This window comes from Cebidichthys violaceus, unplaced genomic scaffold (assembly GCF_023349555.1).
Source record: "Cebidichthys violaceus isolate CVI_PGR_0920_01 unplaced genomic scaffold, fCebVio1.0.p SCAF_2, whole genome shotgun sequence".
Taxonomy (NCBI): Eukaryota; Metazoa; Chordata; class Actinopteri; order Perciformes; family Stichaeidae; genus Cebidichthys; species Cebidichthys violaceus.
Genome location: NW_027176372.1, coordinates 20,798,271 through 20,920,166, shown reverse-complemented (window position 1 = coordinate 20,920,166; position 121,896 = coordinate 20,798,271). Strand labels below are relative to the sequence as shown.

The window sequence follows — 121,896 nt, the reverse complement described above, 5'->3', positions numbered from 1 at the left end:
TTATGTAAAATGATGTAAAAATGTAAGCATGACAAATTCAAGTTTAGGAATGTGTATAAAAGTTGCACATTAATGAAGATGCACACACATTGTAAAAAAAAATTGTGTGCTGCTTATTAATGAAGACCATTTCACAAATTATTGTTGACCCAACATGAAACCTCTCTTCATCATCATGTCAAACTGGCACCGTTTTATTTATTTTGTTTTATGAATTAGATTATTTATTTATTTTTTTAACAATAAAGGTTTCATTCAGGTGCATTGTGTGTTCCCCGTGACTTTTATTTTGAAGTTCGCGGATGAAGCCGTATAGCGGAAGTGTGTGTTTCGTTGTTGTAGCTGGGCTCAGGCTGCTGGAGGAAAGCCCTGGCTGTGATGCCTCTGGATGATGGCTGCTTTCGGGATCCTAAGTTACGAACACCGGCCGTTAAAGAGGCCCCGACTCGGCCCTCCGGACGTTTATCCCCAAGATCCGAAGCAGAAAGAGGTCAGATTTTACGACGTGCAATCTGGAAATCCAGGAATAATGTTTTAGTGGGGAGGAAATTTTTCAGCCCAGAAGCTGTTCGGGCTAACACTAGCTAGCCTGTTTTAGCTAGCCCTCTAGACGATTTGGGCCTAGCAATAACAATGAACAACCTAGTTGTCAGTTGGTTCGCTTGCTTGCGAGCTTACTTGGAGAGCAACCGGTTCGTTAAATACCAGTTTTAGCTAAGCTAGCTCATCGGCCGGTGGTTTCTATCCGGTTTGATTCACCGCTAAACTGCAACCGGTATATTTCGCTTTGTGATGAGAAAGAGTCTCAATCTTTGGATTGTGCGTGACTGATAATTGTTTGTTAAGCTTGATGTTGTGACATAACGAGTTAAACGTCAGCTAAACCTTGCACAGCTAACCGTCATGAACCAGTGAGCTTTGTAGCGTTGCGTTCATTTGAGATGATCTGTGCTCAGTTTTGAGATTTTGGAGTTTGGCCTATAGCTAGGTAACGCGTTAGTGCTGCTGGCTCCTGATCTATTATTAACCCTAGAGGATAATCTGTTGATGTAGATGGAAAACTGACTGCTTTACCTCTGGGTTATTCTGTCACTGTTGCTGCAAATATGTCCTATAATGAATTAGTAACGTAATTATAAATATGGTAATTTCCCTTGTGTCAGCAAAGCTATCCCAACTAAGCACATTATGCTGATCTGCGTTTAGAAACTAAGAGATCTTGTACATGTACACTAGTAATAGCATGAATGTGTTTAATTCATTATGATATACACTGAGATGTGTGTTTGTTTCAGGATGAGCTGACTGCTCTGAATGTGAAACAAGGATTCAATAACCAACCAGCTGTGTCTGGGGACGAACATGGCAGTGCCAAAAATGTCAACTTCAACCCTTCAAAGGTAACGACCCCGGTGCACTTAAGCTCAGGTTAAGCCCCACGTGTCTCGTTTGTAGCTCTGTGTGATCGATTTTGGCCGTCATACATTGTTTACCTCCCAATGCTTTACAGATCAGCTCAAACTTCAGCAGCATCATTGCAGAGAAGCTGCGTTACAACACGTTTCCAGACACGGGGAAACGTAAGCCGCAGGTCAACCAGAAGGATAATTTCTGGCTCGTCACAGCAAGGTCACAGAGCTCCATCAATAACTGGTTCACGGATTTAGCGGGGACTAAACCTCTGACACAGCTGGCTAAAAAGGTAGGAGCCTGTCCTATAAAGTCTATAAAAGCCGTCTTTGCTAAATGAGAATTATGTGTTTTTATTTTAGTTTGGTTTAACTGGCAGTGTGATGGCTGGAGAAGTCATCTACACTATTGCATTAGCCTCATCCTCTGCGCTGTGCTTGGCTGGTTAATCTCTGTTATTCTCTGCCCATCGGTCTCCCGTGCATGTTTTTCATTTTAGTGTTTTCATGTTTTCATTTTGTTGATTTCCACTATTTACATTTGGAAAGAACTGGACTGAAACGTAATGATTTTAACCCACGTTCACAAGAAAGGAGGCGGATCCCCTCCAACAAACATCTCAAGCGTTTGCTTTGTTAACGTTTAAAATGATTACACCAATACGATTACTTAATAGTGATAAGAAACACATTTATATGTCTACAAAATAGGCTTTCTGGTTTTGTCTGTCATGAGGTCATTAAGTATCTGTCAAAATAAAATGCATTCTAACATGTTGAACATTAGCATAATTAATTCACAGTTAAATGTTAGCATGTTACCATTTCTAGCTGTTGCTGCTGTAAGTATACAATGCTACCCTGCTACCCTGCTAATGTTTCCAGGCTAGGCTACGTACAGTTTAGCCTGACAGTGACAAAGTACATGTCAACAGACTGAGAACCTTTAGCCAAGTCTGACAATGAGAAGACGCCCTGATGTAATCTCTCATAATGAGCAGAAGAAAATGATTGTTTTTCAATGTGTAATGAGCATTACAGCCTCACAGGGCTAATAGTGTTGCTTTATTCACACGTATATATATGTATGTATGTATATATATATATATATATATATATATATATATATATATATATATATATATATATATATATATATATATATATATATATACACACACGTGTGTATTAAAGCTAAAGCAGAACTGCAACATCAGCTTACAAATATAGCTTCACTCTTTTGTGATCTGGCACAGATAGTCAGAAGTAGCTCAGAATCTGGGTGCGGAGTGTAAATTTACGCGTCGGTTCTGTGAAAGCCAAGAAGAGAATATAAAGCCGCTGTGATAAAACGGTCCCCAAACTGTGCATAACTCTCCTGGACAATTCAATTCCACGTCACAAAACGGGAACAATGCAGGAAAGGTAAGTAATGCAGTGTTTTTATTTTATTTTATTTCCCCGTTAAATCAACCCAATTGATGCTTCTGTTTAAAACGAGTCTATTTTGTGTCCTGTTAGAGAGTATTGACCCGACGCACAATGAATACCGTTGTTTGTTAGTGAAAATGGGTTTTATTGCTGTGAGATTTAAACTTGGAATTCTATAGTTTATAGATTGTCGGGTGCCGAGGTATTTTTTTTTTATATTCATTACCTATTCATAATTGATTTCCTCTGTGAGTGCTTTTACAAGTGGCAGCAATATTGAATATTGAATACATCAGGTGACTTTAAAGGTGAGCTTTCTATTCATACATGTATGAAGGCCCTTTTGTAATTTACAATTACGCTGCGGTTTATGTATTTTAGCCTGCAGTGCTACATACGTGTCTCATTGTTTTCTCTCTACAATGACGAATGATTTCTGACCTTTTCAGATGTGCACCAGCTCCAGCTTTCTGCTCAGCTACTTCATTCAGAACCACAGAAGAAGTAACCTCAGGAAAACACAGCAGATGACTTTAGTTGAAATTGTGGCGTTCATGCAGGCGATTTCTCCTGTGCATTTATTATCAAAACAGAACATGCAATGTTGGAATGGAAATATAATATAGCAAAAGACTTCTGAAGCCTGTATTTACATCATTTCGAAGTACCATGTACACCCAATGTTTCTGATGTTTCCCATGGTTTTTATTTAGCATTTGTGACTCTACCACTCTGTAAAGCTGTCAAGTGTTTGTAAAATGACAAGCGTTACTCTTGCGATGATAAAACATTTTAATAAATTACTTTGACCTTTCTTTTTTTCCCGGCTTTCTTTTTCTTGCCATTTTTGGGTGTTTTGATGAATATTTTTGGCACGTTTGCATCGTTTCACTCAACATTACTGACGCACATGAAATGTCTTCGTCACAGGTTCCAATATTTAGCAAAAAGGAGGAGGTTTTTGGATACTTGGCCAAGTACTTAGTCCCTGTCATGCGTTCAGCATGGATGATCAAGATGACCTGTGCGTATCACGCAGCCATCACAGAGACTAAAGTCAAGAAGAGGCACGTGATCGATCCCTGTATAGGTAAGCAAGTAATGTTAACCGTTGGTAAAGCAGTGTGTGTTTGGCTGTTTAATATTCAAAATGAAATATCATCCGCTTTCTTCTTTGGGATGATGACTCATTTCTTTGAGCATATGTTCTTCCTGGCATTTATTCCATTTCTGTTGCGTAAAGATGCATTTTTGTGTTTGTAGAATGGACTCAGATTATCACGAAGTACCTGTGGGAGCAGCTTCAGAAGGTGGCCGAGTTTTACCGACAGTTTCCCAGTCAAGGCTGCAGCTCACCACTACCGGCCACTCCTGCTGACGTGGAGACGGCCATGAAGCAGTGGGAGTACAACGAGAAGCTAGCCATGTTCATGTTTCAGGTGGGTTAACGCGTCGTAGCGTAAAGATGCGTCGCTGTCATCGCATCCATTTCTCCAGTAACACAGAGTAGGGTAATGCGCTACAATTGATCTGCTCTAATTACGTTAGTTACTGCTGAAAATAGGCTTTAGTTGAGAAATGGAGACTTGTGGCACGTCTGCTGTAAAAACTGTCTTTCAGACAAATTCTGAAGTAATATGATTATTTCCACATTTGGGGAGAATAATTCAGAAAAGGAATCAGGAATGGATTACTTTTACTGATTTAATTCCAACGCTGCTTCTGCATGCTTTACCTACCTGATCCCTTGAAGTGAACTGCATCTGTCAATCAGTGAATCTCTGAATTCATTAACTCTCCACGCTGTAATCATCGTGTGCATCTGCTCGATATTAAGATGCGCTTGTGTTTGGTTTCAGGACGGTATGTTAGACAGACACGAGTTTCTGACATGGGTGCTGGAGTGCTTTGAGAAGGTCCGACCCGGTGAAGACGAGCTTCTCAGACTGCTCCTGCCGCTTTTACTACAGGTATGCTCCCTCTGTCCCTTTTTTATTCTCGTCTACAACATCTCTACCTCGGCCTCACATCGTCACTCATGCACGGAGGGGTTGCTTTTGGGAAACATGCAGTCCTGCTTAACATTCAAACAGCTGTACGCAGTCTCTCTCTCACACACACACACACACACACACACACACACACACACACACACACTCGGTGTTATGACAGGCTTCTGTAGCTGTCACCAATTTATCATGAGCCGGTTGTGTGTCTTCGTCCACGGCACTTTGGTGGTGTTGACCTTTTCTGTCAGAGGCCCACAGGGAGATGGGGGGGAGGGGGGGAGGGGGGCGGCAGCACAGCCCTTCATTTTACGTCTATTTCTAAAGGTGACTGCTGTTAATGGACACTGAGTGCTGTGGGTAATGCTGTGAATCTCCCCTCTGTCCCGCAGTACTCGGGGGAATTCGTACAGTCGGCTTACTTGTCACGGAGACTGGCTTACTTCTGCACACGCCGCCTCAACCTGTTGCTAAGCGACGGGAGCCTGGGCCCTGGCGCGGGAGGGCATCCGGCCCACGGCATGTTGACGCAGCAAGGCAACGCCCTGCCCCCCACCCCGACCCTGCAGCCGGCGGGAGGGAACCAGCCCCAGACGGCGTTCACCGACTTCTACATCTGCCCTCAGCACAGGCCTCTGGTGTTCGGGCTCAGCTGCATGCTGCAGGTGCAGTGTGTTCGTTTTGACCGATGCATGGAGTGTGAAATGTTGAAACAAGACCGGAAAATCATCACTCCCGAAATTCTTAATTCTGTTTTCTGTCGTTTGTGTCTTGTTATTGTCCCATCAGAGCATAGTGCTGTGTTGTCCCAGTGCTCTGGTGTGGCATTACTCTCTAACAGACAGCAGAAACAAAACCGGTTCACCTCTGGACCTCCTGCCCATCGCTCCGTCCAGTTTACCAATGCCAGGGGGCAACACTGCCTTCACGCAGCAGGTACGTCTGCCCCTGCAAACTGTAGGGTTTCTATTTATTTATTTACAATGGTTTGAAAAACAACAACAACATTCAACTTCCGTGTACTCCTACACAAACATGCTTGCATACCTCATCATTCAAAATGAAGCCAACGCACTCCCACTTTAGGCTGGCTCTAAAAGCGAGTCAATCCCAATAGACCCCCATTTTACAATGCCAAACTTAACAGCAGAAATAAACAGGTTTACAGCCTGTAGTAAGAGTGTTTTGTTTTTTTTTGCCATGTTGTGGTAAAGTTTTCTTTCTTTCTTTAAAAAGCGTTCTTACATTTCTGCTGAATGCATTCCAAGATGAGACGTTGACGTGTGTTTATAGAACAACGGTGCTTTGGTGGTTTTCTCATTCGTTTTGTTTACGTGAGATGTCGGGATAATTTATTCTCGCCTTTTCTTTCACCTCAGGTCCGCACAAAGTTGAGAGAAATCGAGGAGCAAGTTAAGGAGCGAGGCCAAGCGGTGGAGTTCAGGTGGTCGTTTGACAAGTGTCAGGAGACCACGGCAGGTTAGAGAAACGCTTCCTTGAGACCTGTTTAGAGCTCGTACGTCAAGCTCGGTGTTTTGAGATGACGCCTGTAATCTGTTGCCAGGGTTCACCATCGGGAGGGTTCTCCACACCCTGGAGGTTTTAGACAACCACAGCTTTGAGAAGTCAGACTTTAACAACTCACTGGACTCCCTGTACAACCGAATATTCGGCTCAGGCCAGAGTAAAGATGGCCATGAGGTAAGGATCGATTCCCCTCGCCTATCTATTTTTTTTTTATCATGTATAGAATATGAAAAACCCTGAGATGTAGATTATATACGAACAGGCAACGATCGCTGAACTGAAAAGTCTGCCGTGCCGATACTATGTGATAACTGATCATCAGATTATACAATGCGGCCTCAAGCTTCTATTTTTAGCCGTATTTCCTCACAACACATTTCTTTCCAGATGTCGCCAGATGATGACGCGGTGGTGACCTTGCTTTGTGAATGGGCCGTGTGCTGTAAGCGTTCTGGCAGACACCGGGCCATGGTGGTGGCCAAGCTGCTGGAAAAGAGACAGGCTGAAATAGAAGCAGAGGTAAGAGACACACCCCCCTCCCCTCCCCCCCCCCCCGCTGCGAGTTACGACCACTTGTTGCCGTCTCTTCTCGCTTGTGTTTCACAGCTCCAGACTGACTGTTTAAGTAGCGAATAGCGAATAATAGCCCACCAATAAACCTTTTGATATTAGTGCTAATGTTACAAATCAACAGACCACTAACCACTATGTGCATGAATATAATCAAGGGTTTAGGTAGCAGCATTATCTCCAGTTCTGTTGTTTGAAATGAATCATCTTAAATCCATAGCTTTTGTTTTTTGCTTCCACATGACAGTTTGTACAATATGAATTGCTGCTGGGATCCAGCTCACCCGCTAACATTGCGACAGCATCAAGAATAACTACATATTATTTTAATATTTTGTGGCGTCTGTAGACAAACCGCTTTAAGAGCTAATGTGCCAAACAACATAAAACAGAGAGGATTCGAGTTGCTGTAGTATAAAGTATATTTTGGTCAGAAAAGCTGATTCTGATTCTGATATTTTCAAACTTCAACTGTATCAGCTGCCATTAAAAACAGCTTAAACCGTTCCCTCAAATTATATTCACAACAAAAGTGATGCCATGTAATGCTTGGACTGGAAACGTGTTTTAAACTACTGGTATTTTAAATAAATGATGTGCACTTTCAGCATCACAGACAGCTCATCTTAGAAATAATTCAGTTGCTCTAATTTAAAAACTGAAACAATTACACCTCAGATGAGCTTTAGGCGCGAGAACCTCTCCAGTCGCCACATTACATATATTTATACAGATTTGATATCTTTAATTTAAATTCTCGCTTGTAGTTCGTAAACAGGGTTTCTACATGTAGCACTCAAAGACAGTGTGCTGAGTGTTGTCTGTCCCGTTTGTGTTCGTTGCAGAGATGTGGCGAGTCCGAGGTGGTGGACGAGAAGGGCTCCGTGTCGTCCGGCTCCCTCTCGGCTGCCACGCTGCCCGTCTTTCAGGATGTTCTGCTGCAGTTCCTCGATACTCAGGCTCCCACACTGAGTGAGTCTGTGATTCTCAAATGTGTCTGTCTTTGCCTGTTATTTCATTACCCAGTGCAAATGTATGATAAATGATTTGGCAAGGGAACCCTGGTATTAAATTATTCAAATACCCTTTTTCTCCTCTGCAGCGGAGCCGGGGAACGAAAGCGAACGGGTGGAGTTCTCCAACCTGGTCCTGCTCTTCTGCGAGCTCATCCGTCACGACGTCTTTTCCCACAACATCTACATGTGCACGCTCATTTCCCGTGGCGACCTGGCGACGGACTCCCACCTGCCGCGCCCCCGCTCCCCCTGCGATGAGCCCTCCGACGAGTCGGAGCGCAAGGAGCAGGACGCGGGCAGCAGTGTCAAGATGGAGGCACGTTGGAGGCATCTGTTGTGGAGTGTGATGAGTCATTGGTGCAACGGTATAAAGCAACAGATTGGTGTAAAAGGGTAACATGAGGTTGTCGCTTGTTCAACAGGATACCGGCCTGTCGGAGTCGATGGAAATTGATCACAACTCCAGTGCTAATTTTGACGAGGTACACACATTTTATATTTCCTTTCATAATGCATGCATAGATATTCAAGCGGGACGTTTTTTTTGAAAATGCGGAATTACTCGTGTGACGTTAGAGTGAAATCATTTCATTTGCCTTGCAGATGTTCTCTCCTCCGATGCTCTGTGAGTCTAAGGGGAGCCCCTCCCCTGAGAAGGCGGCTCCAGAGCAGGACAGCAAGGCCGGCTGTAAGGACAAAGGCATGGACCCGGCATTCCCTCAGCTGTACGAGCAACCTCGCCACATTCAGTACGCCACGCACTTCCCTATTCCTCAGGTAAGACAAGAGCTCATAGCTTGGCATTTAAAAGGGCCAGAGACCGACACTTCTGGGTTGTTATGAATCAGTTTCCTTACAGCTTGTCTAAACAGGAGGGATTTCAGCCATATTTTTCATTTATCAACTATTGTAATAATTTATTGATAATTAAGTAATATAAACAATGACATACGTCCAGCCTCTCAGTTGTGAGGATTTGCTGCTTCTACTATAGTAAACTGAATATTTTGGTGCTTTTGTTTGTTGTGATGGGCATTTTTCCTCTATCTTCTCATCTTAATAGAAACAGAAATGTCTGTTCTCGTGGTTTCACATTTTTCCTGAACTTATTCCTGAGACCTCGTCACGTCTGCCTGGCCCAAATCGTTTTTTTTCTCGCCATGCAGCTGAGGTAAATCAGGCGCGTCAAGTTCATGAGGATCATTTTTTTTGTGTCTTTTGTCGTTGCCTTTTAGGAGGAGAGCGCCAGCCACGAGTGCAACCAGCGGTTAGTGGTCCTCTACGGTGTGGGCAAACTGAGAGATGAGGCGCGACACACCATCAAGAAAATTACCAAAGACATCTTGAAGGTGCTGAACCGCAAAAGCGAAGCAGAAACAGGTAACTGTGTTCCTCAATTTGACCAGCTTTTGACTGATAGCTTAATGTCTTGTATTTCCCATTTACTTAAGTTTTACATTACCTTAGCTGCAGGCAAGCAGTTTGTCTGCAAGCAAACTGCCTTTTACAGTTTAATGATAAAAATGTTGTCAATAAAATTGCTTTGCCGTTTTTATATGCGCCTCCACCCCCCCCACACACACAGTTTATTGACTGGTATTATTTCCTTGGATCTCTCTGCATAATAATCACACAACAGATAATGTTTTACAAAGGCAGCAGTTTGGGACACATGAGCTATATCTTTCTTTGATGTTTGCTTTCTCACTGTGGTCAGTCCAGCTGTATTTAGCACCTAAATCTCCCTCTTTGAAAACATTTGATTGTGTTCCCTTTCCTCTCCCCTTCTTAAGGGACAAGCTTTTTCTTTTTTCTTTTTTTATCGACCCCTACGGGGCTTGTATCACTTAATCTTCTTTCCACCCAATTTCTATGCTAAAAGCTCTCATCTGTTCACAGCCACTTTATCTCATACATAGATACATGTGACCTTATTAAGGTGGTCTTAGTTGGGGTTTTTTTTCACTGATGTAATTGCGTAGATTGGAGTGTTTTGTCTCACCTTATCACATTCCTGTGAGCCGATGATGACCTTCAGCTCACAGTGGAGTTTCTCTTAAATGAAAAATACCATTTTTCCTTTTCGTGAAAGTGCCTTTACAGCAGTGTCGTGTTTGCACTGATGCTTCAAATCGACGGAGGCTGGAAATACGATCGCAGACCATTGGCTTAACTCGATTTCATGGCTGGCCTGTTCAGCAGGCTGGACAGAATACGGATGACCAGTTAAGAGTTGCTGCTCCCTCTCTTACTTTTCATACTGCTCTCTTTTTCCCCACATACGCAGAAGGGGAGGAAGGACAAAAGAGGAAGAGGAGTAAGCCGGAGGCCTTTCTCACCACAGAAGATATCTTCTCCAAATTCCAGCACCTCTCCCACTTTGACCAGCACCAAGTCACCTCCCAGGTTAGACCAGGAAACCTTGTTCTTTCATGTCCTCGTGTTTCAAAGTGTTAAGTTAATTATATCGGGACTAGCCACGGGGTTTATGAATGCAAATAACTTCAGCTGCCTAAAACAGAAGACCTCCCAAGGTGACTCATTTGAATGTAAATGAAATTTGAATACATTTTGATTTCTCTTGAGATGTCTGAATACAATTTGAATGTATAATGCACTCAGGTGACTGTCACTTAAACATGCTGCAGAGCCTAATGTATTTAGATTTCTCAGTAGTGGAGGTTGTAACAGAGAATGTAGTTGATCCTAAAGTCAATACGATCAAAATACGAAACACTGCGATTTGATTTCAAGTGCCTTATTTCAAGTCTAGCCAACAGTCTTTATGGAACAATACACATTTGAAAATGGCTTTAGTTGTGTTAGCGTCTATATTTTTTATTAAAGAAATACGTCCTTGTTTTATTTGCTTTCTTGCGGTGAGCTGAAGGAGAAGTTTGATATCGATCCGTCAAATATGAAGCTAGCGCCAGGAGACTTAGCTTAGCTTAGCATAAAGACTGGAAACAGCTAGCCACACAGCTAGGTTAAATGCTGGAGTATTTCTTGGCCAGCACCAGTTGCATCCTAGAGTCTTGTTGTGGAGACTCAATTAAGTCACTGTACCCGGCAAGCTGTTTCCTCTTCTTACAGCTTTTATGCTAAGTTAAGCTAATCGCCTGCTGGCTATAGCTTCATAATTTAGAGAGAGCAGCATATTTTCAAACTCGCAGCAGGAAAGCAAAGAGGTGTATTTCCCAAACTTTTGAAATATCCCTTTATCACAGTTCATACACTTCAAATTTATAGAGGTTCAGATACTAAAATTCCTTCCAGCAAAGGTCTGAACCTCATAATGTCTATCAAATATATTCAACAACATGCATCTCCATATCATTTCAATATGTGTTGTTAATTAGGATACTTTTAACATACAGAAGCTCAACATGTAGCTATCTTTACCATGAATAAAGTAATCCCTAGCACAAAGAATTTAAGGCCTGCATGTCGAGTAATTGAAAACGAGAAGAAATAAAAATGGCCTCTAACAGCGCTTCGAGCAGCCCGTTTTCTCTTTATCGTTTCCGTTCCTAGTGAGGGAAACAGCTTTGTGATTGGCCTGCTAGTTGTTTGAATCTTGAATGGAGGTAATGTCATTATCTTACGCATGTGTAGGTGATCATTGGTGAGACTGGAACGGTGCTGTTAATGTTTATGGCTGAGAAAGCTCTCTCGCAGCTTTAAACATTTAATAATTCAATCATTTACTGGTAACTAAACCTGTGGAAGTTTAAAATATAAATGTATTTGTACTCCACACAGTTTTGAATGTAATCAGTAATTGGAAAACTTGTGTAGTGGGTTTAGAGTAACCCAGTTTGATGACCGTAAGACAAAATTTGAACGGTTAAAATTCTCTTTTTGGTTGTTTTTGCCTTCATTTGTCCCGATTTTTCTCCCTCAAACAAACAAATTACATATTTGTCTATGTTGTAGCTCTGCTGAACGGTAACGTGTTGTTGTGTTGCGACCAGGGATGTAAATGTTGTTGTTTTTTCTGCAGGTGTCCAGGAACGTGCTGGAACAGATCAACAGCTTTGCCTTAGGGATGTCCTATCTCCTGCCTCTCGTCCCGCACATTCAGTTCATCTTCGACCTCATGGAGTACTCCCTCAACATTAGTGGCCTCATAGACTTTGCGATCCAGGTATGGGCAACTTCCTCACTGATGTCATTGAACACGGATGAATCTCTTTTTTTTTTTTTTTTTTTTTGTTCACCATCATTACCTGCGTGTGTCTCGCAGCTTCTGAACGAGTTGAGTCTGGTGGAAGCTGAGCTGCTGCTGAAGTCGTCCAACCTGGTGGGCATCTACACCACCGGCCTGTGTCTGTGCATCGTAGCCGTGCTGAGGAGGTACCACTCCTGCCTCATCCTCAATCCCGAGCAGACTGCGCAGGTTTTCGACGGGTATGTCGCTTACGAGCTTTGATGGTTTTTTTATAAAGGCTACCACGCGATCTCAGTCTCGTGCCATTCCATGAAGACAGAATTGAATTGTTGGAGTCTGGAACGGTTACGCTTTTGTTTTGTAGTTGTTACTGAGATTGAATTCCAACCCTGAAGGCACGATAACCAGGGAACAGAAATGAGTTAATCTCGTAATTAAAGTCGTAAAAAGGACGTCTGGAGTTTTGATGGCAAATTAAAGAATTGTTAATTAAGGAAACCTTCACTTTTTTTTCTTCTTCTTCTTCTCCTGGTTCGAGTTACTACCATAGCTGTTCTATCCAACGACTATCTCTGAGCCTCATTCGACGGTCTTTAATGAGAATTTTTATTGTCAAAGGATTGCTGACAGGGCACTTCGGTTCCTTATCGGTGTAATTTAGGAATTTTAGCTGATTCTGTTTTTGCACTTAAGTCATTTTGGATTAAAGCATTAGCTAGATGCACAACGTGTTAAAGCTGAAGAAAGCTTATAAAAGCCTCTAACTGAAGTAAATGTAATTAGATGTAAAAGTAGTGCTTGTACAAGAGGGACAGCCTTTATGCTTAGGCGTTTCCCCAAAATGTCTGACTTTTCCTTGAAGCTGAAAGGAGTTGCAGTTGAGTCATGTGTGTAAATGTGTTCTCAGGTTGCGCATCGTGGTGAAATCAGGAGTGAACCCGGCCGACTGCTCCTCTTCTGAGCGCTGCATCTTGGCCTATCTGTACGACCTCTACACCTCCTGCAGTCATCTCAAGAATAAGTTTGGAGAGATTTTCAGGTAGAAAAAGATCTTCGCCGGTTTTTAAAACTGAATGTTTCACGAACTAACATTCAGCTGTGCTTCAGAGCCTTTTTGTCAAATCCCTTTTTTAAAAAAAAATCAAGAAATTGCGTAGTTAATCAACCGTCACCAGACGTTATTCTGGTTGCCATAACTCAGTACTGACACAACTCCTCTCCCTCTCTTTTGTGTCCTCTCTCAGTGAGTTCTGCTCCAAAGTGAAAAACTCCATCTACTGCAATATCGACCCTTCGGACTCCAACATGCTTTGGGATCCCGTGTTCATGATGGAGGCCATTGCCAACCCCTGTGCCCCCAACTTCAACCACTCCATGGTGGGCAAGATCCTCAACGACAGCCCGGCCAACCGCTACAGCTTCGTCTGTAACGTGCTCATGGACGTCTGCGTGGACCACAGAGACCCTGAGAGGTGCGTTACTCTTTTATTTTGTACCGTTATATGTTGTGTAATGATGTCTGTGCGGCTCAGATGACTTCAGTTTTCCACTCTTCGTTTTGCCATTACGTAATGTGCTTTCAGGGTGAACGACATTGGGATCCTGTGTGCAGAGCTGACGGCGTATTGCCGCTCCCTGAGTGCCGAGTGGCTCGGCATCCTCAAGGCTCTCTGCTGCTCATCTAACAATGGCAACTGTGGCTTCAATGACTTGCTGTGTAACGTAGACGTAAGTTGTGGTTTCATAACTCTTAAGTCTTAGGTCAGCGGGAGTCCCGCCGTAGGAGTTATCGTTGCACCGTTTCTCCATAAACTACGTCTTTGACAATTATTTGCTTGTAAACACGACATCTGTTCTGGTGCGTTTTTATGTAACTCATTTTTAATAACAATGTCAGCCAAATATGTTTTTACTTGCACCATCTGTCTGCCTTAAATGAATTCCAATAAATTCACATTGTAATATTCAGTAGCTCTCTGATTACAGTAGCTTTTCTCATCTCACTGCATTACTTATAAAGTTGATCTATGTGCTCTCGTCCTTCAGGTTAGCGATTTGTCCTTCCACGATTCCCTGGCAACCTTCGTAGCCATTCTCATTGCTCGACAGTGCCTCCTCCTAGAAGACCTGGTCCGCTGTGTGGCCATTCCTTCCCTCCTCAATGCAGGTAAGGGTTATTTAATCGCAGATGTCCCGCTTCAGAAAAAGATGTATCGTAGGGTCGTCGGGAGCATCGTCCTGTGCGTCTGACGTACCGCTTCAGCGACGCCACTCGTCATGTTTCTGAATGTGTACATTTGATTTGGAACATGTCAACAACAATTTCCTCATACAATTGAAACGTCATTTTCTTTTCTTTTTTGGGTCATTTGAGGTAAGTTTGTATTCACTTGAAATGGCGGAAGCTGGAATTTTCAGCCATTTATTCTTTTACTCTTATCTTTTTAACCTTTTTTTCCCCGATACTTGCTATCTATTTAAAACATTCAAAACTCATGGAATTAAAAAAGTGTGGATTTATTTTTCAGTTGAGCTACCTTATCTTTCCAAGTATCCCCTGGGGGTTCCAGTACCCTTTACCCTCTCAACTCTGCCCTTGTATAAAACTTTGTACGCTAAGACTCTCACTTTAGTTGTTTCTGCCTGTGATGCAGCGTCACACTGCAGCTTGGCTGGTAGGAAGGAGCACCAGGCTGTATAATGCATTACTTCTATCAGAAGGGAGAGTTACCACAGCGTATTTGATCTGGATCCATGAAGCCTCGGTGCGTTTTGTGCACTTGCCAGAGACATGCCTCCCTCTCTCCCCACTGTTAATCTCTTTTCTCCCAGCTTGGAGACAAAGCCCCATTCAGCCGTGCTGTTTGGTTGGGTTTGGCTCATTTCATAACACAACCACACATGCCAAATGCCAACAGCTCTTGCTTGTGGTAAACGCTTTGTTCTCACTCCCTGTTTTACGGCGACAGCTCTGTGGAAATTCCACTTCATCCTGACGGATGAGAAGTCTATCTAGGACGTTTTAAATTTAGACGTGTCACTTTTATGTGTAGCCCATCCGGAAAAAAATGTTAGTTATGGGATGTGTTGAAAGTCAAATCTAACCAATGCATATGTGTCCGAACTTACCTTCAGCCTGCAGTGAGCAGGACTCTGAGCCAGGAGCCAGACTCACCTGCAGGATTCTGTTGCACCTTTTCAAGACGCCACAGCGCAACCCTTTCCCCCAAGAGGGTGTGAAGTCAGGTAGTAAACGCAACCACAAATCTTTCACCAGTGTTTCAACACTTTTTTTTTACCTTTTATGTTGACTTTTTGTCTTATGCTGGTGTTATGACTTTTGCAGAGAAATCCTCCGTTGGTATCCGGTGGTCTTGTGATCGCCACCTTCTTGCTGCCTCTCAGAACAGCATAGTTGTTGGAGCAGTGTTTGCCGTCCTCAAAGCTGTTTTCATGCTGGGTAAGAATCTTTGTAGCGCTTTCATATCATGAAGTTTTAAGGTTCGCCGCAGTTGCCTCATGTGTGGGATCGCTTCTCTCTATGTTGTCTTAGGTGATGCTGAGCTGAGAGGCTCAGGACTGTCGCACCCTGCCGGCCTCGACGACATATCTGAGGGGCGCAATGTCTCCATAGAAACAGCCAGCTTGGATGTCTATGCAAAATATGTTCTGAAGACGATCTGCCAGCAGGTGAGGATAATGAGTGGAAAGATATGGAACCGAAATTCATAAAGTCAGTGTGAAATGGAAAAGGTGAAAATGGAGCTACTGAGATAACTAATTGACGTGTCTGAAACAAAATAGCTTTTTGCTGCACAGAGCTATTAGTATTATCAGCAGTCTTGTCTTTTCTGTCTAAAAGCTTTTGTGGGAAAACACATAAACAATGAACGTTCTATTTTTGCTCACAAAAGCACTCTGAGCTACTTGTAAATGTAGTGAAGCAAAGATGCATAAAAGCGAGATTAAGATGATTTCTGCATCACATTTCATAGATATGAGAGAGAGAGAGAGAGAGAGAGAGAGAGAGAGAGAGAGAGAGAGAGAGAGAGAGATGGCAGTAGCTCAGAGGGCCAGACATGCTCTGAGACTTCAAACACATTCTCTACCCAGCAATGCTCTGGCATGTGCACTTCTATTCCTGAGAAATGTCCCTTGCTCCGCCCAGCTTTAGTTAGAGATCGAGGATCACTGAAGTTGTTTGTCTCTGTCATATTTCCCACTATGCCACATTTTCCCCCTTGTGCCGTCTTGCAGGAATGGGTGGGAGAGCGCTGCCTGAAGTCTCTATCTGAGGACAGCAGTGCCCTCCAGGACCCGGTGCTGGTGAACATTCAGGCCCAGCGGCTACTGCAGCTTATTTGCTATCCACATCGCCAGCTGGACAGTGATGATGGCGACAACCCTCAGAGGCAGCGCATCAAACGCATCCTACAGGTCCGGAATACACAGAAATTAACAACGTGTTTAAAATGTACTTCCGTCTCTTTGCTTGTGCCAGAGAATCAAACCTTCAAATAATTATTTTTAGATCAAAACGTACATCCAGCAAGTGTGTAGTCCTTGACCTTCCTTGATTTATCTCTCAAAATGATAACGTCCATAATCTGCTGTGAAGCCGTTCTTCTTAAACCAGAGCTGTGGGGTGTTGCTGCCCTCTCCTGGCCGACTCAGGATTGAGGAAATGTCCCACCTGAGCGATGAACAGTGCATATCCATAACTAACAGCGTATCTCTTTCATAGAACATGGACCAATGGACGATGAGGCAGTCGTCCCTGGAGCTGCAGCTGATGATCAAACAGAGCACAAACAATGTAATATGCTTCTTTAAGTCCTTTTTTTTTTTTTTTTTTTTTTTTATATATATAACAAAATATCTTTGTCAAATTATTCTAAACATCCTTCATTTATTTTCCAATAGGAGCTCTACTCGCTCTTGGAGAACATAGCCAAGGCCACCATAGAGGTGTTTCAGAAATCAGCTGAGATGAACAGTAACCCCTCAGGAAATGGAGCAGCGGCACAAGGTGGCTCCGCAGCCAACAACAGCACCACCAGCAAGATGAAGCCAATTTTAAGGTGTGTATCTTTCTGTCTGCTCTAAAAGTGTTTCCTTTGCATTGGAATTTTGTAGGAACACGTGTTATTCTTACACAATGTAAATGTGTACTCTCACACGTCTGAACCCTGTGGCCTTAAATATGAAACGGCTTCCTTTACGTTTTGGTTTTCCCCGTGTGCTGCAGCTCATCAGAGCGGTCAGGTGTGTGGCTGGTGGCTCCGTTGATAGCCAAGCTTCCCACCTCAGTTCAGGGCCATGTACTGAAGGCAGCAGGAGAGGAGCTGGAGAAAGGACAGCACCTGGGCTCTTCCTCGCGCAAGGAGAGGGACAGGCAGAAACAGAAAAGGTAAGCGGCATATTTCTTCAATACTAGAATTGAAAAGATTTAATCTGCTAGTTCAACAAGGTGAAAATCCTTCGCTAGCGGGCATTTTCATTTTGTGCCTCTCTCACAGGCTATGGAGGCGACAAAAACAAATTTAGCCAGCCATCTGAGCAGGGTTTCTTCTTTATTAAATTCTGTATTTTTTTTCCCCCTCCTCAGTATGTCTCTGCTGAGCCAGCAGCCGTTCTTGTCTTTGGTGCTGACCTGCTTAAAGGGGCAGGACGAACAGAGGGAAGGCCTTCTCACCTCCCTCTACAGCCAGGTGCAGCAGATCGTCACCAACTGGAGAGAGGACCAGTACCAGGACGACTGCAAGGCGAAGCAAATGATGCACGAGGCTCTGAAGCTTCGACTGAATCTCGTACGTAGCTTTTTGATCAACACAACCGATCAGCACAACGTCCCTGGCTATATAAAGTCCATCTATAATTCATCTCGGTGTCAGAGAGACCCAAAAATTCGGTCTCATTTAATGGAAATTAACCATCCATGATATTTAACGAAAACCGAAAACGCTGCTACTTAATCTTGCGTCAAACGATGGGTTATGAGGAGACCAACAGTGTTTGTTTCTCTCATAACTAGGTGGGCGGCATGTTTGACACGGTGCAGCGCAGCACCCAGCAGACCACGGAGTGGGCGGTGCTGCTCCTCGACATCATCAGCAGCGGCACGGTGGACATGCAGTCCAACAAGTGAGTGTTGACTAAAGAGAGAAACCCCATTCCACACATTATTCCTCTAATGGGACACTTTCTGTGCACACATTCTGTTTCCTGTACAATCTTTCAGCACCGTGATCGCCCTGGCTCTTATGTCTGTTTCTCTCCGACAGTGAGCTCTTCACAACAGTGTTGGACATGTTGAGTGTGCTGATTAACGGCACACTGGCTGCTGACATGTCCAGCATCTCTCAGGGCAGCATGGAGGAGAATAAGAGAGCCTACATGAACCTGGTTAAGAAGCTCAGGGTGAGAACAGCGCACCTCTCTCACTGCTGTCTGAAGATGTGATCACACTTCTAAGATGTCCTATTTTCCCTGTTTTTCATAGACTGGTTGTTTTGTTGTTCTTTAAAGTCAATTTGCTTTTTTTTTTTTCATTATTTTCTTTGCACCTAAAATAACAGGACAGGCCACAACAGTATCAGCTTAACAAAAATTAAGCAATATCACTTTCATTTAGTGTCCAAAAGGCTTTCACACTTTATAAAACAATAGTCAGGGTTTATTTTAACTACATCTGTCTCGATTAGCTGATTCTTCCTCGAGCTGGAAAAGGTTTTGAATAATATACCCATGTCTAAATGAGGCAGAAAACATCACGTGTTCCTTGTAAAGAAGAGGCTTTTCCATAACATTTTCATAATCGCTCTTCTCCTCCATGTACTCATTCTGTTTCCACAGAAAGAGCTCGGGGATCGGCAGTCAGAAAGTTTGGAAAAGGTTCGACAGCTTCTGCCGCTGCCCAAGCAAACCCGGGATGTCATAACCTGTGAACCCCAGGGCTCACTGATAGACACCAAGGGGAACAAGATCGCTGGATTTGAGAAGGAGGTACGCTGTTTCTCACACGCTGATGGGACTTGACATCAACCTGCAAAGTTACACGCAATTGAAATACATTGAGATCAACATTGTCTGCTGATCTTGAGTTAAATAAGACTGCTATGTCTCTGTGCTCATCTGCCATCAGGGCCTTCAAGTGTCGACCAAACAGAAGATTTCCCCCTGGGACGTCTTCGAGGGTCTCAAACACTCCGCCCCGCTCTCCTGGGGCTGGTTCGGTACGGTCCGCGTCGACCGCAAGGTCACCAAATTTGAGGAGCAGCAGCGTTTTCTGCTCTACCACACCCACCTGAAGCCCAAACCTCGCAGCTATTACCTGGAGCCGCTCCCCCTGCCGCCCGAGGAGGAGGAGCCCCTCACCCCCGTCTCCCAGGAACCGGAGAAGAAGATGATGGAGGCGGTGAAGCCGGAGAAGAGTGTGCCCGCTGTGCCCTCCGACTCAAACAAGAAGAAGTCCAGCAAGAAGAAGAAAGCGCCGTCTGCCAAGACTGAGGTCAGTTATGTTCGGAATGTATGATTACGAATTATTGTACTGGAGTCATTCTTCAAATGTTTCCTGGACATAAGATTTTAAAAGTTGTATATTTTCCCCTTCTTCTCACTAGGACTATGTGAACCGTACACCAGGCGGTGTGACCTACGGGACTAGTATGCCACCTGAGCTGATGCAGAACCACCCATATGGCAGGCTACCATACGGCCAGCAGGCCATGAGCATGTACACGCAGAACCAGCCTCTACCTCCAGGTCAGCTCATTGCATATTCTCTCATCGTGATCATTAGTAGTATGACACGCTGAAACAACAAAAATACCATATCTGGGATTGTGGTTTACCTCGCGTGTTCTTCCACAGGAGGTCCAGGTTTAGAGCCTCCATACAGACCTACCCGCAACCCACAGATGAACAAAATGATGCCCACTCGGCCCAGCTACCCAGGCATGATGCCCAGTATGCCGGGAAGCATGCCTGGCATGATGGGACTGGACAAGCAATACCCAATGGGTTATAAGCCCCAGTCTACCATGGCACAGGGCCAGATACTCCGGCAGCACCTACAGGTCCGACTGGTGAGTCAGTTCGCCATGATGGGTCAAACGGCCCCTTATAGCCAGGTGGTGTTGACCAAAAGCAGCAGCTAGTAAGATGGACCAGAATTAGGGAAGTTGATTCTTCAGTTTCATTGCTGCTGTAATTCAGTTTGCAAGGTTAATGGATGACGAATAATATGGTCTCTTAATAGCTGGAAGATGACATTTAATCTTTTCTATTTGCTTTTTTTCTCTCCTTTCAGAATCAGAGCATGATAGGACAGCAGATTAGACAAATTACACCCAACCAACCATACACTTCAATGCAGGCATCTCAGGTAAGTCTTTTTTTTTTGTTTTTCTTTCACTAAGAAATGCATCTGACACCTCTATTCTCAGAAAACATATATCATCAATCACCTTTTTATTGATAGAAACTAACGATGAATCATTTTAAAAAGCTGTTTAAACAGGATTCTGTTCACCACGACACCATTTTGAGATAATCATCCACATAGAAATACCTTATAAGTTGTATATCCTCACATCTCTGGTCTTGTTTGTGTTCACAACATAACTGGTCTTGACATACACACTATCAATGAATGGTCAACACTGCCTCTGTTTGTACAGAACATATCTCAGGGCTATACCTCGTACGGATCACACATGGGGATGCAGCAGCATCCGTCCCAAGGTGGTGGTATAGTTCCGTCGTCCTACGGGAACCAAAACTTCCAGGGCACCCACCCTGGAGCCAACCCGGCTGTGGTGGATCCTCTTAGGCAAATGCAACAAAGGCCCAGTGGTTACGTTCACCAGCAGGCTCCGGGCTACGCACACAATATGCAGAACACGCAGAGGTCAGTATTGTCATGCGAGGGAGGTTTGGTAGCTCTTAAGAGTCCAATGGCAGAACGTTGACGTTCTCATTTCTCCGTTGCTGTGTGTTGAGTTCACATTACGATTTTATGATCCTTGATTTCACGCTAACTACATTGCTAACTATATGTCTTCTTCCTGCCCTGTAATCCTCAGGTTTGCCCACCAACAAATTCAGCAGAATCCCATCATGCACGGTCTCAGTCACATGGGAGGCCAGGGCGTCCATCCAGGCATGAGGCCAAATCCGATGCTGACAGAACAGCAGCAGCAGCAACAGCAGCAGCAACAGGCAGCACAGCAACAGCAGCAGTACCTCAGACAACACGCACTCAGAGTACGTCACTTGATCATTAGTTTATTCAGTCCAGCCAGGTTTTGGATTAGTCCCGTTATGTTGACGGGTAACTTGCAAAGTGAAAAGGAGGCTGTTTGTGTGCGCTACTATTTAAATTGTGTAACCCTGAAGCTACACAGTGCTTTACTAAAAGGTTCACAAAGAAAGTCTGTACTTCAAACACCAACCAGTTCTTCTTTCCTATGTTTTTACAACAGCAGCAGCAGGCCCAACAAGTTCAGCAACAACAACAACAGCAACAGCAACAACAACAGCAGCAGCAGCAACAGCAACAACAACAACAACAGCAACAGCAACAACAGCAGCAGCAGCAGCAACAACAACAACAACAACAACAGCAGCAGCAGCAACAGCAGGTACAGCCCCAGCAGGTTCCTCCTCAACAGCAAGTTCAACAGCAGCAACAACAACAACAGCAGCAGCAGCAGCAGCAGCAGGTGTCGGGGGTTCCACCACCAGGCCAGCAGCAGAACCAGGGCCTGGGCATGCAGCCACTGCCCCCCCAGCAACCCATGGTAGGTCCAATCCATGCGACGGGGACGTTGTTAGTGGGACGATAGTGTAAGGAGACTCGTTTTAGTAGAAGTGTCCTTCACAGAGTGTTTTACAACACAGTCTTTGGTTGATTTGTGTGTGTTATTGTTGATATGTCAAGTTCTGCTTTACACTCAAATACAAATACAAGATAGTAGTTTTGCATGTTTTAGCAAATAATTTATTTTAGAACTTAAAAATATACTTGCAGGGATTTGAATGCTGAACAAAAATGCTGGTTAGATGTTTTTATTTTTGTCAATTACACTGACTGTTTGTAAGCTTCTTATTTGTGCATTCAAGACACTCTGACAACCAAAAGTGGCTACTTTTTAAAAAACAAATGAAACATATATAGCTTTTAAATTGGATTTTTTTTGGGAGCCAACTCTGAAAATTGTGGGCGGTGTTGTCTCCTTAAATGTTGTTGCTGTTGATGTGAACTCTGCTAGTTAATAGCAATATGCTAAATTGATTTATGAATTATTGGTTGTCTTTATTACCAGGAAGCAATCTTAAAACTTGGTATGCATATTGCAAAATGATTGGTAGTAATGAGATAAAATGTCAGAAATTGCTCAAGTAACGATGTGTGTTTCTGTGTTTTAGTTCCCTCGACAGGGAATGCAGCAGACTCAGCAGCAGCAGCAGACTGCAGCTCTGGTCCGACAGCTGCAACAGCAACTCTCAAGTGAGTCAGATACTGTCAAGATGTGCCGTCATCGTTTCCATCTCCGTTATTGATGAACAACAGATTTAATGTTCATAACAAAACTGTCCCTCTCTTTTCAGATACACAACCAGGACAGGGCACCAATTCATATTACTGAGCGTGCTTGTTCATAGTGCGGTGTGAGGAATAGGCTCAGCTCTGGAGAGTGACAGATAAATGTGTCCAGTCCCGTGGAGGCTGTTAGGAGTGAAGACTGTTCAAGGCACAAAGGACCACCAAACCGATGAACCAAATCCCATCTCGATCAGAAAATATCTTGACTTCAGTCGTGTAATTATGGATGATCAAAGGAGGGATCCTGCTCGGAAGTTAACGGATAATGGTTAATAATGGAAAAGTCTATGTAAAAAAAGTACCAGAAATTATACGAATAATGCAATTTTTTATTTTATTTCAATTTGTACAATTTTTTCAGTTTCGTGTATTTCTCATTAAAAAAAATCATGTCAGTTTGTATGTCTTGTACCTGTGTTGGCTGCCTGTATACTGTATTTAAACAACTTAATGAAATATTTCATAAAAGTGATAGAAAGAAAGAATTTTTTTTTATCCCCAAGCAAAGCTGCTGTCATGCAAAACAAACCCGAACATCAGCTTTAAGTGAAATGGTCAGAGTCTCGTGTTTTGATTAACTTTTACTTCTTCTGTTGAGATGAGATTGGGTTGACAGAGAGTAAGTCTGCACCCAAAGTGCAATGGACCTTTTTTTTACCACAGACATTTTGACTTGACATGGTAAGAGAAGCACGGGTTTAAAAATAACATTGATTGCTATGTAGGCCAGCATGCACCACATCAGGACCCTGAAAATGAGTCATTCATTTTATTTTCATCTTTGTTTTTCCTACTGTGACATTTTAAAATGTCCGCCATGAAAGATGCTTGTTGGTAATTGGATGACTTTTACTTTCAGTATGAGAGTATTAATAAGTGAACAACATCTGCAGCATTACTGTAATGACTTAAGACATTTCAATTCATATCTAGTTTGCCGTCTTGCTTTTCTTAGGTTTCTGTTTATCTAAATTCTGACTTTCCAAGCGACTAAAAAGCACTCCGGAGTCCGATCCTAGCGCTCTCCCTTCAAAGGGGCAGTCCACTCCCCGATACCTCGGCAGGAAGTCCACATCTGCCCAGCTCCTCTCGCCTGGCCGCACCCCGAGTCTGGACAGCAGCTTGTTGGAAATCCCTGGCACTATTGGCTGGAGGAGTGTGCCATAAATCCTCAGGCACTCAAGGGAGACATGGAGGATGGTGTCCAGCCAGCGCTGGTCTTCACTGTCCCTCCTGTCCAGCTTCCACGGTGCGTGGCGCTGAACAAACCCGTTGGTCTTCCTCACACAGGCGGCGATGGCCTCCAGAGCTTTGTACACATGCGTGCTCTCGTAGTGCTGCTCCACCACGGCCGGGAGGTTTCTAACGGCATCCAACATCTGGTAGTCTTCAACCACGGCCCTGCCACCTTGTTCACTTGGGAAGGACTGAGGGCAGAAAGAAGGGTAGACCTGAGCTGGGTTAAGAGCTGGAGCAGTGCAGCGGTTCAGCAGACCACCCAGAGAGTCGGCGAGCTCTGCGTTGAGCAGCTTGATAACTTTGTTGTCCGTGTAATCACAGTCCGAGTCCGGGACTCCCTGGCGCAGAAGAAAGTACCTCATGCCATCAGTTGTGAACATCTGTGAGCGTTCAAGAGGATCCACCACATTACCCAAACTTTTGGACATCTTCTTTCCCCCTACTGTCCAGTGAGAGTGCACATATATCGTCCGTGGCAGCGGCAGTCCAGCCCCGAGAAGAAAAGCTGGCCAGTAGATGGCATGGAATTTTAAGATGTCCTTTCCAACAACATGGTGCGCCATGTTCCACCATTGGTCGTGTTTATCCGGATAGCCAGCTACTGTGAGGTAGTTCACCAGTGCGTCTAACCACACGTAGATGGTTTGCTCAGCATCACCCGGGACTGGGATGCCCCACTGGAGGCGGCTTCTCTGGCGGGAGACCGAGAGGTCGGGAAGGTCCTCCTGCAGCCACTGGAGGACGGCATGGTGGAAACGCTCGGGCTGAACGGCGCCGGGGTTTCCCCTGAGCCAGTCGAGCAGCTGAGACCGAAACGCAGACAGACGGAACATGTAGTTCTCCTCTTTCATCCACTCCACCTGCAAAATAGGGGAGATCTGATTGAAGTCATGTTGACGGAGTAGAACTGCACAAGCCTGGTGAAGCCTCATTACTTTCCAAACCCATGTTTATAAATATTCTCTTTTATGTGACGAGTGATATAAGCCTGACAACAGAACAAAACATGTGCTGCACTCATTCATCTCCACTAAAATCACACATATGCCTCAATACCTTGTGGCCACTCTCCAGTGACACTTTGATCTCCTTCCCTGATGAGTCCAAAGCATCGGCCACCTGCGACGCCGTGAGGAAGCTTTCATCTTGGGTGGAGTACCAGCCTTCATAGCTCCCTTTATAGATGAGCCCTTTGTCACAGAGCACCGACCAGAAATGCTTCACGGCCCGTCGGTGTCTGTGCTCAGTGGTTCTTATGTAGTCTGTATACGATACGTTGCAGCTGTTGAACAGATGTTTGAATCTCTCGGACACATCCGTGCAGAAGGTCAAGGGATCTTTTCCGGCAGCTTCAGCAGCTTGTTGGATTTTCAAGCCATGTTCGTCTGTCCCTGAAACGCAAAATAATAGATTGTATTATTCTAATTATTTGCTTGATGCTTAATTGTTTAGTCTATGAAAGGTGAAGAAAAATGCTCATCCATGTTTCCCAGGCCCCAAGATGACATGTTAGATATTGAAAATAGATAAAATACTGATGTTTGATGGCATGATTAAATAATTATTAAAAGTTGCCAATTCATTTTCTATCACTACTGTCTTCACTTCTATTAATATGAATGACACATACAATATTTGCTGTGCACAAATGTATATTTCTGTCACATGCAATCAATAGCATTACCGGTAAAAAAAGACATGCATATTTTGGTCGATGGAGGATTTACCTGTTGCAAACTTTGAGTTGAAGCCCTGCAGGAGCTTGTACCTGTGTAAGCAGTCAGCTATCACGGCTGAATACAGGTGTCCTAAGTGAGGAGAAGCGTTGACATAGAAGATGGGAGTGGTTATGTAGTAACTCTTGTCGTCTTCGCAGGAATGGGTGCTCGAGTGTCTCAACACAGCGATCCTCTGATGCCTCGATAGAGCTGTGAATGGTGAGAAAAATGGGCTTTGTTGCAGTCTGTGAACAGCCTTACAGCTTCTGCTGAGAAGCAGGAGAGGGGTCCTCATCATTGGATGGCAGGCGATGCCCACATGAAGGCAACCAAACGACAAAAATATATATATGTGGACAAAAACTATTACTATCGGAAAATATACGAGCAAATCTTGGAGTAGCCCCGGTAAATGTTACTTATTAAATTGGCTTTTTCCCCAACAGCACGTGAATTTTGCTCGCTTGCCAAGGTTAGCTCCTCTTCCGGCTTCTATCAACAACATCCACGGCTCTGGTCCAATCAAAACGCTGCATAGTGCGCGACGAACACCAACCACCAATCAGATTGCTTACAGCTTCCTTGATGTCGGGCAACGACGGCGAAGGTAAGGCGTTTCACTAGCTGTGTGTTTAAGTGGCAGTTAAATAGTGTATTACACTTTGCTAAACCTAAATTAAGTTGGAGACGGTGTCGGTTATGTATTACTTTGCACATCTGGCCGGTTAAAACGCTGGTTTCAACATGGTCGCGGTACAGAGAGTCAGCCCATCATGTGATGTTAAGTCTAACATGGGGTGGTGCCTGTTGCTCAACTGAGAAGTTCCCGCGAGCTTCAGCTGTCACTTATAAAAAAAAAAAAGTTCCGTTATTCAGCCAAGACACGCGTAGAAACGTGATCGTTGTGTTTCAGATGGACGTGAACCGTGTGGACTTCTACATCGGTCTCTCCCTGGCTGTGAGCTCCAGCGCGTTCATCGGTGCGAGTTTCATCCTGAAGAAGAAAGGCCTGCTGCGATTGGCCGGCAAAGGTTCAATGCGAGCAGGTACATTCACTGTAATCCTTATTATGTAATAATAATAACGACACAACACATGAGCTGACTTAGAAGGTCAGTAGTGGATTAAATACTAAAGCCAAGTACCAAGAAACGCGAGTTAGTTTAAGTTAATTAGTTAGTTTGAAGTTGAAAGTAGGCCGACTCATTGTCTCTGTGTTATAGGAGCCAATAGTGCTGCAATTGACAATTATTTAAATTATTGAAGCATCTGTTGATTACTTTCTTGATGAATTGTTTATTTCCAATCAACAAATGATCACATGACAAAGAAAGAAAGTATGAAATCATTACTTTTACGAGACAATTTTGCTTGGAAAAAATGACACGATTAATAGATTTTCAAAATAATTGGTTGGATGGTTGGTGGGACTAATAATTGCTCTATGTTTAAGTATTACTGATGTATTACTTTGTAAGCAACAGTTGTACTGTTGGAGCTGGACTACTTCATGTTTTGTAAGATGGTCAGATGTTTGCGTGTCAAATGTTTATCTCCAAAGTAACTACTGTAGCTGCCATATCAATATAGAAGTATGACATATGCAATATTTCCCTCTGAGTATGAGCATGGGTGTAAAGTAGCATACAATGGAAATAAAGTTTTTTTTCAACACTGTACTTCAATCAACGTACTTAGTTACATTCCACCTCTGTAAATGTTACAGGCCTCTTTATACATAGGAAGGAGGGTATGTCTCGATGGAGACATGAATATTTGAATAATTTTGCAGGAGATGTAAACTTTATAATTATTTAAGGCCAATAACTCTTTACAGGACTTTTTTTTTCTTGGTGAAATAAGCCAGTGACCCTCCAAAGTAACCTGTAAGCGTTACAAAGGCTTTGTTTTCTGCATCTCACAGGTCAGGGGGGGTATGCTTACCTGAAGGAATGGCTGTGGTGGGCAGGACTAATTTCAAGTAAGTAAATGATTTATACACTTCTGTAAATGGGTGACATGGTCAGCTCCTTTTTTTTTTTTTTTCCAACTTGGTGAAACTCCTTACCAGTCATGCCCAGAAACACTCGGCTCTTTGTTCTTCAAAGTGGAAATGAGGCTCTTGTGGGTTTGGTATTTTCGACCGGAGACGCTGCAGTTGATGCAGCGCCCACACCAGATCTCTTAAGTGCACATTCCCCCAAAGAGCACATTTGCACATGTGGGTTAGAAGAGAATAATTCTGCACCAGCCATGAATTTGCGCACACTGATGGCCGTGTTTGTATTCTAGTGGGAACCGGAGAGGCCGCCAACTTCGCTGCGTATGCATTTGCGCCGGCCACACTGGTGACTCCTCTTGGAGCCTTGAGTGTACTTGTAAGGTAACTGTGTTTTTCTTAAAGGTTCATTTTGCAGTTTTATGTTATCAAAATCAAGATCTTATCAGATATTCACCGAGCGTGATTCCGATACTTCTAGCACTCCCAAAACGTACTTACAATGCTGACTTACTGCAGCACACGTCTGGTGATATTCTTTATTTTTCCTTTTTGTCAACAAATCCCATGAGAAAACACAAACTATTAATTAATCCTGCTAAAAGTCATTGTCTGTGTGGACAAAGCCTGACATAGCTTATTCCTCTGTGTTGTAGACTTTCATTATTGTTGAGAAACACATGATTGTGTCACATTGTTACACAGCGTTGGAAAATCCCCGGCACAGCGATGGTAGTTTGTTTGTAGTATTATTTGGTGTTCTCAGGTGTGTCGTTTTTTTGGCCATAACTCAATAATTGATATGCTAATTCGGCCAATTCTACACAAACGTCTCGTATGATGTGGCTTCGGAGCGACAGATGGAGAAGTCAGAAATTCTTGAGTTGCAAAATATCGAATTTTTGGTTTTTCAGAGAATTGATGACAATAATAAAAAAACGTATATATAGAATATCACCAGACTTCTCCTTTTTAAGGATGTAAAAGCGAAACGTGTGCTCACTCTCTTCTGTCTGCACAATGTGTTTTTTCCTTCCAGCGCGGTGCTCTCGTCTTACTTCCTGAATGAGAGGCTGAATGTGCACGGCAAGATCGGCTGTTTGCTGTGCGTCTTGGGCTCCACGGTGATGGTGATCCACGCCCCGCAGGAAGAGGAGGTGGCTTCCCTCAGAGCCATGGCGGAGAAGCTCAGAGACCCAGGTAGGACCGGCCCGTCACCAGTGTGATCGCATTAACCGAGCTGAATCCCAGATGACGGTTGGATGGATTCTTCATTCTTAAGGGCACTAACTCATTCTTGAATGCTCCCACTAGGTTTCATTGTGTTTGCTGTGTGCGTTGTTGGAAGCAGCCTGGTTCTTATCTTTGCTGTGGCTCCGCGGTTCGGACAGAAGAATGTGCTGGTCTACATCCTGATCTGCTCTGTGATTGGCTCCCTGTCTGTGTCTTGTGTCAAGGGCCTGGGCATTGGCATTAAGGAGCTGTTTGCTGGGACAGCAGTGCTGAAGGAGCCCCTGTTCTGGTCCTTAGTCCTCTGCCTGGTAGTCTGCATCAGCGTTCAACTCAATTACCTGAACAAAGCCCTCGACATCTTCAACACCTCCTTAGTCACTCCCATCTACTACGTCTTCTTCACCACCTCCGTCATGGCCTGTTCAGCCATTCTCTTCAAGGAATGGTTGCGTATGACCATTGACGGAGCGGTGGGAACAATTAGCGGGTTCCTCACCATCATTTTGGGGATCTTCCTCCTCCACGCCTTCAAGGACATCACATTTAGCTGCGATTCCCTCCCACTCTTCTTGAGGAAGGGTCCTCAGGGCTTTCCATGGGGGCACAGGCCTTATGTGGCTCTTCCCAGCCACGAAACCCAAGCAGAGGATGACAACAAATTGCCCAGAGAAGGAAGCTCAAAGGGGGGCTGGGGAACGCACCAGAGAGCTCCTTAAGGAGGACCAATAGTCTCCTCACTGCTGAGAGAAATTTCTTTTTGCAATTCTGAAGCTTTACGGCACATCACAGCCTTACAATGTGACACGTTTACTTTCAAGTCCGTCTTACACAATGCAGTACGCACTGGATGAACAAAGTTGCCCAAAGTGAGCGTGATGTTCCCGTCAACACACTGGATTTCATATTAAATTTACATTCTTAGTGAAACACGATGATACATCCACATCTTTAGTTTAAAAAAAAAAAACCAGGACAGATTGTTTTGCTTGTTGCACTGGTGTGTACTTTTTTTTTTTTATACAGTATTTTAAGTTTAAAGATTAATTTAAAAGGTTGAATATTAGCATGCCTAAACCAGATTGTGCCTTCAGTTACTGAAAACGATAACCTTATTCATAGGTTTGCACTTTTAACCTCAGCACACATGGTGTCGTACGAATGTGTGATTTAAGACCAATGTAAAAAGGCAAACCAATGATTTGCCCTGAATGCATTTCAATCATTGTTTTTGAACACGTTTGAGTGACTGTAATACCTCAGTATTATATACAAACCGCACCAAAGAACGTCCTTCTCCCGTGTGGATTAACTGTACCAAGCTGTAACATATCTCTGGTGTAACTGAACTTTTTATGTGTGTATGATTAAAATTTAAATACATTACTTGACTACACTTAGAAAGTATTTGGCATAATGTTTATTGCATATGTACAGTTCAAAACCTTGCGCCTCTTCGGTCAAGACATCGGTTAATTCTTTTTAAATTACAGCAGTGTGTGTGTGTGTGTGTGTAGAAGACCTCGTGGTTGTCAAAAACAGCTGGCTGACGCCGAATGTCCCTCTCTCTCCCGCACATTCAAGCTCAGTTTCGACAAACAAACAAAAAGTCACTGTTAACAGACCACAATCTCAAGCGTCTCGCAACACTCCTGCTTAAGTGGAGAACAAATAAAACCGTAGACTTCTGCATCCATACTTTGTGTTTATCTGAGGCACTTTGTTTTAAAAAGTAGCACTTGATGCCGTTCCTCTTCCCAGCTGAACAGACAGTCCGTTACAGACAGCTGCGTCCGGACAAAACGGCCTCGTCATGGAGCGATGAGCCGTGTGCTCGTGTGTCTCGTCAGTCCTTTTTTTTTTTTTCTTCCCAGTAACAGTGTTTTTTTTTTTTTATTCTGACATGGTCTCAGAGAAGGAGGCCTTGCCCTTCTGAGTCTGTTCCAGTCGGTTCAGGATGAACTGGCTGGTGTCGATAAATCGCTCCACACAGTTAACGAAGCACATGTCGGTCCTCGAGTCCAGCTTTGGTCCGGGTTTATCCATACATTTATCCTGGGGACAGAGACAAAGTCATTCAGGTGAGGTGCAACGATGACACAAGGTACATTACGTAGTACATCCCATTTAAAACAAGGAATGTTATACTATCAACGCTACAGCAAGTACTGGTTATCAGTCACAGTAGTATGTGGCCTCGCCCCAACTGTGACCCCAGCACTATATTGTTTTACTTTAATTATAAACAGAAAGGGGAAGTTATTAGACAGATAAATAGTTTCTTTATTAATCCTGCAAGGGGACATTTTTTCACTACATCAGCAATTAAGGCACAGGTAAATAAAATAACAGTAAATATTAAATGCAAATATCAAATGCACAATATATCCAATGGAATAGAATACTATGTAATTAGTTCTACTTTATACTGGTTGTACAGCAGCAGGCTGCGCCCTTAAAAGGCATGTTCGTGATCTCACAAATGTCTACTTTCAGTCAGGTGTGATAAAATGATACAATGTTTGTCTCCACTGAGGAAACTAATCGTTTACATCCACATCTTCCACACGCTTCTCCTCGACGCTAACGTTAGCCCCAGCAGGCCCGGGGGTCTTACTGTCCACAGCGGTCTGCAGACACGTTACGATTTAAAGGCTTGTTTCGCAAACGCATCGTTCCAGACAGACAGAGTATCCCCAGCTGTTATGTAATCCTACCTGTTAGCTTTAGCTTCATATTTAAACAAGTTTATTAAAAAAAAGTGAACTGCAGAGCTGCACTGCTAGCGTGAAGCTGAACTTACCCAGCAAACCTCAGTCATCTGATGCACCAGCTGCTGAAATCTTTGTTTTTGAGTCTCGATTTCGATGAAGTGCTGAAGCTGAGGGTCGGCTGTCGCTCCCTGGCCGTTCATATTTTACAAAAATATGAACGTTACACCAATATTCTTCTAATTATGGACGCCGTATGGCTCTGTTGCTGACCTTCACGTGTATGAGTGGACGACAGGAAGCAGGAAGTAGTTCAACCAATCACAGAGCGCGTTCTTCTGACGCGGCTGTCGTCATCACAGTATTATCAATTATTATTATTAGTAGTAGTAGTAGTAGTTGTTGTAGTTGTAGTATTAGATTGAATACATATTATTTCATTAAAAAAATAAAGCTAATTCCAATTCATGCAAAAGTATTATTGTTACATTAAAAATGTGGTTTATCAGATGTTTTGACATGTTTACATTGTTATTTTCGTTTCACAGGATGTTTCAGTCATTTCAAAGCCTGGCATACTTGGCTTTTATTTGTGCAATAGATATGTTCTCACAAAGCGTTCGTTTCCACATGCGAAGGTGTTTACATTTAACAATGATTCCACAGAATACGATACACAGGATTCAATAAAAGACAGATAACCGTCAATAAAAATATACACATTTCAAATGCTACCCTGTAGGACTATACTTCTAGTAATGTAATAGGAAGGCTATTGTAATCAACGAGTTATAGTGGCATTCATGTTACGTATATTCACATTACAGAGGACGGCAGTGTGGCTGCTTAGCCCCATGTTCAAGTTGCTGCGTTGACTTTCCAGGTGACGGATGGAGATGCTGCTCTGTGGGGGACCGGAGAGAAGTCTCAGTGTGTGTTGTGATTATGTTGAGATCTACTGGAGCTCATACAGCAAATCCTGAACAGTCAGCGCCAGCTCCTGAAAGGTGGGTCTCTCATCTGCCTTCTGAACACCAAACAAAAAGAAGCTGTGAGGTTGCTGTTGCTGTCCACACAATATTTTCATACTCTCTCACATCACTCTGTACTGAGGCCCCACAGCTCAATACTAAATCCACTTACTTCAAGCCAACAGCTTGTCATAATGCTGTAGACCTTTTCATTGGCCAGCTGGGGGCGGTAGAGGCGCAGGCCCCGGGACACCTGATCCACAATTTCCGTGTTGTTCAGGCGCTCATACGGAAGCCGTCCCAAAGTGTACACCTCCCACAGAAGGACCCCTAAATATTTATAGAAATGCTTTAATACAGATGTCAATTCCTAGTGTACACTTGTAACTGACCATAAATACAGTGGTAAATTGAAAAACACACCCTACTCACCATATGCCCATATGTCTGACTTGCTGCTGAATTTGCAGTAGAGGAGGACCTCAGGAGGCGACCAGCGAACAGGAAACTTGGAGCCTGCAGAGCTTGTGTACTCATCATCTAAGACATACCTAAGGCAGTGATGGAAGAAGTATTCAGATCCTTTACTTTAAATGTAGAAGTACAAACACCACAATGTAAAAATACTCGTAAACAAAGTCTGCATCAGGAAAAAAGCAAAAGTACAGAAGGATTGTCAACTCCATGTACTGAAAGTATCAAAAGTTTAAGTACTCATTGTGAAGAAGAAATGCCCTCTGTGAGAAGTATTACTTATGTATTCATTTATATGGAGCATTTTGCTGCTGTAGTTGGTTGAGATGGAGCCAATTTTAACTTTATTTACTGTTTTATGTTCAAGATTATCTCATCTTTGTATGTATAATCTTAAGAAACAAAGTAACTAGTAACTAAAACTGTAAAATAAATGTAGTGGAGTCAAATTATAAGATTAAATTAAAATATAAATACTCAAGTATAGCATCTTTCATTCTACTTAACTACAGTACTCGAGTTGCCTACATGTACTGTTACCTTCCATCACTGACCTGAGAGTAGAGCAAGATATTTCAGTTACTTTGTTAGACACCAATGCGCCTCATTGTGTTCTGTAATTCGCGTCAAGTATTTTACCTTGAAAGTCCAAAGTCAGTCACTTTGACGGAGCCATTCCCATCTACTAAACAGTTCCTGGCAGCCTGAGAACAAAACAAACAACACGCTTGATGAAAATGTAATCATTAAACATTTACTGTTATCTTCAAATGCCTAATCCCAGCATATCTCAACGCAACAGAATGATCTAGAGTTGGACACACTACAGTATAGATCTATGTCTCTAACCAGGTCTCTGTGGATGTACTGCTGTGACTCGAGATAGGCCATGCCCTCGGAGACGTCTTTACACATCTCTAGGAGCTGGACGGTCGTCGGGTGCTGCGTCAGGCCTTCCCTGAGGTACGTCAGCAGGCAGCCATTGGAAAGGAACTCAGTCACGATATAAATGGGTCTCTGTTTGGTGCACACGCCGTACAGCTGGACCAGGTTTTCATGGCGAAGCTTCCTGGTTTAAGCAAAAGCAGAAGGAAGTTAAGTATTATGTGTTGGGTTTTAGCACAGAAGTTATATAAACCGCACTTCCCAGTGTGACACATGAGTTTTTATGAGTCTCGCGCACAAAATCATCGCTGTCGTTTCAACTGCATTCAGTTCAAGTGTAGCAGCTTAATGACCAAAAAGAAAAAGGGTCAGCTCAGCCCAAATTCAGCCTCATTTAGTTTTGCTTACATCATGATTTTGGCTTCTTCTATGAAATCGTCTTCAGACATGGATCCCTCTTTAATCATCTTAATGGCAACGTCATGCTGGCCCTGCCACTTTCCATACTTCACCACGCCAAACTGACCAGTGCCCAGCTCCTTGATGAAGGTGAGGTAACGGGGGTCAATCTCCCACACGCCTGGAGCAAACAAGGCAGAATGGAGGAGCACTTTTACTTCTTGTAGCAGAGTAAGATGAGAAGACGGACACCATTATCATGTCCCTATGAAGTTATGGCCAACAGCTGCTTATCTTAGCTTGAAGTCTGGAAGCAGGGGGAAACAGCGAGTCGAACTGTTTCCAAAGGTAACAAAAACGGACACCTCCAAAGCTCACTAATTAACACAATATGTTATATTTGTTTAATCAATGCAAAAAAAGTGAATTGTCACATTGTGGTTGAGGTTTTGCTATTTTCTGGATTCTCCACTGATTGCTCAGCAACTTCCTCGGGATGTTACTGCTCCTTGCCAGGAAATAGTCCTGCACATAACCCCCTATAAAACCAAGTTTCTTTTGTATGCATTAAGCAAACAAGATACACCCTGTTAATAGTAAGCTTTAGAGGCGCAAATAGGTACAAAGGCAAATTAGCTTTATTGCTTTACTTAACTAATGGTGCTGTCAACAAATGATCATTTTGTTAGTACATTCAGCATGACCAGAGGTTAATCACCAGACATGATGATTAACAAGAGAATATATTAATAATGTATATTGATATAGTCACACTCTTACCATAGCCGAGCCCTGCTGTTGATGGAGGCCGTGCCCGGTTAGATACGATGTATTTCAGCCTGCTAACCATACCTAGTGAGGGAGATAACAAAACCTGTAAGGTCATCGTTTTTGTATATTTTGTTGCCTTCCCCCCTGTTGAGTCATTTCCTTTTTCCCCGCAGTGAAAACAACATTTTATTGCATATTATTCTATTACAAATATCCAATACTTGCTTCATCTATGTATCTATATGTTCACAGTTACTGTATCAACCTGCTGCATTGTGCTGATGGTAGTTTATGAGTTCTGGGATGGTGCCGAAATTATGCTTCTCTGCCAGGTAAAACTGTCCCTGTGTTGTGGTACAGATGTTATAATGTTTGCAGCTTCCACCAGTTTCCCTGTCGAGACAAAAGGAAGAGTCACTTTAGCCGCAGGTTTTCATCGATCATTCATCATGTATGCATAATATCTTCTTCGCCTTATCCGCAACAGTCTTGCAGAGCGATGAAAAAGTTTGGGCCAGGTTTTGCATGAATAATTTACATCTCTCTCCCTCCGCGGCCCTCTGTTTCCGCTTTCATTACAAACAGTTCTTCTTTTGATACGTTCACGCATGACTGGAACCAGTAGATGCAGTGTAACACCACTGAGCTTACTCACCCGCCACCCCTACTGAACAAAGACACGGTGTATTTCCCGGCCTTGCTCGAGTCCCGTACCAGGAAGCCTCCGTCTTTATTCTGGGAAACAACACACAAGTTTAAGTTAAAAACAAGTTAAATCGAGGTAAGTTCTACTAATTTATAGGCGCACAAACATATCAAAGCTGTCTTCTGTATCAGTGTGTATGTCAATGAGTTTACCTCAGTCTTTAACAGCTGTTCTGCCTGGCTACGGTTCATGTTCTTGGAATACCAGCTGTGAAAATAAATGTGAACTTTTGCTGAATTTGTTTTTTTGCAACATGTATTGCTTCAGCAATCAAAGAAACATTCACGTACTGACAGATAACTTTACCAGGTGTTAATGTGCTGACATGGTAATTATAAATGAACGATGACATGAGAAACTAAAATCTAGAGACAGTACAATAGTGCCCATACTCACTCAAATTTTTCTAGCCCATTTGTGGCTTCCACAACATAATTACAAGGTATATATCCTTCCTTTCTGCAAAAGAAAATAAAACACATTGTATTTAGTAATGATGTGCAAATGTGCATCTTGAAGCGCTCACAAACACTAGAGCTTGAACTTTAAATGACTTTCTTTTGTGCCATTGTTTTAAGTAATTTCACAGGCTACTGTTTCTCACCCAGATTTGTCTCTGGCTTTCCACCAGTTCTGATCAGACATCTCCAGGATGGTGTACTCTTCATCCTTCCTCAGCGCCAAGTCGTGGGGCGTCATGGGTGTGTAATCATACTCCGCTATGACACTCATGCCCACGGAGGGTGAAGGTGCCTCAGGGGGCTGTGGAGGTAAAGGCCGAACAGCCTTCTCCTGGAAAAACACAGGATTAGCGGCTGTATTATTGGAATCGACTGTGTGTAATCAGTGAATAGTACTGGAAAGGGACTGCGTGTCTACCTCTGTTGGGGTGGGAGGAAGGGGTTTCCTGGATCCCCTTCGCCGAGATGGTTTGGACGTAAAGCCTATCAATGACATCATTTTATACATGAATGGAATGATTCGGTAAAAGTTTCAGTTTAGTGTTGCCGATATCAAACCAAAGATAATCCCAATCTCACCGTTCTTACTATCCAGCACCTTGCAACCCATAGCTTGTTTAACCTCCTGCTGGCAGCAGAGCCACACGCCATCGGCCCAGAAACAAGGATGGTACTTCTGCATGAGATCCTTGTTGAAGCGCACCACTATGCACAAGCACCGACATAGACACAGGACATTTACATTAAATCAACATTTTCATTTGCATGTGCACCCAGCTCTTCTGTTGCGCAGGCACCGGGCGGTGCTAAGATACGGTCTGACATTGCATATACTAACTTTCTTTCAGCTTCTTTATCCACTGAGCCCGGGCGTCCTCGGTCTTTGCAAAGATGTACAGCGGCCCCTCGTCGTAAATGATCTGTGGCAATGAAAAAGAAAACACTCATCACCTGTTTTTTTTTTTTTGTCAAAGTTGTCTATCAATTCAAGACATTTGGGTGATTTTCTATTTCTTAAGTTGCTAGCTCAGTTAATGCATGTGACACCGGAATATACTGCGATAAGTGTCAAATGCTAGCGTGTGATAATATTCACTGCAGCTTTGTGGCAGACACAAGTCAGACACCTTGTTCCTGCCACCTTGTCTTGTGTGTTAATATATGCGCAATGGCAACACCTGCGCAGTCCCTGAAAGCCCCTGGTTCATCTGATTGTGAGAGATGGTTTCACTTCTTAACAATGGACTTTCACATTTTGAACTATTGGAGGATGGGACAGTTTCTGTCTGCCAAGGAGAAACCTTGGTGTTGTGGTGTGTGTTTCCATGTGCAGCTCCTACATAGCTTTTGACTAAAAGAAATATAGCCTGTGCTTCATTATTATACCACAGAGACTGAATATAGAAAAGTCGTGTTAACAATCTCCATCTCCAAAAGGAAAACTAGCATACGAGTGAAAGCAAAAACGTTATCCTGATTTTAGGCCAGTGAGAATGTGAAGTGGCTGCACTTTCACACATTGTTGCAGCTTCGTGACTGGAGAGTCTGTTAAAGAAGTAAATTGACAGACGTGTCTACCTGGAAAGCATACAGGCGCTCTTGCGGAGAATTGGGCTCCGGCTGGACCGTCTCCACACATTTGATCTTCTCGAGGTCAACTGATCCTCTCAAACCTTTTCGCTTCTGCTTACCAGATGAGGAAACAGTCAGGTAACCGACAGACATATGTGATGCTATTGCAATGACGTTTTTCTGTAGGTCCATACATACGTACCCCTTTCTCAGAATCACAATCGTAGTAGGCTATTTTGTCCTGGGTGAGAACAAACCATCTCTCCTTGTAGTTCAAAGGAGAGGTCTTCTTCTTCTGCTGCGATCGTTTGATGAAGATTTCTTCCAGTATACTGTCTGACATGATTCAGTCAGGATTGATCTACATGGGAACGAAGAATAGGGAATATTGTTATAACAGTAGCAAAACACCCAGCTGTTTCCTTTGTGGCAGAGCAACACTGAACGGAATGAATTCGCTCTCTCAGCTGTGCTTAGCTTAGCACTATAAGTCAGCCTTTTGGGTTATGTTGCACTCGCACTTCAGTGTTTTCAATTACTTTGAACAGAATTGAAGTCAATCGTCATAACAGAAGTCATAGAGTCAGAGCAACGGCACTTATGTGGAAGGAGATGAAGAGACAAGCAGCATGAATGCGAGCACATATCAGCGTCTGATTAGCTGGAGTTTGCATAAACCTTGCTTTTCCTGCCAGCCACATCCTTTTCAATTCCAAAAGTCCCCCATGTGTCACATCTGGTTCCCTCGGCTACTGTATCTTGGTCCACATCAAACTGTGAAAGGAGATTTTGGATAAGTATTTCCAAAATCTCTTGTCTTGTCTACTCCTCCCAATATGATCGGTTGGCTTTGTTCCACCTCTTCTTAGACTGTTGTGATATTAAACACATTCAGATGCACCCAAAGGTTTTTGGTGATTGTATTTTAATTGGCTTGATAGACTGACTGATTGATTTTGCTCTCTCTGAACAAATACACACAGTCGTGTTTCCATGACTTTTGGGGACATTACATTGAGACTTACCCTTACCCTAACCGCTGCTACCAGCCCTAATCCTTACTCCAACCTTAAACCGAGGCTTCATGCTAAAATGTAAAGATTTACTTTATGGTGAAGTGCAATTGTACCCATTTTGTCCCCAAACAAAGCGAATCCCCACAATGTGACTGTGTAATCAGCTTTATGTCCCCACAATATGGTTAAACCACCACAAATAGGATCCAGTGACTAATGCAGAAATGAATGCAGTAACTTAAAGTTCATGTAACACATTCAAATGACGTATGTTCTATATATATTTTTGGTATTTTCAGAAACATCTAAATTAAATTAGTTTACTGGCAAACTCACCGTAAAAGATATGAAACAATCTCACCATCACAAGGCTTCCTCTGTCACATAGCGGGCTCACACACATTATTACATTTGACCTGCATTATGACATAAGTAGGCAAATGAAGGAGGCGGTCTCGGACCTCTAGCGCTGAAACTATTGATACCGAATCTAGTGGGTCAGAGAAATACTGATGGCTGTTGAGTTATGAGGATAATGTAGACTCTGTAAAAGCACTCAAACACGCCGTCATTCCTAAAACAACAAAAGATATAAACTCTAAATATCTTATCATAAGTTCGCAACATGAAACATAATTCACTACATACAGCAGATGGGTGTTTTATTCAGGATTAATTGGTAGTAAAGGAAGAAAATCAGCACAAATACTGCAGAAAAGTTCCTTGGGATGTGGAATAATGTATCCCAATTGAATGTAAATAGCGAGTGACTAGTGGCTATATAGAGTGTTAAATGATCATGACCCAGGCAGTACAGTCAGCTTGAGCTGTAACCGACTGATGCAGAAGTACAATTATAAATAACCAAAAAGCACAATTCAAAGATGTCTTTTCATATAGCAAACACGGTCTAAAAACACATATAATTCTAAAATACTAGAAAAGTACACAGTGGTAGGGAGTCATAGTGCATTATTGTCAGGTAAATCGTGGATCAGATGCTCAAACTCACCCTTTGGCACACGGCTGAACTACTAATTGTCTCTGTCAGATGTGTTTGCACTTCAGCTCAGCCTATTTTCAGCTTGTGAGCACTTCCTTCTGTCATCTGAACTGTAACTTTAACACCACTAGAAGCTCCTGTCACTCCCCCACTAACCAGTGTGTGTGTGTGTGTGACATTTCTTCACACTAGCAAGACAATACCTATCAGTTGTGTTTGTGCCGTCATAAACCAACAGCAGTGTTCCCCATTCTGTGAAACATTGTTTACTCATTCCTCATTCTTCGCCGCCTCGTGTTTTCTCACATCACTATGTTGAGTATAGAGGTCAGCGTACTGTGATAGTGGATGATCCACACACTGATGCACTGTAGCATCCCTTCTCTCTTCCTCTGTGATCGAGTGGAGCCAGTCGACTGAAACGCTTCACTGTATCATGGCCCCCAGAAGGAGATTTTTTTTTTTGTTTGTGTGTCTTTTTTGAAGGGAGTTGACGCACGGTGGCTGACACAGACGGACCGATGGGGAAGTTGCATCAGTGTTGAACTGCAATATGAAGGGAGAAGAAACCCAGAGCCCTAAAGCACTTCGACCTGACATTATCTATCTCATTCTCTCGATTTGTGGTCCATCATTAGCACATTTATTAAAAATGAGTGTTTCACCTGTGATGTGTGCTGGTAACTCACCACTTCATTTACATTTACAACTATGTACAATAATCACTTTTTTTCTTAGATTTTGCAGAATTCCCCACTGTTTCTGCACAACAACACTTTAACAAAGTCTCCTTTTCTAACGCTCATCCTCTCAGTTGCTTGAGTGTTTATAAGTTGTGAAATTCTATAAATTATGTCAATTAATTTAACTCTATCTGTTATGAAACTGGTCAAAAAACTGAAAAAATGTACTTTTTACTGTACACAAGGCCACTTTTCAGCAACTCAAAAGTCAAGAGTACCCAAAGTGTATCCTTAAAATATCTGTTTAATTCTCATAAAATCGTCTAATTACTTTAGACACCTTTTTAGGTGGCTGTTAAAGTGATTATCTTTGTAATCTGTAAATATATATATATATTTACAGATATGCAAGGCAGTGCAACATGTTTTAAAATGAAAAGGGCCAAATGTATTAACAAATAAACTCTGATAAGCGTTGCATGATGTCCTCTATGACACAGCAAACACACAACCACATCATGAAAGAGTTGGTTTTTACAGGAACCTGTCAAGATGCTCTCTTTCCTGACGTTTCCTGAAAGATAAGTGGCACATGCAAGAAAATGTGCGCGTTTGTATGTTTGTGCATGTCTCAGAGAAAGAGGCAGTGAGAGAAAAAGAGAGTGACGTGGATGCTCGGTACAAGTGATAAATGTTTGTATCCAACCACAGAGAATACTCTCTCACACAAATTATGATACCACATCAATTTGCTGCGTTCTGTGGAGGTCAATTTTCAGAACACACAAATATGAATATGAATTAGCATTCCTAGCATGCAAATAAAGGTAATTTTGTCTTAACGTCTTCAATTCTAATGTATAAACGTGCTAACTAATTCACATGATTCAAGATATGTGTGAAGTGATGCATAGATTAGAAGTATAACCACATGAAACTGCAAACCACTATCATGCTGCAAGATGTGTCGATACAAGGGTTTCAAAATCATGCAAAGTACAGCAGAATACACTATAATCCATCACCGTCGACAAAACATTCAGAAACAAATAAAACATCTTTGCGCTTTAGCAGATAATGTCCCTATAGTTTGACTTATGTAGTGTTAGTTTTGTGGTGAGTACAGACTGCATTTAGGATTTGCATAAAAACAAAAAATTGATGGGTTTCAATTCAGTGCTCTACTCACGACTACTTTTGTCCAAAGGCTTTCAAATGAAACACATTCGTATAACTGCCTTTTTTTTATCTTTTATACTTAAGCGCTCAAATGACGAAAAAATACCTCCTGACCTTATGGCCTACATCCAAAGAGCTTTGCCACTTACCCAGACACCCAGAAAAGTACAGCATCAGACACACAACTTCAGATGCTGTGGCTCGAAGCAGTGACATGAACCTTTGCCTCAGTTGCTCGCCTTCCATAAAATGTGTTAGTCTGTGATGCAAGAAGCTTAAATCCACCCCCAGAGAGGAATCGACTCTGCTAACTTCCCCTTTTTCTTCCTGCTCATTTTCATATCAGCCCACTGGACAGTTTTGGTGATAAGTGCAAGCGGGCTAAACATTAACACACTAACCATTTGTGTCGTTCATATAGCACACTTTTATTTAACGTCATTTCTTATTCAGTAAACTGCCAATTTCAGTATTACAGGAACAAGAGATAAACAAACTTCAAGCTGATAACTTATGCAGACATTAGAAAGTCTGCTCATTGTGTCTTACAAAAATAATAACTCCCAAATTTACTTAAACTTTGAGCTTTTTGGCGAGTTGTTTGTGGTAGTCCTCCTGAAATGTCCCGCCGCTAGGGGGCGCACTATACAGCCCGTTCACCGCGGAGGGCTACATTAAGACCAGCTTCCGGCCTCTACCGTCCTCTTTTCCTCTGCATCGGGACGTAGCCATGGTATGACATTTCCTCACGCATACACTTTTAACAGAATCTAACTCAATCTTGTCGATTAAAGAATCCTTACTGCTTCTATTTAACTCACACGTGTTGACAGTATTTCGATACACAGAACGGTGGTAGTATTATCCACCTAGTGTACATTTTAAGCTGTTGTATTGTCATTTTACTCCCGCTTGCTGTGTCTGTGGTGAAATGCTGCTTCTGCAGCGCGTACTTCCACTTCAATTGGTCCTTTTTTATTAAGATAAAGTAAAGTTAGCTGTTAGTCAACGTTAAAGGTATGACCGACACCGTCACTCCCACGTATGCATTATTGTAGCGTTACACGTTTACACACATTTCGTGTTTAATTCACGTTAAATAGCTACAATGCTAACATGTTAGCTCGCTAGCTAGTGTCACCTGCTTTTACCCTGACGGGGCGCTAATAGTTAGCTACGTTATAATGGTAAACATGAGACTATTGTCCGTTGACGGGAAGCTTCCTAATGCGTTAACTTGACACGGTGTCGATGAAGTTCAACTTTTAAAACTGTTCTCCACGTTTAGCTAGCTAGCCAGCTAGCTTCTTTGCTAATCAACTTGTGACCCAAGATCCATTAATAACGACCCTTTAATCTGATTTACAGAACGTGGATGTTAATATGATCAACTTCCCATATTGTCACGTGTTGCGCTTTAAATAGTGTATCAGTCTTTTACCAGGTTTGTTGCAGGTGTGCTCATGGTTTATCTTTTTGTGTTCTCCAGGTTAACGTCCCGAAGACCCGCAGGACTTACTGCAAGAAGTGCAAGAAGCACCAGCCCCATAAAGTTACCCAGTACAAGAAGGGAAAGGACTCCCTCTATGCACAGGGTGATTACTCCCTCTTTTTATAGTGGCGTATAGGTATTGTGGTAAATGAGTTGTCATGAACTGTAGCTGAACTGTATGTGTTCTCTAGGTAAGAGGAGATACGACAGAAAGCAAAGCGGGTACGGTGGTCAGACCAAGCCCATCTTCAGAAAAAAGGTACGTTATGCTGCCTCGTGCCGTTTAGATCTGCCACGTTAAGTATTGTTTGTGAAATCAGACTCAACGATGATCTGTCTTTTCAGGCTAAGACCACAAAGAAGATTGTGCTGAGGCTTGAGTGTGTCGAGCCCAACTGCAGATCCAAGAGAATGCTGGCCATCAAGAGATGCAAGCACTTCGAGTTGGGTGGTGACAAGAAGAGAAAGGTACGAGTCATTGATGTCGTATTTTGCAATATTGCTGTGTGCTTTCTGTGCACTGTAAGTCATGGGTAGTTTGCTTTCTGAATTGTGCAGACCTCAAGTCACTTCCTAAATCTTCTGCGGCTAGCTTTACCCGTTTAACTTATCTTGACAGTTAATTCATAGAAGATAAGGGAGTTGAAGGAAATGATTGACCTCTTTCTGGCCTGTCGATGCAGATCTGTCATTTTTAGGAGATCTGCTAATTACCCGTATGCATTTTTACCTGGCATGAATGAAATTTAGTGCAAGTAGTTTATCTTGCTTTTGCTCTTAAATGATTGTGAATTTATGGTCTGGATAGGGTCAAGTAAGAACATGTCAGGGAAAATGTTCCTCTAATTTAGTGGAACTGTAACACCTTTATGCTAAACCCAGAACAATTGAGCCATTATCTTGTCCTTTGGTGGACTGAAGGAAAAAAAGTTATTTTCATTTAAGTGTTTATTTCACACGGATTTGGGTGGGTGGGTTTTATAATGGGATGAATGGACAACATGTTGTATAGCAGAGTAGCATCTTTGTCTGGTGGGTTTTCTTGAAGAACTCCTCTTCATGCACCGGAGTACATTTACCCAACATGTTTGGATCACAATAAGATGCCAAATGTGCTTTTAATGTAGGGCTGAAGCCAACAAATGTGAGGTGAACATGATCACAAAAACTCTTTATTCAAAGATAATACAGTTTCATACTCGGAGTAGATTGTGAATTCAGTGTAATTTCCAGCAGCATTTAGGGTGAACATATATCATTTACACATCTGTATTTAACTCTTGTGCATCATTCTAACAATGTGTTCTCTCTTCTCTTACAGGGCCAGGTCATCCAGTTCTAAGCTGTGGGCCAGTTTCCTGGAGGAAATTTTCATTTTCAATAAATGTATTAAAACATGGATTGAGAGTTTGGCTCTTTCCTTCACCTCTAGTTACAATACATTTGCCATGTTCGTGAAATTCAAGCTGTTTTTAAGATGATTATTAGCAGCAAAGTGTGGACAAATTCCCAGCATGTTCAAAAATACTTTACAGTAATTTATTAAACCTGATTAAAAAAAAAAGCTGACATGCAATATTCATAGTATTGGGAGGATTCAAGTAAACTACAAAACATTTTCCCTTCTTAAAAAAAATGAAGACACTTTATATTCTATAAAAGCAACACTGTTCAAAATCAATTAATAGTGTAAAACCACAGGATTACAAAATGATGCGCCTGCGTTTCACAGATGCGTCCTCCCAGCTCAGCTTGTTGAGCTCTGTTGCGTCGCCGCTGATGGGCGTGACTGTCAGTAGAGCTGTGCCTGAGGGGTTGACTGACACAACCACTCTGGTATGTGGAGTCTGGACACCCAGCTCCTGGTACTGAGGCAGGATCTGTGTGACGTTGCACTGCGGGTCACAGATCTTCCAGCCGGGAACCGCTCTGAGGAAAAACCCTCGAGGACCACCGATCTCCATCAGGTTCAGCACAGCGATAGCCAGTCTCTTCTGAGACAGAGGCCTCTCCCACGCCTCAAAATTGTCCACCTGTAGGAAAAGTTATACTTGACTCAGCACTTTGAGTTGCCGTTATGTTGATCATCACCCATGCTTATGATATAATGAAGACCATTGCAAAAAGTCTTAAGTTTGTGTCTATGGGGCTCTGTTAAGTAGACCACAAAGCATTTAGCGTTTCTATATAGCGACTAGATGTACTATAAACGCTGATTCCAGGAGGTGGTTCTGCTCTCACCCACCTTGGCAGTGCGGTATCCTTGCTTGCCCAGTGGGTCCTGGCTGATGGCTATGATGTGTCTGTTCTGCAGCAGCTCCTTGGAGCGAGGACAGATGTCCCTCAGATCATTAGACACCAGCAGAGGGGCCGCCATGATGGCCCATAATGCCATCTGAGACTCCTGCTGGGCATGACTGAGGCCGAAGTTCCCAATCACAAGCTAAACGGGGGGGAAATAACGCAATTTAGGCGTCCTGACAGTATGCAGCACAACTTAAGATACATCCTTTGTTTATTGTATTTTTTGTATACATTGTGGTTTTCAAACTACCAATTAAACCCTTTTATTGGAGTGAATAATCCTTCAGTTGCTACTGCACTGAAACCGTTAACTGAACCAATAAAAATAATGTAAATAACAGAAGCTTCAACTAAAATGGTGAATTTTAAAAGGAATGGTTTGTCGTTTTGGGAAATAAACTGATATATAATTGTGCTAAGTGACTTTAATTTAAATGGTATCGATCTTCTCATCTATCTCCCTGCAAGAAGACAAATGTTCCTACAACTCTTCCTCTTCAGAATGATTATACAGCTTGAAGTGCACTGGTTGTTTGCTTAGGTTAAGGTCAAACAGGAGCATATAGGAGCCGGAGTAGAGCAGAGTACCATATCGGGGTCGTTCCATCCTCCAGGTCCGGCCGAGGGGACGATAACGTCTTGATGAGAAGCAGTCCATTCCACGATGGACTTGACGGAGCTCCATGAGTCGTACACGTCAGCGTAGTTGCGCCAGTGGTTACAGGCCTCGCGAATGGCCGTGTAGTTGGGCTGCAGGCAGAGAAATGCTCTTTTTATGTCATTCAAAACATGATGTATGGTGTCATCAAGCAGTGGACAATAGTTAAGTATTCATATTTGTTTTTACGATTGTGTGGGTGGAATGTTGGAAGATAAAACCGATTATGATTGATATCGATAATGCATGTCAAGATTTAAAGTTATTTTTTGTTTACCAAGTAATCTACCAATTATTTTTTATGAAAATGGTGAAAAATGTATGTTTTGATTTCCCATCTCTAAAAGATGACCATCAGATCGTTGCTGGAGCATTTTTGCTTTAAAAAAAACTAAAACGTTTATTTGCAGTTTTAATAAAAAGTGCTATGAAGACAAAACAACGTCTCACCTTTTGGAAAGGCCACTCGTACAAAGGCCACTCACAGGAGTACAGGATGCTTCTTCCGGTTTTGTTCAGTGCCTTTGACATGTTCACGTATCCTTAACCAGAAATAATCATTATCAGCATTAGATTAAAGCCCATAAAAAAAGCTTTACTATTGAGTCCGTGCTGGTTTTGCAGTAATTAGGGACATTGTTCGTTCGTTGCCATGTTCAAATATTTGTAAATTGTACTTCAGAATTATAAACTCACCTTCTCCCAGCAAGGTCCAGTCCATATTGCAGCCATCAAACTTGAGCAGATCCACGTCCCAGTCAGCAAAAGTCTGAGCATCTGTCTCGTAGTAACCAAGGCTGCCAGGGTATCCGGCACAGGTCTTTTTCCCCACATCTGCATAGATGCCCAGCTTCAGTCCCTTAGAATGGACCTTAAGACAGAGGAATACATTTTATTTCATTGATTTAGTTTACATGTGCAGATTTATTCTTGGGTATTGATATTTGAAGAGGGACTGAGTGTGCACACATCCAGAAAAAGATACTCAAAAAAACCCCCTAAACTGCAGGGCACAAAGGAGGCCTCTTTTTAAAGCAAGGCTTCAGAAGATCCTACAGATCAAAACGTTGCCTTAAAAAGAAAGATAAACTGTTTATTTGGAGTCTAACAGTGTGCAGACCTCCTTTGTGCCCTGCAGGATATGGATATTTTACCAGTAGATGGCGATGTTGCACAGCTTAAAAACCCCGGCGCCTCTTGTCACAGGACAGAGCTCTGCCTTTCGTGGGCCCAAATGTATCCATTTCCTGGTGAACATCACTTTTCAGCAGCCTGTGTAGGAACCGGTCTGTCACAGTGGCCTCCAGCTCCAGAGAGTTGGTAGCAGAGAGCGCGAGAACGACAGCGCACTCCTACACGAGACCGATATGTGCCTACGTGTCTCCCCTGGCTCTCCAGGTGCTGAATTTCTACCGGTGTGAAATTTGAGACCTGGGCTCCACATCTGGTCCTTTCCCCTTCATTATGTAAATAACTTCAGGTCGGCTCAGATGGATGTGTAATGAATATGTAATCTGACTGTGTAATCACTTTTACTCCCAGAGTTATCTAACCAGAGGTTTTAAAAAAAAAAAAATAACTAACTTTTTTTATTTGTCAAAGATTTCCAAAGTTAGACGCATTGCACCACAGATTTGTTAATCACATCAAAGGGGATGCGTGTTAAATATGACATAGTTTACCACTATATAACCGTGTATACTATTCATAATGCAGCCCATAGCCTGGAAACTAGAATACAAGTCATATCCAAGTGCACACTCATTTCTGCCCCTTCCAGCCGGTGAAGAGAATTGAAAGTATTTCTCGCTTCTCTTAAGTCTCTCTCTTTGATGCCTATGGAGGAATTATGGCATTAATAGAGTATTCACACCCACAGTCTCCATGCCTCTTTTAGATCTACTACTCACATAGTCGGCCAGTTTCTTGATGCCCGCCGGGAATCGTTTCGGGTCTGCCTGCAGGCGGCCCTGGGCATCGCGCTGGCGGGAGGGCCAGCAGTCGTCGATGCAGACGTACTCGTAACCGGCCTCTTTCCAGCCCTCCTTCGCCATCACATCTGCCATCTGCATGTACAGACGCTCACTGCCGGGGCAACCGGGAGGAGACAGGCGGGGCCGACGGTATCAGTTCAGATGCCAGTGTTCGATGATGTCGTGTGCACGAGCAACATGGAACAAATATGCGTTATTGTCATGATGCCGGTCGTTCTGTTGTTCATTGTCGACCGGTATGACACAATAACAATCCAACCAACAGGCAACGCTTTGTTGGCCGCCTCTTTGTAGGAGAAACAAATGTTTGCTGTGCAAAGGAAGTGAGCTATTTGTCACTTCTCAGCATCCCTAAAATGAATCAGATATTACATCTGAAGTGCTCTGCATTGAGTAAACAAAAAGAGACTTTACCAACTTATTATGACCAATGCTGCAATCGTTAGTCGATTAATTGATTTGTATCTATAAACTCTTACGATCGATTTAGTTATATATGATAGTAAACTGAATATCTTTTGAACTGAATATCACTTTGGGCTCTGAAAACGTGATGGGCTTTATGTTCGTGCTTTTTGACATTTAATAGACTAAATTATGAATTAGTTACTCAAGAATCAGCAGATGAATAAATATTGAAAACAATCATTCGCTGCAGCCCTAACAATGACTTAGCATCTAGTCTGAAATCAGACGATACGCTGCATTGGCTGGTCTTACATTATAGTAAAGTTAATATTGTTGGGTTTCGTCAGCAAGTCAAACAAAACAACTCATGAGGACGCCACCTTGGGTTTTAAGTACCTAGTATTGATGGGCAATCTTCACTGTCTTCTGAACTATTGATTATTTGAGAAAATAATTGGCAGCTTGATTGAACTAATGGTTTCTTGCAGCCTTAGGTTTTCTTTTGTCTTTTTTCCTCCCCAATGAATTCATCCCTGTGCGAGACCATATTACCTTTAACATGTCTGACGTGTGTGCATACGTTTATGTTCCTTGTTCACAAAGTGCTTGGCAGATTTATTTGATCACATTTCACATGACATTATTATCTCCCAGTGCCTCAAACCAAAGAACAAATAAAGGTAAATTAAATCAGGCGGTGTCATTATCCTCCTGTGTTACCACATGTCCACTCCTTTTACAATCACGTGTCTCTGCTATCATTTCCTTTCCTTCTGTTTCTCAATTATGAAATAAAGATCACAAGATAATTACAAGCTGTCATAATTATGAAATAATGATTGCATTAAAAATAATGACCACGCAATTAGTTTGTAGTTATAATTTGGAGATAAGCCATGCTTACAGTTGCATGTTTAGGATTTATCTTTTGTTATTAACCAATAGATTTGTTTGTTTGGTATATTGTGCAAACAAACCCCATATTGTCACTTCCTGTACACGGAGGGCCTACATTTAACAGCTTTCATTTATGTTTTCTACGTTTGAGTGATTTCCTAAAAGAGGAGGAGTTGTAGTGTTTCTCATCAAATACAACTGCGGCTCACTTGTCTCTTACCTGATGCAGTTGTTGGGGTCCCTCTCACAGTCGATGTTACACATGAACCTCTCCCAGTGCAGCCAGCCCATTGTGGGCTTCAGCGCGAGACCATTGTCCAACGCGTCCGCAGCGGGGCTGACTAAAACGACGAGCGCAAGGAGACACGCGACTCTGCACATTTTGACTTTTAAACCCGACACTTTTCGCACAACAATGGACATTAAGCGGCCGTGTTTCAATTTGTATCTATTTCCTCGTTTTAAACGCCTTCAGCCCGCCCCCTAAACGATTGACGTGATTCTGGACCAATAGAATCAAAATGCGCCTGTAACTTGTCCAATAGCGTTTCACGACAAAACAGGAAGCGCTAAATGGCTGATGGAGTCAGGTGAAAACATCGTGTCAGCTGACATGACATGACGGACTGATAAGCATGTCTCGTGACTTCTCTTAACACCAAAACATACAATAACAACAGAAAAATTCCAACAACATCCATACTTATTATGTAGTATTCATTGATGGTAAAGTTGCATTGGTTACTGTGTAAATCATAGACTGCATATAGGTGTAAATGTTTATAGGAACCCATACCTATATGTCATAGCCCCAAGTTATCTGTGTTGGAAGTTCATGAATGGAATAGGCACACTATGTTTATAACTATACATTGTTTCATCTAAAATCAAATCTGAAATTAGACAAATTCTATGGGGTTAGATCAATCTCAATAATTGCAAATGCACACAGAAAGACTCACAAATGCGCACAGAACAGTTCACAAATATATTCGATTTACAAATGCACACAGAAGGATTTACAAATAAATCTGACTCACAAATGCACGCAGAACGATTCACAAATATATTTCTGCATTTGTATGTATTTGTGTGTGTGTGTTTTTTCTATTTGTTTGTGGATTTGTATGTATTTGTTTGCGGGTCGCACTGCATTTGTTTGTGGATCTCTCCACATTTGTGTGTGGGTTTTTTGAGACTCCCGTGCCGTGGATTTAACTACAATAAACGGACAAATAGGGATGCCGAAATAGCTACCTAATGATTTGTAAAAAGTCTGAATTCATGTTTTGTTTCTCTCCGCAAGACGACTAGCAAATAACTTTTAAAATACTTGTTTTCTCAATGGAGCTCGGCTCGATCAGTGCTAGGCTATGCTAACATTGTAGCAGCTCCGTCAACACTCAAAATAACGTCATCTCGGCGTAAATACGGCAGCGTCTTTTTCATTGTTTGTACCATATGGTTTACACACACACACACAATTATACACATAGTTTGGTCCCGTCTCTATTAATATGAGGTATCGTAGAGCCAGTGACGTGCGGTGAGGATCGTGGCTGGTGAGGCTTTCAGAGTCAGATTCACAAATATATGAACCCAATAGAGTAGCTTAAATCACCGTTCAATTGGCAGCTTGCATATTGACTACTGGTTGTTTTTCATATTTCATATCAGCATTATTTACACACACATAGTTAAAGTACATATTTGATTCCACCGGGAGCGTGTGCGCCGCGATAATGCACATAGTGTTTTATTTTGAAAAACTACCGGATGCTGTATCCCCTATAGGTGTCTGACTTCCTGTCTGTGTCGATCTGCTCTGTGTAGATTGACTATAATCAATATAGCGCTATAAACCCGACCCATGGGCTCTCGCGCCCCTTCAGTGAGGCAGAGGTACTGTTTGCCCCTCTGTGCTTTTTCACTGCGGTTTAATGTCAGATCAGCAACACTAAATATGTTCTACACAGACGTGAAATACATTACCTACTCTATGGAAAGAAAGGACATATAATAAAAGTGTCTACAGATATTACAGTGTGTGCAGGAATGAGACAGCAAAAGGCCTCGCCAAACGCCGCTCCAAACGCGCCGCCCCCAAACTTCCCAAACGCGTCGCCCCAAACGCCCCAAACGTGCCGCCCCTAAACGCCCCAAACGCGTCGCCCCAAACGCCCCAAACGCGCCGCCTTAAACGCGTCGCTCCAAACGCATCGCCTCAAACGCTCCAAACGCGTCGCCCCAAACGCCCCAAACGCGCCGCCCCAAACGCCCCAAACGCGCCGCCCCAAACACGCCGCCCCAAACGCGTCGACCAAAACGCGTCACTCCAGTCTCATCGCGTCTATGCATAGATTTTGTATGTAATCTCTTCGCGCAAATAATTCCCGCCATGTTTGGTTTGAACACAGCTGGCAGCCTCGTGGGGAGGGGAGGGGGGAGCTGCGCTCATGTGATTGGTTGAAAATGAGGCTGACATCTGATTGGCTACAGATAGGTCCATGTTGAAAAAAACACATTTGCGAATCCGGCCACAGCAGGGGAGTCTCAAAAAACCCACAAACAAATGTGGAGAGATCCACAAACAAATGCAGTGCGATCCACACACAAATACATACAAATGCAGAAATATATTTGTGAATCGTTCTGCGTGCATTTGTGAGTCAAATTTATTTGTAAATCCTTCTGTGTGCATTTGTAAATCGAATATATTTGTGAATTGTTCTGTGCGCATTTGTGAATCTTTCTGTTTGCATTTGCAATTATTGAGACTGATCTGACCCCATAAAAGTGTCTCATGAATGTGATCTGAAGTTAGCTCGTGAATGAGATTTTGAAGGGCTTTAATTTTGAAATGCTACATCAGAATGTCCTGGTTCTGTCCGAGTGACACCTTGAGGTGGTCTGCTATAAACCTGAAGTGAAATTAGTTTGTAACTATGCACCGTTTCCTCTAAATAAAGTGTTACTGGACTATGACGTGGCCTGAGGTTTGCTTAGTGGGTATTTGATCAAACACAAATAAACGTTGGAATAGGAGCCATGTAAAATGAAATATTCAACATCTTCAAACTAATGGCGGACTGTAAGAAAGTGCATTTACTCAAGTACTGCGCTTAAGCAAAATTGTTATATACTTCATTACTTGCTACTACATCATCAAAGGCATTTGTGCTTGTAATGGAGTTACTTGAACTTTACATTTATCATTTAAAATGTCTCTGAGTCCCGCTGGATTCGCCTCTGTAGCTAAAGATCTATTCCCAGGGCAATTTGCCATCTAGCCAGACTGGCTGCCAATCTTCTGCAGTAAATACAAACATTTATTACATATCGATTCATGTTTAGCACAATTCTACTTTAACAGAGATAAAAATGTCATTCCATATTTAAATAAAAGTAATGAATGAAATTACCACAACATCGCTGTCCTATGAAAACCATGGATCTCCAAAGAAGAAAGAAAATCTTGTTTTCAGCTTTGTTCAGTGTGGTTTTAAATGGTTAATATAGCTAGAAGTAGGCACATTGTCTTAACCTGCAAATAATCATTCAGTTTGTCTAAAAATGAAGGGCATTCCAGGATAACTTGAGGGCATTAACCATCATCTTGTGTCCAAAATAAAGTTTTATGCAAAACCGTAAAAACTGTAAGTGAAAAAACAACAAATACCCAGGATATCTATTTGTATTTGTTTTACAGCAGAAAATTGCCCATTTTACCCCATCGTACCTTGAGGAGGAGCCTGTCTAATCAGAAATGCCACACACGCTATCAGCAATAATGTAGGACTATGTACATATCGACGCAGCTTCACGCTGTTTATTAGATCCGGATCCAAGACACTAATTTGTCTGGTGCAGACGTTAAATTCATTCCAGATAGGTCTCTTAATTTAGCTGTAAACGGACACCCTGCTTACGGAAGCAAATTAATCCTGGATGTTTTTCCTTGTGAAATTGTCAGCGATCTTCTCACACACGCGGAGAGACTGATGAGCTTTGTATTTATTGCAGTACTTTGCCATTTTGTAGTAATTTAAGGAGACTACTGCATAATAATTATTGGCTAATGAAACCAGCTATAAGGAAGGTCCAACAGAGTTGCAAGAGAGTTTATCTTTATGGAGGTGACACTATTAATATCAGCAGACGGCCTCAGTTAAACCCTCCTGTGATCGTGTTTCGGTCATGCCGTTGCTGTGCACCACTCCTTGTGTCCTGATACTGAGAGGAGTCAAAACGAACGAGGCGGCGTTCACGAGCGGGCACAAACCCAAATTATGAGAATAATCCTCGTCTTGCTGGCTGCATGTAAACAGGGAACATTAACTGACACAAAAACCTGACCTTTCAGTGAAATGTCAAGGGTGTCTATTTCAACCCTAAACATTATCAGAGGCTTCCCCAGGGACAGGCCTGATACAAACAATTTGTCACTTGCTGTAGTTCATATCAGTGCCAGCGAGCAAAGGCGTTGGGGCTCTAAATGTCAGATTTCAATTTGATCCACCCTCCCCGCTGATGGATGGAGCAATCCAGCTCACTTGAATACACGGTTTTACTCTTTGTAAAAATGGGATCTCTCCCCCACCGTCGTGATAGAGATCCTTGTTGTTGTTGTTTCTCCCCCCCCCCAGCGCTGCATAAAAGAGCAGCGTGCTTCTATCTGTAAAGTGGTTAATTGAGATGGTTGACAGATGGGCAGCTTTAAGTCTGTCTGACTTATGGCTCCCCACAGCTTTGACACCAATCCATCACGTTCCCTTCTTCGCCAGCGTCACAAAATGGAAGAGACTTTGTGGTGAGGTGCAGGCTACGGGGATGACATGAAAGGGAACGCCGTGTTATGGCGGACCTTCTTGCCAAGACGTTGCATCACTGCATTGATGTATAGGTGATAGAGCGAGCGAATGTCATCGCATAGTTGTGCCTCCGTAAATAAAACACTGCATGGCTCACGCACTCTCAGTGGAAAAGCCTTTATTGTCTTGTAATTAGCTGCTTAAGTTGTTTGCGTGGCTGTGACAGCGGAATGAGGCCACATGCGCTGCTACTTTAATTAGGTCCTTGTTGAGCTGAGAAACTGAGAAATGGCTCTTACTAATAAGCTAACAATATGACATGTAAATGACTTTGTTAATTGATGATTTTCGGTTTAGTTGAGGTTTTTTTTCTTCATTTAACATTTCTGTAAAGTTCAAGCAACACGTTGAAGATTGATTTTACATTCTCTGCTATCCTGATCTCAGGCGGGTTCATTTAGGGCTCATGGTCGCTTGTGGGGCTTCTTCATTCGGTGACAGTAAACAAGTAAAAGGTTGAATATTTAGTGTTTTTATTTTTTATTTCAGATATCTTTAATTAGACTGTGAGTAGTACGAATGGACCATTAAGTTGTACGGTGATTCAAAACTTAATTGGAGAAATCTGTAATTAGATTCTGAATGGTTCATTCTAACTCGTCAAAAGGTAATTAGAAAGTCATGACTGTAATGTGCTTTAATGTGAATACCCTCAATCATATAGACTGTACGTTCTGCTTGCCCTAGAGGTCGAAAATATGGTTTTCCTAGATCCTCACAGCTAGGAAGCGTGTACTGCAAAGATAGCTCTATCAGGTATTTGTGAATGAAATGAAATCCGTCCTCACAGAAGGGCTCCACAGTGTGTCGCATCAACAACAGTGTTCATGTTGCAGTAGCTGCATGTTCTGTATTCCATCATATTAAGACATTTTGAGTAAAGTAGGTTGGGAATTAATTTGCTTTCAAATGTACTTTACCTTTGGCATCTCTGCAGCTCCTTTCAGATGTTTAGCGTCGTACTGAGGGCAAGCCATTTTTTAAAAATCAATAAACCTTCAGAATAAATTATTCACCAAATACTTTATACACTGCCTTTTAGCTAAAGGGTTCAAATGAAACAAGCACCAAGTAAATCACAAGTTTTGTGATTCTTCTGAGAGAAAGGAGAAAATTCAATATCCTCTGTTCTCATACCCAGACATCCAACATTTGTCACATTTCTGTCCTGGACATGATGTGCCTAATCATGATTTTACTCTCTTGCCAATGTGTGTTCAATAATGTTATCCTAGTGATTGCATCTGATCTATTATTACTAATGATCAGCTAACCCAGCAGAGGGAGTTACAGAGCCTCTGTATGCTGTACTTAGCTTTTTTTTTGAGAACAATCTATTTTAATAGTTGATACATAAGTCAGTTTGTAGTCCTTGCTGTCACAAGTACACAAAGACTGACCTTCTGGCCTCAGTTACGAAAGCAGCATGGACCTGCAAGGACTAATTCTACCTTTGAGGAGACCCGATGATGCACGTTCTCCACAGTAATTAGATAGAACTGCGTATTGTGTACTATAGCTGGTAAACAAAGTGTATTGTAAAATCAATAAGAAGCAGAGAGAGGAATAACATTTGTGATGGAATCAATGATTTGTGCGGCTCAGTATGCAGGACATTTACTCAAGGATATTTTGAGGCAGTCTACTTGGCGTCTGCTTTGGTCTTGTTCTTTGGCATTTTTCATGTTTTTGTCCGTTCAAGTCAAAACAGACGGATGAAGGACACTTCGGATCCAATTATGCTAAAAGTCTCATAAAAATAGGCTCCTTTAAATCTTTCCAATTGGCACAATGTCCGCCTCAATTGTGAGGACTCATTCTGCCTCTCTGTCCCTTATCTTCAGACACATTTCCACTTCCCCAGACCCCTCCAGTGTTATTATTCACGCGTCAACAAGAGGCCTTCAGACTGTCTTTCTATTCCAGATCCTGCCACTCCCATAACCCTGCAATCACCTCACCTGAGCGTCCCTGCCCATCCCCCCACCTGCACCTTTTCTCGTAAGCAGCATATATAGCATCCCCCTTTCTCCAGTCAGTTGTCACACATTTGAAGCTTGTTTGCTTTCGAGCCACGCGTACCTGCCTGCTAACCTGCCTGCTAACCTGCCTGCCTGCACCTACATGGCAACCCACATGTATCTGTGAGTTTATATGTTTCTTCAACTGGTCATTAAAAGAAGGGAGTGGGGGGGTGACTTTTTTTATAGCTTTGATTACATTGATTTTGCTCCTTGATGGGCAGTGGTGAAGTGTGCAACACCCCCCCCCCCCCCACACACACACACACACACACACACCTACCTACCTAAACTGTGTTAAGTGCCTGACATAGAACTCAGTCAGTCAGTCCAGTCCTCTGAGTTCTGTGTCAGAATAGAACTCATCAGTGACATCACTTTGACAGACTCAAAGTGATGTCACTGATGAGTTCTGTGTCAGAATAGAACACATCAGACACATCATCAGTACGGAGCTCAGTCAGAAGTCATTTCAGTATCAATTGTTCAGACAAGAGACACAGAAACTCACATTGCTCTTCAACTTTTCAAGAATTTGCAAAAACTTCTCTGCAACAACATGTCGCTTTCATCTGTGAGCGGCGTATACGTGAAGTCGACACGGACCTCTGGTCAAACAGGTGAGAGATACTAAACGCGACAACATGGTCTGCAAAAAAGTCAAGCTGCTACTGTTAATGTTGAAACCTGTCACATCTACTCTTTAGCTACTGTTTTTGTGATGAAGTTCATGCTGTTTTTGGTTAAAGTTAGTTAAGCCAGCGGACTTTTGTACAGTGAACTGTGACCTAGAGAGGGAGGAGTCTGCAGTACTAAATAATCATTAAGTACTGATTCCTTTGCTCGAATAAATACCGGGAAAGCTGTGAGATCAGATCAGTTTAAGACAGGAAGGAAATACAGGCTCCAACTGCATTGCACATTGAGCTAAACAACAGACCTGGAACAATAAGTATAGTAAAATACTGAAGTGTCAGTAATGTACTTTGAGTGCATGGTGGCAGGTTTTTCTCATTGTTTACTTTTGAATAATTCTCATTTAAATGATCTGGAAATCCTCTGGACTGTTATTCATCTGATTTTTCATGATTGTCCTACGAATGTCCAGCAACAATAGAGATCAGTGTGCCGGATTATATCATTTGTACATTTTATACAAATTATAGTGCGTTACCTTTTGTAGCTTTATCCCACCCTTTATCCAGCTGAAAACTATTGTGGAGACGCTGGGTCAGCCGGAGGACGACGTCCTGACAGACGGAATCCACACAGAGCTCTATTTCAGCCATGAACAGGACTCCACACTGCCGGCATGGAGGCTCAAGGTACGTCACACCATCCCGCTCTGCGTCAAGCTGAGCACGTATTTTGGAGAAGCTCTGATTATAACTTACACTAATTGGTCGTCGGTTGCTTTGAGTAAAATAAAATCACATTATAATGCATTATAACAGTGATTCTAAGGATGGGAATTTTGATCTTTGAAAAAAAAACAATGTCTTATGATGTAATTGTATGTTGTTATAATGATAATTATGTTAATATGCATTATAGACATTGTTGAGTATAAGTGTAACTGATATATTTTTTCTAAATTTGGCTGCAGCTCATGCAACTGTTAAAAAAAAGCACACCTCAAATATATTCTCTGCTGTTTTAGACGGCTGAGGAGCACAAGGCAGCGACCGGCTTCCCGCCGCAGAAACACAGAGGCCCCACCAAGTTCAACCGTCTCAATGACCCGGTCATGGTAGGCGTCCCCTTCTTCTACTGCACATGAGTAATAGCGATACTCTGTAGTGCATTCGTTTGAACCATGTCTGACCTTGTTTCCAAACGCAGCTGAACATGGAAGAGAGCTTTGAGGGCAAGAGGAGGTTTGTGAGCCTCCTGCGCGGGACGCTGTGTGTGTGAATCCGGAGGAGAGAGCTACTCCGAGTGATGCTCCGCGTCACCCGTCTTTCACCCTGAATGAACCGCATTGTGAGGAAGCCGAATCGATCGCCTCGGACGTGAGAGACACGCCTGCTGTTCGCTGCGATTCAGTTGATGGTGCTCTTTCAGCGCAAGACTTTTTCCGTGATGACTCAAGCTGGTTGTGAGGCCTCAGAGACTGCCGGACCAGCAGATGACACCGCCTCTTGCCCATGAAACTTTGGACTGTTCTGTGAGAGCAGAGTCAATTGACGCTGGTCCAATGGAGCAACTTTCAGCTCCGGCTGGTGGCGACTCAGATGGCGGTGCCTCGTTCGATCAAGCTACAGTTGACGACGATGAATCCGCAATCACCTCAGATGTGAGAGACACACCTGCTGTTTGCTTGCCTGATGCCTCAGCTGATGGTGCTGTTTCAGCACAAGACTTTCCAGATAACACGCCGGTAAACCTTCAAGCTGGTTGTGAGGCCTCAGAGACTGCCGGACCAGCAGATGACACCGCCTCTTGCGCATGAAACTTTGGACTGTTCCGTGAGAGCAGAGTCAATTGACGCTGGTCCAATGGAGCAACTTTCAGCTCCCGCTGGTGGAGACTCAGTCACACCTGCCATTATGGAAGCTTCGCCCGCCGCTGTAGTGGCTGACCTGTGTGAAGCTGTTTCAGCTGAGACAGGTAGAGTCACAGCTGACGAAGCTTCGACTGCAGTCTATATTTCCTCTGACTCAGCGGACGCCCAGGTCGGCTCTGATGGAGTCTCAGCCAACGGCTCCAAAAACCGACGGGCCAAAAGAATCAGAAGATTCTTTGGCAGAATGTTCAGGACCCTGTGCTGCTGCTGCTGCTGCTCCACAAATGTTGAGCATTCAGTGTAATTTGAGAGACACACCTGCTGTTTGCTTGCCTGATGTCTCAGTTGATGGTGTTGTTTCAGCACAAGACTTTCCAGATAACACAGGCTTTTTAAAAAAAAAGAATAAAAATATTGTCATGATTTTGTAAATTGTTTTCCTGTTATTGATGTCATGATTTTGTTTATTTTTCATTGTAAAATAAACCCAAATATAAACTGTTTCAAATCTCTGAGCTGTCTGTAAGCAAGTGGTAGAACTCACAACGTCATCAATTTGTTTACTTACTGTTTTTATAATCTGGTGGTTATTTTAATCCAGGCTGTATGGTTGCACCTCTAACACAAATGGTAACGTATGGTATTGTAAACTTCTAAGTACATTTAATCAAGTAGTTCATATATAATAACGTCCCACTGACAGAACCTGCCAGCCTGTACTGTATTTTTTACTTTTGATAATTAGGTCAATTTGACTTTTTATTTGAATATTTGTGTGCTTTTACAGAAGTAACTTTTACTCACAAATAAAAAAAATATATATTTTTGGTTCCCCCACTGTCCTTTGTTGGCAAGTCACCCAAATGGAAAACGATCAAATATCACATTATAAATTGCAGCTGTGAATATGGTAAGAAGTTTGAATTATTAAAAAAAGAAGCTCTTGTAATCCGGTTTGACTTTTTAAACACACAGTATCACTGCCACGAAATAGACAAAATGTGTGCAGGTTAATTGGACTCGGCCTCAATGGACTAGAGAGAAACATAGGACCATAACCCTGGATGAAACCCCCAGCTACAGCTACACAAAAGAGAGGCAACTCACTAAGTTTAAATTATTGAGCTGTCACACTCTGCCTGACACCAACTGGAAGTTGTTGTTCCAATAAATACTGGATCACTGCCCCTGATTCAATAGACAGATTAATGGGAAACAGGTGATCACTGAGCCATTTGGACCAAAATTGAGTAATTTAGTTTTTATTATTGTTTTAATTGAGCAGTCATTTGATTTTTTTTTTGGGCCATATTAGCGGCATGTCTCTTGTGATTGCAATGTCAGTCGGTTAGTTGGGGACTGAAATATATCCGTCTCATGGAACAAACATTCATGGAGCAAAGATGATGAAACACTTTGGTGATTACATTTCAACGATGTTGGCATTTGTGGTTTTGGGTGAAATTTCTTGACAACTTTTGTATTTTTCCATCATATCAAACTTTGAAATTGTACATTGCAATAAGCAAATGTTCTGCTTACCGTCTAAATAGGAGTTTTGTTCCAAAGCCACATGCTACAACACACTAATACCATACAGTATGTTTTATATACTGATCATGCTAATATACAGTTCCAGCAGTTGGCGTACAAAAATATCAACCTGCACTGCATTCCGAATCACTCTTTCTTTTACTTTTAGTGCATACTGCAGCTGCTCTCACAAAGTAAGTGCTATTGCATGCAGTATGCATACAATAGGGACATACTACCTCATCATAACATTCATCTTGAACTCTGACCCTCAGAATAGCCAGAGGAGCATGTGCGATGGGATGCAGTAGGACATCCTGGTATTTTTGGCATACTGCATTTGACATACTATCTATTGGGACTAACTACTAAATCCTTTTCTGGCATACTAAACAGAATGGCAGTGTGAGTACTGGAACGCACAGATACTTAACCGTTTTATACTAACAGGAAATAATACAATACGTGTGATGTAAGATGTGAATTAAAGAGGAATTCTGGAAAGCTACAGCCAATTAAACTTCACAAAGAGACATCAACTTGTTTGTCATAAGAATACATTTTTTGGTCGTTTCACCACCACCTACAAAATATTATTCTTTTTCCTACTTTTATTATATACAAAAAAACCTGCTTAGACTTTGTATGTTGCATGGATTTGGACGTCAGGATGGTGGACCTGGCATCACTGTAAGTCTGTAAGCATGCTGACATTTAGCTGTTTGTCTTGTTAAAGATGGGCTGCTGTCATTTGATTCAAGGACTTGCTAGAGAAAGAGTTGACACATCACATCCCAGTGTGTCAAAATGCACACTTGGTGACTGATTGTCTTGTTAAAATACAATAACTTGGGGTCTAAGTCCATAACTGTTTGTTGGGTTGAATTACGGTTCATGAGTAGTTGCATGGTAGAGAGAAACTTAAAAACACAACAATCATGTCAAAAGTTTACTGAACTGCTGAATAGCCGAGAGCAGGTTTCGTTGTGCTTTTACTTTAGCAGTTTTGCTGCGTAAGTTCCAGAGAGGGTGACCTTTGTTTGGGTGTTTTCTCGCTTATAGACTCAACAACATTTGCAGGTTATTTATAATTGTGTCCTTTTTACAGAGAGTACAGTAACAGCGCTGGACATTACACAATACGTCCTCAAGCCATCCACGAAGTGAGGATGAAGCCAACCTTTTTACCAGTTCACACACATCTTTCATGGTTCACATGTTGCATCTGTGTAATAGATGCAGGCCTAACCTTTTCACATGGAGATGAACTGCGATGCCAGAAATTCCCCCCAGAGCTGTGATAAGCCAAATCAACCATGTACCAAGCAGTTTGCAGCTTGAAAGCGTGGACTTGTACATCAAATAAATATACTTTAGACTTTGTCTGAAACTAAAGTTTCAGTGTGCTCCATTTTGTAGCTGTGCACTTCCCATTGATATCGAATGGGTAGGATCAATTCGGTCTTTTTTTTTTTTTTAGGTGGTAGGTTCTGTTTAATTTTTCATTTGATGTTGAGAAATTAGCTTGAGACACTGCCTCTGTATTACCCGAAGAAATGATTCCGTATAGGAGTTCAATACGTCTCAGGTTACAACAAACCTGCAAATGGATTTTTTTCTGGGTGGGTTTGCAGCCTAGAGCACATTTTTTAAAATTCTCTTTGCTCAGAGAGGAAAAACAAATAATGTCGCACACGCACACCATTCCGCCTCTTTGTCATCACATGAAATGTATTGTTATATTGCTCTATTTGGTGATGAAAATCAGCAATAGCCTAAGGGGAGCAGGTTATCAAGTCATATTATTCCATCATGGTCTTGCAGAAGGAAGAGCCAAAGAAAATGTTTTTAAAAAGGCAGTGAGGTTGTATTCCCCCCCCCCCACCACCCTTAGTTAAACTGTAAACATCATCTGTTATGACAGCAAAAAGAGCACGCATGACCTTAATGGACAGAAATACAGACGTAAGCAAGAACGTATACCGTAGGGTTTCTGTGAATTTGTGAACAGTATATAAGAAGACATCAAGGTGAAGGTATTCAGGATTCAGCAACAGTATCATCATGCTAGCAACTCAGCATCTATAACTGCATTCAGGAGATCCCATTTGCAGCTCAGAGTACCCATGCTCCAAACATCCCCACCTAATTGTTTACAGACCTGTGAAATCTCTAACATGCTACAACGGAGGCTTCAGCTCATTACTGCTGTTACACTTGACTGGTAAGCTTTTCGACACTTGAATCAAATGGCGGAGGCATAATTGGATTAAAATGAGATTCTAACCTATTAGAGTAATGTTCTGCGTGCCGGAAGATGCTAAAATGTTAATGCTTCGTTCTTTTCATATTAAATGCTAATGAGGAATTGGTAGGTTAAAGCGAAGCCAATTCACAGCTCTTCAGTTATCTGACACAGAGATTAAAGGTTGTGACTGCTATTACTCTCTGCAAAATGTTTTCTTTCACAGTGCGTGTGCATCTGTGAGTTTTAAAAAAAAGTTGATTGAAGGAGGACTACTCCCACCTGGGTTTGAAGATTAGAGGGGCCACTTTAGCATGGGGCATCATGATTCATCTAATGTGATTAACATATTTAAGACAGACAAAACAAAACAGACGGACACTTCATTCTTTGAGCTTGAATAATCCCAGCCGGTTTTGCTTCACAGCCTTTTATTTATCAGAAGTGCAACATCAAAAACCTACATTTAAAGCATCCTACCTCTTGTGAGACACAAAAGAGATATACAAAAGTTATTAAAACATGTTTAGTTCCTGAGGAATTTCAAATTGGTGTGCAAGTTTTATCTGGAAGTCAGAATTAACCAGTTTTCATTCTGACCTTTCAGAATCTGTCATGATTAAAGCTGCGATAATGGATTTGTTTTGGCCACTCGGTGGCAGCTAACAAGCCGTAAACACAACCATGTTGGTCTGAAGACCAACCTGATCAAGGTCAGTAGGACAACTACTCTTGAATTGACGTATTGAAGCTACAACACACTTTCACAATAGTTGGGAAAGTTTCCTTGATAAAGAAGATAGAGAGATTTTCTCTGGTGAAAGTGAAACATGAAATGACACATGTTGTCTATCAGCCACACAACTACTCACACGCTCTCCATGTCAGGTTCTTGAAGCAGCCGGCAGAATTATTGTCTGTGACAGTTAGCGTTTGTCTTTTTGTCTCTTTGAGCTCCTCGTCATCTGTGATGGTGGTAATTCTTGGCTGCTTGACGGATCATTCAGTCCACGATCTGTTTCTGGAGAGGCTTGGGCTAGTTTTCAGTCGTCATGAATTCATTTCCCAGCAAAACACGGTACACAAGCCCTCAGAAACTCCTGTAGAAAATAAACTGATGAAACACTTTTAGTGCTGACCGACTCTAACGGAGACTCCCTAAAAACACTCGCTAGATGCACCGACACTGATACTTATATCGGTCTGATACTGACTCAACTGGATGGTTTAAGTCAAGCCTGATCATTCCTAACACATGAAAGAATGATCCCAGTCACTTCCACCCAGTGAGGCATACAGCTTATTGATTAAACTCTGATATTGGATCGTTACTCGGTATCGGGCGATACCCAATGCCCAGGTATCGGTATCGGAACTGAAAAAGTCGGATCTGTGCAACCCCAATTGTCTAGTGCCATTAAGGCTACAAACAACCCATAATGCAACCGTCTTAGGAGATGAATCACATTTTTTTAAACAGCTTTTGCAAAAAAAGTATTTATTTTTCTTTTTTAACCTTGATTACAAATGTGCAAGTAAACTGTTTTTTTTTTTTATAGAAACTGACTAGTGCTTTAAATAGTGAGTAGCATATTTATGTCTACGAAACAAAATTGTCTGCTTCAATACACGTTTTCTGAACTGTTACGCTCTCTGTTTGGATGTACTTCTCTTGGAGATATAGTGGAAAAGCTTTCAGCACTCACAGCGGGGAGCGCTTGACAAATGGCCTTGGGTAAGGACATTTTATGACAGTCAACTATACATTTAATATCTATATATCACGAGCAATGGCGGGGAATGAAAAAAAAAAAATGCAAGTTTGTACAGTGACACATTGGATGAGGTGTGTGTAGCATGGGGGTAACTGGATGGGACAGGCCATTACTCAGCAGAAAGCGGACAGTAAATAAAAGGGTGTGGTGGCACACGCTGAGCATCTCCTGCTGAGTCTCGTGTTTCTCATCTCGAGTCCACCCCGAGTGTTGTGATGCAAAGCCCAACACGGACGTAACTAAGAAAGATGTGATGTTTATTTTCGAAGCTCCTGCAGAGACTGCTCCGAGCGATGACGATGGGAGTTTTAGAGCAGGAAAAAAAAAAAAAAAAAAAAAAGGTGAGGGAAGAGCACACAAGCTCAACTCGCTGGTATTGATCCTGGTGCATCTTCTTCAAACGCCAAAGTCCCATCGCTCCAACACAAGCATAATGCATTGTGCATCATGTATGCTCACACAAAACACACTCGTACGCACGCACTCACCTTCTTGCTTCAGTCCCCCGTAGACCGGGTTGCCTCCCATCCAATCCCATCCGCACATCTCACCGATTATTATTCACTCTTGGCTTCTCAGCAGGCCCTTTGTTTCCAAGGCAACAAGATTTAGTGGATGGTGTTCTGTTTGCTGTAGTCTAGACAATCAGCCTTCTTTAAGGTTAACGGGAAAAGAAGTTGACCGGAAATATAAACATTTCTTGATTTTAGACAATTTTAAGATCATGAACGTGGTGGTGTTTAATAATCCTTGAGAAATTAAGTATTTATTGATTATGCTTAGCACAGTATTGATAGTTATGCAGCATCACTATTTGTTAGCCCTCTATGAGGTGCATGAGCAGCAGACCATCATAACAAGCCTTTTCAACACTGTAGGACGAATCTCTATAAAAAGACTTGAGATGAAGCCTGATCACTGAACTCACTGACTCTCCAGAAGCCGGAGAAAAGATAAACCATCGTGCAAAAAAAAAATTCAGCTATTTTATGGCTCAAAGTGCAGCACTGTGCTTGTTAACTATATGAATAGTCTATCCTAAAGAATTCACCCTGTCCTTTCCATAAGGCTCTCCATTATAACCAGTGACAGTGCTGCCCAGCGCTGAGGAACTGTTCTGGGGATTGCTCCCACCAGATGAGTAATGTCTACACATGAATGTACCGGCATGAGAGCCGCCAGCAAGACTGTCAGCTTCACCTGTTTTACCCAGATCAGAATTTGAAATATGGAAGGGAAAGTAAAGCAGTTTCTTGGTTATGGCATATTTGTCAAATGGGGGACAGCAGTGTAGGCCCACCAGCCACAAAGCTTAATTCAGAGTCAGCAAGCTCAACGAATTATTGTTAAATATTTGAAATGAGCACAAGTTCGTTTTTCTTTTTTAAAGTATATTTGAAATTCAGTTATCTGTAAGAAGAATACATTTTCCTAAAGAGGCTTTCACACAGTAACTGGTGGCCTCCAGTGATTTGGTAACCATCACGGCATCTGCAGATGGAGTCCAAACTTAAGTGCACCAAGCTAGCGGTTAAAACTTTTATGTACATTCTGCCTGAGATGTTTATGTCAGGTGTCTCACCTGTTGACAGAGGCTGCTCTGGTCCGGTGGCTGATGCCAGCAAACCCTGTCTCTGGGCTGAAGTGTTACAGGATCAATGACAGCTCTGTCAGTTAAAGCGGAGTGGCGTTACGACTCAACCTGGAAGGCTGCGCATCACCTGCCCACCTCGCAAGGCAGGCCGGCCCTCAACCTGTCTGGGAGGTGTTCATGATCACTGACACATGGGAGATTGTCCTCACCAATAACGTTTCGTACTGCCAGTGTCCCTCCAAAATTCCATGTTCCTTCTGGCCAAAGTTAGGACTGTCACTAGGCACCTAATTTACATCTAAAGTGCGGCACTCCCACTGGGTAAAAACAGTTGTTACTTTGCTGCCTCCTCAATAGCTGATAAATTAGATGAAATTATAGTAGAATTTGGCTGCACCTACAGATACGGCACGTGCCGTTAAAAACTAGTGCAGTGAACTATTTTAGTAACTTCCTCAAAGCAGGCATACAAAATAATCAGTGGCTGTGGGAGGTGAGGCAGGAGGTGGAGGTACATGACACAACTTTGGCAGAAAAAAAAGAGAGAGGTCAACCGTCTCGGTTTCCTTTTGCAGCATCAGATCACCTGTCTCAGCAGGAAGGAGGTAGACCGGCAGTGAGGGATCAGATATGAGGGCAGCAGGGCTGGGCATGGGAGACCTACCACCACACTCTCAGTAATCACATCGCTGCAGGATGAGGAGAGCAGTGGAAATGCTTCCAGTGTTGCTGTCTCCTCACCATGGATAAGGGCCAGAGGCATGCGCTTGAGCTAAGATGCCATCCTTGGTGGTGTTGATGTTGTGGCGTGCTGAAGAAAAGTCAGTGAGGAGTAGAGGGGAGAGCTTCACATAGTTTACCCTGAGCATGTGAATTCAGGCCTTCAAGGCCTTCAACTTCAACACAACAGAAATCAGTATTTGTATCTGGAATTCATACTCAGGCAAATAAAAGACAATTTAGTCCCTATCAGAAGAAATCAACTTACGTTTGATCGATTAATATCAGGTCAGTCAAGTTTCCCCTTTAAACAGTCTCTCATCTGAAATATAGGTCTTTAAAATGCCAGGTGTTACATCTGTATACCAGCTGGCATCCCTGTCTGGTTATCTGACTATTTATCTCCTTAGTTACATTTTAAAATGAGACATCCACCTTTGAGAAAATTACATATTTAGTTGATCTTTTGTCTGATTGTATGCATGACAGCAAAACCCTTTGATACCACCAAAACTCTTACCCACAGGTCTTTGAATACAAAACAATTATACTTTTGAGAGCTTTATTCAAGTTTAATATATGACAATAGTATGCGCAGTGTATGGTAATTTTAATTTTTAAATTTTTTTATAAATTATGTATATTAGATATAAAAGGTCAAACTCTGCTTGCATACTAATTCAGAGCAAAAAGGAAGTAGAAGAATTAGCAGACTGACAGGGTCGGGCAGGCTCAGCCTTGCTTTTGACCTGCCAGTGAAAACAAGCAAGATGAAGATGGAAAGCCTAACCTTAAGAGACATCACAAGCATTCATTATCATGCTGTCTTTGGCATTCTCTGGGATATGTGATATTTAACAAAGGGTCTTTTCCTTGCCCCACTTTTAATTAGCACAGAAGAAAATGACCTTTTTGAATTGTCACAGCCTGTGTCACCTTCAGAGAAGAAAATACCTCTGCTTTTCGGCATTATGTATAATGTGTTTGGATAACAGTGTTTCCTAAATTAATCTATATTATAGCCATCTTGGACTTTAGAATAAGAGAGATTTCCTTCACAGACCTACTGACAGTACGTTGTCTTCTTTGTTTTTATCAACTTGACACATTTTTGCCTAATTTCATAAGTCAATACTTTCTTTTATGTTTTAGGCAAAAATAATAATTTCACAGCTTTAATATCTGAAAGATATTGCATCTTTATCTAGTTGTGAAACTGTGGCTTCCGGGGCTCTGGAGGTATCCCAATGCCCTGTGAATAATCCAGGCATGATCTGTATGCGTTGCTTATGGCGCAAGTGCATGCTAGAGTAGAGTGTTTGAGCTCTACTGAGCAAAGAACAAAGGAACAAGGGTATATGTATAAATTAGGCCCTGATATATACATATACATATTATATTATATTATACTATATACACATTCAGAGGAGGATGAGCTGGGTGTGATTAGGGATGGTCTAACCAGCATGTTGGCTCCTCCTATTCTGGATCTTAAAGGAGCGGACCATCAGTCCATATACAGCACCTGGGAATGATTACCTTGATTCCTCCTGTTGTGTATAAAGAGCAGCTCACTCAAGTGGTGAGACAGCATTTGACAGAGAAATAAGTGCCAAACCAAAAGGATTTAGTAAATGACTGGAGGCCTTTTGGAAACTGTTTTGGTGCTGCTATTTCTGAAGAAGTTCTAATGTGTTGAACGCCTCTGATTGCATCACAAGTGGAGTATACACCTGCCCTACCAACACAATCTACAGGGGCTGCTGCAATAACTCGTCTACCTGGAACACGACCTGCAGAGGAAGAGGAAACATTGCTGGAGTTGCTCGGGCAGCAACAAAAAGCTTCAACTTCTCCAGAAGATGAAGGAGGAAGCAGCTTCTGAGGACTCCCCAAAATAACAGACGGATGTACGGTGTTTGAGAAGATGGCTACCTGAGAAAATGTCCCATTGGTCAGAAGAGCTGTACTCACTGCTACCTTGATCCAAATAGGCCCAGAGAGCCCACCAAGACCTGCCACCAGATTAGGTAAGTTACTAAGTACTGGACGGAGTACTTAGTAACTTAAATAAATAAATAAATAAATAAATAAATAAATACATACATACATACATACATACATACATACATACATACATACATACATACATAATAAATATATATATATATATATATATATATATATATATACTGTATGCATGCACTACAATCAGAGAAAGGTGCAAAGATAAATACTGCCATTTTGCAGCATATGCGAGCCATTTTAAGTTGATCATAAAATATGTTAATATGGTGTTTTGAAGTGTGTCGGCAGCCTTTTTGACTTCTGATTTGAAGCCAACTACTGAGAGTGTGAACTCAGCAGAGAGGTAAGAGTTTTGAGTTGAGTTAAGCTCCTCACAGCTTTGCAAGACCAAAGGAGAACTAGTCTGGAGAATTTTCTTTTCTGTTTCTTGTGATAAATATTTCCTTGAGGTAACAGAAAGGGTCCAAAAAAAGTAATCCCCTCAACTAATTTAAAAGGGACATCAAACCAACATTTCTTTGGATGCTTGCAGTGTTTATGCCGGTCTATAATAATTATGAATTTGAAACCTTTCCAACACAAGCAAAGTCGCAAAATGTCTGGTTGGCCTGCGTGTGAGTCACAGAGGTAAAACTAATGAAAGTAATGGTCCCTCTTTGAGAGCCAGTGAAAGAACATGTTTGTCTCTTTTGCTTTTTATTTTCTCTCGTTGGTGAGAAGCCAAGGAGACATTTAGCTGTCTCAAATACACGTGTGCGCACACACACACACACACACACACACACACACACACATATGCACGCGTGTGTGCTGTGCAGGTACATGCATCGTCTCCCATGGAAGTAATTATTTTCCCTCTTGGCTCACCTCTCCCAGACAACCTCCAGCGCTGAATCAGTGTCGGAGCAGCAGAGGAAAAAGGCTGCGAGCTGTCTCCCTCCCTTGCTCTCTTGGGCATTAACCGTAGCTTGTGTCGAGTCTGATGGACAGGACAGAAAAGGAGGAAGAGAAAATCCCCTGTTTACTTAAGTAGCAGCCATAAAGCAGGGGAGCAGAGGGCTGCGAGAAAGCGGTGGATGAGGGATGGACATAGTGTTGAGCAACTCGGCAAGGCAACAAACGTGCCCACCCATAAAGACACACGTCTCCTTTTCCACGTCCGTACTTACATAGATACTTTTTCACTGCAGTTAGTCTGGACAAAGAGGAGAAACGGGATGAACTGAAGGGCAAAGAAGGTACAGGGAGGAGAAATAATAACGTTAGAGTGCTTTTTTTGTTCGGGATGGAAGAAGAATTTAGATTATTTTTAGTGTCAATATGAGAATGTTAAAAATACGTTCTATATTAAAACTTGTAATAGAAAATGAAGATACTTGTTTTGCAGCATGCATGCATCAAAGCTTTAGCATTTGACTGTTGCAGCTGCTGGAGGATATTGATATTTGGGTGTTCTGACAACAATATATCGGACAATTGTAATTTTTGTTTACATTCACACTAGATCCTTTAAAGAATTGTGACCCAGATGCATTCTGAGTGGGACATTTTATTGTGCAGAAATTCAGAACAGGACTAGAATTGTGTGTGTGTGTGTGTGTGTGTGTGTGTGTGTGTGTGTGTGTGTGTGTGTGTGTGTGTGTGTGTGTGTGTGTGTGTGTGTGTGTGTGTGGAGTTCAGCCCGATGCAAGGATGTGTGTTGCAGCGTGATAATACATGACATCAAAACACTAAAAAGTACTAATAACAATACCAACAATGTTGGGGCTTGTCAATTTTGAATAATATAATAATAATAATATCGGGTTTCAGATTGCAGACCTACCTTCAGATAACGTAAAACGCAAAAGGCTCAGAGCCAGTGTCCGTCCTCGGCTGCTGTAGAAACATGGCGGTGCAAGATGGTGCATCCTGTGAAAGACAACCTGCTCCCTAAATAGATACAGTATAAATGGCTTTTTCCAATTTAATGAAAACAAAATGATTCTCAGTTTAAGGTGATTATACACTGATTAAAACGTAGCTATGAATGAAATATTCCATTGCTGCCAATTTATCCCCCTAAATGTTACATACTTTTCCTTTTTTAAACCTAGTTTAATTAAACATCCAGTTCGTTGCTCTAGAAGGGAGCCCTTACACATTTTCTGGCATCTTGTGTGAAGAATTGCTGTCATACCTAATTCAATCTTCAAGCTCCAGCTCTCTCCAAGAAATTCTGAATATCTCATAAAGCGAGGGACTTTTGAAAAGGGGTTTGACATAATTCCGACTGGTGCCTATGTTCTCTACAGAGGGATTGGGAAGGGGCTAATTCCTTGTTTCTCCTGTTTGAACACAAAGGAAATGCAGTGCGCATATATATGTCTATAACCATTATCCACGTAAACCCCAGAGCTGCTGTCTTCCCAGCTGTAGGGCTGCTCTCAGTTCTTGGAATTACAGAAATGTTGAAGCGCAGCAAGGGATTAGTGGAAATGAATCCACATAGGATTTTCTGTGTGAGTATACACAAGGATGAGTTTTTCAGCGCTGCTTTCCCTGCTGTGTTCTCGAAAGCATGTCATTTTAAGATTCACATTTTTATTATTCAAATTAGACAAAAAGGAATAAAACATGGAAAAAAAACCCTCTGATTTCTAGATACGATTCCAGCTTAAAGAAAGGTTTATAAATTGAACAGCCTGGGTGCCGATCTGACCTACTTTGAGGAATGATCACACTGGTGCATCAACCTTCTTGACTCAAAAAAGGGTGGACAAACAGTGACTTGTCAACTCTTCTCAGCGTCATGTTTGCTTTGTGCTTGGATTGGCTATCTGGCTGATGCTAAAAGGTTGTCTGTTAGAGGGGGGGTTGTTTGTGTCAACAGAGCTCGAATTCAGAGAATAAATCTAGTGGAATATTAAAAAAAAAAAAAAAAAAAATGCTGCTGTAGATGCACGAACAGCAGAAATGTTTGATGGCTTTTGCATTCCTCGGTATCACCACAATATCCTGTCTACACCCGTGTCAACTCACTACAGTCAGCTTCAGGAATGTGGTTGCAGCATTGTTTCTTCAATACCTCGAAGTACAAACCATTATCTGGGGTTTTGTTGTTCTTCTCTATTTAAGAATATTTGGAACAAAATTGTATTGCACACATTACTTGGCACGGAGGGACCGTTTTGCAGTGGAAGTGAATGACTTCCATGGTTTTCTTTACGTTACATGCCATTATTAACTCAAAGTATCCAGTAACGGCAACACTTTGGATCCGCTTTAAGTGAGAAAATGGTTGAGCCAGCGTTTACAGATCAGATACAGGGCTTGCTTTGTGTCTGTTTTTAATGGCAGGAAGTTGTGTCATCCAGTAGGAACTGAAGTACATTCACATTGCATTTCTGTCTGACATCCACCTGTAGACTGGTGAATTTTAGCGTGTGTTTTTTGTTTTGGTAGGGCAGAGGTAGAAGACTTTTATTACCCACATTAGAACCATTACATATGTTTTCCTTGAACATGAGGCTAAAATGACCTTTGGGCTGTGTTCTAATGTAAATATTGTAATAATGTTTTAATGGTTTTTGGGGAGGTGTCTTGGATTCATGAGTATATGGAGGTAAAAGTGGCTTCTATTTTGAAATACTATTTTTCAATAGACAAAGAAATAAATGAAAAAAAATATAAATAACACTACACAATCACAGTAAATCTTACTAGTAGACTTACTTACTTATTCTTACTGAATGCACAATTGCATGTGTAGAATTTGATCATTAAGCACTGTATAGACAGGACATTTGTATTAAACCTTGACACCACCCATGCAGAAAAAAGGTGTATTTGCACTGCAAGGATATCTGTCTCCACATGCTGGGAGAAATTTGCAAGATTTGCATCCATAATGCTGTGTGGAGCAGGCAGTTTCCTCTGTTTACGCTCATATATTTAAAGATGACATGTCTAGCGTTGTCTCATTAATACATCACTGTCAAAAAAAACCCCCAATATATTCCCCTCGGCTGCTATTTTTTCATCCAGCAGTCGTCTCGGGCTACAGTTTCCTGGTGATGCAGGGATATTTCTACTGTTTGGTACAACAGATTTTATTTTATACTACAACAATTCTAATATTTTTACAGTTGTACCTATTGTTTATGGTTCTGGATAGTCATGCAAATGTCCTGTATGCTCTTTTTTTTTTTTTTAATTCAAAGATGGGTACAAAAAATATTAAGCTTCTGACTGGCAAAGGGCTTCATTTTCCGTGCAAGAAATTGTTGCCTTTATAAACTGATTCGAAAAAAAGTCTCAAAGCAATGGAGGAGAAAATCCCACCAATGAAAGATAACTGCTCATACAATAACAATGTAGCGCTGATTGCTGTTGTAAAATTTCATTGAGTGTGAAAATCTGACACACAGGAGTATTGTTTTTGTGCCTACGTATGTGTTTCTGTTTTTTATGTGCACGCAAGGGTGAGAAGCCGGTGGCTCTAAGGGACGGCAGTATTGATTGCAGGTCTTAGGCTTCTCTGTCAAAGCTCACACATCAGATTTTGCTCTGGCACCATTGACATTCAGCTGAAATGAGGAGGGGGAAAGCATGTTGATCACCCAGAGACAGCAAGGGCATGCCTTGGACATTATGACCAGCAGCGACCTCAAATGTTCATTCTATTCTCTCCTGCTCATTGTGTGTTTGTTTATACACAATCGGATTAGTTGAGCGTACATGTGTCATTCAATAACTCAATAAGAAGTCTTCAAATAAGCAGCTATGCACAACACAACGTCAGAGATGTTTAAAGTCTGTGGAACAATGAAGATTTAATGTTCTCATTTGGGTCCAACTTTCTATTGGAGGGTTGCTTTTATAAATTAGACGCTCTGATAGCTGTGGTTTAATCTTTGGCCCCATGTGACAGGGTGTGGAGGTGTATTTGTGTGAATCCGCTTCGCCGAGTGAAGATCCTACAATATTGGAATCCATCAATCTTTCCGTGTCCTTGAAATGATGCACACTGTGAGAGGACATGCTGTTTTCTGGAAGAGGTGATCGAGCGTTACGTGCCAGAAATCGTGAGTCTATTTTGCACGTGTCAGCTAGGGTTTGTGGATTTAGTAAAGCTTCTTATATTGACACAAATGTGCTGTTTTCGTCATTATCATTGAAACAATACTATCACTGAGTTGCAGTGAGAGGAGAGTAGTTGCCAAGGCGACGTTACTACTGTTGATACTGCTCCCTTTTTTGTTTTAGGTCATGGATGATTATGTGTGTAGGATTTAGTGCCATCTAGTGGTGAGGTTGCAGATTGCAACCAACTGAATATCACTCCGCTCACCCTTTCTTTTCCAAGCGCGTTGGAGTACTACCGCCTTCATAAAACACAAAAAGCGTGTGGAGCACTTGTGTGGAAATTGCTTCATTAAGTCGTTAATTAAGGACTTCCCAGAAGATAAGTGGTCAAAATATCCTTTTGGAGGTGTCTTCATGATGAACTAAAGAGATAAGACAAGGATAACATTTTTAGAATCTGGCAACCCAAAACGTGTAATAATGGGTTATAACTGATCTATACAGCTTATTATTATTTATTAACAATTAAGTCATTAGTTACAACTTGGAACACTTTTTTATAAAGGGTGACCTATTAGAAAGTCAATGTTTTCATCAGGAAATACAATCACAGAGTCAGATTTGATGATTTTGAAAGCAGTGACAAAAAAGTTTGCAATGTTTTGAGTATGTAGTGCGTTAACATTGAAATTGGCATTTATTGTTGTTCCTTCCTATAAGTGGCTTTAAGGAAAAATGGCTCAAATCCAAAGTTTTCAACGGTAGAGTTATTTGTTTTTGGAATTGGGACTTAACCGATGGGGAAAAGCACTGCCAGTGACGAGCAACAGCCAATCTTCTCGACATTTGCCTCCCCTCACATTCTGTTGTTATAAATCTACTTAAGCTGTCGGTATGAAGGAACTTCAGTGAATATGTCGAGCCACTCTGTCCTTAGTCGGCTCCTCTTGTTTGTCTTTATTAATGCTCCAAAGATGTACATGCCATCAACCCTTATAAAATTCTGTAACAGAACCTCCCTCATTTCAGTTCAGTAGGCTGTGATTGAAAAAGGATAATATGGAACACTGGATACATTTAAAAAAAAAAAAATAAAAATCAATATCAATATAACAACAGAGAGAGGATAAAGTAAAAACAAAGGCATGCTTGAAAACACACACACACACACACACACACACACACACACACACACGCTCTTTTTCATTACCTGGGGAACCACACAATACAGAGGAGTTGATTAGGATTGCCGACAAAAGGACAGTAGGCTCCAGCTGCCTCTTTGAATTCATTGTCATTAGCAGTGGAACACCAAGCCCTTTTCAAACTCATTAGTTGATAAAACACCCCTCTGATTTCCCATTAAAAAACTCATTCATCCTCCCTAGCTGGCGATGCTCCCCCTCCACTGCATTTCCCTGCATTTCCACACCTTCAAAAGCCACTCCAGAGACTGGTAAAGAAATGGCAGCTCCTATGCGATTTTCTCAACACGTTTGTCCAGATTGATTGTTCAAGTATGGTTTCAGAAAAAAAAGCTTTACAAAGACCCAGAACCACTGATGTGAACCGATTACTTCTTTAGCATCTGAGAATTCACAATTTGCTTTATTGTAGAGTTTGATTTCCACCTTCGGTTAAAGGTCTTTCCCTTCCCTCTTGGGGTTTGGAGTTGATGGGGTCTATTAAAAGGACTGCAATGGAAAAGTAATTGTGTGTGTGTGTGTGTGTGATGCATTTATTCTGTCACTGAATTCTTACGCACTTAAAAAAAAAACAAAACCATTTCTGTGCACAACCCCTTCATCATTTTTCAAAATCAAATCTTCAGCTTAAAGAGTAACAAATCATTTCTGGTTTCCTGGCAGAATAACAATTTATTTAAATTTAGACAAAAAGAAATACATATTTGTGCTTTGTGCAGTTTAATGAACAGTTTTTAAATATACACTTTTTACACTGTTTTATATATATAATATTAATTGAGTTATCACCACTTAATAAATATTAAATCTCAAAGATTCATCTCCCCCCCCCCCTCCTCCTGCACCCATTTGTACCAGTTAGATAATCTAAAGGTGTAAAAAGAACCTTTTTATCTTTAGAGTTTTCAAAAACATTCATTCAAAGATGCGTATTGTCAAAATTCAAGTCAGTATATTTCATCCAGCCAGGATCAACATAGACTTCTCTGGACTCTCATCATCTCACACAAAGGTCATGAACCACGAAAGTACCAGTAGTGTTTTGTCTCTGTAGTAATCCGTATGAATCCAACCAAGACAGAAACGAGAGGGCAATCGCAAACACCAGCCATGAATCCACGCAGCTTAACCTTGTCTTTCGGCTTAATCACTCTTTGTCTGAGATCCCAAAGACACACCTGAGCACAAAGTTTTTTTTTTTTTAGCAGATAGAGAAGCAGATATGCCTCCTGACACATTTCCTCTTTGTAATTTAGATCTGACAGGCAGTTTTGGTTCTGAGGAAGGAAAAAAAGAATGTAGCAACTGGGGTCGGCAGAGAGCGTTCTACAAATTTGCATGGATGTCCTCGTGTCGCAGCACTTTATAGGTGAACCAGTAGAATATGTTGAATATGAGGAAGCTCAAGGGAAAGACGGCTCTGGATATGGTGTCGATGCGCTTGGCCCGGTCCACAAAACGTTTGTGAAGTACCTCTCCGTCGTACGAGGTAACTGGAGGAGGAAGAGGCGGCGGCGGCGGGGTGAAGACAGTGGCCGCCTCCACAGCGTTACCATCCTTCTGCAGGCAGTGACCCAGTCCATAACCCCGGAAGTAAAAACCACGGCTCTCCCTCACCAGTTCCTCCTCCTGTGGAGTCAAGCATAGGGAAAACAGATTGGCCTCTTGCTGTCGACCCAAATTAGCTTACAGCCTATTACATTTCCGCTCAGTGGCTGATTCCCAAATGTGTTTGGGGTGTAGCAGCACAAAAGGCCACCAGAGCGAAAAAACATCCGCAGAGAAAAGCACGGAAATTTTGAAGATTTTTTATATACAGTAAATGCTTGTCACTGATTGTGTGCAAAACGGGTAGTTTGTGCTTCCCATGTGTTACCATTACTGCCCATTTATTGCTCTAAGAATGAAAAATGCCTGGTAATGTAAACCCACATGATCACACAACAACACAGAGGTAATTCCAACAGCCTAAAAGACTAACTATATATTCCTTCCGCTGCATGACAAAAACTATTTTGGATCAGTTTCTCAAATTGTGACTACTTGAGATGACCGATGTCCTTACTGTTTCCTTACTGCAAGAAAATCTTAACACAGAATAAGTAAAATCATTTCAAAATTGATAAATAATGACATTTTAAAATGTTGGATCATGTATAAATTAAGCAAAGGCATGTAATTGCCGCCATCTTTGTTTGGATTATTAAATACTGTCGCAATCAAGGAAATGCAGAGTGTGTAGTACATTATTTTGAGAATTAAAGAAAACTCCTTCAGAATACCGTAAGTGTTGTTACACGACCTTGTGGGTTTTTCACACATGCACTGGCGCAACCTGACTATAAGTGGCACTAGCCTCAGTTTCTTCAATTAAAGGATGCTTAATATGATATTCACAGCATTAATATAACACATGACAAGTATTTGTTATATCAAAGGATATGTAGCTGAGTTATGTCGTCATGAGCAGAGAATGAAGATGCTCTCCCTTTTTGTGTTTCCGGCTTCACATCATGGCTGCCAATCTGCACTGTGCTAATACGGTGGTTACAGCTGATAACGGTGACCCTGCTCTGACAGCACTGCTGCCATTGTTTGCACTGTTCATGCCGTTAGCACCGTTAGCTGCTGGCCCAGCTGTCGTCATCATAAGAGCCGTGTGGAGGCTGTAACTATGCTCTGTATTCCATACAGAGAATCTTTAAGCTTGTTGAAGTTTCTTTGACACAAAAGAGGGGAATCGGAGGGCATCATCATTAGGAGGAAGAAAGGAATTTCTAATTCTGAAAGTTAATCAAAAAAAATTAACCTCCATCTCTCCTTTCTAGCTCTTCAAAGTTGCAGAATGGCAGACCTTTCAAAATGCCTATTAATAAAAAGTCATGATCTTACCCCCACCCCCCAAAAAAAACCTTGCACTTGGCATTATGCTTTGATGAATGGAGGGGCACTTCTTTTTCCTTTTTTTTTTGCAGTGAACGAGACACTGTTCCCGCCCTTTGAAGAGAATATTAATAGACATGCAGCTTAACTCTGACAGTCCTCTGCCACTTTGAGAGATTCACTTTAGCAGCGGAAAGTGAAGATGTGGGATCTAAATTGGATGATTAGTAGTCAGTGTGAAGTGCCCTGAAAGATCTGATCCCTGCGTCCCCCTCTCTCTGTGTGTCTCTCTCACTGACCCTGGCAGCTCTCTGGTACTCTGGCCGAACTTCGCATCTCTGTGCCGGACAGACATGGCAGTGAGTCACTACCAGCTCCTGTCAAAGGTCCAATGCTGCTAATGTATTTCACACATGTCTCCACCGGTCTGTCACTGCCCAGTATATTCATTTAGTCCTTTTTAAAAACATCCACGACTTCTGATCTCTTGCCAACACCCCCTGGTTGCACCTTCACTATTTAGCTAAAGACATAGTCGCTAACTTAATTTACTGTAATCTTCCTCCTCCTCACAATTGCCTGGTTGCGAGTAATGTTATGGTTACTAACTATCTGTTGCCTCAGTGACAAATTGCACCATACAACTGGGGGATAGGGAGTTGTAGCTCTTCTAGCATAGCTTAATTATCCCTCCTACTTCTTCCTAAACGATACAGTACATCATGTGCTAAAGGCTAATGGTGCGTCTCTCTAAAGATAATAGGTGCTCATCTTCTGTGCTCTCAGCAGCAGCTACACACTGTGATTTGTTGGCATAAGATCAGTTGAGACTGATTATTCTCCACAGAGCAAAATGTGATTTTGGAACTGGCTGTTTTCAGAGAGTGACAGAGTTTTTTTTATATATATATATAATATAAATGTTAACAACAAACTCAAATACGAATAGTTTGGGAAATGCGCTTATTTTCTTTCTTTCTTTCTTTCTGAGAGTTAGATCAGGAGATTGATTCCACGATCATATTTGTTTTCGTAAATATGGAGCTGCAGTTAGCTTATCTTAACATAAAGATGGGAACCAGGGTGGAAACAGCTAGCCTGGCAATTTTTGCACTTTTAATTTCGTACAGATTAAACAAAGAATTTGTGACCTGTTCATTGCTGATTTTTCAGGTTCTGGGAGGCAGATTATGTTACTTTCTGCCAGAGCCAAGATAGAAGTTCCCTCTTTTTCCTGCCTTTATGCTATGCTAAGCTAACTGGCTACCAGCTGTAGCTCCATAGTTATCATATGTGAGTGGTATCAACCTTTCCTCTAAGTCCTGTCAAGAAGACAATTCCCAAAATGTTTAACTCGTTTCTTTAAACTAGTCAATACAAAATAAAAACAAAAAGTATTGTTTTTTTCATTAATAAATGCCACAATTCTTGGGGTTTCCTGGTAAAAAAGATTCAAAGTTTGAAAAGGACAGAACAAGAGGTAGAAATGTAAAATTTTAAAATTAGCCTTGAAAACAGGATACACATGGGAGGGAATGAAGGGCAAGAATTCCAAGTTAGTAATGTTAGTATAAAGGGTCAGGAGGTCAGGAAGGGAAGGCTTTAGTGATGGGGCGAGGTCAGCACAAAGTGGGCTTTGGATGTTGGAGAAATGCCAGGATATATTGAGGTTTGAAGTGAAAGTACACAATCAATTTGGAAGACTGGAGACATGGACAAAAATTGGGTTCGAAGGTCAGGGTGGACAAAGGGTTAAATATTTTACCCTGGCACAGGCGCTGCAGTGCTGACTCGGGTTCCTGTAGGTTGAGTTGTTACCAGGGATGTCATTCACTTTCCGCAATGACTCAACACTTCCAGGCTGACTGGCAAACACCTCCATTGGAAAGGAAGGTAGACACATTGAAATAAGAGTTATTGCTCCTTATTTTATCTTTAGCTGTAAAGTTTGGTCTCTTAGGGAAAGGGAAATTAATTAGTGTTGAATTTATAATTTGTCCAAAAAAAGTTTTGGACATGGGCCTTAGCATTTTGCTGGAAACAAGAATTCCCCCTGCTTCATTTAAATGAAAAATCAACCTTTTGCCTTGCCAAAAATAAAGTGATTTAAAGATGCAAATTTCACATTCAAACAACAAACTCAAGCACACGCTCTCTGCTTTTAGTTAAAGAGGCACTGTGAGTGTGATAATATAGGGCATTTTCTGCGGCTGTTTGTTTAGGGAACTGGCTTTGAAGATGAATAAAGAATCCTCAAGTTATCTCAGTAAATATTATAATAGATTTTTTATTTTTGTAATTTTGAAGGCTGTGTGGATATTCTTGCAATAGCTTTTTGGGGATCTGCAGAGCTGTCAAACACAAAGCTGAAAGTGCATTGATTAAACCATGGTCAGTCTGGGATTTGTACGCTCCATCAGATTCCCAAACTCTCTCTAGCACAACACATAGAGTCGTGCGTCAATACCTCTCAGATGGATAGTAAGTGACCTCAAACTCCAGAGTGGGAGTAATTGTGCAACTAATGTGGACAGGGGAAGTCTTTTTCTCTGAAGACCATTATCTTCTCTCTCCAGTATCGACGCAGGAGGGCACACTGCCCGGTAAATCTGCTGGACTCTTCTGCCTTTTACAAGGGAACTTTGCCATGAGTCTGGGAAGCTGCCTATAGTCAGTGAGCTGTTTAATGGGATTTTCAAGATGTCCAAGACGAACCTTTGTGTCACACAAGGTTTGTCAGCTGTAAACACTTTTATTTGTCGACTTACAAGCCGTTTGCCTTGATAATCGTCGTTCAACATATGGATCCAATTCAGAGGATGTATGTTTGGATCATAGACTGTATATAACACGTGACATGACGTCACCCATTGGTTTGTGGACCGCCGTTTTGAAGCATCGATTTTGGTGTTTTGGCCGCCGCCATCTTGGCTTTTTGCAACCAGCTATTCAGCTATCTAATTAGCGCTTGCTAGCTTACCATGTTAACTGATCGAAACGGATATGTTACGGATAACTTGTTATACAAAAGCATGACCAATGTAGTCAAAGTGTCTCACACTGACCACAGTAGGTCAGAATACAGAAATGTATCAGTGTTGCAGTGTGAATGGAGGATTGGGGTATCCCACTGCAAAAGGTTTGGTAGGTAGGCTGCTGTTCTGTGCCAAATGCAGTGATGGAGGGAGAGGGTGGTAGCGGCTCGTCACAGGTCGTGCTCATGATGGAAACGAGCTGAACTGAGATGAACAGATCTGCCTCATGTAATATGACAGCCAGCTGTAGCGTGTTGATGTTGTCAGTTCCTGGATATACAGCAGCCCACAATAACAAGAGGCATAAGTCAATGTTATAGAGACTGACAAGGACTGGAGTGTGTGTGTGTGTGTGTGTGTGTGTGTGAGGCCTCCTCATGCTTGCTTTTTAAAATCTGCCACAATATGTGTGTATTTTGTGTGAGCATGCATTGGCCTTTGTGTGCGTGTGATTACTTACTATTCTTTGCTGCCGCTGCCTTTTCCTCAGCCTGATGAACTCCTTGTGTTGCCTTGAGACAAAGTTAACGGCTGCGTATTCCAGCAGGGCAGCAAACACAAACAGAAGGCACACCGCCATCCAAATGTCGATAGCCTTTACGTAGGACACCTGGGGAAACGGACATGGTCACAGTTATCAACAGCCAATCAATGAGGCCAACGGATTACCCGTGGGTGCTGCATGATCCACCCATTCCTCCGCTCTGGCTCGTAATGACATGCATCTTTGGGAAGGTCTAGAATTGTAATGAGTCAGTGGGCTGTGGGCAGTTGACACATAGCCACGAGACGGGTCACGGTTCAAGACTTGCGGTGCTGGGTCGGTCAAGAGAGAATATATGTCGCAGCAAATCAGCAATGCCCACTGAGCGTGCCTTGTGTGGATACTTCACTCAATTGAGCACCAGTTTGCTTGCTCTTAAAGATACACGTGTGTGTGTGTGTGTGTGTGTGTGTGTGTGTGTGTGTGTGTGTGTGTGTGTGTGTGTGTGTGTGTGACACATAGGGCACAAACTCTGGAAACACCTCAGCCATGTTTTAATCAACACTTCCACTGTGTTAGTCTTCAGCTACCACACATCTTAGTCTTAGGTTGACAGTGTTAACAACTGTTTTTTCACTCTGTTAACATGCCATTGAACGCCTACTGACTAGGTTTTTAAAAATTCTGTTTGGTTGAAATACTTTTATTATTTACTCCTTTCCTTCCATGGCTGTCCTTATTTTTTTTTAAACTTTCTTTTTCATAGTCAGGTAGCAAGAGAACGAGTTCTGTTTTGTTTCAAGATACAGACACTCAGTAATTGTGTGATTTTAAGATGCCTGAAGAGGTGAAAATATCCAGTATTTGACAAGGAAAAAAAAAATTGGCATATAATTTCTTGAGTTATGGTCAAAACATGTTTTGTGAGGTCACAGAGACCTTTGACCACCCAATTCTAATGTTGTTCATTCTTGAGTCCAGGCGAATGTTTGTGCCAAATTTGAGAAAAAATACAGAAAGCAGTCAAACTCTAAAACATAAACAGAGCTGGGTTGTAATGTAGCACTGGGTGGGCTGAAGTGCGTTTGCTATGGTTCCCAGCTATCTAATATACCTTGTGCAGTGATCTAGAATGATGGTTAAACTGTTAGCCGCTTGTCTATCGTCAAGGTATTCTAAAACACAATTTTAGCCAATCAGAAAAAAGTATTTACCGTCATGACGGTAGAATACAGTCCGTCTTTCACCTGTTCCCTGACCTTCTCCCCAGGGATCTGAGTGCACTGCCCTGCATGTCTTTCACAAGCCAGTGTCCTCAGCCTACCTGGCCTTTGTTTGTCTGTCTGCTCGTTAATCTCTAGCCTTGTCCTTAATTAGAAACTGCCTAGTGCAAAGTCAGCGTTTCATGACTAAATGCGCTCTAATAGGTCGTACTTTTCCAAAGCACCCTCCAAATGCCTCTTTTACCCAACATTGGTTGACACAACCAGGATACCTTTTGCAGTCGTCAGTAATCCATTGCATGTCTGTCACTTGTTTCATGGAGCGTTTTGTTCGGTCTTGTCAGGAAATATTTATTTATTTGAAATTTATGTGTCACTTTTTAGCCGATATGTTGATGCAAAATGTCAGAAGAGTTCACAAGTTTCCACCTCAGGCTATAATCTGTTTATTAGATTGTTTTCCATTTAGTCACTGACCTTCTTGTTGAGCTGATAGTATTATGTCGTGCCTGTTTCCTCTCACACATACTGGCTTATTGGAGGAACCATATGATCTATGATGAATACATTTATGTTTAATGGTTTCTGTGACTTAAATGTCATTGTGCACCATTGATTTTCAGCGAGAAATCATAAATAGCCCAACATTTTATCACTACGACTAAATACCCCAGTGAATAGAATAAAGACATCTTTTTGAGCTCTGACAGTACATCCCCTGCACCTCTGGGTTCTAAACAAACAAAGAATCCACCTTCCGCTACGTTCAAACCATCATATATCTTGTCCACTGCTCTCCAGACCCACCTTCGGCAGCGAGGCCCTTGAACCAGAGCTCTGCGTGGTCATCGTCAGAACAGTGGTGATGCCCAGACCCACTCTGGCTGGTGCAGCATCCATGTTTATCCAGAAAGACACCCATGACAGGATGACGATGAGGAGGGAGGGGATGTACATCTGGATCAAGTAGTAGCCCATTTGACGTTCCAGGTGGAACTTCACCTCAATGCAGGTGAATTTACCTGCAGACACATGACATAGTACATTCAACTGGCATGCTTAGCATTGCTTAAACTGTTGGGATGGGACTGGGAGAATAGGCTGTATGGTAAAGGAACATTCTGGTTCAAGCAACTGTTTAATAAAACCATACAGCAGGTTATAAGTTAAATCCTAGAACCAATAGTTAACAGTGTATTCAAGATGTTGTCGTTGTAGCTGAATCATCATGCATGCTTAACTGATTTTTATCTCTGGAGAAGAAATAAACTGAAGCACTTGATTACAATTTGGACTTTCAACGTGGGGTCCCTGGTTTCTTGACACCGTATGTGGAATTCATTATGTACCTGTGTTGTAATGCTTAGTGCAGTAGCCCAAATCCTTCTCCTCTTTTAGCACAAACTGGGGGAGGGTGAGATCTTCAGCCACTTGAACGGGGTTGTCAGACAGCCATTCAAAGATCAAGTCATTCATGGTGTAACCAACTGTGAAAGAAGGTGATTAAAGAGAGGATATTTAAGTAAGACAGAAATGGTATGAAATGTCCTATTCTTTCACTTTATCTTAGATTATATTGAATAGACTACGAAGGCACATATTGTTCCTCTTTTCATGCATCTTGCATATAATTTAAGACAAATTGTGGCATACCTTTTCACCATGGCATACATTTTTCATAAAATGACACTGACTTGCCAAAGAGGACTATAAGATGCTCAATAGTTCATTATTTTCCTAGACAGTATATAATATCTAAGACCTATAAAATCTTCAATAACACATTTTAAAACGTTTCAGCTCAGATTCTAATAAGATTTTGGGGAGAGATGCAGTTATTATATTTATAATATTTCAGCAAAGGTTCTCCAAGTAGACATGAAAACAAGGATTTACACCGTTACTGACTATGAAGGGGGAATGCATCAGTCACAGGATATAACATTTCTTGTTTGCTATAAGTTTCACAAAAACAATGCTTTTACTGTACATTTCAAAAGATGGCGTGGTGTATCATTGCACTAGCTGTTAAATATTTGTATTCTATCTATCACTTTCGCTGTGATCCTCATCCCCTTCCTCCTCCTCCTTCTCCTCCTCCTCCTTAACCTGATTTCTTTCCTACACCACGACTGTAATTGGGATCTTGTTGCCGTAGTATAAAGTCTATGAGAAACATTGGAAACCATGGCTAATGAGACCGAGGGAATGAAACTTTGTGGCGATATAATGTCGCTTTCGAGAAACCGTCCAGCTACCAGCTACCCTCTGCCATCATGTTTGTCACAGTAAAGGTCACCCACCACAGCTCCAGTCATGTTGTTGTGGTTGCTTGAAGGTTACAGAATAAAGGAGGACATGAGGAGCATATCTGCCCACGACAGCGGGAGATGCTGTATGTGCTAACACATACTGGGCTGATTAGAATGAACAATATTGCATATATATCAATTTTTGCGAGTGAATGTACAGTTTAGTGAACCACTCAGGATGAGTCAATAATTATTCTGCTTCCACACCAAGGTTGCTTTTTTTGAGGGTTGTGCTCTTTTTCAAAGCTACCTGATTATAAATATGTTGAAAATTCAAGCCTCATGCAACACCACAGAATTTCTTGCACATCTGAATAATACTGATGTCCACTGGGACCCTTTAGGGCCCAAGAAACAAAGGCATCAATTATTCAAGATGTTATACCGTGTCCTGCCCACATGCCTGGAAAAACAACACAACTAAAACACACTAATCTTGTTTCTGAATTCTCTGTCATTCACACACCCTGCTGTAACAAGCAAGGGAAATAGCAAGGCTTTCCTAAGATAACGAGCCAGCTACAGCTAAGAGGGGACGAAACATAATTGACATAATGTTTAAGGTGCAATAGAAATGAAAATCATGAGGCACTATGTCAGGAATACCTCAGCCAGGTAGAGTAATGACCGTTGGTCACATGTCGTCTTCTTTTTCATGTTAAAAAAAGCTGTTCACCTAATGAAAGCCACTCTCTTAACGCAGCCATGGTTATGCTTCAGATTCTTATTCGTGCTTTTCACTTATGGTGTAAGTTTCAAAATAGATTTGAGGTTACTGGTGGCTAATGGCTCAGGGCAAAGCGTGGTGGTATAAGCTGCATATATGGAGCTTTGATGTGTCAGAATGAGGCAGAATCATATTGTTGGTTCTATTTATATATATCTATATAAGCCATTGGCATTAAAGGCCAGAAAAGAAGATTGGTCTTGGCTCTCTCTCTTTTTTTTTTTTTTTCATCACCCGCCTCTCTCGTGCTTTCCCGATGTTTCTGCAGCTCTAGGAAAGGCAGTAAAACCTTTAATGTCCCCTCAACATCAAGCTCTAGCCAAGGTGATCACACCCTTGGGTGGCGTACTATTGCACTTGTCAACACAAGGCCAAGTTTCGTCACCAGAGGCCTTTAATCAGGAATGATTACGTCTCCTGTAATGGCGGTGTGATGCGATACACTTACCCAAACACATGCACACACTGCTGCTTCAAGCCCACATCTGTTTGCCTGAGTCCTCTCCCTAAAATGTCTTCATTTTTTAGTTTTTATTCTGCCTGACGTACGCTGTGCACAAAATGTATTGGATTTTTTTTTATCCGTTTGTCCTCGTGTTAATTTGCAGATATAAATCATGCTGCCTCTTGTACAAAGAGGGAGTTTTATACAAACCAATACCTCTTGTTCTTGTTGGATCAGATAAGGATGCATGTGGAGATACCAGCGTTCAGCTTGACTTATTTTGTTTTGTGAGAGATACTTCTGAAAAGGTGCAGGGACTTCATGGTATGAGTGCTCCTTCTGTTTCCTCCCTGTTGCTACACTTTAAATTCTTTTGTCCCTATGACAGGAAATTAGGTCACCTCTAGGCACAGAGGGTGGGTCACATATAATAAAAGGGACACAAAATTAAAGTTTTATTATTTATATCCTGGAAAATTGGTTTCGCGAGGGCAGATCCTATCTCTGCTAAAGGGAAGAATATTTTTCTTTCTCTATATTGTATCTATTAAAATTTTAAAGGTTTGCCTTTTTATACATTTCTTGAACACTTTCAATATATGTACAGTAAATGTGAACAAGAATGGTAAACTGACTATTCTTTAAGCCCCACCAGCCCTTATTGTTGCTATACCTTTAAAGCTTTGCGTTCTGTGCAGTTTACAACGTGCGCTACAACTGCATAGTATGTGCATTTTGTGTATGCAAGAAATGCCAGATTTTGGGTTTTGGAGAATATAAACCCTTCTCCATATGGACTTTGTGAATACATCCCGGATATCGACACAGCTTTACAGTCATGATGTAGTTCCTATCTCTTGGAATATAGCAAGATAAAGCACCTTGCAAGCCAGGCAAAATGTAAAGAAATGGAGACAGATAAAAGACAGATAAAAAGAGGAAAGTGAGACAAGGGGAAGTCAAAGAAAAGAAGAAGACTCACAGCTTTCAAGCTGCATTGTACAGGTCTGAATGTCCATGGGGAAATTCTTCAAGTCCATAGGGCAGGACAAGACAAGAGTCAGCCTGAGATAGAAAAAAACAAAAAACAGATTGGAAAAGAGAAGAGAAGCAATAGGGGATGTCAAAAATGGCACAAAGGGGCTCAAGGAAAAGATATCAAAGCACAAGAAGAAATGATGGGTTAACAGATTACAGGGAAATATATCAGTGCCAAGCTGCTTTGTTTTGCAAAGTATTAAAAGAAGTCAGGAGTATGTGTTCAATACAATTGGACAAATGAGAAAACTAAAAAGATTTTTTTTTTTTTTTAAATGAGTAGCTTGGAAAACAGTTACTCTACCATTTGATTACTTGTCGCACCACAATAATGGCAAAGTAATTGGTGCAGGCATCCCTGCTCTTATTTGTTGTGGTGTTGATGCATTAAGCCTTCAAAAATCCTCAGAGAGAGAGAGAGAGAGAGAGAGAGAGAGAGAGAGAGAGCTATTTGGTAGTCTGTCTGGAGGAAAACTGTGTAATTACCTGCTCTAATGCATCGCCCAGAGGCGAGACAAGAGCCGCCAGCAGTATACACGCAGACATCCATTTGCTCCTGTGTTCTGATGACACAATGTCTTTTTCAGCTGAAGAACAAACTACAAATAGCCAACTGATTGATTCTCCTAACATGGGATTCATTGTGTCATGTATTTAGTGCACACAAAGATGCTGTAATTATGAAACCTAGTTTGGCAGGCAGATCTAGAAGATGCAGTAAATCAGTGGTACGATGTGGTGATTATCTGTATTTGCAACAGAGGACTTGTGTTGTTTGTCTCTCCCTCTTCTCAAAATAAATGTAGAAATATAATATCCTTTTTATTCGTATAATATATATGAATTAAGAAATTATAAAATGCTTAACTTACTTTAAAAAAAAATATATATAGAGAAAAGCACCAAAGAGAAGGCTTCCACAGTGGTGAACTGAATGTGTTTTCTGAGGCAAAATGACCAAAACAATGCGAAATGTGCCAAGACCTGCTCAACTAAATGTTTGCACACTTTTACTTTTGGTCTGAATCTTTTTAAAGTAAGCAGGGAGGACACAGGTGTCATCTCCTCTTTGTTGTGGTTTAATAAGCCATTTGCTAATTTCCCGTCTGGTGTAGAGTGTCATTCAACAAACTCACTTCATAGTCGCACACTTTTATGTCCATCATGGTCAATTGTTTCATGTTGATCTATATAAAGTTCTCCCTCAGGTAAACGCTTATCACTCGGTCAGCGTTGTATTTTGTACTTTAGTGTTGTCAGCACCGTTAGCTGCAACCCGCCGGCTCAGTAGTCGCCATGTTGATAGCCGTGTCGAGGCAATAGAAATGCTCGTTTTTAATTTTTTTTAACATATAAAAATGTTCATTGTGCGTCAATGAACTGACTTATTTAGCCACTCAGAGTAAAGTAGCAACAATCAGATAATATCAAAGCGGTTGAATGAATAAATTAAATTTTTCCCATCGTACTGCAGCTACTTGTCATTCCTGATGTCATTCTCAAACTGGCCATAACAGTATTTGGGAAGATTATCTTTAGTTACCTAATGCTGTACAGAACGCTGCCATCTTGGAAAATCCGTAGCAGCTTGTTATCAGTGGTGACCTCGTGGAAATTGGCTCCTTTCTCGTTTGCAAAGAATAAATCGGGTTTCCAGATAGAGTCCAACATGGATGGATCCAGATCAAGCGAGTCGTCCGGGTATTCTTTGTATGCCAGGCGAGGGTCATTCCATTTTTGCCGTAGAAATACATTGAGCCTGTAGTCCTGTGGAAGAACTCAGGGAAGTTAATTAAAAACATATCAGCGGTGAAGTTTGTAGTACAGATGGAGAGCGTAGAAGTGGATCATTCTCCAGTTACTTGTCTCTCCGACTGATGATGAATTTATGACGACCAAAACTATTGTACTATTTGAAAAAAGAAACCATGATGAAACTTTGAGCCTCCTTTATTGGATGGAATATCACTTTAAAGACCAAATCTACAATTCTTTTTTTCTTCTGTCTTTCATATATCGGCAATGGTGCTTCTGTAAATAAAAATACAATTTAACGTTCACTTATCTCCCAATCGTAAGGACATATGTAAGCACTTGAGTTATTACATATGATCAATCTTTGTAAGGTAACCTCAGTGGTTCATGATAATAAAGACATCACTCTAGTTGAAAGGCCCTTGCCTCACCATATTCATCAGATGTTCCTAAAGCAACGATTTAATAAGATGGTATAGTGTTTGTCCAGACGTTGCAAGCCATGCCAAGGACAAGTGCTGAAGACACTCACTCCTGCCTGCAGCCAACATACATGAGTAATTTAATTAGAATTCTAATCTGTCCAATTAATTCAGAATTCATCTTTGTACATTGTTCCTTTTTCTTGCTTGTTCATTTCCTGTATCAGAATTAAAAAGCATGCTTCACCAGCGACTGGTAATGATACCGTTACTGTTGTTGTTCTCTGGGCTGACTGGACTGGAGGTCTGACCATGGGCCTCCTCCCTCAGACACCCTTAAACAGTTCTGTGTTGTGCTGACCCAGCAGCTATAACACTGTAAATGCAGACTTGAGGACAGTAATTTCTCCCTGAACCCCTCGTCCTCTCTCCCATACTCCTTTTCATCCATTTTCTCAATTTTTCATTTTAATTGCAGAGTGGACAGTTCATTATCAGCATGTCAGTGACCCATTGGTCTCTGAAGGTTGCACTGTTATGCTCCAGGAAACACAGAAATGAGAGAACGGCTTCAGCCCTGAGTAGATTAGCAAAGAAGTTGGTAGGAAAGAAAGAGGAAGTAGTGTCCAAGATTTCTCCTTTTGTGTATTTCCCTTGTGAGATATATATATATATATATATATATATATATATATATATATAAAATGTATTTATGTCCCTCCCTACAGGGGAAATACAAACCCTGATCCATAATCATGTTTAGATCAAGAGTGAGATTTCTTCTCATATTAATGCCGTTTTAAGAAAACTAACATGTGAAACATTTGAAATCTCCAAGGTCTTCTTACCATTGTAGTTTCTGTGATGGACCCAAAGCTGTTGATGAAAATATTACAGGTGACATTCACAGCTGGGCCTGAGGAAAGAATAAATAGACTGAATTCACACATCTTTCCCCTCAGATGGGATTCATGAGATCGCACCACATACACAAACATACCTATTATAATGTAATACAAATCTCCTGTGGCTTTTTAATGATTTACAGCAGTTTCTTCATTCATTTTGAGACTTGAAAGCTCCAGTTCTGCTAGTGAAGAGCCCGCACTTTAAATGCACTATAGGAGAAAGAGTTTATAGGAGAATGTGTTTTCTTAAGCACTTCTGCAAGAGTAATTACAGCCAAAAGACTCCTCGACTAAAACCAAGCACAAAAACGTTTTCAGGAGAAATCAAGGGAAATGACTAATACCACTGGGCTTGTTAAGAGTAAGAGCAAGGAAGGCCACAGAGACGCGTCGGTCCACAATTTGGCATCGTTGTGTGTGTAACCCTGACTTTTGAAATTATGAAATTAACAGCAAATACATTTCGTGAAAAGCTTTTCTTGTTCTTATCACCATAAGGAGGAAGCATATTTGCAAAATGTTCAATGACATATTGTTTAATCTGTTTTTAGTAGCTCTCACAATAAAACGTACTGATCCATCAGCAACTTCAGCAAGCCGACGTTTTTAGGGTTATATTCAGGCACTCAAAGCTCTTGATTATGGTTGGGGAAGATCATGGTCTTTGTTTGATATTGAAAAGGCAATAGCGACTTGAAGTATGACATAATAAGATGCATGCACTTATAAACAGTTAACTCAAACCATAATCTGTTCCCAACTTTAGCCAAACTGCTTTTGTTGCCTGAACACAGGTTTTCACACTGACTCGTGCCTCCTTAGAGGGACGCGGAGGGAGAGATGCGAGGCAAAGATGCTGCGTGAGGTAAAAGGGAAAGGTGCATTCCGGTGTTCTACAAACAACGGCATGTTCGTTTTTTTGTTGTTTGGCTCATTGACTTTGCCTGCGTATCACCGTGGTCAGCAGTTGGAGCAGCAGCAGCAGCAGCAGCAGCAGCAGCAGCTGTGACACACAGCTCATGAAGGCAATGAAGGTACTTCAAAAGTGTCTGGTGACCTTGCGTGAAAAATCGTACCGCGTGATGGCTTTGTAAAATCTAAACGCACAGACATGATTCATATAATCATAGACTCGGTATGACTTTCACTTTACCAGAATGTCATCATCTGCATTATCCATCACACATAAACGTCTATAAATCCTGAGCTTTGAAGTCATAGAAAATAAGATGCTCCTTAAAACCAGAACTTGCCTGAGAATCATCAAGATTTTAAAGTCCAACTGAAATTCCATTTAATTTGTTTTGAAATGAATTGTTAATGTGTTGTTTACATGTTGTTGACTGTAATGTGCTGCAGTCGAGTAGCTAATTAGTAATCTAGCCTGAAAACTGACTTTGCAATGCAAAGCTATAGGGAGGACTCCCTCCCTATGACAAAAACAAAAGTGTAGCGCTTCCTAAACTGGAAACAAAACATTACCAGTAAACATAGTCCAGGCAGCATTTGTGTTTCCTTCAAAACATAATTGTGGAGACGGGGTTGCTGTGTGCTTGTGCAGCATGGTGAAATATTATGTCTCATAATTAAGTCACCATCAACACGAAAAAATAACTAGCCTACACCACAAAGGGTTAACTATGCTTTAGGTTGAACTACTGTGCGAAAGCAAACAGGCTGAAAAGGTAGATGAGCTGATTCAATATTTATGTACTGGGAAGCTGGAAATCTCTGAATCGTATTGTGGTTTCTGACAAAGCAGCATACAAGACACACACATGAGAATGGTCAGCTGTTTACCTTTCCCAACACAGATCGAACGCTCTTTGTTTTTTCTCGTGCTTTCTACTGTCTTTTCTTTGCTACCGTGTTGTTCTGCCTTGGCTTATACCTTTGAAGTTGGGTCTGATGCGGGCATCGTATCCTGATGTTCTTCCCATGAGCTTGTCCAGGAAGTCAGACGGCGACAGCTGTGGTCCTGCCCTGCCGGGGGGCTTTATCTCCTCCTTACAGGAGCTCAGTCTAACATTAGAGAGAGAGGAGGGGGGGGGGGGGCAAACACAAAGGGAAGGAAAAGAGAAGATTTGAGAAACTGCAGAGGAGGGTGTGTGCATGTATGTATGAGAGGTAGCAGAGGGGGTGTTGCAAAAAACAATAATACAAAAAACGAGAATCCAACAGTCACCAACTTGGTCATCAGCAAAAAATACCCAGCGGTGGATGATGGAATGAGTGTGAAAAGTGACTTGCCTCAATTGGCAGCTAAAAGCGTATCCATTTCACATCATGTGTGAGACATATTGTATTTGTTAAGCCCTAACTACAGAGACGCAAAACAGAAGGAGAGGTAAACTTGTCCCTCTCCTGCGCTTCCCACAGCTCGTGGCTTAGCAGGGGTAAAGCTTGACAGATTGATGGCTCAATTGTAATGCTGTGAATGTCACACCGGGGAGAGGAAGGAGTTGATACAAGCTCCAGTGAGGCTCAGGCAGCCACTGACAGGAATAACCAACAGGCCCGAGTGAAAGTAAGGAGAGGAAGGGAGACGGAGAAAATCTTAAAGAAAAAACCACAAAAAAAAAAAGACACAAGGAAGCATATAAGGAAACAAGGAAACGACTGTTTCATGTTCACAATGGATTTGATTTCTCACTGGCCCCTGTTGGAGCACAGCTGATTGCACCCCATGCTTTTGATACATTTGTTAACAGTTCACAATCTGTCATGATCTGGATCTCCGGAGTACAGATGGCTCGTGTGTGTGTGTGTGTGTGTGTGTGTGTGTGTGTGTGTGTGTGTGTGTGTGTGTGTGTGTGTAGCCACTGATCTACCAATCTTACGGCCTCTTAGCTGTATTCAGAGCCACATAAAGCTCATCGTCAGGGGCAGCAGGATCAAGGACTTTGTGGAGGATATTTTTGGGACGTCAAGGGTGAAGCTGAGCTGATTCTGAGAAGTCTTCCACTTTTAATCGTGTTAGCAACAATTAGGAATTGTTTTGAAATGTAGCTGCAGCGATGGCGATTATATGATATTTGGACTACTTTACAATGTTTATGAAGCTACGGTTAGATATAAGAGTATTTCTCCACAAAATGTCAAGTTACACTAAGGAATACTTTAGAAAGATGATTAAATAAATTAGATTGCTTACTGACAAGTGTCCTTGCTGATCCATGATTTGTCAATGCTTCACAGTCTCGGATGGAAACCAGCATGCTGCCAATTCCTCAGTGGTTTACATTGACATTGCCTGTCCTTCGATATCTGAATTTGAGTGAAGGCAGCCATCTGTGTAAATCAATTGAGACGTAAGAGTTGTTGCATTGGCATAATTACCCCGCAATCCGATCCATAGCGGCCAACCCTCTGCCAGAACCAGAGAATTCGACGTCTCATAAGTCTGCAGGTTGCGTCAAAACCACGTCTAATTTTTAAAAATGGCCCAATCTCATTTGTTTTTTTTAGCTTTCCGCAGCACAACACTTATATTACATCATTAGTGCCTCCCAAATGCATATGATCAAACAGAAGTGACATGACAGGGTGGAGCTAAGTACAACCCAATGCTGAAAAAGATATGTTTAGGCGACCATAACCATGTTATGATAAATTTCATGAACTGAAAACACGCTGCGAAAGGGTTTTAGTTGTAAGACGAAGACACTGAAACGTCAATTTTACTTTGTTAGCATCATCTTCCTGACTTGTGATAATGCCTCTTGAATATTTTTGTATTTTTCAATTTCAACATTTTTATTGTCGGCATATTTGGCCTTCTACATAGCGGACACCTATAGCACTAGGACATTAGTGTGTTTACATAAAAACAGTTATCATGGTAACGTACCACATTTCAGTGCTAATCATCCAGTGGTTTCCATCCCTGAGGCACCACCACTAGTCCTGCTAAAAATAACACAAGCACTAGCACCTTTTGTTGATTCTCCCAGAGGAGCTGCGGTGCACGTCTGTCTTTCTTACATTATAAAGCTCAACTCTCACTGGTCCCCCGACTCCACCCTACTGCTTCTGGCTAAAGTCCACTCTGTGGTGTTGCTGATTTTACAGTATGTTGGTACTCCTTTCATCCCTCTCTCTCTCTCTCTCTTTCTCTCTCTCACTCTCACACTCACACTCACACACACACACACACACACACACACACACACACACACACACAGCGAGGTGGATTGATGGTCAGACTCTTGCGCTAACACAAAGCCATAACAAACTCTCTGTCTCGGGTTGTGCTTGTTTTACTGATCAACACAAAACGATAAAACATCTTGTTTGGTCTCGAGTGTGATATCCTCTGACAGGACACAAGCTTTCAGAAACAAACGACTGTGGGAATAAACTCTGTAGTTTTCAAGATATATATTGACAGAAGAAGAAAAGGTCTCTCTAACACAACTGCATGTTCTAGCAGAGATTCATGGATGCATTTTCACACAGCCGGCTGATGACTGAGGTTAATTTCTGCTGTGAAAATCATTCACTACAGTCAAAGAACTCATCTTTACCAAGACATATCAAGTCTAGCGCATGAGACGAGGTTAATTTATATACTGTACATTCACGAGTCAGTACTTAAAGTCAAAACTATTAATCAACACAAACACTTCCACAGCAAATTCCAGCCAAACACAAGTCTGGATCTGGGGCGCTGTCTTTGTGAGTCATTTCTGCTTGTTGATGCTAAACAACAGTATGAGAACAACTTACATTTATGCCATTGTTATTGTTTATATGGCAGTAATTGTTCATATGTCTAACGACAAAATATTCCCTAGACAATGCAGAATGTTGTGGTTCTGGGTGGATTAATGATATGAAAAAGCTTGTGTCTTTGAGTTCTTTATTTGGGAGGACAAAGACACAACTTTATTTTATTTTACATTAGGGTTATTTTTCCATTTGTGAACTCTTTGTGGTGAGGTCTACAGCTGAACTTCTCACCCTGAGCTGTGGGAGGAGCTGTGGATTTCTGTTTTCCCTCAGTGGGTTCACATCACCTCCCGATTAGCCCTCATGCATTTCTAATTGGACTCGTGCATTTCCCTCACTATTGTTTCATCAATGCTTCGACGTTGTTATTTCACAGAGCGGGTGAGAGAAGAGACGGCCCCAATCAAAAGATTTTACTTTTAAGTTGTCTTTTTTGGCACAAAACAGCCCGTTTGACAATTTGCATCCAGAGTGATGACTCTCGACAGGTTTTGAAAGCAGTGCATGAGGTGAAAAAACTAGAACTGGATGCCCTCAAAAATCGTATGTCTTTATTGGTAAACAATATACGTTATATCTTAAGCAATTTTTGGGATGTTAGTCCTTTTTAATGTAATGCACTGTACAACAGTCAATCCTAAAATGATATCAGCAGTTTCTAGTGACTATAAAACTACAAGTCTGACTGCAAGTGGCTCCTAAGAAACCTTCAAAGCTAAATAATGTGGTTCTTTGTCTGAGTGATTCAATTATTAAGATGCTCTTTGGTGACATTTAATGAGCCTGACCTTTTTGGCTCCCCCTGCGTTCTTTTCATTTGAGCATCCGTACCAGACTGCTGTCGAGAATACACAACAGCCCTTTCTTTCCTTCCTCTATACAGCCGGGCTTTGGCTGTCACTCTTGTTACTAAGTGACTTAATTTGGCTTTGGCAGCAAAGCTGAATCAAAGCTCAAACACAATTGTGTATACAGACGTTCAAGAAGTTGAAAAACAGAGGTGGTTATGTAGAATTCAAATGGCTGCTCAGAAATAATTTAGTTTTCTTTGAACTTTCTGGATCCCAGCCGGTGCTACTGTACATATTTTGTTGTCTCCGAGGAGAAGCCTAAATAGACATGACAAACAAACATGGTTTTTATTCTAGGCATCCTTTGCAGCTATAGACCTGCAGAGTAACCACATTAAAGATTCAGTCCTTCTATTCTGGATGGAGTTTGTATAGCAAGTTGTTTATCATCCCGCGCTCCGTCGACAGCTGTGAGAGGGAAACACTGTTCTGACAAACCTGTCAGGAGTGTGCCGCCGTCAGCCGATCAACCACAGGAAAGAAACTGGATGAGCAACTCACCTGAAGAGCTACTCTTCATTTGATTAGCGTTTCACCTCACCTGGCTTTAAGCAAAAAATTTCAGTCAGCAAATTAATTCTAATCAAAGTATGTCTACACATGACCAGTGGTTCAGGAAAACGCTGTGCAGTAATTTCCTGCAAACATGGATGCATGGCAATGAATGACTTGTTTTCCTATTTTTCGCCACAGAAACGTGCTCCTTCAACAACAGACATCATCATGGTGAAAAACATGGTTTTTAATAGGTGTTAATCCAAATTCATGAAGTAAAGAGAGAGGCGTATGTAGAATCGTCCTATATGGATGTCATTCTTACAGATACTGGGTTGTTGCAGCTTGTTTTGAGATGCATGTTGGGTTTTTGTCGTAACATAAAGCTGCAAAGTGGGTAAATGGATCTTGTAAACCAATTGTAGCTGCTGATTATTCACAAGCTTCAAATAAGGTATGAAAAGTACAAAATCCTGTTCATAATATCTACCGTTGAAGTTCTGCGACCAGGCAGCTCAGGCAAGGAATGAGAGGCAGCATAACGGGTGTCCGTTTCCAGTGCACTGCATCAGTTAGTTACAAGGAATATACGACCGCACACAGCGAGGGGAAGGAAGCGGTAGCTGTCATTCTGCGTACCGTACATAAGGCTCAAATGTATGACGACATAAATGGACTGGGGTGAGAGGGTTTGGGAGGCGAGGTCAGCGAGAGACCAACATTTCTTTACATCTGCAAAATTCCCTGCCTCCTCTTTCTTTTCTTACAACATAAAGCCTCAGCGTGTAAATATGGACAGACATGAATGCATACTTCTTTAAATGTAGGTTAATATACATGCGGTCCACAAGACTGGTTGATTGGTTTTCACTTACAGACACAAATGCTTCTTGTTGTTTCTATGTTATCATCTTACTCTGTTTTACCTCAGAGCCTCAATTTCGGAAGTAACCGATGACAATTATCTCTAATTAGATGGGATGGGATTCTGCCCATGGAGTGCAAATATGTTCTTTTAATTGTTTTTTCATTAAGAAGCCGGTGATCAGAAAAGCACATCATATCACAGTGTGGCTGTTCCCTGGTTTCCCACAAGGAAGCGCTGGGGGATATCGGACCCATTAGACATCCATGCATGAACATACTAACTTTGTAGTGCCATTAGCATAATGGGAAACGGAACAAAACTGCTCCCGCCGCCTGTTGAAACACATTGCTCTAATTTCCTACTAGTCCAATTGCCCTTGACATTCACTTGAGCCTAACGTATTGCTCTCAAAGAAGGGCTTTCACTTCGGAGTTAAATGCAGGGCTACTGGACAATCAACACAACTTTCTACCAGGCTAATCAAACCGTACGAACTGACTCGTGCCATTGACGGGGCTTTTATTAAAGTACATCCAACCACAGAATGCTTCCCGGTAATACATCGACGTGTCATTTTTTTTGTCTTTAATGACCTGTGCAGCCCTAGTCTTCACAATCCTGTATGTGATGGCCGACGGCTATACGACTATCCCCCTTTTTGATCAATCGGCTCATCGGGGAATGGGATTTGGAACACACTGCAATTTAACCTTGCACATTTATCTTCAATGACATGATGACTGCCACTCGTGCACAGTGAAACCTCTAGGTGTGGAAACATAGATACAGACAGAACTTTCTACGGTAGAAACCTTTTACTGAGCCTGGTTAACATCAATTAGCAAACCACACGGTGGAGACATGGATCACAACTTCAGACTTTGTCAGGATCGAAAACATAATCAAACAACCCAAAATAGATGCGGATTGTGACAAGATGCATACTGCACTACAATACACTTTCTGTATGTCAACATAAGCCAGAGTTTAGTCGGGCCGAGGTGAAATGATGTGCACATTAAGTACTCAGTAAAGGGGTCTCCTTTGCAAGGCAGATTGCTAGAAATTATTCCATGGTTTTACGATGTCATGGGAGAAGCCATACATACATATTCAATCTACAGTAGATAAAATCTATGGTGATGGATTTGAAATTACTCCTGAATTTTTCCGACAGCTCGTTTTTGCATATGGCCCACCTCTGAAGAGCAACATCTGTCATTATGCAGGAGGAGGTTGACGAGCAAAAAACCTGCTTACAGTTAAATGGCAACGTTCTGTTTTGCTGCTTTTGTTAAAAGATGAGGCTGCTGTCGTTCTATATTTTTTTTGTTTTTCTCAATAAATCTGTCTCTTAATACTTTCTTACGTAATTGTAAGAAACGCAAAAAAATAACACAAATGCCTGCAGTTTTTTTTAACCTTGCATGGCAACTGGATTCTTTCAGATTCACGTGAGGATCACGTGATCACATATCACACAAACAAAACATTTAGTCAGGCTTCAAGTAATGCTCATGTAATGCTCGGGTAAGACAGAGTTCGGACCAATCAGCTTCCTGTGAGGAGCTAATGGGCGTGGCTTAGCTGTGTGCGAGACGATGGAGAGAGGCAACTGTTCAGAACAATCAATGACGGCTCCTGAGGTCAGCGTATAGAAGCTGCAGTAGCATCATTTATATCAGAATTGGAGAGCGTTTCCTCAAAGAACAACACTGAAGGCTTTTCTCCACAGAAAATATATTTTCTGTTTGACTGACAGTTGGTTCATCCAATCACCTGCCACGTATGTTTTTGAAACAGCATGCCCTATTCCAACACTTTCTCTGATGTTTCTGGTGGGTCAGGTCAGCAGTTTTCAGCCAATGTTACTCATTAATAAGTAAATAATAAGGGGACAATTTCCAACTGCAGGATCAGTGTGCTTGCAAGTACTTATGGCACCAGTGCGGTGTGTGTGGAATCAATTCAAAATAAATTACAGCACCCCTGTTCATCGTAATGAGGGAAGATGTCAGCCAGTGCAACGGTGTGGCTCATTAATGTGTTTTTAATCGTTTGTGGACAACAATGGAGGTCTATAGGAGAGCGGAAGACTATTTCAGGCCACATCAGTTTATGTGGATCAAAGGGTTAGACAGCTGACGGAACAGAACAAAGATAGTTGGCGGATTAATGATACTTTAAATAGTGGCAGCAGACTCATTCCCTTTAGATATTGTGGTGTTTACTGGGCTTGCTTTTAATACCACCCCCGTGTTTGAACTCATTCTATTCTCCTCTGTGTTATCTTTGATCTTTTGTTTTGGAGTGAAGCCTAATTAGTTCAGCCATGAGCCAATGCTAATGGTAGAATCTCCTTTGTGTTAAGGTATATTTAGCTTCCTCAATGCAAACCCCAGGGTTTAATGATTCAGATTAATCCATGCTAACACAGACTAAGTCACAAGTCTGTGCCGTTGCTCATGCGTTCTAATTTGTAATGCAATCTTTAATCTTGCGGGAGTGAGTCTTGACATCTCCGGAGTACCCAGCAGAAATGATGTTCCTAGGCTTGTGCCACAGTAATGACAAGGGCACAATGAGCTCCGGCTTGATGACAGATTTATGCTCATGATGGCCTGTTTCTACTACACGGAGCTATACCACCCTGGGTTTTTCCCCATGCAACCATAACTAATCTCCGGCACTGATCACATATTCTAGTCTAGTGACTTAAAATTCTTCTTAATGTGAAATATAATATCCTTCTCTTTGGGATTGCATGTTCCTATCTGCTGGGTTTCTGAACACAGTGTGATTTAAAACTGAAGAACATGGTACTAAACTTTCTCCAACTCCTAAATGCTACATCTGCAACAAAATGAATTGTTCAGCAACACATTATCTATCAAATATGACTTTTTATGCTCATCTAATAAGTTTGGTAACATGAGGAACTGAATTTCAATTTCTAATAGACGCAATTAGCAATTACAGATCCACGAGAGCTCACTGTATGCTGTATGCTTACTTTAGGCACTAAGATTAAAGTAGTGTAATGTTAGTCTTTAGCCTATATTTTGATCTGATATTGCCACTGCCGGGTGGTTGTGTGTTTTCAGGCCTTTCAGTTTCATTGCATCTCTTTGGAAGCCATGTAAATGGAGCCCTTAGTGGATGTGCTCCTCTTTATGCCCCATAAGCCACATGCCATTCATTGTGAATTTCACTCGAACACTTTAAAACCAAGCAATAGGTGCACCTTGTTCCTCTTTCTACTTCATCACACTTCTTGGCTCACAAGCACGTCGATTACATACAAATTGATATAGATAGGGTTTTGTACAAGTTATTGTGTATTACTTTTCGCTGGTTGGGCTACAAACAGTGAGAAAATCCTGCTTGGTTGGCTATATACTAGCCTCAGAGTTCTTTTGCTTAGTCCTTCTGTTCCTGTTAAATGTGTGCTACACATGAGGCAAATGCATATATTCTTATCTTAAACTTACAATCATCAGTGACATTTGAATCGATGGCGACTAAGCCAAGACCGTTGAAATGACAAACCTTTCCAACTGGCTATTAGCATTAATCTTTAAAAGTGAAATATGTATTTAACTGGATATGAAGTGTTCAGCATTTACCTCCTGTTAACTCTCCCCAAAGCTAAATCAAACAAACAAATGGTTTCCAACAGTCACAGTTTAAATGGCAATCTCCGTGATAAACCCGAGGAGCTGACCTTTCCCCTTAAGGGAGATAAATCTAGTATAGAGCGTCCTCAGACCTACCCATCTTCCAGATGTCTCTCCAAGCCTCTCTGTATTCAGGCCACCTTTTCCACGTCAAAGATCTGATATCGGCACGGATTGCCTCCTGTCACTCTCTGTGAAACATAGCTAGCAGGATTTCTGATAGAGAGAAGGGACTATACTGGCTGCAAAAAGATTGCTTTGATGTGTCTGCTTAGGGGCTTGAGATGGACTGCGGCTTTATCCTCACACAGCTCCTCACCACATAAGCTTTAGGTTTGTTTTGTCATGTTGCTGGGCACTGTAAAACGCTACAATAACTGTCCATTTCGTTGTCTTGGATCAAACACAAAATACAGAACATCTGGATTCATGCAAATAGAACCAAGCATATAAATATATCTTTTCATCATCTGCACATTCAACACTTCTTGTGCCTTTTCTCAGGCTATCATATCCCATGCGTGCCAATTAATGCGGCCGTTATGAATCGTGCTGGAAGCTGAATGGTTGTGTTCACATGCAGGAGGTATAAACACCATGATCAAAGCAGGATACTTGTCTGTCGCATCTTCTCGTACTGTAGACAAGGTAATGAAATGCAGGGAGTTGAGGAGTGAGATTGGATTTTTTCGATGCAACCAAACTGGGATGGTCATTGCATGACATAATGAAGCACTTTGCTTCATCGTGTGTGTGTGTGTGTGTGTGTGTGTGTGTGTGTTTAGTGTATTAAAAGAGGGTTTCATCAGCTGTGTGCAACTCCACATGTTGGAGCTCTGCGCCCCCCCCCCCCCCACCCCTCCCATCCGTCTTTAGTTTTAAAGGCCACTGGGAAATCTCTCCAGCTTGATTCTTACAGAAGTAGTCAACAATCTGTGTACAGTCAACATGTAATTAGAAGCCTTAGACTGCTGTGACGATTAATGTCTTCTATTTGCTAAATGCACCTATATACATATAGATAGAGGCCTCAGATCCCATCAGTCGCGCTATTAATCACATCCTTTGATAGCATATGTTTCTTTTTCCTGTTACCTGCAAGTTATTTCCAACTGCCATCATCTTTTTCTTCTATTAGCCATTTGCTAGCTGCTTTGAGCGGTGTATGCAACTGTGTGTTCCCTTTTTATATATGGTCGAAGCTCTTGGTTAGTCTTCCACACTTCTGACTTTCCTCAGGCTACTCCATTACAGTTATTAACTGCTAACAGTGGCTGCTTATGGACGAAATAGGGTTTGGTGGCCTTCTCATTTTGCCCCAGGGACCATGGCACCATAGCAGTTACTGCATTAACAGAGAGCAATGAGAAAGCCAAGGGCCAGCGGGTGAGCCAGCGTGAGCTTGGCCCCAGTTATGGTCCACCTGTGCCTTAAACCAAGGAATAAAAGCTACTAGGGTTTTGCTGTCAATCTGTAGAGTGAAGTGATGTTTCAGCTCAGGAGTCGTACAGCAAATTGACATCCAGAAAATGGTTTGCACAGAAGCGCACATTAGACACACGCACACCAAGACGGCCACTGCACTCTACATGACCCATATTTTTGGACATGACAGCAAGGACGGAGGAAGTCGTAGGCATTGCCGCTGGCCTGTTTCGCTTGATCAAGCTGTTGGCTGGAACCAACAGCGTCATGACAAAGCCACCATGGAGCTGGGTCTACCAGGGATTTTCTGAATCATACCCAAAAGGGAAGCAGACTAACGATGCTTTGCCAAATGCTTGTTTCTTATTTTGCTCATGCTGCTAACGTAGAACGCCACTATGTCTAAAGGTTGAGGTTGTTTTTTTACCCTTTGATGGGAACTTTGACTTCACATTTTGGGTTTTGTGTAATTATTTTGGCACATTTATGTGTTGTTGCAGTTTTTAAAGCCAATGTCAGGGTCTTTATTAAAGATGATTGTTATTGCAGCTGAGCATAACCCCATATCCCAAAATGAAGTCAATTGTACAAGGCAGTATGAAGCGGCAGTAAATAATAATTTGTTCATCTTTGCTGAGCAGAAGATGAATGCATTTAATCACTTTACATCATTGTCAAGTACAATATTGAGGAAAAAAAGTCATTAACAAGGAGGTATTTATTATGCACTGTTTTCCGTTTCCCACTGTGAGAATCTCATGCTGGTTTTTTGTAATCATTGAAAGAATGAGAAGCATTCAGGAAGAAAAAAGCATTGATTGGTAACTGTCAGCTCTAATAACAACAAAATACCATTTGCCTAAATCATCAAATGTTTTATGAAAAGGTAAATCAAAACCTGTTAACATCAAAGTAGCTAGAAGGATTAAGTCAGAGTTTTTCCCGCTTCCTAGCACCTACATATTTAAGTAAAACAGAAGTACATTAAATTACTCAGCGTTTCCTGATATTTTGAACTGAATTAATTGTGTAATGTTGACCCACAAGATATTAAAATTGATAAAAAGTATTCTCACCTCAAACTCAACGGAGCTGTTTTCTGACTATTTTACGTATGTACAACTTTGAATACACATTTACAAATCTGAGCGCACATTTAGAGATTCACAAATCTTACACACACAGGGATTGAGATACAGTTTCACATCCCTCCACGCACATTTGCAAATGACATTGCTCCAATAATAACCCCATACTTCATTGTACGGGAGATTATACAAGAGAGAAGGAAATCCTCCCAGGTTGTGTCCTTTACACTGCAGACACATAGTACAAAGATTAAAAACATATCTAAACTGTTTCAGGATTTACTGGTGGAATTAATAACGACAGCATAAATGGGTGTCATCAACAGATTTATCGAGCGTACCACCCATTTATTGAAAAGCAAACATCTCTCATCCCAAGAGAACCACAGGATTTGACACACTCTTTCAGGAAACAATGTGGGCGTCTTGTGGTAACGCAGACAAATGGAGAGGGTCTCAGTGGTCGAGCACCAAAGTGAGAGAGAGAGAATAGGTTCAGGACTCGCACAGCGTCTGTTCAACGTGATAAAAAGATGCGTCTCCAGCCCTTGTTATGGATGGCTAGGAAGCTCTGAGTCCAGTGTGGCCTGAGATAACATGGAATCAAAGTATGGCCATGCATGACAAATAGTGTGAGCGTCACCAGCCAAAAAAAAAAAAAAAAAAAACACACGATAAAATCACGTCTCTTGAACATCAAGTTGTGTCCTCCAAAGAGCCTAATAAAATGGCAGAACACATTCTCCTTGACTGTCTACACTTTTTACTGAATGTCAATGTGACTTCAAAATGTGATGTCATTAAAGGGAACATATCATGCTCATTTACAGGTTCATACTTGTATTTATGGTTTCTATTATATGGCACTTAGACCTGCTTTATAATAAAAAAAAAAGATGTGAAAACCTCACTATTTACAATTTAGGACATTTAAAGACTAGAGCATTGAACTATTAGGATTACCTTGAAATGACCATTTCAACAGTGTTTTGTTGTTTACAGCCATTAGGTTCTGTTTCTTTTCTTTCTTACTTTCATGGAAGGTGTAAAAGGCACATGGCGCCTGAGGATTAGAGCAAGCAGAGTAGCTGCTGCCCCACTAGTAGCCACAGGGGAGAGCGATCGTGTGCTTTTTGCATCCTCACTTTTTCAACATACAACTTTGCTGTTTGGCTAGTTTGGAAACTAATTTAGATCAAAAATAGCTACATCTGGCAATTTCATAGGCAGTTTATGAATTCATAATTACATTTCCTGTCACAGGAAGTCCTCTATTCTGTTAAAGCTATTCATAGCGGAGTGTCTGGCAAGAAAACAATGCTTGGGTTCAACAATAATGTATCTTACAAAAGGAGAACACAAATATTTCCTGCCAAACCTCTCCTTGCCCTATATTAATGTTGCACCCATTACTTTTAACTATAACGAGGCACCCACGGTGAAAATGTTGACACTAAAACACTGTACTTCATGGCAATTTCAATAAATTGAAAAAAATCCAGTTTTTACCTAAAAAATAAAGGTGTAAAAAACTCTTTACATTACATTTACCCTTGCAAAATCAAGAGCATGTATGAGAACATATTTAAACATTGAACAGTAAAAATAAACCATGAATATTCTAGATTGACACATGAACTCTCTGTAACATGCAGAGTTAATTATTAATTATATAAGCCTTTACTCCCTCGAGTTCTGCGATAAAATATAAATATCACTTTTAAATATTAAATGTTACTGTTAATAAATACAATGAGTAAATTTGATGATTATCAGCCTGGCTCAACTAACATGAATCTGTCCTTTTCAGGGGAAGACAAATGCCTGGCAGGCCATTGATTGAATCAAGGGAAGGGGGGGAAGAGTTAATTAAATGCTCAGGATAGGATCTGATAGAGATGAATACGGCTCAGACTACTTTCAGAGTCTGAAACATTTTGTAGAAAGCCTGCCATACTAGTAATGTGTTTAGTACTCCATTTCCATTAACTAACTTAAATGAGGTGCGATGTGTTGAACCGTGTTCATAACTGGCTACTAAATTACATACACAGCACTTGCAAGATAATAGCACAGCACAGCAGCAAGAACTCAACATTTTTTATAATTCTTGTCTCAAATTGCTCTCAAACTTCCTGTCAGCAATCTGTGCTGTAAAGGAGTACACTCACTATTGACAGCATTGATTTAACGGCACTAAAGAGAGAGATTAAATGGTCTTTGTCCAAAATGCGCCTTACTTATCTCTGTCTTAGTTCTAGGAATAAACAAAGACAGTGATTTTCTTTTCTTTTTTTCCAATGGCAGACGATAAATAATGAAACTGAGGAGGTAGAATGTCAAATATTTTACACTTGAGGGTTTTTTCTACAGCAGTGTTATTATTAAGATACAAGATATTTAGTGGAGTTATAGTTACAGCTGCATCCTTTCAAAATCTTTCTCTCTGTGAAGCTGTGAAACATTGCAACCCAAATTTCTTTGGGCTTTGCAACAACAGCTGTCAAAACTGTTGTGTTCTCCTCTTAAGAAAGACTTGGTTCGTCTAATGTCAGGTTTTTTTATTTTTAACTTGAGCACACTATGATATCATCAATACAGGACTTCACCTGTCAAGGACATCTAGTCATCTCACTAATGTGGGGAGAAACGTCTGCCAGCGATCCAGAGGTCAGAGCACAAGGGATTTGTGGAAGTACATGATCTGTGTTACCCTTGAAGCAGCTTTGCACGGTAAATAAAAGACAGCCACCTGCAGAAAAACAGCCCACTTATATCACAAAGTGTCAGGTAATGGACACCTCCAACCATCAATACAGACCTATTTCTTTGGAAACTGGTTATTGGAGATCCGATTGGATATCTTGCTGTTAGAGCAGAAAGAGCGGAATGTCAACAAGGTAAACATTCAATGGTATACTCTGCCTCATACAACCCACGGACATGAATGCATCTTTTTTCTGACTGAGGTTGAAACTGTGGGGCTTGGGCATGTGATTTGGTTCTTCCTGTAGGGTGTGTGTGTGTGTGTAAGAGTCGTGCGCCCTAACAACAGAAAGTAATTCATTCAGTATGTAGATTATTACGAAGACTTCTGCATTGAATCCCAACATGGACCGCTCTCATTTCATGCTCCTGGAGAGGAGACACCCCCTTACTGCCATTGTGTTATCTTACGAACACAGCTGTAAATCCCCCTCAACAACCCTCTCGACCCTCTTTACCGCCCGACAAATCCTGCTTCACTGGTCATGTGTGACCTCGGCTGGAGTAAAATATTGGAAGAGGGGCGATTTGTTTGTTGCTTTGGCTTTTATTTTCACTGCTGGGCCTATCTTCTTATATGAGTGACCTGGGTGCTACTGTGTGCCATCTCAAAGAGGATGCCGGTGTGTGAGAGCTCCAATTTCTTTCGAGATTCTAGGAACAAAGAATGGAAATATGAAAATGGCCAATATGATGATCTATATGGAATGAAGGTGTAGCTAAAGATAAATTGCAACCAGTAGATTCAGGTGTTTACCAATTTAGCGACTCGTACATAAGACAGTGATGGGTTCTATAAGGACACCTCAAGACAAATGTACAGAGACGACTATAAACTAGGAGATTTATTTCTGAGGTGTACTGATCTGGTGTTTTCAATATCGGCTGTGAAATAATTATTTTCCTGACCTGTAGGGGGAAACGGTTGATGAAACAATATAATATTCTCAGGCTGCAATTTATTTTCTTTATCACAGAGTCAGAGGTTGAGATTCTACCCAGAGACCCAAATATTACATATTACATACAACATTTACATTATTTCCACTTTCTAGTAAGAAAAGTGAATCAACCAATTGTTGAGGTTTAAATTTGACTTTAAGATCAGGATTAACATGTGCAGTGTGCTCTACTCCTCTTAGCGTTAGCCTGCAGTATTTGGCTGATAAATGACGGGCCTCTGTAATTACTGATGCAATGCAGCATGGTCATTGTTAATGGTTCAGTAAATGGTTCCGTTTTGATTCAATTACAAATCGGAGCTTCAGTTTGACTCCACTGCCCACTGTTTCTTTTTGTCCAACCGTATATTATGAGGTCTGGCTTTTGTAGGACAGCCTTTTTTTCTTCCACCCCGAAGGTGAAGTTTAATCAGCATCGACTGTATGGTCCGACATAATGACATGATGGAGGGTGTCATAATGGCCCCCCACTTCATGTTTCTAATTGCAGAGAACACAGTGACCTACAGCAGTGAACCTCAGAGCCAAAGTGCTGCTCTAGTCAAAAAGTGGCCATTTTAATCTGAAGAAGAGTGGAAATGTGCACTTAATTGCATTAACCTTACCACTGTGTCACATATTTACTTAGCTAGATACATTGACTCACACACTGTCTGTGCACAGAGTGAACAATGTTGAAACAAATATGTGCCTGGTATTCCTCTTCATTGTCCATTGTCAGTAGTGATAACAGTGCTAATATAAAAGCTGTGGTATGGGACACCAATATGTGTCCATGTACATTCAGCTGAAAGCTTGTCAAATCCAAAGCCTATGCACACAACATCATTTGTTGTGTTTTGAAGTAGAAACTTATACTGACATGTCTGAATGTTCAGAGTTATAGCTTTGTTTTGGTCACCGCTGCCTTCTCAGGGAAACATCTGGCTCTTTACATGCTCCACTACGGTCACCAGCTAGCCACTATTTTTGTCTCTCTGCTGTTTAATGCATGCAGAACAAGTGGTATGCAGTGGCTTGATAAGAGCTTTTTCACTGGAAACCGCTGCCTTCGGCTGAAAACTATATGCTGGTGGAAGTGAACAATAAAGTTACGGGTTATATAACCATAACAATGAGCTGAAAAATGCTAAAGAGCTGTGGGGATCTGCAGAGTCAGGTGATATTTCTCTTTTGATTTGTCACTTTGAGTAGCCCCTTTCACATTATACATAGTCAGTTAATCCATTATGAATATGAACATATTGATTAAAGTATCTGCAATTTGTATTCCTTATCCAAATTCTTCAGTTTATCTTGGTTTAAATCTACTTGCAGTTTGCAGGCAAGAACAATTTGTGGCCACCAGGTGCAAATTAAACTCGATGCTTTCTTTTACCTCTGGCATAACGTTTTCTCCTGCATGTGTGTGAAGCGAGTGATGTGTAGAAAGCACAAAACCCATTTGATTTTAACCTCTTTTTTTTCTGTGTGGTTCCCTGCCTGACCAACGGAGAATGTGCCCTTTTTAATGCTCTTCCAACTTAGCGTTAGCTGGCTAAATATCAGTGGGGAAAAGTTTACCCTGAGCTAATGCCCATCAGCTACACTTCATGATGCATATTTATTATTCAGTGGCTTGCGGTATTGATTTTGGCTGGCAGCAGAGACATGTCACAAACACTTGGTGAGAAATAAATTTTGTGTGAGATGTATACGACTATGGCTTTTAAACTCATGGTGTGACTCTTAATAACAGAAAAGATGATTAGCATATTTAAGGGGATATACACCCTAACACCTCCAATCCTCCAGCATCTATATCTCAGTGAAAATAACTATGATTTAAGATGTCAAAGGAGGTTGTTGTGCACATTTATACAACAGAAAAAGGGAAAGGTAATATGTCTTTTGATTGAAATGGGCAGCAAACGTCAGTCGCATCTATCAAGCCAAGGTGTCAGCTTGACACTGAAGGCGCCATCAGTAGGCTGTCACCTCCACCGTTATATCAAAAACACAAATCTAATGTCCACTGAAGCTACGAGCAGATCAGTGGCAGACATTGCTTTCTTGTCAGGGATTGAAGATTCCACTGTGTGGCCGAGTACGTGTGGTCTCCAACTCACTATTTTCTCTCATGAACAATAAAAAGCAGGGAGCTTAGGTAGTTTTGCTTAAAGCGAGTGTCTCAGTGAATTTTAGTGTCAAATTAAACCAGTTGTAGAATAAACAAATCCAAATATTCCTCTGAGAACAAGCATAATACATAATGACTTGTTTGGAAGTCTTTTTTTTTTTTGACACGCTACAATTACGTTCCCGACATATTGTCAATGGAATTTAAAGCTTACCAGCACAATAATACAAATTTTTTGATTAATTTGAATAATCTTCTTTGTGTCCCTAGTCTTCATATTTCATTACTAAGTATACCACTACTCTTCATGGTGGCGCTGGAAGTGGAGAGCAAACCGTCTGTTCGACTCTCGTCTCCAGCTTGGCTCTCATTTTTTAGTCATTAACTCACGTAAACATCCCATCTGTCCTCCTTTCACGCTTCCTTTTCGTCAGCACTCCTTGCTGCTCTACTCCGTGTACATCAGCCAAGTACGCGGGGATTTGTTTTTTTTGGGAAGGATTCGAGAGCCCTAAAAGTGTTTGTGACAGTCGAACTCAAGGTGACATCTCAGTAACATTCAGTTGATAGTTGATTAATCACCGCATGTGATGTCAAAGCATGTCTGCTCTTTTTAAGGGCTGTCCTTGACCAAAGAATCACACAAAGGCATCGCTTTTAAATCTTGTGTTTACCAAAACGTTTCTTGGAAATGTCATTAATCATGAAAAAAGCAAAAAGAAACCTGACTTGTCGACTCAAGAGAACTTAAGTCGACCGAGACCAAAATTACCGCCTATCAAATTAACGAGTGGAAATGTAGTTTTGTCACCCAAGTTGTTATATTAAATTTGTTTTGAAAGGGACAAGCCACATTTTCAGCTCTTTGTTGGTTGTGAAACATTTGGAACGAACGCACACGATCATTGCTTTCCTTTTCCCTCTACTGTTTACTAGCCTCCAGATATTACTTCGCTGTTGCAGATACTTCCATACCAGCTGGGACTACCATCAGAATTTAATTAAAAGCTATCACAGAAAGATTGTGTCCTCGTCCAAAAAACTGAGCTTTTGAAGTTTGGAAAGAAGTAAACACAATTTAACCAGTCAGAGTGTTTCCTTTGAGCGCTATTTTTCTGCTGTTAACAGGTGTTACTTAGAAGCCTCAAAAGAAAACGCAAGTAATTCAAATGTGAGGTTTTAAAGCTCATCCAAATGTACCTTTCCAGAAATCCTGACATGGGGCCTGTACCACAAAGCAGAATTTGGGGTTAGCGAGGTAACTTCAGGGTTAACTTTGGGTTTTCAGTTCCATGACGGAGGTTTACGGCATGGTTACTTATGCTGAACAGCTAACGTGGTCCGTGTAGCAGGTAATGTTCAAGATAAGAGATCGGCTGAAATAAAAGCGCCGCCTACTGACCAATCAAAGCTGGGTACGTGGATCGTAAATTAATATTATACAATTACAAAGAAGTTAAAGTTATAATCGAGACTAAAAGTAACAGTTTAAACCAACGCATGCAATGAATCGTTGACTGTGTGAATGTGTAAATTAACAGATTTACACGTGTGTGTGTGTGTGTGTGTGTGTGTGTGTGATGTTTTAGCCTTATTTTTAGCTGCAACCCCGGCGGTGTAAAACTGACTTGGGAGCAAATCTGTATTAAAAAAAAATCTGTATATATTCTCTCATCATATATTCATATCATGTATTCGCTTACGTGTGTCGGCTTCTTGAGTCACAGACTGGATGCAGCATTACTTTGCTCAGGTTACTTTAAAGTGCGATGTGGCTGATTTATAAGGTATGGAAGGAAACCTGCTTAAAGGAATGAACACATGTAATTATGATCAGATCTATTGTGCTCTAGATGAAGCAGTGATATTTTAGATCTGTTAATTTACGCATTCACACAGTAGGCGATTTGTTGCCTGCTGTCTTTAAACTTTCAGCTTAAATTATGTGTTTAACGTCTTCGTATTTGTCCGATACCTTTGTGCATCAACACATTTCAGTGTCACTTTGCCTCTGCAAGTGAATCCACTGATTTTAAGTGATTTATTTCAATTATTTAGTTAAATGAAAGATCGAATCGCCTCTGTGACCGGGCTCCAAGTATGTTTTTTTTGTACTATATAAGTATCTAGTACATCCAACATCTGCACCTTGTATAATGAGCCTTTGAGGAATAATATTCTGCATCTATCCCACTAAACCTGCAACCATTTGCCCAGCAGTCCTTTAAACTGAAAGTTGGTGTTCAAGGAGTGTTATCTTAAGGGACATTATTTGGCACACAATTTTATCATCCATTTCTCTTCACACCAGGGTCAGTCCCAAAACGTTTTGCTCTCCCTGCACTTCACACTCTCTTGACTTGCAATTTCTAAACTGTGCAGTAGCTGGGAAAAAAAGCTCAAACTGGGGCCAAAATGAAGGTATGAATGGACCCTTAATAAAGCTCATCATTTTAATTTGACAAACTTTCTTAGAAACGGAACGCCTTTGAAGTTGTTCTGCTTCCTGCTATAATAGGACAATATTATAATATATAGGATAATAGTTCCCCACAGTTTACAGTAAACTAGGATTTGAAACTGAAAATAATGAGCTCTCAGCCATGCACACGGATTGTATGACATTGGTGCAAACTGGAGAGTCGAGAAGGATTTGCTCTATGATTCTGAAATTTGACATTTAAAGATGATTGTTTCGCTGAACATTTTTCAGTTATTCAACAAAGCACAGAAGCACCAGCAGTATCTCAGTGACATATGCATCATCTTAATTGGGCATCCATGGGGAAACAAGAAACAAAATGGTAGTTCTTCAAGTGTTCAAAGTTTTAGGTGAGATTGTTCCTGCATGCCTTGTGACCGTACATACAAAATCCACATTATTTAAAACCAAATATGAGAACCGGAACATGTGTCAACAATAAAGTGAGGATTCTCTCAGGAAAGTAGAAAATAACTTCTAACTTGATTAAAGCATTTTGCTTATGCTCCTCTTCAAAGAAGTCAGTCATAAAATGTGTTTATTTAGATAATAATGCAACTGACCTACTTTCTGCAGATGTGATGACTGTAAGTAAGTAAAGCCATTATCTACTTGAATTCATTTGTTACAGTTAAGAGGAAAAAACAGTGGGCTTCATCCCCAAATCTGCCTCTCCTTCTCACACACACACACACACACACACACACACACACACACACACACACACACACACATATATACACAAGTCAAGTGGACACCCAATGACCATGCTCATGAGGACCCAACTGCATCGACCGATAAGCCTTCCTTTCTGATATTTCCAGTTTGGAGTCTGACTCATGACCTCTCACTGGCTGGAGGCAAGGACAGCAGGGATTCTCTGCCCTTCACTTCACTCTGTCTGCCAATGAACAAACACAAATCAGATGACAACCGGGCGTTAATACATTTGCACAATTGAAGCGTCTGCCATTGTCATCGTCACATACTGGTGAAGTCAGCGCGTGTGATCATTCCGGTGAACAAAAGCCTCTCGGTGTAGAGTTCTTAGGGCAGCAGCGTGTGCCAGAAACAAACTCAAACTTGCACAAATCCAAAGTGCTGTTTAAAACCCCGCTGTGAACAAATGCAAGTAGCGTGACTTGACTTCTGCTTGTTAATGACACTCCACACCAGATGAGGAGGTTGCAAATCAGAGTTAACACGTTACATCAAGTGTCTTTTATAGTCCTCAACTGAGCACTGACTTCTTCAGCTGGTGCTGGACGTAGCGCTGTAAAGGTCCGGTGCGTAGGATTTCAGGGGATCAATTAGCAGAAAAGCAATATGACCTTTATTATTATGTTTTGGTTAGTGTGTAATCACCTGAAACTAAGAATTGTTGCGTTTTCGTTAGCTTACAGTGAACTCATCTCTTCATCATACATACATTACCTGAAGGCCACCGTAGTTCTTCGACACGCTTGTAAATATCGCACGTCGCCATCTGACTTCCATTGCTCCTAATGTAGTGTTGTCGTTGTGACGATGGCCTCTGAGCAAGGCGAATGTTGCTACCACGGTTTTGCACCGTTACCACAGTCTTGGAAAGGAAGGAGTGAGCGGGGAGGTTTTCAGTTGGTTGCAGTCTGCAACCACACCGCTATGCAAATCCTAAACACTGTCGCTTTTAAATAAAAACACTGCCATATACTGAGCAAAAGCTGGCATTGACTGTTTTGTTACATTTCTTATCTTGTTTCGTAAAAGCAGATCTGCCAAGAATTAGAAGCTGCTGGAACACAGGTGTCAGTGTCCACAGTCAAGCGTGTTTTGCATCTCCATGGACTGAGAGGCTGCCGTGCAAGAAGGAAGCCCTTGCTCCAAAAGTGGCACCTTAAGGCTCGACTGAAGTTTGCTGCTGATCACGTGGACAAAGATAAGACCTTCTGGAGGAAAGTTCTGTGGTCAGACGAAACAAAAATCAAGCTGTTTGGCCACAATGCCCAGCAATATGTTTGGAGGAGAAAAGGTGAGGCCTTTAACCCCAAGAACACCATGCCTACCGTCAAGCACGGTGGTGGTAGTATTATGCTGTGGGGCTGTTTTGCTGCCAATGGAACTGGTGCTTTACAGAGAGTAAATGGGATAATGAAGAAGGACGATTACCTTCAAATTCTTCAAGATAACCTAAAATCATCAGCCCGAAGGTTGGGTCTTGGGCGCAGTTGGGTGTTCCAACAGGACAATGACCCCAAACACACATCAAAAGTGGTAATGAAATGGCTAAATCAGGCTAGAATTAGGGTTTTAGAATGGCCTTCCCAAAGTCCTGACTTAAATCCCATTGAGAACATGTGGACAATGCTGAAGAAACCAGTCCATGTCAGAAAGCCATCAAATTTAACTGAACTGCACCAATTCTGTCAAGAGGAGTGGTCAAAGATTCAACGAGAAGCTTGCCAGAAGCTTGTGGATGGCTACCAAAAGCACCTAATTGAAGTGAAAATGGCCAAGGGACATGTAACCAAATATTAGCACTGCTGTATGTATATTTTTGACCCAGCAGATTTGATCACTTTTTCTGTTAACCCATAATAAAGTCATGACAGAACTAAACTTCATGAATGTTTTTTGTGACAAAGAAGTATCTGTTCCAATCACTCTATCAGAGAAAAATCAGAGTTGTAGAAATAACTGGAAACTCAAGAGAGCCATGACATTATGTTCTTTACAAGTGTATGTAAACTTTTGACCACAACTGTATGCTTCCTGCAACAGTGAAGGACAATGCAACATATCACTTTTGCTGTAAAGTGACCACTTTGACCCTAAAATTCTCTCTCTTCTCTCTCTCTCTCTCTCTTTAATTTTGTATTATACAGTATGTCTCCGTTGAAAATTCCCTCAATGAAACCTGCTGAAAACACCCACATGCTACTGAACTGGATGGCAGATTAGGTTCAGGAAACCAGATTCTGGGTTTCCGTTCAAACCAACATTCAAGACGAACGAACCAGAAGTGTAGCAACAGCACTAAACACAATAGTCTCTCTCTCTCTCTCTCTCTCTCTCTCTCTCTCTCTCTCTCTCTCTCTCTCTCTCTCTCTCACTCACTCACTCACTCACTCACTCACTCACACACACAGAGATCTCCAAGCCCTTAGCAACCACCCTCTCAGAATATAATATCAACTTCATTTACTACACCCTTTCATTTCCTCTCGTCTACTACCATCCAGTCATCATATAATCCATCTTGTTCACTATTTTCCATGCCGATCTTTTTTTTCCAAATCTCTTACTTCCTGTCTCTGACACCCACCGCCCCCCCCTCTTAATGCTCGATCTCATCTCCTCTTTCCTTTCTGAACCATTTCTCTCGATGTCGCGGCCCCCGTCCTCCACTTCTGGACTCACTTACTAATCTCCACGCAGCCTCCAGCTAAATGAATCAACATCAATTCCTTGTTCACATTTCTCTCCATCCCAGTTCTCTCCATTCCCGTTGCCACCCTCTATCTCTCCACCCCACCTCTCCACAGCTCCATCAGATTCTTTTACACCTGCCCTACTCTTCCTCCTCGATCCCTTCCTTTCCTCTCTCGCTCCCTCCCTACATGGCGAGCAGACAGGCTAGTAGGAGAGCATGTAATTTCTGAGAGGAGGTGCTGTCAGTTGACTGCTCTCCAGGCTAAGAGCTGCTCTCCTCGCCCCTGGGTTCACGGAGTCACGGCTCTGTTCCGCTCCAGGATTATGCAGATCTTAATTCCCTTTCGTTCCCACCTGAGGTTGGCAGGGCATGAAATAAGTAAAGTGTTCACTGCAAATAAAAGTTTTTGCCACCAAGAAGGATAGAGAGGGGGACGAAGGAAGGAAGGAAGGATGGATGGAATGAGGAAGGAAGAGAGAGGAGGGAGCTTGGTTGCTGGTGGATGATGTGAGCGAGCAAATGAGGGAGGAGAGAGAGAGAGAGAGAGAGAGAGAGAGAGAGACATGAAGTGTGTGTGGTAGGACAAACTAAGAGAACAAAGACGGGAGAGAGGGACGTGTTTTTGTTTCGTTTGTCCCCTGACGCACTGAACGCGCACTGACTGGAGCGTGCCCGCTTTTCTTACAACGATTAAAAGGCTCCTCAATGCACACGTGCCAAACACTTTTCTTGTTGTTTCTGAAAACATCAGCCATGCAAATGCTTCTTATTCTTACATTGGAGCGTCAACGTTATCCTTTAACCTAAAAAAGCCACCAATCAGTCCTGCAATACGAGCGGGAATTCCACAGGTAGTTCGCGACCAGGACAGATTTTCTCGAGGCACTAAGACAACAAGGTTTGATATCTGATGCCGTATGTTGAGAAAGTGTTTGCGTGTAGACTTATCTCTACATTTGCATGTCCTGTAATGATAAAATGGGATGGTATTGTGATTTTTTTTAATTGTTTTTTTTGAGTTGGTGACGAGAGATTCCAGTTTTCCGTGCGCGTAAAATGCTTGGTTATTTTATGAAACCATGCCCACCTCCGCCCGCATCTCGCATATAGCCTACCGCTTCATAACAACATTTAATTACATTTTATTAAATGGCAGCAACACCTAATATATGGATAGTTAGTTGAAGGGCGCTTAATCCTGTTTCGTCTCAACAACAAAAAACAAACAGCGGATAGGCTAATTATCTAGAGAGCTGCATACAAATCAAGTCAAAAGTCTCTGAAATGACAGACGCAAGTAAATGCGTCGCCTCTGATGGTTGAAAAGTTGATCAAGCAGAAAATAAGAGAGAAAGATAACTCGCACACACGTGAGAATAATTAGTGCGCCTCACCTGATAAAGCCTCCTTGGAAAAAGCAGAAAGACAAGACATACAGAATCCGAATGACCTGTGGGAGCATCCTCTGCTTTAAAATCTCTCCTCAGTCCCGTTGAATAACTTGCAGGAAATGAATTTCGAAAATCAGCAAATCCACTGAGCAGCTTGTGAGACTCGGCTGGAAGAGGAAGGCATCGTCTCTCTCTCTCTGTGTGATCCGAGCAGCTTGTCTTTGGGGAAACTTCTCCCCCTCCCACCAAGTCCAGAGGGCTGCACACATCCACACAGCAGGCTCTCGGCTTCGGGCGGCTGGACGGCACTGGTCAGTCAGTGTGTTGAAGGGGAGTGTCGGATTGCCTGTCAGTGTGTGTGTGTGTGTGTGTGTGTGTGTGTGTGTGTGTTTTGTGACTGTGGTTTCGCCAGCTTTTTTTTTTTTCTTCGTGTATTTTCCCTCCTTGCTCTAAAAAATTTAAAAAAAAAAAGGGTGTGACGATTTAAAGGAGCGGTAGCTTTTGTTTTGATGGCTGCCTCATGTGTAATTGAGCTTAATTGGGATGGAGGGAGTTGTGGCTGTGATGATGGTGATGAGATCAATTGCAGTGTTGAATACACTCTGGTGACGACCAATCTGGAGTGAAACGCACCCAAATAAACATTTCAGTTAGGAGGAGACATTCGAGGAGGCGGTCAGGAAGATAAAGTGCGTTTGTGTGTAGGAGTGCAGCCTCGAGAGGATTCTGATAATTAGATGAAAATGGTTCTGGGAAGTGTTTTAGTCCATTGTGTCAGTGTCTCTAAATAGATTTTTTTTTTTTTAGTTTTGGGGGTTTATTGAGTCTTTTCCTTTCATACAGTAAGTTTGCCTCTTAGACCACTAGAGGACACATGTCGAAATGGTTTGCAATGGAATTTAAAGCTGTAATCAATATTTTAAATATAACCTGGGTCAAATAACACGGTGTTACGTAAGAGCAGTCGCCTGTACTGTAGCGTCATCACCCAACTTTGCTTTGTTTTAACGTACAAACTCCATTTTTTGTCACCCTGTTTTCAGCCGCAGCAGGCAACTCTTTTTAATTAAAAAAAACTCTGATAAATCCATGGTGCACAACCTGCCCAGCCCCAAACGGCAGACGGACAAAGTTAGCGCCTAGCTGCTGGACAAAGTGCAGCATTTAGCAGCCGAAGAGCTAAAATGAGAGCTTGAGGCAGAGTGTTTATAGGGTTTACATTCATCGGGTGGACAGAAACATGATCTCAAATGGGTGTTAATGTTTCAGTTATCTGCTGCATGTGCAAATGGGCAATTGGCTGCCATAGCAACTTTAGAAGGGAAATATTAGTGCTGCGTTTTTAACTTGTTGCACAGCCTCCGAATACATTTTCAAATCCCATAAGTGCATTAAGATTTGGCTGCTAAAATAAACTGGGTTTAGGGTCAAAGAAAGAGTGAGGTCGTAGATTTAGAAGATGTATTGAATTCTGGTCTTTAGCATGAAAATCACACGCCTATCAACCATGGCATTACTGCACTGAATTATGGGATATTTTGAATTGGAGAAAAGCTGTGGGTACAAAATCACGCATATTAATTAATAGTCCATTATCAATGTACTCAATGTCTTTCAGATGTGCAGGATCTCAGGTTGTAGATCAACGCATCCGTACTGAGTAGAGATCACCATGTGACAGATTACTCACAGGGTGTGACCATCAAATTGCTCCTGTTGCAGTCCTTCGTCTTTGCGAGTGGATAACACACAGCAGATCTAGTGTTTCTCAAGCAGACAGAGGTGTCCCTCCTTCTTGTGGGAAAACACAGCAGATTAACCTTTGCTTCATACAATTACTCATTCTCCTTGTTCCTCCTTCACTGAAGAAGCATGGGTATAAAAGATGCATTGGGTTTCGCTTTTCTTACAGAAAATCATAAGCCTCTTTGGCTTTTCACTCTGATAATTAATTTACACTAGTTTTTTTTAATACTGCATTAATTAAAAGCTGCTTTTGTGTTTGGCTCTGCTATACGAGCTGGCAGGCAGACTTCACTCCAATGTATTAGAAGTCAAAACAAGTACACTGTACCAGATCAAGAAATAGCCTCAGACACAATCCCCTGTAAAAGGAATGTTTACTTTTGTGAACACTTTTTTTTTTTTTTTATGAATAAAAGTGACTATCATCCTCCGGTTAGAAGCAATTATAACAAATGAATCACACCTGTGGGTGTGACGTCACCCGCTGCACACTGTAATACGTCGCGATGTACACACTCACCCTCTTTCACCGACAATCACGTCTAAGTAAAAGAGAACACTTAATTAATTGAGTTGAAATATGTCAGCAACTTGAAAGGTATGGGAGCAAAATAAGACTCTCAAAAAACATCCTGGAGCACGGGCTCATGCTACTTGAATGGGCCCAGACAGAGAAACAAAAGGCAAAGAGAGAGCGCTCAACTCACTTACTCGTTTGGCTGAAGTAACAGCTAAGAGAAAAGCTGTTTTCCTGCCAAGAAGCTAAAGGTCGAGACCGGACAGTGACTCAAAAAGGGGGCAGACAAAGAGCTCTGAGAGCTACCTGGAGGTCCCAGGAGAGCGGCAGAAAGCCTCCCGGATGGAAGACTCCACCTCACCCCTCTTAAAAAGTGTGCAGCCAGAGGATGCGCTCCTGGGGACAAACCATCACATTTTTTATGAATTGTATTGACTTGCTGCAAGGTAGCCCCGACCCAGGGCACAGTACTGGAAGAAGGAAAGAATTACAGTGATGAGTCCCTAAACACCCTCCACTTGTTGCTGTACTGCAGCCGAGAGGAGGGCGGGGCCGTGAAGCCTGCAAGATATCCATGGCCTTATGGATGGCAGAGATCAAACTATTGCTATACAAACTTGTCACAAATATGTAGTTTTCACATTTTAAAACTGTGTAATTTCCTTGAAAAGCTGGAAACTGTAGTTTTTAGTAAAAGTTGCTGAAACAGGAGTAAAAGGTGCATTTGTTGGAAATTATTTTTTGCAGCAGATTAATACACATTTGGTCTGCTAGTGAGTATTTACTGCAATGGGATGACTCAAAATAAACTACAGTGCCCATGTTTCTGGGTATATGAAGAAACGTGTCAGTCAGTATAACCAGGTTTTTGTTTGATGCCACTTGAAAGTAAAAAAAACAAAACTCTCAGTGATCTCTGAAACGAATGCTGAAAATGTCAACTCTTCCATCTTGCCTGTCACTCCCTCACCTCTCACCCTGCCCTGATCTCAGCTTTGTTTGTGTGGCTGAGCTTGGCTTGAAAGGTCAGATTCCAGCTCTGGTGATCACTCTGGCCTCCCCCCCCCCCCCCCCCCCCCCCCCCCCCCCCCTGTCACCCATGCAGCCAAGTGGAAAGTGTTGTTTGACCAACCTACACCTTAATACAACCATAAGCCATGCTTCTGTTTTATTCATGGTCACATACCAAACTCGACCTTTGACCTGTAACCTAAGGTGAGTATGTTTGAGAGTGGCCGTAATATTTACATTACATCACAGGCTTGTTTCTTTACTTTTCTGTGGTCTACAATGAAAGAGAGAAAGATCCTGAGACCATGATTTAGACTAGAAACATACCGGACATTTCAACATTTCTGTATAAATGGTCTATACGGTATCTAGTATGTTGTCGTCATGTCCAGCATTTTTGCATTTGCTGGTTTTCAGCTGCCTAACTTGTACCTCGGAGGGTTTTCACCCCCTTAGTCCCCTAGAAATGGTTGCTCAGCCTTGCACAAAATCCCAATCTCCCCTACCTCTGAAGGATTGACCTGCGGCTAGAGTAGCCTGTTTGTGGCCTAACCTCTTCCTTATCCTCAGCTGGGGAGTAAATAACATTCTGCATGGCTGTTGGTCTGGGTGAATACAAAAGGCTTTGTGCAGCGGTCCATGCTGTTCATGGCCTAAAGATGTGATTATCCTCAAAATGTTTAGAGAAACTTACATGGAGACAAGGTCAAGGTGGCATTCTCTCTGGTTGTATCGCAGCTGTCTGGATTTGATAGGACTTTGGTTACAACTGTCCTCTTCCATCAATGAACAGCGTGTACACGTCTATAAGTGTCTATTTGTTTATATGTGTGGTCGTTGGCAAGGTGGCAGATGTGCCTTCTTATTCATATTCTTGAGTAAATAAACGTTTTTTCATATTTCATTTCGTCAGTAGAATTAATAAACTCCTTCACTCACTTCACAACGATCGTCATAATAGTCCCCAGATGTAAGATGATGCTCACGTTGTTTTTAATTTGTCCATTGCATTTAATTTGTGTTTTTTGGCAGCTTTTTTTTTTCATAAATCCGGACTTGTCCTTTTAGTCAAATATTCTAATAATTTAGTTTTTTGCTTTGTTAGTTTTGTAAAGTGCCCTTGCATTATGTGAAAGGTTCTTCAAATCAAATTTATATTATAGCTAGTAACAATAACGTCAATAGACTTAGGTACGAAGTGCTCAGAAATGCACTGTATGATGTTGTGCTGTCTCATTTTTTAATGCTGAGGCCTGAAATGAAGCACTGTAGTGGATTTATATGTCAAACCAAGTTTTGAACTGTTGTAAATAGTCAACTAAGAATAAGAATATAAAAGAAACTTGTTGATGAGGTATTCTGAAAGTCAGGAGGATAAACCAATTCAACTAGTATCCATCATTCAATGGAGAACGTGCTTGGTCATATCTAAACTCCTCATACATAAATATGGGACTCGACCTATTTCAGTCTAATCCAAATGGCCTTTGCTGTCATGTTTTCAACTCCAACAAAACTTAAACTTTAATCAACAGAAAAGCGATTTATAAATATATTTTTTTCAAATCATTTGATGAGATGTATGAGGGATGAATTGTCCCTGTGTATACGTGCATGTGTAGAGATAACACTCCCCAGGTCTTCACAGATGTATAAAGTGAAGAAATAATCCAGACAGACATGACCATCAGTCTGCATGCATAAAGCATCCATTCAATTTGTACAGCCAGCCAAAGTAGACAGCCAATCCAAAAGGAAGCTGATAGGCTTTGACAGACGGACATGGTCGCCACGAAGGAAATGACAAGGCAATACAGAGTCAGAGTCAGTCAGCCAAATTATTGGAAGATTACAACGCCAAAGTAAGTTTGACACAATATGGGCTCTACATGTTATTCATATTAGCGGTAGTCAAAGACTCTTTTATGATTCATGAGCACGTAGTTCACTGCAGCACCCTCCATTCAGAGGCAATCCCCTTCAAAGAACTTATGAGAGGAGAAAAAAATGTATTTAAAGGAACTTTCACCTGTATTATTTGAAGTGATA

At 41.6% G+C, this 121,896-nt stretch overlaps 8 protein-coding genes across 9 annotated transcripts; 3 read left to right on the top strand and 5 right to left on the bottom strand.

The window, feature by feature from the left end:
* Positions 1 to 364: 364 nt before the first annotated feature.
* Positions 365 to 23,134, top strand: med12 (mediator complex subunit 12). Its single transcript, XM_068715137.1, has 43 exons — positions 365 to 490; positions 1,296 to 1,400; positions 1,511 to 1,702; positions 3,771 to 3,930; positions 4,104 to 4,279; positions 4,700 to 4,810; positions 5,239 to 5,511; positions 5,636 to 5,782; positions 6,226 to 6,325; positions 6,411 to 6,547; positions 6,761 to 6,892; positions 7,789 to 7,915; positions 8,046 to 8,275; positions 8,382 to 8,441; positions 8,563 to 8,736; positions 9,195 to 9,339; positions 10,247 to 10,365; positions 11,963 to 12,106; positions 12,206 to 12,369; positions 13,038 to 13,169; positions 13,375 to 13,602; positions 13,714 to 13,858; positions 14,177 to 14,297; positions 15,266 to 15,376; positions 15,477 to 15,590; positions 15,684 to 15,820; positions 16,388 to 16,567; positions 16,875 to 16,946; positions 17,054 to 17,211; positions 17,379 to 17,540; positions 17,739 to 17,940; positions 18,165 to 18,274; positions 18,415 to 18,550; positions 18,986 to 19,135; positions 19,275 to 19,640; positions 19,753 to 19,894; positions 20,003 to 20,217; positions 20,442 to 20,516; positions 20,812 to 21,041; positions 21,217 to 21,397; positions 21,616 to 21,933; positions 22,562 to 22,643; positions 22,745 to 23,134. The coding sequence occupies exons 1-43, from the start codon at positions 389 to 391 to the stop codon at positions 22,780 to 22,782; spliced, it is 6,603 nt and encodes a 2,200-aa protein (XP_068571238.1). The 5' UTR covers positions 365 to 388; the 3' UTR covers positions 22,783 to 23,134.
* On the bottom strand, positions 23,055 to 26,167 carry mars2 (methionyl-tRNA synthetase 2, mitochondrial). Its single transcript, XM_068715138.1, has 3 exons — positions 25,706 to 26,167; positions 25,035 to 25,369; positions 23,055 to 24,838 (listed from the first exon to the last, which is right to left on the bottom strand). The coding sequence occupies exons 1-3, from the start codon at positions 25,992 to 25,994 to the stop codon at positions 23,669 to 23,671; spliced, it is 1,794 nt and encodes a 597-aa protein (XP_068571239.1). The 5' UTR covers positions 25,995 to 26,167; the 3' UTR covers positions 23,055 to 23,668.
* A 103-nt stretch (positions 26,168 to 26,270) lies between these two features.
* On the top strand, positions 26,271 to 30,311 carry zgc:101583 (uncharacterized protein LOC494104 homolog). The gene is made up of 6 exons (XM_068715135.1): positions 26,271 to 26,303; positions 26,610 to 26,742; positions 27,621 to 27,677; positions 27,989 to 28,079; positions 28,735 to 28,895; positions 29,010 to 30,311. The coding sequence occupies exons 2-6, from the start codon at positions 26,610 to 26,612 to the stop codon at positions 29,642 to 29,644; spliced, it is 1,077 nt and encodes a 358-aa protein (XP_068571236.1). The 5' UTR covers positions 26,271 to 26,303; the 3' UTR covers positions 29,645 to 30,311.
* A 19-nt stretch (positions 30,312 to 30,330) lies between these two features.
* On the bottom strand, positions 30,331 to 31,952 carry timm8a (translocase of inner mitochondrial membrane 8 homolog A (yeast)). The gene is made up of 2 exons (XM_068715136.1): positions 31,729 to 31,952; positions 30,331 to 30,980 (listed from the first exon to the last, which is right to left on the bottom strand). Exons 1-2 carry the CDS (start codon positions 31,837 to 31,839, stop codon positions 30,819 to 30,821), a joined length of 273 nt encoding a protein of 90 aa, XP_068571237.1. The 5' UTR covers positions 31,840 to 31,952; the 3' UTR covers positions 30,331 to 30,818.
* Positions 31,953 to 32,197: 245 nt separating this feature from the next.
* Positions 32,198 to 41,996, bottom strand: btk (Bruton agammaglobulinemia tyrosine kinase). Its single transcript, XM_068715134.1, has 18 exons — positions 41,906 to 41,996; positions 38,078 to 38,236; positions 37,882 to 37,986; positions 37,142 to 37,223; positions 36,883 to 37,008; positions 36,722 to 36,786; positions 36,447 to 36,634; positions 36,239 to 36,301; positions 35,995 to 36,049; positions 35,792 to 35,871; positions 35,402 to 35,529; positions 35,146 to 35,217; positions 34,375 to 34,546; positions 33,931 to 34,150; positions 33,721 to 33,785; positions 33,040 to 33,158; positions 32,780 to 32,937; positions 32,198 to 32,663 (listed from the first exon to the last, which is right to left on the bottom strand). The coding sequence occupies exons 2-18, from the start codon at positions 38,216 to 38,218 to the stop codon at positions 32,592 to 32,594; spliced, it is 1,911 nt and encodes a 636-aa protein (XP_068571235.1). The 5' UTR covers positions 38,219 to 38,236; positions 41,906 to 41,996; the 3' UTR covers positions 32,198 to 32,591.
* A 395-nt stretch (positions 41,997 to 42,391) lies between these two features.
* On the top strand, positions 42,392 to 44,647 carry rpl36a (ribosomal protein L36A). The gene is made up of 5 exons (XM_068715133.1): positions 42,392 to 42,489; positions 43,246 to 43,351; positions 43,440 to 43,507; positions 43,594 to 43,716; positions 44,570 to 44,647. Exons 1-5 carry the CDS (start codon positions 42,487 to 42,489, stop codon positions 44,588 to 44,590), a joined length of 321 nt encoding a protein of 106 aa, XP_068571234.1. The 5' UTR covers positions 42,392 to 42,486; the 3' UTR covers positions 44,591 to 44,647.
* gla (galactosidase, alpha) lies at positions 44,403 to 49,978 on the bottom strand. The gene is made up of 7 exons (XM_068715132.1): positions 49,730 to 49,978; positions 48,121 to 48,295; positions 46,907 to 47,081; positions 46,661 to 46,752; positions 46,141 to 46,302; positions 45,494 to 45,691; positions 44,403 to 45,281 (listed from the first exon to the last, which is right to left on the bottom strand). Exons 1-7 carry the CDS (start codon positions 49,930 to 49,932, stop codon positions 44,952 to 44,954), a joined length of 1,335 nt encoding a protein of 444 aa, XP_068571233.1. The 5' UTR covers positions 49,933 to 49,978; the 3' UTR covers positions 44,403 to 44,951.
* A 25,808-nt stretch (positions 49,979 to 75,786) lies between these two features.
* Positions 75,787 to 116,975, bottom strand: glra4a (glycine receptor, alpha 4a). Of its 2 annotated transcripts, XM_068715130.1 has the most exons (10): positions 116,577 to 116,975; positions 92,198 to 92,328; positions 90,247 to 90,314; positions 88,765 to 88,988; positions 87,166 to 87,248; positions 84,049 to 84,186; positions 83,507 to 83,721; positions 81,453 to 81,602; positions 79,723 to 79,833; positions 75,787 to 76,703 (listed from the first exon to the last, which is right to left on the bottom strand). In XM_068715130.1, the coding sequence occupies exons 1-10, from the start codon at positions 116,642 to 116,644 to the stop codon at positions 76,401 to 76,403; spliced, it is 1,491 nt and encodes a 496-aa protein (XP_068571231.1). In that variant the 5' UTR covers positions 116,645 to 116,975; the 3' UTR covers positions 75,787 to 76,400. The 2 variants fall into 2 exon arrangements, with proteins under 2 accessions (XP_068571231.1, XP_068571232.1); XM_068715131.1 differs by lacking the exon at positions 79,723 to 79,833.
* Positions 116,976 to 121,896: the final 4,921 nt, after the last annotated feature.

Bases quoted from the DNA above. Each gene is read 5' to 3' on its own strand.
- med12 (XM_068715137.1), top strand. From the start codon at position 389: ATGATGGCTGCTTTCGGGATCCTAAGTTACGAACACCGGCCGTTAAAG. The intron at 18,275-18,414 runs GTGAGTGTTGAC...TCTCTCCGACAG, and splicing joins GTGGACATGCAGTCCAACAA to TGAGCTCTTCACAACAGTGT. The intron at 19,895-20,002 runs GTCAGCTCATTG...GTTCTTCCACAG, and splicing joins GAACCAGCCTCTACCTCCAG to GAGGTCCAGGTTTAGAGCCT.
- mars2 (XM_068715138.1), bottom strand. From the start codon at position 25,994: ATGATGAGGACCCCTCTCCTGCTTCTCAGCAGAAGCTGTAAGGCTGTT. The intron at 25,370-25,705 runs GTAAATCCTCCA...TTTGCGTTTCAG, and splicing joins CAACTCAAAGTTTGCAACAG to GGACAGACGAACATGGCTTG. The intron at 24,839-25,034 runs GTATTGAGGCAT...CCTATTTTGCAG, and splicing joins CACTGGAGAGTGGCCACAAG to GTGGAGTGGATGAAAGAGGA.
- zgc:101583 (XM_068715135.1), top strand. From the start codon at position 26,610: ATGGACGTGAACCGTGTGGACTTCTACATCGGTCTCTCCCTGGCTGTG. The intron at 26,743-27,620 runs GTACATTCACTG...TGCATCTCACAG, and splicing joins CAAAGGTTCAATGCGAGCAG to GTCAGGGGGGGTATGCTTAC. The intron at 28,080-28,734 runs GTAACTGTGTTT...TTTTCCTTCCAG, and splicing joins GCCTTGAGTGTACTTGTAAG to CGCGGTGCTCTCGTCTTACT.
- timm8a (XM_068715136.1), bottom strand. From the start codon at position 31,839: ATGAACGGCCAGGGAGCGACAGCCGACCCTCAGCTTCAGCACTTCATC. The intron at 30,981-31,728 runs GTAAGTTCAGCT...CTCTGTCCCCAG, and splicing joins AGATGACTGAGGTTTGCTGG to GATAAATGTATGGATAAACC.
- btk (XM_068715134.1), bottom strand. From the start codon at position 38,218: ATGTCAGACAGTATACTGGAAGAAATCTTCATCAAACGATCGCAGCAG. The intron at 37,009-37,141 runs GTTAGTATATGC...GCTTGTGCATAG, and splicing joins GATAAAGAAGCTGAAAGAAA to TGGTGCGCTTCAACAAGGAT. The intron at 32,664-32,779 runs GTAAGTGGATTT...TTTGGTGTTCAG, and splicing joins TGACAAGCTGTTGGCTTGAA to AAGGCAGATGAGAGACCCAC.
- rpl36a (XM_068715133.1), top strand. The intron at 43,352-43,439 runs GTGATTACTCCC...TGTGTTCTCTAG, and splicing joins GGACTCCCTCTATGCACAGG to GTAAGAGGAGATACGACAGA. The intron at 43,508-43,593 runs GTACGTTATGCT...CTGTCTTTTCAG, and splicing joins AGCCCATCTTCAGAAAAAAG to GCTAAGACCACAAAGAAGAT.
- gla (XM_068715132.1), bottom strand. From the start codon at position 49,932: ATGTCCATTGTTGTGCGAAAAGTGTCGGGTTTAAAAGTCAAAATGTGC. The intron at 48,296-49,729 runs GTAAGAGACAAG...TTGCCCCGGCAG, and splicing joins GACCCCAACAACTGCATCAG to TGAGCGTCTGTACATGCAGA. The intron at 45,692-46,140 runs GTACTCTGCTCT...CCCCCCGTTTAG, and splicing joins GATGGAACGACCCCGATATG to CTTGTGATTGGGAACTTCGG.
- glra4a (XM_068715130.1), bottom strand. From the start codon at position 116,644: ATGCTCCCACAGGTCATTCGGATTCTGTATGTCTTGTCTTTCTGCTTT. The intron at 90,315-92,197 runs GTATAAGCCAAG...TTCTTTCCTCAG, and splicing joins CATCAGACCCAACTTCAAAG to GCCCAGCTGTGAATGTCACC. The intron at 79,834-81,452 runs GTAAGTAATCAC...TTTCCAATGGAG, and splicing joins GGCAGCGGCAGCAAAGAATA to GTGTTTGCCAGTCAGCCTGG.